The sequence below is a fragment of the Cucurbita pepo genome, chromosome 6, assembly GCF_057944985.1.
Source record: "Cucurbita pepo subsp. pepo isolate OVF chromosome 6, ASM5794498v1, whole genome shotgun sequence".
NCBI lineage: Eukaryota > Viridiplantae > Streptophyta > Magnoliopsida > Cucurbitales > Cucurbitaceae > Cucurbita > Cucurbita pepo.
Window position 1 is genome coordinate 7185228 of NC_141803.1, and position 144179 is coordinate 7329406.

Here is a 144179-nt window from a genome sequence, read left to right on the forward strand (position 1 = left end):
TCAATAGTGGGTCACTTACGAAGTATTTCTTAAAATACTTAAGCCAATTGCTACTTCTATTTAAGGTAAAGGCAAGGCATCACTGTACGAATGATGACGACATCGCAATTCAAAACCAGGACACATGCATAGGCATCACTGTACGAATGTTGACGACATCGCAATTCGAGACCATGACACATGCATAGGGTAGATGCATTTATTTTCTTAGCCTTAGGCTAGAATATGAGGTTTTTAATTTAAATATTTATTTATTTTATTTAGTCTTTCATTGTGTCGTTTTAAACATGTTTTCGAATACGTATGTCCATGACAGTGTTTTAAGATAGAGTTTACGTTTTATGAAGAAGTTTAAATGATAATTTATGCATAGAAATGATTATGAGATGATGGTAACAACTCTAGCTAAGTAGAAATCTAGGGTCGTTACAATTTCCTAAATCGGAGAAAGTGCAAAAATGTCTAATTCCTATCGGGTTGACTTTGATTTTTTCTCTCATTTTATTTTATATTTTCTTTGGTCCCGGTGTATTATTTTAAAAAATTTTCTCTTCTACCACATCCTGAAATTCAACCCCTAAAGTCTTTAATAAAATTATTATATTTAATAATAAAAAGGAAAAGTAGGAGAATTTGTAGTATAGCTTATTTGGTAAAGCTTTTTTTAACGTGAGAGGCATCAAGGTACAATTGGCATCCCCAAGGCATTGGGTTTATACTCACTTTTTTTTTTTTTTTTTTTTTTTTTTTTTTTTTTTTTTTTTTTTTTAAAGACCTAGAACTGTATAAGTTACGTAAATAGGGTGTACTTACTTTACATGGTTCCATTCACTCCATCACTTACCTAAAAAGAGTAAACTTACCTTGAGTTGCTATCAATTTCATAACGTAATCATTTTTATGCAGAAATAACGTAATTAAAACAATGTCATAGACTTACGTGTTCGAAAATATCTTTAAAATGATACAGCAATAAACTATAGGCTAGAATAAGACGTTTTTAAGTCTAAGAAAATAAATGCGACTACCTTATGCATGTAAAATGATCTCGAGTTGCGATGTCGTCGTCAGTAGTACACGGATGACTTGCCTTTACCTGAAACAAGCAGGTGGCTTGAGTATTTTAAGAAATATTTAGTAAGTGACCCATTTGTTGAGGTTAAATGCAAACACAGAATCATGAATGAGACCTATCATATCAGTCTATTTTTCTACGGCGACTATCCAAAGCGGGGAATTGGATGTGTACATAATTTTCCAACACATGGTTTATATGTGCGAATATGGACCCACTAGTATGTTCGCATACCTCCTAGGCCTTTTTTTGATCAGGCGAGCATTCTCTAGTAGTTGTTGATGCTAGACACCCATTAGGAATAGTGACCGTCATGGTAGCATTATGGTAAACATAATGATCGTTTTCCTACCTTGTACTATATGTATCCATACTATCCTAAAAGGAGAAGGGGTATCCCCGGATGCATGAACACACAATAATGCATGAGGTCACAACATTTTTTTCATTTTTATTATCATGTACTACAACCCCATTCACTCAAGCTTTCCTCTCCAAATACGGTAATGGTAGCAAGTGTATGCTCATCATGACTTAGATCCTTTCTCAACTGTACTGCTAACACCATTTTCATCCCTCTAGGCTAATGGGTGTTTTTCTGGATAATTATCGGGTTCGACCCTGTTATTACCAAGCTTTTTGCTAGGAGCATGGGAATAACTTTGTGTTCTAGTAGGAAGTTCATCCTTAACACGATGTCGAATTCGTCCATCTTGACTATCGCAAAGTCAGTTCGTCCAATCAAAGTCCCCAACTTCAATCATTTTGCTTTGGTCTCCGTCATAGAGTTGTGGGTGGCTCTTGAGTCGCCAGTAGTGTTTCTGGTCACTCTATGGTTAACTCAGACCTCAACATACATAAAACTGCAATCCATTAGCTCTGTTGTCTCTTCCATTCTCTTCTGAAAAGGTAGACAGTATGTAACTTCCCATCTCCAAGTTGCTGATATCTTCACAAAAAGTGTTTCTAGACCTCTCTCTGAACTTTTCAGATCCGAGTTTTACGTTCGTTCAAGTTCAATGCTTAGCTTGCAGAGTGGTGTTAAGGATATTTAGTCTTGAATTATGATGTATCATATGTATCATATTTTGACAATTTATTATGAGCAAATATCTGGTATGATGCTTGACTTCCATTACTGCTTACTATAAATATCATATTTGTTGTTTTATGACAGTCAAATATATTGTATTCATTTATTACTTCTTCCATCTACCGTTCATTGTCTATCATTTGATTTGTTGAGAAGGATTTTTGACCGAAAATAACTGAAATGGCTAGGATGAGACTAAGCTTGTCTACTTTAAACCATATTTTTTCCTCTTTCTTCTTTTCTCTCTCTCTTGTTTCTTTTACCTTCTTTCATTAATTCTGGTTTATGTTACTTTCATGTACCAAATTTTAAAATGACCAAAATAACCCTCAACCCTTGAGGGTTGACTTTGAATTTTCTTTCATTTTTCTACCATTTTTAGTTATAGAAGATTTTCTAAGAATTTTTCTCTTCTACTTCATTTTAAAATTTTGCTTCTAAGATTCTAAAAAAATTTCTTAAATTAAAATTTTAAACTAGAAATTTGCTCGTGTTGGGACTTGTGTGTCACAATATCTCAATGCTAAGCTAGTGTCAAGCTCAACGCCCCTTAAGGTGCCACGATGCAAAAAAGCATGTGTCTAATGTTGAGATTTGTTATGAATGTTGTTTTACGTGCTTTTCATTGTGTTAGAGAGAAAGATAAACTATTGCGATCTTATCTATAAGGGATTGATGGATGTTATCTCCCCATTGAGCTTGTTCTCTTGTATGTTTGCATGATATAGTATGTGTCAGCTCCAGGTGTTTGACTATGTGTTCTCTCTGTAGAACATGTTTATCTGCACAAAACTAGGGCATTAGAGTTAGGTTGGCTAGATGATGACCTAGGTTAGGTTGCCTCCAATAGACTGAGCACTTTATGATCGTGAGCGAAAGTCATAGGATCTAGACTCTAGTGTTTCAAGACTAAGAAATATTCAAGGAGTCAAAATAGAACAACCTAGAGCTAGAAGACCGTGTTAAGCTACCTAGCCGCCTTAAGAACCCAATAGACCTTTTCAACTCCTAGAAATGACAGAGGTGTAGTTCAAATTATGGATTCTGCAATTAGGTGATCGATAGATGCAACTCCCTAGAAGAACATGCATGAGAGAACTAAGTTTTGATTAGGGCGCTACAACTAGTGTGACTTACACGTTGACCAAGTTCAAAATGTTTTCCATTAGACCTTGGACCTCAGTATCATTAGTGGTGATCAAAGGTCCCTAAGAACCTCGTTGACCTCCACGTCCTAGAAACGAGAGATGAGATTTAAACTGCCTAAAAGTCCTTAAGAACCTTGTAGGCCTCCACGACAACCAAGAATGATCAAGGTAGCTCATTAAGCTATAGTAGTGTGAACAGTGTCACATGGCTGTTCACTACCCTTTCCACTTTGGTATTGTATCGTCGAGACACTACTTCGGTTTCCATACCTTGGATCTAGGCGTTGCTTGTTAGGTTCATGCGACATGTGCCCCAACCTAGTGTAAATGACCAAGGGTCTCCTAAAATAGGACCCTTGTGCTGTAAACCCGTCCCTGAGCGTAGGTTGACCTAGTAGCTAACCGACACACAGGGGATCGCTTCCCCCAAACTTTGAAGACTTTATGGTCCTGTGGGAGAGTTGTTAGGTAAGCCCGCTCAAATTATTGTTTAGATTCCGATCCAACCATACTGTTTTTGCAACTTATGAGTTCTCGCCTCAACCTAGAACACTGATCATTCACTACATAAATAAGACAAGCCACTTAAGTCGAAGAAAAGAAAGAATGGAAAACTCACACAGACCCCTATGTGTATGCTTCATTTAAGAGACCTGCTCGAAAGTTGGGGTACCCAGTTGCTCAGAGAGCATTGAAACCTAAGCCCAAACTTCCAAGAACAAAAAGTAAAGCCCGTGATACTTACTAAGTTAAGGATGCGTTGAAAGCTTACGAGTAGGTTGCTTATTGAGTATTATTATACTCACCCCTTACTCTTTTCTTTTTTAGGTGTTTATAGGCTGCTGCTCGAGGTGAAGGAGCATTCAAGAGCTGTGTGGTCATAGTGGGGGTTGTTCTAGAGTGCTAGCCCATTTTTACATTTTTGAGGCTTTTATATTTTTGTTTTATAATGGTTTCCCGGTTTGTAATATTTTGAACAACATCGTCTTATAATTGGACTTAATTTTCTATTTAATTTTGGTGTTTACTTTTTTTTTCTTATTTAAGTTTTAACCGATTTTTTTTATTTTTTTAAATTTATTTTCGCTTTCCTCGTATTAGTCTTTATTCGAGTCTCACATGCTACAGCTATCACTTTGCATGCAAGAGGTACCATAGGTATGATTATCTATTCCGTAAGTAACCTACCCACTCTTTCTTTCCTTATTCTTGTTGTAAGTACTGAGGCAGACTTTGGTCCTTGGATTCTGAGATCTCAACCTTAGTTCTAATCTAAGGGTCTTAGTACTATTGTTCTGGGTGTGTACTAAGTAAGTAGCTTGTCACACTCTTTCTTTCCTTGTTCTTGTTGTAAGTACTTACGCGGACCTTAGTCCTTGAATTCTGAGATGTCAACCTTACTTCTAATCTAAGGGTCTAAATACTTTTGGTCTTGGTTTGTAAGTACGTAGACGGACTTTGGTCCATGGATCTTGAGATCTCAACTTTAGTTCTGATTTAAGGGTCCTAATACTATTGTTATGGGTCCTTGTCTTCCGAACTTGGATCTTGATCCTTGTTCTATTCCTTGATCGTTGTCTTGTTCTTGGTCACTTTTTAGGTTGTTCTCTTTTTGTTTCAGTCTCCCAAACACTCTCCCTATGATTTATGGTACTAGTCATGAACTTGACAACTTGTGTCCAATGCTTCATACATTCCAAGTGACATAGTCTGCATCATACGCTCCAAGCAACACAGTCTGAAACTACGTCCAAGTCTTCATGCGTTCCGAGCGATGTAGTCTAACCCCGCATCTAGGTTTCATACAAAATTTCATAGCATTCGGAGGTTATCTAGATCATGAATCGAAGGTAAATTTCTTAAGGAGCATTATGGTCATTTTACACCGTTACTCGGTTTAACTAATTAACCATATCCAATGACAACCAAATTTCATATATATTCTTAACATGTCATATTATGCTTAGTATTAAAAATTCATAGGCAGTGGAGTTCATTTAGTGAGATATTTTAAATTTGGAGTCTTCACTCACGGTTCTTGGTATTTTCCTTTCATATTCCTTTAATTCATACTTGATTTAAGGTTTATACAAGGATCCAAACAATTTCTACTAGTATTTCTTAAGAACTGTCCAAAATGGTTACTTACATCGTTATGAACGTTCAGGACCTTTATTATATAAGGGGGGTTGTAGCTCATATGGTAGAGCACTCGCTTCGCATGCAAGAGACACAAGGTTCAATTCTGTTCTAATCTAAGGGTCTGGGTACTTTTTTTCTGCTTCTTATCTTCAAAACTTGGATCTTGATCCTTGTTCACTCCCCTAGTATTTATGATACTAGTCATGAACCTGATATCCTGTGTCCAAGGCTTCATACGTTCGAAGCGATAGTGTTAACCTACGTCCAAGACTTCATACATTTCAAGTAACAAAGTTTGAACCTATGCCATGGGTTCATGCGTTCCAAGCGACATAGTTTGTACTCGAATCTAGGTTTAATAAAAAGTTTCTTAGCATTTGGAGGTCCTCTAGATCATGAGCCAAAGTTAAATTTACTTATGTGCATTATGGTCATTTTACATCATTACTCGGTTTAGCTAATTAAACTTATCCAATGATTACAAAATTTCATATTAACTCTTAACATATCATATAATGCTCAGTATTAAAAATTCATAGACAGCGGAGTTCATTTAGTGGGTTATTTTAATGTTACTTAAATCATGAGCAATTTAATCGGTTCGGAGCCTTAACTCACGATTCTTGGTGTTTTTCTTTCACATTTAATTCATACTTGGTTTAAGGTTTATACACGGTTCGGAGCCTTAACTCACGGTTCTTGGTGTTTTTCTTTTACATTTAATTCATACTTGGTTTAAGGTTTATACAAAGATCCAAGCAATTTCTACAAGTACTTCATGAGAAGAGTCCAAAATCGCTACTTACCTCGTCATGGACGTTTGAGATCGTTATTTTATAAAGGGGGTGTAGCTCATATGATAGAGCGCTCGCTTCGCATGCGTTCAATTCCATGCACCTCCATTGTGTTTGTTTTGAAATCTTAGGTTCTCCTTAGGTTCAATGAGAAATAAAACATCCATACATAAAAGTAATTAAAAAATGGAATGAGTACAAAGGGTCTTGGTAATATGGTTCTCGAATCTTATCTTCAGACCTTCTTACCTCATCATGAAGGTTTGGAAACTTTATTCTATAAAGGGAGTGTAGCTCATATGGTAGAGTGCTCGTTTCGCATGCGAGAGGCACAAAGTTTAGTTCCTTGTACCTCTATTGTATTATTTGTTTTCAAATTCTTCGACCTTGGTTTATAAATTCTTGGATCCTTGGTTTATGACTCAACCTTAATTCTGGTCTTACTTAATTCTGGTCTTAGGATTTTGGTACTATTGTTTTGGGTTTTTATCTTCAGAATTTGGATCTTGATCTTTTTTCTAGCCCTTGATTGTGTTCTTGTTCCCCAAGATACTCTCCCATGATACTAGTCATGAATCTGACCTCCTGTGTTCAAGGTTTCATACGTTCAAAGAGACATAGTGTAACCTAGGTCCAAAGCTTCATATATTTTAAGTGACACAGTTTGAACCTATGCCATGGGTTCATGCGTTCAAAGCAGCGTTGTCTGAACTCGAATCTAGGTTTAATAAAAAGTTCCATTGTATTTGGAGGTCATCTCGATTATGAACCAAAGATAAATTTCCTTATGTGCATTAGGATCATTTTACACCATTACTTGGTGTATCTAATTAACCTTATCTAATGACTACCCAATTTCATATAAACTCTTAACATGTCATATTATGCTCATATTAAAAATTCATAGGCAGCGAAGTTCATTTAGTAAATTATTTTAATGTTACTTAAATCACGAGAAATTTAATCGGTCCAGAGCCTTAACTCACGGTTCTTGGTGTTTTTCTTTCACATTTCTTTAATTCATACTTGGTTTAAGGTTTATACAAGGATCCAAGCAATTTCAACAAGTACTTCTTAAGAAGAGTTCGAAAAGGCTAATTACCTCATCATGGACGTTCGAGACCTTTATACTATAAAGGGGGTGTAGTTCATATGGTAGAGTGCTCGTTTTGCATGCAAGAGGCACACGATTCACCTCCTCCATTGTGTTTATTTTGAAATCGTAGGTTCAAATCCTTTGAATTGTAAGGATCTCCAAGACACTCCCTCTAATATTAAGCTAGATCATGAACCGGAGATACTCCCTCTGATATTAAGCTAGATCATGAACCAAAGGACCCAATACTACTTAACCTTATCCAATGAGCACCGAATTTCATATAAACTCATGAGCAATTTGATCAGTTTAGAGCTTTAACTCACGATTCTTGGTATTTTTCTTTCCTTTAATTCATACTTGGTTTAAGGTTTACAAGCATGGATTATGAAGAGTCCAAAATCGCTGCTTACCTCGTCATGGACGTTTAAGACATTTATTTTATAGAGGGGGTGTAGCTCATATGGTAGAGCGCTCGCTTCGCATGCGAGAGGCACAGGGTTCAATTCCCTGCACCTCCATTGTGTTTGTTTTAAACTTAATTCTTGTCTATTCTTGCCTATCACACGATTCCTGCACCTCCATTGTGTTTGTTTTAAACTTAATTCTTGTCTATTCTTGCCTATCAGACGATTTCTTTCTTGGGGTAAGTACTTAAGACTCTTTATCATGATATATCTTTAGAACTTTGATCCTTGGATTATGACTCAACCATAATTCGGGTCTAAGGGTTTTGGTACTATTGTTCTGGGTTCTTATCTTCAGAATTTGGATCTTGATACTTTTTCTAGTTCTTGATTGTGTTCTTGTATCTTCAGAATTTCGATCTTGATCCTTTTTCTAGTCCTTGATTGTGTTCTTGTTCGTCAAGACACTCTCCCTAGTATTTATGATACTAGTCATGAATCTGACAACCTGTGTTGAAGGCTTCATACGTCCAAAGAGACATAGTATTAACCTAGGTCCAAGGCTTCATATATTTCAAGTGACACAGTTTGAACCTATGCCATGGGTTCATGCGTTCAAAGCGGCGTTGTCTGAACTCGAATCTAGGTTTAATAAAAAGTTCCATAGCATTTGGAGGTCATCTTGTGTATGAACCAAAGATTAATTTCCTTATGTGCATTATGATCATTTTACATCGTTACTTGGTTTAGCTAATTAACCTTATCCAATGACTACCCAATTTCATATAAACTCTTAACATGTCATATTATGCTCATATTAAAAATTCATAGGCAGCGGAGTTCATTTAGTAAGTTATTTTAATGTTACTTAAATCACAAAAAATTTGATCGGTTCGGAGCCTTAACTCACAGTTCTTGGTGTTTTTCTTTCACATTTCTTTAATTCATACTTGGTTTAAGGTTTATACAATGATCCAAGCAATTTCTACAAGTACTTCATAAGAAGATTTCTAAATGGTTACTTACCTCATCATGGACGTTCGAGACCTTTATACTATAAAGGGGGTGTAGTTCATATGGTAGAGTGCTTGTTTTGCATGCAAGAGGCACACGATTCACCTCCTCCATTGTGTTTGTTTTGAAATCGTAGGTTCAAATCCTTGGAATGGTAAGGATCTCCAAGACACTCCCTCTAATATTAAGCTAGATCATGAACCAAAGGACCAAATACTAATTAACATTATCCAATGAGCACTGAATTTCATATAAACTCATGAGCAATTTAACTAGTTCAGAGCTTTAACTCACGATTCTTGGTATTTTTCTTTCCTTTAATTCATACTTGGTTTAAGGTTTATACAAAAATACATACAATTTCTACCAGCATGGATTATGAAGAGTCCAAAATGACCACTTATCTCGTCATGGACGTTCGAGACTTTTATTCTATAAAGGCAGTGTAGCTCATATGGTAGAGCACTCGCTTTGCATGCGAGAGGCATAGAGTTCAATTCCCTGCGCCTCCAATAATGTGTGTTTGTTTTGAAATCTTAGGTTTAAATCCTTAGAATTGTAAGGATCTCCAAGACACTCCCTCTAATATTAAGCTAGATCATGAACCAAAGGACTTCATGAGCAATTTGATCGGTTCGGAAAGTTCATGGTTATACTTGCAATTTCTACAAGCATTGATTATGAAGAGTCCATGGTTATACTTTCAATTTATGGCTACTTACGTCATGGACGTTCAAGACCTTTATTTTATAAAGGGGGTGTAGCTCATATGGTAGAGCGCTTCGCATGCGAGAGGCACAGGGTTCAATTCCCTGCACCTCCATTGTTGTGATTATGAAGAGTCCAAAATGGCTACTTACCTCTTCCATTTTTTCTTTCCTTTAATTCATACTTGGTTTAAGGTTTACAAGCATTGATTATGAAGAGTCCAAAATGGCTACTTACCTCGTCATGGACGTTCGAGATCTTTATTCTATAAAAGGGGTCTAGCTCATATGGTAGAGCGCTTGCTTTGCATGCTAGAGGCACAAGTTTCAATCTTAGGTTCAAATCCTTGGAATTGTGTAAGGATTGGGTGACTTGATGACTCTAAACTATAGAAAAAAAGATGCTTGGATATTGATCCTTGTTCCGAGTTCCTTGATCGTTGTCTTGTTCTCCAAGACACTCCCTCTAATATTTACGATGCTAGTAATGAACCTAACATCCTGTGTCCAAGGCTTCATACGTATGCATTACAAGAAAATATTCAAGAATTTGATCGGTTTAGAGCTTTCACTCACGGTTCTTGGTATTTTTATTCCTTTAATTCATACTTGGTTTAAGGTTGTGTCCAAGGCTTCATACGTATGCATTACAAGAAAATATTCAAGAATTTGATCGGTTTAGAGCTTTCACTCACGGTTCTTGGTATTTTTATTCCTTTAATTCATACTTGGTTTAAGGTTTATATAAAGATCCAAGCAATTTCTACAAGTATTTCTTAAGAAGAGTGCAAGATGGCTACTTACACGTCATGTAATGAATGAGTATAAAGATTCTAGCCTATAAAACTATTTCTTTTCTTGTTCATGTTGTAATTACTTGGACTCTTTAGTTCTTATCTTTAATTGTGAGTTATTATCATGATTTATCTTTAGGACTTTGATCCTTAAATTATGAGGTCTCAACCATAGTTCCGATCGAAGGGGCTTGGTACTATTGTTCTGAATTTGGATCTTAATCCTTGTTCTAGTATTTGATCGTTGTATTGTTCTCCAAGAAACTCTCCCTAGTATTTATAGTACTAGTCATGAACCTGACATTCTGTGTCCAAGGCTTCATACGTTCCAAGCGACACAGTCTGAACTTGCATCCAAGGCTTCATACATTTCAACCAACACAGTCTGAACCTATGCCATGACTTCGTGTGTTACAAGCAACGTAGTCTAAACTCGTATCTAGGTTTAATACAAAGTTTCATAGCATTAGACAGTCGTCTAGATCATGAACCAATGGTAAATTTCCTTAGGTGCATTATGTTCATTTTATATCGTTACTTGGTTTAGCTAATTAACCTTATCAATAACTACAAAATTTCATATAAACTATTAACATGTCGTATTATGCTCAGTATTAAAAATTCATATGCAGCGGAGTTCATTTAGTATGTTATTTTAACGTTACTTAAATCCTGAGAAATTTGATCGGTTCGGAGCCTTAACTCATGGTTCTTGGTGTTTTTCTTTCACATTCCCTTAATTCAACTTGGTTTAACTGCAGGGATTTGGTCAAAAGCAACTTTATAGCAGCTTTCCATGCTTATGACACTTCCTATGATTGATTCCTTACTATAGAAAACAAATATAACATTTTAGTCACCAGATAAATAAGACTTTGAGATTGATCTTTAGTCATATTCATTCATGTTAAAGTCGTGGGTTATCCGGTAGTCTTCTTTTCAGAGTATATGCTACCCTGGTATTCCACTATATTAACTCATAGAAAGTGAAGCGTATAGTTAGATTCTTGATTTTGGTAAAAGCGGGGCAACCACATTTCTTTCTTCTTGCTCACTATACCTTGACTATCATGTTTGCAACACTATTGTTGGTATCCGTAGAGCTGGAAGAGAGAACCTGCCTCAGATCTACTCTTTTTTTTAGGAACTGAGTAAACAGCCCTCTAAATGAAATTCGGTAGAACTACATTCGGGTCTGATACCAATACTATTTCCATCATTACTATAACCAACCTTAGAAGATCTCATTTTTGATCTTGAGTAGGTTATGTAGGCACTCGCCCTACTCGGTGATAGCAATTGGAAATGGCGGGCTCGACCTTTGACCAAAAATCAAATTAATGAATGAAACAGCTGACGGAGGCGGCTAGAAGGGATTGCTAGAGGATAGACCTTGATCCCCAAAAATAGGATAAAGCATCGATTTTCTCCCCAAAAATAGGGTAAAGCATCGATTTGATCCGAAAAAATACGTGGAGGATAGAATTTCTTTTCTTTCATTCAGCAGCTTTCCTTAGGGAAAAAGGTCTTACGAACTTTTACCCCTATGTTGGATAGAATTTCTTTTCTTTCAGCGGCAGCTATTAAGGAAAAACCTCTTTTAATGTTTTACCCCTATGCTGGATACAAAATCTTTTCTTTCGTATGCAGCTATTAGGGAAAAGGCTCTTTTAATGTTTTACCCCTATGCTGGATACAAAAGATTTTCTTTCAGCTTCAAAATGTTCTTCACCAATGATCCGAGATTGTAGCATAGTTGACCTTGAATCCTCAGGATCTACTACTGGATAGATCCCTTTGGCAGCTAATCCTCTTGATAGTACGGTAGTAGCATCCAACCAAATGTGGTGGCAGGCAGGAGCAGCAGGACCGGTTAAATCGCCCGCAGGTACATAAACAACTTGAATAGAAGTTATGGACCCTTCCTCCTTGGTAGAAGTCATTCTTGTAAGGAACCAACCCATTTTGGTACTAAGAGTCGGTTGATAACCCACAAGGCATTCTACCCAGTAACAACCCGGAGACTTCGGATCTCCCTTGAACGAAACAGAAGATATTGTCGATAACATAGAAGCACATCTAGTTCAATTCCACAATTCCTTCCTCCATTATTCTTAGGATATCTTTTTTGGGACCAAATCCCTCTCTCAGAGATAGGTAGAAGTTTTCATAATATCTATGAAATGATAGATTTGTTAAATATTAGATCTACGCCTATGTAGAAGATAATCGTGTGTCAGAAGAATTCTTTGATGCGGCTGAGTAATTCTCTTCAAGTGAAAAGGCATCATTGGTAGGCGGACAAGCGAGCATTCCTGTGGCATTGGGAATAGGTAATCGCAGTGAATCGGGAAATTCGTTAAAGGATATCCGTATAATGACTACCTTTTGTGAAACCATACCGCTCCTCTCCCTCTTGGTCTCGTGGCTTCGTTCGCTCCTGCACCTATATGGTTTCGTTGCTTCGCTCCTCTCCCTCTTGGTCGAGTGGCTTTCACTCCTCATTTTGATTCTGGTAAAGGGTGGGAATCAGTCCACGAATGAGTTTCTTCTTTAAAATCTCTCCGGTTTACACCAAGGCATAGTAGCTTGTTTATGTCTGATTAACCTCAAGGCGCCTTTTAGAGAAAACAGGGTGATCACGCACGCATCCATATAACTCTGTCTTCTTGCTCACTGCTCAAGGACCTTATGGCTCTGATACACTCCCCCATTTCTTGCCGATCTTGATTTGCAGTTGCAGGGGGGGACCATCTGGAATTATGAATTAGAAAGTCGCTACTTTTTCACTTTGACATTTTTGGGAACACACCAGACTCCCCTATGATTCACCATACATACCTTTACACTATAGAACCGATAGGCAGCCAAGAGTCATACCAGAGAGATGTATTGGTTCCATTGCCAACATCATGTATAATAAATATCAGAAGAGTCCAAAATGGTTTCTTACCTCACCCATGAACGTTCGGGACCTTTATTTTATTAAGGGGGTGTAGCTCATATGGTAGAGTGTTCGCTTCTCATGCAAAAGGCACGGGATTCAATTCCCTGCACCTCTATTGTTATTTGTTTTAAGATTCCTATCTTTAAAACTTGGATATTGATCCTTGTTCTAGTCCTTGATTGTTGCTTCGTTCTCCAGGACACTCCCCCTATTATTTATGGTACTATTCATGAACCTGACATCCTTTGTTAAAGGCTTCATACGTTCAAAGCGACATACTGTTAACATACGTCAAAGGCTTCATACATTAAAAGTGACACAATTTGAACCTATGCGATGGGTTCATGCGTTGAAAAGCGACATAGTCTGAACTCGAATCTAGGTTTAATAAAAAGTTTCATAACATTTGGAGGTCATCTAGATCATGAACCAAAGTTAAATTTCCTTATGTGCATTATGATCACTTTACACCGTTACTTGGTTTAGCTAATTAACCTTATCCAATGATTACCAAATTTCATATAAACTCTTAACATGTCATATTATTCTCAGTATTAAAAATTCATAGGCAGTCGAGTTTATTTAGTGGGTTATATTAATGTTACTTAAATCACAATCAATTTAATCGGTTCGAAGCCTTAATTCACGGCTCTTGGTGTTTTTCTTTCACATTCCTTTAATTCATACTTAGTTTAAGGTTTATACAAAAATCCAAGCAAATTCTAAAAGTAATTCTTAAAAAGAGTCCAAAATGGTTTCTTACCTCATCATGAACGTTCGAGACCTTTATTCTATAAAGGGGGTGTAGCTCATATGGTAGAGCGCTCGCTTCGCATGCGAGAGGCACGGGGTTCAATTCCCTGCACCTCCATTCTTATTTTTTTAAAATTCTAGCCTATCGAACTTGAATCTGGATCCTTTTTCTAGTCTTTGATTGTTGTCTTATTCTCGAAGACACTCCCTTGTATTTATGGTACTAGTCATGAACCTGAGATCCTGTATTCAAGGCTTCATACATTTCAATTCATATCTAGGTTTAATGTGAATCTGGATCCTTTTTCTAGTCTTTGATTGTTGTCTTATTCTCCAAGACAATCCCCTCGTATTTATGGTACTAGTCATGAACCTGAGATCCTGTATTCAAGGCTTCATACATTTCAATTCATATCTAGGTTTAATGCAAGGTTTCTTAGCATTTGGCAATCATGAAGATCATGAACCAATGGTAAATTGTAAATTTCCTTAGGTGCATTAGGTTCATTTTACACGGTTACTTGGTTTAGCTAAATAACCTTATCCAATGACCACCAAATTTTTCATATAAACTCGTAACATATCATATTATGTTCAGTATTAAAAATTCATAGGCAGTAGAGTTCATTTAGTGGGTTACTTTAACATTAATTAAATCCTGAGAAATTTGATAGATTCGGAGCCTTAAATCACGGTTCTAGGTGTTTTTCTTTCACATTCCTTTAATTCATACTTGGATTAAGGTTTATACAAAAATCCAAGCAAATTCTATAAGTACTTCTTAAGAAGAGTCCAAAATGGCTTCTTACCTCATCATACACGTTCGAGACCTTTATTTTATAAAGGGGGTGTAACTCATATGGTAGAATGCTCGCTTTGCACATGGGTTTGTTTTTAATGAGAAATAAAACACAAGAATTTAAAACACAACTTTCAATACATTTATTTTATCCATACATAAGTAATTAACAAATGGAATGAGTACAAAGATTCTAGTCTATTACACAATTTCTTTCTTTTTTCTTGTTCTTACTGCCATACATTCTTGATCGCGCGGCGTCATGATCTAGACACGCTCATGACTAGCTTTAAGAGAAATTAAGTCCTAGATATATTTTTCGCCCCGACTTTTTGGCTTCGTCGAACCTTTGCGAGGTTTGTCTTCGCCAATCGAACATCGGTTGTGCAGAATCCAAGCTCGTTCGATCACACACGCCGCCTGCGCATGCATGTTCAATAGTATGCGACACAACTTACTTACCTCTACACTAGGCCAAGTCATTCGCCTCGACCTTGCCTCTGCTCAGGCCAAGGACTCTCAATGCACCATCGCGTCTCATCTTGTTATCTCGATCTCCATCGACATGGCCAATATGTCTTGATACCTTCCCGAGTCTCAGGGTGTCGTTGGCCATCAAAACTCACTTGGTCATGCTATCGAGAATGGGCCCGCGTGTAGCTCATCTCATCGAGACTTGTCGAACATCCATCCATCCAGGTTCTATCGAGGCATTGGCCCTCCCGTGCCCATGCCATGTCACTTACAGATACAGTGTCGGATAGCGGGTGTATGTAGCAACCTCCAACACGCGAGCTAGAACGCAACACCGCACACCCGTGCCGCCCGGTACTGTCCTTGAAAAAGCCCATTTCAAAGAAAGCTGTACGAGACACTAATCTTGACACGCTCGCCCATACTGTGACACACGTATGTGCCAGAGGGTAGCTCACTTATGCCATAGGGTACCGGAGTTGTAAGTACTTGCACTCCTTAGTTCTGTTCTTGAATTGTATGTTCTTATCATGATCTATGTTTAAGACTTTGATCCTTGGAGTATGAGGTCTCAACCTTAGTTCTGGTCTAAGGGTCTTGGTACTGTTATTTTGGTAGAACTTGAATCTTGATCCTTTTTCTAGTCCTTGATTGTTGTCTTATTCTCCAAGACACTCCCCCTAGTATTTATGGTACTAGTCATGAACTTGATATCCTGAGTCCAAGGCTCATACGATCCAAGCGACACAATGTTAACCTACGTCCAAGACTTCATACATTTCAAGTGACACAGTCTGAACCTATGCAATGATTTCATGCGTTCCAAACGATATAGTCTAAACTCACATCTAGGTTTAATACAAAGTTTCATAGAATTTGGAGGTCATTCTAGATCATGAACAACAGGTAAATTTTCTTATGTGCATTATGGTCATTTTACACTATTAATTGGTTTAGCGAATTAACCTTATCCAATGACCATCAAATGTCATTTAAACTTCTAACATGTCATATTATGCTCATATTAAAACTTCATAGGCAGCAGAGTTCATTGAGTGGGTTATTTTAACGTTACTTAAATCCTGAGAAATTTGATCAGTTCGAAGCCTTAAATCACCATTCTCGGTATTTTTCTTTCACATTCCTTTAATTCATACTTGGTTTAAGGTTTATACAAATATCCAAGAAAATTCTAAAAGTACTTCTTAAAAGTGTCCAAATTGGTTTCTTACCTCACCATGAACGTTTGAGACATTTATTTTATGAAGGGGGTGTAGCTCATATGGTAGAGCGCTCGCTTCGCATGCGAGAGGCACGGGGTTCAATTACCTGCACCTCCATTGTATTTGTTTTAAGATTCTAGCCTATCTAGGGGTCTTGGTACTATTGTTCTGGGTTCTTATCTTCAAAGCGACACAGTGGTTGTAGTTTGAAATTGAATCTACGTTTAATAAAGTTTCATAGCAATTGGTGGTCATTTACATTTTACACCGTTACTTGGTTTAGCTAAGCTAATTAACCTTGTCCAATAACTACCAAATTTCATATAAACTCTTAACATGTCATGTTATGTTCAGTATTAAAAAATTATAGGCAACGGAGTTCATTTAGTGGATTATTTTAATATTACATAAGTCACCAGCAATTTGATCGATTCGGAGCCTTGACTCACGGTTCTTGGTGTTTTTCTTTCACATTTCTTTAATTCATATTGGTCTGAGGTTTATACAAAGATCCAAGAAAATTCTAAAAGTACTTGAAGAGTCCAAAATGGCTTCTTACCTCATCATGAACGTTTGGGACCTTCATGTTATAAAGGGGGTGTAGCTCATATGGTAGAGCGCTCGCTGCGCATTTGAGAGGCACATGGTTCAATTCTCTGCGGCCTCCATTATATTCAATCTAAGGTCTCAGGTCTCGTATTATGGTAATTTTACACATATCATATATGCTCAGTATTAAAAATATTGGCAGCAGAGTTCATTTACTGAGTTATTTTAATGTTACTTAATTCTTTGGAAATTTGATCGGTTCGGAGCATTAACTCACGGTTCTTGGTGTTTTTCTTTCACATTCCTTTAATTCATACTTCGTTTAAGGTTTATACATTTCTTACCTCATCATTAACATTCGGGGCCTTAATTCTATAAAGGGTGTATAGCTTGATCGGTTCGGAGCATTAACTCACGGTTCTTGGTGTTTTTCTTTCACATTCCTTTAATTCATACTTCGTTTAAGGTTTATACATTTCTTACCTCATCATTAACATTCGGGGCTTTAATTCTATAAAGGGTGTATAGCTCATAGTTCGGAGCATTAACTCACGGTTCTTGGTGTTTTTCTTTCACATTCTTTTAATTCATACTTCGTTTAAGGTTTATACATTTCTTACCTCATCATTAACATTCGGGGCCTTAATTCTATAAAGGGTGTATAGCTCATATTGTAGAGCGCTTGCTTCACATGCGAGAGGCACGGGTTCACTTCCCTGCACCTCCATTGTATTTATTTGTTTCAAGATTCTAACCTATCACACTATTTCTTTTTCTTGTTTAAGTACTTGGACTCTTTAGTTCTGTTCTTGACTTGTGACTTGTGAGTTCATCCTATGTCCAAGACTTCATACGTCATTCGTTCATGCGTTCAAAGCTAGTAGTCTCGACTCAAATATAGATTTAATTAAAAAGTTTCATAGCATTTGGGGGTCATCTACCTCTTGAACCAAAGTTAAATTTACTCATGTGCATTGTGGTCATTATACACTGTTAATTGGTTTAGCTAATTAACCTTATCCAATGGCCACCAAATTTCATATAACCTCCTAACATATCACATTATGCTCAGGATTAAAAATTCATAGGCAGCAGAGTTCATTTAGTGGGTTATTTTAATGTTACTTAAATCATGAGAAATTTGATCGGTTTGGAGCCTTCACTCAAGATTTTTGGTGTTTTTCTTTCACATTCCTTTAATTCATACTTGATTTAAGTTTAATACAAAGAATCAAGAACATTCTAAAAGTACTTCTTAAGAAGAGTCCAAAATGGCTTCTTACCTCATCATGAACGTTTGGGACTTTTATTTTATAAAGGGGGTGTAGCTCATATGGTAGAGCGCTCGCTTCGCATGCGAGAGGCACGGGGTTCAATTCCCTGCACCTTCATTGTGTGTTCATGGTGTTTTTCTTTTATATTCGTTTAATTCATACTTTTTTTAAGGTTTATACAAAGATAGATGTAATTCTACAAGTATTTATTATGAAGAGCCCAAAAATGGCTACTTACTTCGTCATGGACGTTCGGGACATTTATTTTATAAAGGGGGTGTAGCTCATATGATAGGTCTCATTGCTTCTGTTAGGATAGCCGCCATAAGAAAATAAACTCTTATGATAGGTCTCATTCATGAAATTGTATGGGTTTGCATTTAACCTCAATAGTGGGTCACTTACTAAGTATTTCTTAAAATACTTAAGCCAAATGCTACTTCTATTTAAGGTAAACGCAAGGCATCACTGTACGAATGATGACGTCATCGCAATTCGAGACCATGACACATGCATAGGCATCACTATACGAATGATGACGACATCGCAATTCGAGACCATGACACATGCATAGGGTAGATGCATTTATTTTCTTAGCCTTAGGCTAGAATATGATGTTTTTAATTTAAATATTTATTTATTTTATTTAGTCTTTCATTGTGTCGTTTTAAACATGTTTTCGAATACGTAAGTCCATGACAGTGTTTTAAGATAGAGTTTACGTTTTATGAAGAAGTTTAAATGCTAATTTATGCATAGAAATGATTATGCTGTGATAATGGTAACAACTCTAGCTAAGTAGAAATCTAGCGTGTAAAATAGGGTGTACTTACAAGAAAAACAGGGTGTACTTAAGAATATGCACGTAGATATGCACTTATCAGAAAAAACAGGTAAAATAGAGTATGTTAACTCGAGTTAGAAATATAGTTTTTTTTTTTTTTTTTTTTTTTTTTTTTTTTTTTTTTTTTTTTTTTTTTTTTTTTTTTTTATGGACCTAGAACAGTATAAGTTGTGTAAAATAGGGTGTACTTACTGTACATGGTTCCATTCACTCCGCCACTTAGATAAAAAGAGTAAACTTACTCAGAGTTGCTATCAATTTCATAATGTAATCATTTTTATGCGGAAATAACGTAATCAAAACAATGTCATAGACTTACGTGTTCGAAAATATCTTTAAAACGATACAGCAATAAACTATAGGCTAGAATAAGACGTTTTTAAGTCTAAGAAAATAAATGCGACTACCTTATGCATGTAAAATGATCTTGAGTTGCGATGTCGTCGTCAGTAGTACAGGGATGACTTGCCTTTACCTGAAACAAGCAGGTGGCTTGAGTATTTTAAGAAATATTTAGTAAGTGACCCATTTGTTGAGGTTAAATGGAAACACATAGAATCATGAATGGGACCTATCATATCAGTCTATTTTTCTACGGCGACTATCCTAAGCGGGGTATTGGATGTGTACTTAATTTTCCAACACATGGTTTATATGTGCGAATATGGACCCACCAGTATGTTTGCATACCTCCTAGGCCTTTTTTTGTTCGGGCGAGCATTCTCTAGTAGTTGTTGAAGCTAGACATCCATTAGGAATAGTGACCGTCATGGTAGCATTATGGTAAACATAATGATCATTTTCCTGCCTTGGTACTGTATGCGTCCATACTATCGTAAAAGGAGAAGGGGTATCCCCCGATGCATGAACACACAATAATGCATGAGGTCACAACATTTTTTTCGTTTTCATTATCATGTACTACAACCCCGTTCACACAAGCTTTCCTCTCCAAATATGGTAATGGTAGCAAGTGTATGCTCATCATGACTTAGATCCTTTCTCAACTGTACTGCTAACACCATTTTCATCCCTCTAGGCTAATGGGTGTTTTTATGGATAATTATCGGGTTCGACCCCGTTATTACCAAGCTTTTTGCTAGGGGCATGGGAATAACTTTGTGTTCTAATAGGAAGTTCGTCCTTAACACGATGTCGAATTCGTCCATCTTGACTATCGCAAAGTCAGTTCATCCAATCAAAGTCCCCAACTTAATGAGAGTTCTTTTCGCAACTCCTAAGACGGGTAAAGCTGTCAAATTGATGATCTTCATCTTTGCTACATCTTGATGCCAAAGGATATTCAATCATTTTGCTTTGGTCTCTGTCATGGAGTTGTGGGTGGCTCTAGAGTCGCCAGTAGTGCTTCTGGTCACTCTATGGTTAACTCAGACCTCAACATACATAAAACTGCAATCCATTAGCTCGGTTGTGTCTTCCACTCTCTTCTGAAAAGGTAGACAGTATGTACCTTCCCGTCCTCAAGTTGCTGATATCTTCACAAAAAGTGTTTCTAGACCTCTTTTTGAACTGTTTAGATCCAAGTTTTACATTCGTTTAAGTTCAATGATCAACTTGTAGGGTGGTCTTAAGGATATTTAGCCTTGAATTATAATTTATCATATGTATCATATTTGACCGTTTATTATAAGTAAATATCCTGTATGATACTTGACTCCCATTACCGCTTATTATAAATATCATATTTGCCCTTTTATGATAGTCAAATATATTGTATTCATATATTACTCCTCCTCCTATGCAAGGTTCAATCCTTATCATTTCAAATTTTTTGTGAAGGATTTTGGACCGAAAATAACTGAAATGGCTAGGATCAGGTAACACTAGTCTACTTTAAACCATTTTTTCTTCTTTCTTCTTTTCTCTCTCTTGTTTCTTTTACCTTCTTTCATTAATTATGGTTTATGTTACTTTCATGTGCCTAATTAACAAAGTGACACTAAAATGACCAAAATAACCCTCAACCCTTGAGGGTTGACTTTGAATTTTCTTTAATTTTTCTACCATTTTTAGTTACAGAAGATTTTCTAAGAATATTTCTCTTCTACTGCATTTTAAAATTTTGCTTCTAAGATTCTAAAAAAATTTCTTGAATTAAAATTTTAAACTATGTTGGGACTTGTGTGTCACACTATTTCAATGCTCAGCTTGACAAGTGTCAAGCTGAATGCCCCTTAAGGTGCCACAGTGCAAAAAAAGCATGTGTCTATGTCTTGATGCTACCCAAAAATTTCTATATTATTCACGCATGTTTGGATAGCACCTTGACAGTGTACATATTTTTCCTATATATTCTTCTTTTTATAGTCGAATTGAGGGAGACCAATTTCACGAGAAAATTCGTATTTTTGATTTATAAATCTTTTTTGAAACTAGAAAACCTTTCGATACCATGAAAGAATTTTTAAGCTCGTGATTTAGGAGATCGCACATGACTGAAAATCAACACACGACATTAGTTCTCTCTTTCTCTTCTATTTTACCGTTTTTGTTATGTGTCTTACGTTTTCGTTAATATCATGTTTGTTATTGAAAACTAGACAACATGTTGGTTTCATAATCTTGCATGAGAGTCTAACATGCTAAATCAATTTCATAATATCAAGGATTTCATTTTCAAGGTTTTGAAAATAAGACTGCGACTATAAATCAAAAGAAAATCTGATTGCAACTTAGTGTTGTTTCAGTTTATTACAAACGAGAATGAGTTTGGGTTATATTTATAAACAAATATCAAAAGACCAATATGATGTAAGAAATTATCAAAACACCCCTATGATGAGATTTGTTATGAATGTTGTTTTACGTGCTTTTCATTGTGTTAGAGAGAAAGATAGGCTATTGCGATCTGTGCTATAGGGGATTGATGGATGTTATCTCCCCATTGAGCATGTTTGCATGTATGTTTGCATTATACAATATGTTAGCTCCAGGTGTTTGACTATGTGTTCTCTCTGTAGAACATGTTTATCTGCACAAAACTAGGGCTTTAGAGTTAGGTTGACTAGATGATGACTTGGGTCAGGTTGCCTCCAATAGACTGAGCACTTTAGGATCGTGAGCGACGGCCAGAAGATCTAGACCCTAGTGCTTCAAGACTAAGAAATATTCAAGGAGTCAAAATAGAACAACCTAGAGCTAGAAGACCTTGTTAAGCCCTAGCTGCCTTAGGAACCCAATAGACCTTTTCAACTCCCAGATATGACCAAGGTGTAGTTCAAATTATGGATTATGCAATTAAGTGATCGATAGGTGTAACTACCTAGAAAAGCAAGCATGAGAGAACCAAGTTAAGATTAGGGCGCTATAGCTAGTGCGACTTACACGTTGACCAAGTTCAAAATGTGTTCCATTAGACCCTACACCCAGTATCATTAGTGGCGATTATAGGTCCCTAAGAACCTCGTAGGACTCCACATCCTAGAAACGAGAGATAGGTTTAAACTACCTAAAAGTCCCTAAGAACCTCGTAGGCCTCCACGACAACCAAGAATGATCATGGTAGCTCATTAGGCTATAGCAATGTGAACAGTCTCACATGTCTGTCCACTACCCTTTCCACTTCAGTATCGTATTGTTGAGACTCTACTTCGGGTTCCATACCATGGATCTAGGCGTTGCTTGTTAGGTTCATGCGACATGTGCCCCAACCTAGTGTAAATGACCAAGGGTCTCCTAAAACAGAACCCTTGTACTGTTGTTGGGTTTTATGTCCTAAAACTCATAGTTTGTAAACACAAACATATTCTATTTTCAATAAAGTTATTATTGTTCTTTATTCAGTAAAGATTGTTATTGAATAAAGTGAACTTTACGATCATTAATCTAAATCCAATAAACTAAGAACACTCTGGTTATAGTATGATTACTTGAACTATATGTAGAGACATGAGAGTGGATCAAGTTCAAGTATATAGTCAAAATGATCTATAGTATAAGGATAAGGCTGAGTACCTTATTTTGGGGACACTATGGATGCTGCCCACTTTTGTATATGATATAAACAATGTGATCACTAAATTGTACATGTGGAGACATGTGAGTGGGGGCGTCCTATGCAATGAGTATTGCCTAAGATCGGACCATGAAGAAAACCACTCTCACTTTATAATGTCGTTTACTGTTGAGACTGATTTTCTTTTCATTCGATAACCTAGATTTGCATGGGTGAGAGTGGCTCTAGTTCGCCGACTCAATAGGTCTCCCATTTCAGGGGTAAGACTGGGTGAATGGTTGGGGACGTGGGGTGCAAGATGGAATTCACTCCTACCAACTATTAGGGATAGAAGAGAGGTAGTTCCCTTAAGCATTGACTCCAGGTCTTGAACAAGGGGCCCCACCCTCTCATTGGCCTGAGAGGGATTCGTTTACTGGTTGGACCACAAACCAATTGTTCATTAGAGGATCAGTGAGACATAAGGAACAAGAAGTAACTTCAGGGGTAAAACGGTAAATTGACCCAGCTCTAGTTACAAACAACCTGTGAAGGATCGACTTGTTAGGCTTATGGAGCCTGATACTTATTTATAGCTTGGTCAACGGTTATATCCAGTAAAGCTATATCCAGTAAAGCTATATTTAGTAAAGCTATATATAGTAAAGCTATATCCAGTAAAGCTATATTTAGTAAAGCTATATATGGTAAATAGCTATATATATAGTAGATGGCTAAATCTGGTAAAGCTATATATAGTAAACTATACCATATATATATCTGGTCCGGTAGAGCTTTGAAAATGTACTTTTCTATTCTCTGTACTCTCTTGTTGTACATGCCTGAAGTCATCAATAAAAAATCCTTTTAGCCAGAGTTCTCCTTGCAACTTCTCTCTATCCTTCTCTTTGTGTTCATCTAGATCGAGCGTGTGCGTTGTTGTGCGATCCTAACAACTGGTATCGATCCTAACAACTGGTATCAGAGCCAGGCAGTGTCAGAGCCAGGCGGAAGTCAGAGCTAGGCAAAATTCACCACGATCTGTGAAGATGGAAAGTTCAAAGATTGGAATTGAGAAGTTCGATGGATCCGATTTCGGTTTCTGGAAGATGCAGATTGAAGATTATCTATACCAGAAAGATCTTCACGAACCTCTGTTGGGGGTGAAACCAGATACCATGACCACAAAACAGTGGAAGCTCAAGGATCGATAAGGCCTTGGGGCTGATCCGGTTGACGCTATCCAGAAACGTGGCGTTCAACATTATCAAGGAGAAGACAACGTCAGGTCTGTTGAAGACGCTGTCGAATATGTACGAAAAACCGTTGGCTATGAACAAGGTGTATTTGATGCGGAGATTGTTATGGTAGTTCTGGCTGATCCTATTGCTGAAGAACCAGACGTGGCTGATCCTATTGCTGAAGAACCAGACGTGGAGCAAGTTGCACCTGAACAGGTGTTGAGAAGATCATCCAGAACTACCAGAGCACCAGACAGATATTTGAGCTTCTGTTGTACCATCACTCTGATTTGTTGTACTCTCCTCCATTGTCAGACCTCAGGCATTTGATCTTCAAGCCGGTCTGATTTTCAACTTCAGCTTTCCACTTCTTGAAGGTGGTAAACACATCTGACTTATGTTTCAGAAAGTAAACCCATACCTTCCTGCTGAAGTCATCGATGAAGGTGACGTAGTACCTTGATCCACCAAGTGATGAAACTGGAGATGGTCCCCAGACGTCTGTATTGCTGAAACTCCAGAGGGGGTTGCGTCGCTGAAGCTCCAGAGGGGGTTGCGTCGCCCGGAAGCGTCGCTGAAGCTCCAGAGGGGGTTGCGTCGCCCGGAAGCGTCGCTGAAGCTCCAGAGGGCGTTGCGTCGTCCGGAAGCGTCGCTGAAGCTCCAGAGGGGGTTGCGTCGTCCGGAAGCGTCGCTGAAGCTCCAGAGGGGGTTGCGTCGTCCGGAAGCATCACTGAAGCTCCAGAGGGGGTTGCGTCGCCCGGAAGCGTCGCTGAAGCTCCAGAGGGGGTTGCGTCGCCCGGAAGCGTCGCTGAAGCTCCAGAGGGGGTTGCGTCGTCCGGAAGCGTCGCTGAAGCTCCAGAGGGGGTTGCGTCGTCCGGAAGCGTCGCTGAAGCTCCAGAGGGGGTTGCGTCGTCCGGAAGCATCGCTGAAGCTCCAGAGGAGGTTGCGTCGGCCAAAAGCATCGCTGAAACTCTAGAGGAGGTTGCGTCGGCTGGAAGCGTCGCTGAAACTCCAGAGGAGGTTGCATGGGCCGGAAGACTCTTGCTGAAACACCAGAGGTGTAGCAAGTGGGAGTTGATGTTGAGTTGCTCAAAGATTCACAGACTGATGTTGTAGCAGATACTCATGAAACTCCTGAGACTCTTGCTGAGAAATCAGAGGTGAAGCAAGTGGGAGTTGATGTTGAGTTGCTCAAAGATTCACAGAGTGATGTTGTAGCGGATACTCATGAAACTCCTGAGACTCTTGCTGAGAAACCAGAGGTGAAGCAAGTGGGAGTTGAGGTTGAGTTGCTGAAAGATTCACATAGTGATGTTGTAGCAGATACTCAAGAAACTCCTGAGACTCATGCTGTTGGCGAGGAACCCGGTCTATCATTCAAAACACAGAAGGCGATACCATTTCACTCGGAGGTTAGTTGAAGATGGTGATGTGTTTTGAGAAGATAGAGGGTGCAAAGAATCCAGCAAACATGTTGACAAAATGTGTTGATGTTGGAATGTTGAGGTTGTGCAAAACCTCAATTGGTATGGTGCAGTGAAGATGCTCATGGTCGTTTGAGAGTGAAATTCTTGGTTGACTGGATCAGTCTCCAAGTGGGAGAATTGTTAGGCTTATGGAGCCTGATACTTATTTATAGCTTGGTCAACGGTTATATCCAGTAAAGCTATATCCAGTAAAGCTATATTTAGTAAAGCTATATATAGTAAAGCTATATCCAGTAAAGCTATATTTAGTAAAGCTATATATGGTAAATAGCTATATATATAGTAGATGGCTAAATCTGGTAAAGCTATATATAGTAAACTATACCATATATATATCTGGTCCGGTAGAGCTTTGAAAATGTACTTTTCTATTCTCTGTACTCTCTTGTTGTACATGCCTGAAGTCATCAATAAAAAATCCTTTTAGCCAGAGTTCTCCTTGCAACTTCTCTCTATCCTTCTCTTTGTGTTCATCTAGATCGAGCGTGTGCGTTGTTGTGCGATCCTAACAACTGGTATCGATCCTAACACGACTTACTAATCATGGTGATATCAAATAGACAGAAATATATCTATAGTGAGGGGAGTGCAACTACTAGGCTATAGTGGAGTGTCCTAGTAGTTAACGAATGTTGGTTAACTAGGTTAATAAGTTTAACTGGTTAATCTTGGATCGTTGGAGCCCATGATCTATAGGTCCAATAACAGTATATATTCATACAATATCAAGATCAGCTTGCAATTATGATCTGGAAGTGTATCCGGCCGGGACAAGTGTTCGTATCTATTATGCCATAGTCAAGAGGCGCTCAACGGACCTTGTTGAATCTTATCAACCCTTTATAGATAGAATTAGCTTTTTCTCAAATGGATTCTCTAATCTATCTCTGTATCGTTTACTACCCTTATACCAAAGGAAATTGAACGATCTTGCTTGCTTTGCTTGGTTCTTCCCTGCCTGAGAAATTCTCCCTTTTAGTTGATTTGACTGATGGATGCGGATTATAACAACTATATTCATTGCTAACTAATACTACTATATAAATATAATGGAATAGCTATGAAAGAAAGAGAGAGTTTTCTTATTTGAAACGCCTTGTGATCTTCAACCCATTATTTAGTGCTTCAATAGAATTACCGGGAGTCAGTACTATAGTATAGCTTGTTTCCAATACTCAGCTGATTGAACCAAGCCTCTGCAATTTCCGAATCTCCCTGTCGAATGGATTCTCTAATCTATCTCTGAATACGCTTTATTTATTTATTTCAATTCATAAGATGGAGATATCCCACCCACCGAAGTAAAGAACCGTTTCCCTCTACTAGCTCATATCGGGCTAAACCAAAGAACAGTGTGACGAGTGAGTTCGAAGTGTTCGAATTCAAATTGGGAATATGTGCTACATATATACGATATATTTAACCGCATTTTTGTTTTATTTACGAATTAAACAAAAAGAGAGAATCTGAAATATTTAAATAACATTTAAATATTTTAATCAATTATGTGTCAGAATTGATTGAGATTAACATTTGAATTAATATTAAATATTAATTAAATAGTTTAATTAATCATTAAATGTTACTTTAATTTGAAATTAATTGTTGAATTAAAATAAAGAAAGTCAAAATGTTGACTTCATTTAATGGAAAAGTACATGTTAGTGGAATTTTGAGGTGTCAAAATTTGGTTTAACCAAACTTGCATGCTTGCCAAATAAACCCCACAAGTTTGAGTGGAATTTTAACACCATCAACTATAAACTCGATCCTGAGCGTAGGTTAACCTAGTAGCTAACCGGCACACAGGGGATCGCTGCCCCCAAACTTTGAAGACTTTATGGTCCCGTGGGAGAGTTGTCAGGTAACCCCCATGGATAATGCTCAAATTGTTGTTCAGATTCAGATCCAACTATACTGTCTTGCAACTTATGAGTTCCCGCCTCAACCTAGAACATTGATCATCCACTACATAAGCAAGACAAGCCACTTAAGTAGTAGAAAAGAAGAACGAAAAAATCGCACAGACCCCTATGTGTATGCTTCAGTTTAGAGTCCTACTCGAAAGTTGGGGTACCCAGTTGCTTAGAGAGCATTGAAACCTAAGCTCAAACTTCCTAGAGCAAAGAGTAAAGCCCGTGATACTTACTAAGTTAACGATGCATTGAGAGCCTACAAGTAGGTTGGTTATTGAGTATTATTATACTCACCCCTTTCTCTTTTCTTTTTCAGGTGTTTACAGGCTGCTGCTCGAGGTGAATGAGCGTTCACGAGTTGTGTGGTCATAGTGGGGGGTTGTTCTAGAGTGCTAGCCTATTTTTACATTTTTTAGGCTTTTATATTTTTGTTTTATAATGGATTCCTCGTACGAAACTTCGTCCTGTAATTGGACTTAATTTTTTATTTAATTTTTGTGTTCACTTTTCTTTTAATTTAAATTTTAGTGGATTTTATTTTTTTAAATTTTTTTTAATTATTTTCGCTTTCATCTTTTTAGTCTGTATTCGAGTCTCACATGCTAGAGCTCTCACTTTGCATGCAAGAGGTACCATAAGTAGGATTATCTACTTAGTAAGTAGCCTACCACACTCTTTTTTTCCTTGTTCTTGTTGTAAGTACTTAGGCTGACTTTGATCCTTTTATTTTGAGATCTCAACCTTAGTTTTAATTTAAGGGTCTTAGTCCTATTGTTTTTGGTGTGTACTCAGTAAGTAGCCTGTCATAGCGTGTCACACTCTTTCTTTCTTTGTTCTTGTTTTAAGTACTTGCGTGGACTTTGGTCCTTGAATTCTGTGATGTCAACCTTAGTTCTGATTTAAGGGTCTAAATACTATTTTTCTTGGATTGTAAGTGTACTTAGACAGACTTTGGTCAATGGATTCTAAAATCTCAACCTTTGTTCTGATCCGGGGGTTTTAATATTATTGTTCTGGGTTCTTGTCTTCAGAACTTGGATCTTGATTCTTATTCTATTCTTTGATCGTTGTCTTGCTCTTGGTCACTTTCTAGGTTGTTTTCTTTTTGTCTTGTTCTCTCATACACTCCCCCTAGGATTTATGGTACTAGTCATGAGCTTGACAACTTGTGTCCAATACTTCGTATATTCCAAGTGACACAGTCTGCATCATACGCTCCAAGCAACACAGTCTGAAACTACGTCCAAGGCTTCATGCATTCCAAGCGACGTAGTCTGACCCCGCATCTAGATTTCATACAAAATTTCGTAGCATTTAGAGGTTATCTAGATCATGAAATGAAGGTAAATTTCTTAAGGAGCATTATGGTCATTTTACACTGTTACTTGGTTTAACTAATTAACCATATCCAATGACAACCAAATTTCATATATAATCTTAACATGTCATTTTATGCTTAGTATTCAAAATTCATAGGCAGTAGAGTTCATTTAGTGAGATATTTGAACGTTACTTAAATCTCGAGCAATTTGATATATTTGGAGTCTTCACTCACGGTTCTAGGTATTTTTGTTTCATATTCCTTTAATTCATACTTGATTTAAGGTTTATACAAAGATCCAAGCAATTTCTACAAGTATTTCTTAAGAAGAATCCAAAATGGCTACTTACCTCGTTATGGACGTTCAGGACCTTTATTGTGTAAGGGGGTTGTAGCTCATATGGTATAGCGCTCGCTTTGCATGCAAGAGGAACAAGGTTCAATTCTGTTCTGATCTAAGGGTCTGGGTACTTTTTTTTTCTGCTTCTTATCTAAAAAACTTGGATCTTGATCCTTGTTCAGTCCTTGATCGTTGTCTTGTTCTCCAAGACACTCCCCTAGTATTTATGGCACTAGTCATGAACCTGGCATCCTGTGTGTCATGAACCTGACATCTTGTGTCCAAGGCTTCATACGTTCAAAGCGATAGTGTTAACCTACGTCCAAGATTTCATACATTTCAAGTAATAAAGTTTGAACCTATGCCATGGTTTCATGCATTCCAAGCGACATAGTCTGTACTCGAATCTAGGTTTAATAAAAAGTTCCATAGTATTTGGAGGTTCTCTAGAACATGAACCAAAGTTAAATTTTCTTATGTGCATTATGGTCATTTTAATGTTACTTAAATCACGAGCAATTTAATTGGTTCGGAGCCTTAACTCACGGTTCTTGGTGTTTTTCTTTCACATTTCTTTAATTCATACTTGGCTTAAGGTTTATACAAAGATCCAAGAAATTTCTACATGTACTTGTTAAGAAGAGTCCAAAATCGCTGCTTACCTCGTCATGGACGTTTAAGACATTTATATTATAGAGGGGGTGTAGCTCATATGGTAGAGCGCTCGCTTCGCATGCGAGAGGCACAGGGTTCAATTCCCTGCACCTCCATTGTGTTTGTTTTGAAATCTTAGGTTCTCCTTCTTCAGAGCTTCTTACCTCATCATGAAGTTCGAAACTTTATTCTATAAACGGGGTGTAGCTCATATGGTAGAGTGCTCGAGAGGCACGAGGTTCAGTTCCTTGTACCTCTATTGTATTTATTTGTTTTTCAGATTCTTGTCTATTCTTGCCTATCACACTATTTCTTTCTTGTTGTAAGTACTTAAGACTCTTTATCATACTTGGTTTAAGGTTTATATAAAGATCCAAGCAATTTCTACAAGTATTTCTTAAGAAGAGTGCAAGATGGCTACTTACCTCGTCATGAACGTTTGGGACATTTGTTTTATAAAGGGGATGTAGCTCATATGGTTGAGCGCTCTCTTTGCATGAAGAAACACATGGTTCAATTTGGTGCTAACTCTATTTTGTTTGTTTTGAAATCTTAGGTTCAAATACTTGTATTATTGTAAGGATCAGATGACTCGATAAGATGGGTAAATTTTATACGTTTATAATTTTATAATTTACAATACATTTATTTTATAGATTCATATGTAATTAAAACATGAAATTAATGAATGAGTATAAAGATTCTAGCCTATAACACTATTTCTTTTATTTCTTTTCTTGTTCATGTTGTAATTACTTGGACTCTTTAGTTCTTATCTTTAATTGTGAGTTCTTATCATGATCTATCTTTAGGACTTTGATCCTTAACTTATGAGGTCTCAACCTTAGTTTCGATCCAAGGGGCTTGGTACTATTGTTCTCGGTTCTTTTCTTAAGAACTTGGATCTGAATCCTTGTTCTAGTATTTGATCGTTGTATTGTTCTCCAAGAAACTCCCCCTAGTATTTATAGTACTAGTCATGAACCTGACATTCTGTGTCCAAGGCTTCCTACGTTCCAAGCGACACAGTCTGAACTTGCGTCCAAGGCTTCATACATTTCAACCGACATAGTCTGAACCTATGCCATGACTTCATGTGTTACAAGCAACGTAGTCTAAACTCGTATCTAGGTTAAATACAAAGTTTCATAGCATTAGGCAGTCGTCTAGATCATGAACCAATGGTAAATTTCCTTAGGTGCATTATGTTCATTTTACATCGTTACTTGGTTTAGCTAATTAACCGTATCCAATAACTACAAAATTTCATATAAACTATTAACATGTCGTATTATGCTCAGTATTAAAAATTCCTATGCAGCGAAGTTCATTTAGTATGTTATTTTAACGTTACTTAAATCCTGAGAAATTTGATCGGTTCGGAGCCTTAACTCATGGTTCTTGGTGTTTTTCTTTCACATTCCTTTAATTGAACTTGGTTTAATGTTTATACAAAAATCCAAGCAAATTCTAAAAGTACTTCATAAGAAGAGTCCAAAATGGTTTCTTACCTCACCATGAACGTTCGGGACCTTTATTATATTAAGGGGGTGTAGCTCATATGGTAGAGTGTTCGCTTCTCATGCAAAAGGCATGAGATTCAATTCCCTCCACCTCTATTGTTATTTGTTTTAAGATTCTTATCTTTAAAACTTGGATCTTGATCCCTGTTCTAATCCTTGATTGTTGCTTCATTCTCCAGGACACTCCCCCTAGTATTTATGGTACTATTCATGAACCTGACATCCTTTGTTAAAGGCTTCATACGTTCAAAGCGACGTACTGTTAGCATACGTCAAAGACTTCATACATTAAAAGTGACACAATTTGAACCTATGCCATAGGTTCGTGCGTTGAAAAGCGACGTAGTCTAAACTCGAATCTAGGTTTAATAAAAAGTTTCATAACATTTGGAGGTCATCTAGATCATGAACCAAAATTAAATTTCCTTATGTGCATTATGGTCATTTTACACCATTACTTGGTTAGCTAATTAACCTTATCCCATGATTACCAAATTTCATATAAACTCTTAACATGTCATATTATTCTCAGTATTAAAAATTCATAGGCAGTCGAGTTCAGTTAGTGGGTTATATTAATGTTACTTAAATCACAATCAATTTAATCGGTTCAAAGCCTTAATTCACGGCTCTTGGTGTTTTTCTTTCACATTCCTTTAATTCATACTTAGTTTAAGGTTTATACAAAATTCCAAGCAAATTCTAAAAGTAATTCTTAAAAAGAGTCCAAAATGGTTTCTTACCTAATCATGAACGTTCGAGTCCTTTATTCTATAAAGGGGGTGTAGCTCATATGGTAGAGCGCTCGCTTCGCATGCGAGAGGCACGGGGTCCAATTACCTGCACCTCCATTCTTAATTTTTTAAAATTCTAGCCTATCGAACTTGAATCTGGATCCTTTAATTACACCGTTACTTGGTATAGCTAATTAACCTTATCCAATGACCACCAAATTTTTCATATAAACTCGTAACATATCATTACACCGTTACTTGGTATAGCTAATTAACCTTATCCAATGACCACCAAATTTTTCATATAAACTCGTAACATATCATATTATGTTCAGTATTAAAAATTCAGAAGCAGTAGAGTTCATTTAGTGGGTTATTTTAACATTAATTAAATCCTAAGAAATTTGATAGATTCGGAGCCTTAAATCACGGTTCTAGGTGTTTTTCTTTCACATTCCTTTAATTCATACTTAGATTAAGGTTTATACAAAAATCCAAGCAAATTCTATAAGTACTTCTTAAGAAGAGTCCAAAATGGCTTCTTACCTCATCATGAAAGTTCGAGACCTTTATTCTATAATGGGGGTATAGCTCATATGATAGAATGCTCGCTTCGCACATGAGTTTGTTTTTAATGAGAAATAAAACACAAGAATTTAAAACACAACTTTCAATACATTTATTTTATCCATACATAAGTAATTAACAAATGGAATGAGTACAAAGATTCTAGTCTATTACACAATTTTTTTCTTTTTTCTTGTTCTTACAGCCATACATTCTTTACAGCGCGGCATCATGATCTAGACACGCTCATGACCCACTTTAAGAGAAATTAAGTCTTAGATATATTTTTCGCCCCGACTTTTTGGCTTCGTCGGACCTTTGCGAGGTTTGTCTTCGCCAATCGAACATCGGTTGTGCAGAATCCAAGCTCGTTCGATCACACACTCCGCCTGCACGTGCATGTTCAATAGTATGCGACACAACTGACTTACCTCTACACTAGGCCAAGTCATTCGCCTCGACCTTGTCTCTGCTCGGGCAAAGGACTCTCAATGCACCATCGCGTCTCATCTTGTCATTTCGATCTCCATCGACATGGCTAATATGTCTTGATACCGTCTCGAGTCTCAGGGTGTCGTTGGCCATCAAAACTCACTTGGTCATGCTATCGAGAATGGGCCCGCGTGTCGCTCATCTCATCCGGACTTGTCGAACATCCATCCATCCGGGTTCTATCGAGGCATTGGCCCTCCCGTGCCCATGCCTTGTCACTTACCGATACCGTGTCGAATAGCGGGTGTATGTAGCAACCTCCAACACGCGGGCTAGAACGCAACACCGCACACCCGTGCCGCCCGGTACTGTCCTTGAAAAAACCCATTTCAAAGGAAGCTGCACGAGACACTAATCTCGACACGCTCGCCTACACTGTGACACACGTATGTGCCAGAGGGTAGCTCACTTAGGCCATAGGGTACCGGAGTTGTAAGTACTTGAACTCCTTAGTTCTGTTCTTGAATTGTATGTTCTTATCATGATCTATGTTTAAGATTTTGATCCTTGGAGTATGAGGTCTCAACCTTAGTTCTGGTCTAAGGATCTTGGTACTGTTATTTTATGTTCTTATCTTCAGAACTTGAATCTTGATTCTTTTTCTAGTCCTTGATTGTTGTCTTATTCTCGAAGACACTCCCCCTAGTATTTATGGTACTAGTCATGAACGTGACATCCTGAGTCCAAGGCTTCTACGTTCCAAGCGACACAATGTTAACCTACGTCCAAGACTTCATACATTTCAAGTGACACAGTCTGAACCTATGCAATGGTTTCATGCGTTCCAAACGACATAGTCTAAACTCACATCAAGGTTTAATACAAAGTTTCATAGAACTTGGAGGTCATCTAGATCATGAACCATAGGTAAATTTCCTTATGTGCATTATGGTCATTTTACACTGTTAATTGGTTTAGCGAATTAATCTTATCCAATGACCATCAAATTTCATATAAACTTCTAACATGTTGTATTATGCTCGTATTAAACATTTATAGGCAGTAGAGTTCATTTAGTGGGTTATTTTAACATTACTTAAATCCTAAGAAATTTGATCGGTTGGGAGCCTTAAATCACGATTCTAGGTATTTTTCTTTCACATTCCTTTAATTCATACTTGGTTTAAGGTTTATACAAAGATCCAAGAAAATTCTAAAAGTACTTCTTAAAAGAGCCCAAAATGGCTTCTTACCTCATCATGAACGTTTGAGACATTTATTTTATGAAGGGGGTGTAGCTCATATGGTAGAGCGCTCGCTTCGCGTGCCTGCACGGGGTTCAATTCCCTGCACCTCCATTGTATTTTTGTTTTAAGATTCTAGCCTATCACACTTGACAATTTGGATCTTGATTCTTTTTCTACTTCTAGATTGTTTTCATGTTCTAAAGACACTCCCTGTAGTATTTATGGTATAATCATGAACTTGACATCCTGTGTCCAAGACTTTATACATTCGAAGCAACACAATATTAACTTATGTCCAAGGCTTCATACATTTCAAGTGACACAATCTAAACCTATGTAATGGTTTCATGCGTTCCAAACGACGTAGTCTAAACTCGCATCTAGGTTTAATATAAAGTTTCATAGAATTTGGAGGTCATCTATATCATGAACAATAGGTAAATTTCCTTATGTGCATTATGGTCATTTTACACCGTTAATTGGATTAACTAATTAACCTTATCCAAGGACAACCAAATTTCATATAAACTCCAAACATATCATATTATGCTATGTATTAAAAATTCATTGGCAACAGAGTTCATTTAGTGAGTTATTTTAATGTTACTTAAATACTGGGAAATTTGATTGGTTCGGTGCATTAACTCACGGTTCTTGGTGTTTTTCTTTCACATCTCTTTAATTCATACTTGGTTTAAGGTTTATACAGAAATCCAAACAAATTCTAAAAGTACATCTTAAGAAGAGTCCAAAATGTCTTCTTACCTCATCATGAACATTTGGGGTCTTTATTCTATAAAAGGGGTACAGCTCATATGGTAGAGCGCTCGCTTCGCCATAGCATTTGGAGGTTTAGTTTAGCTAATTAACCTTATCAATGACTACAATTCGACAGAGGCTGGACTCGAATATAGATTTAATTACAAAGTTTCATAGCATTTGGAGGTCATCTAGATCATGAACTAAAGTTAAATTTACTCATGTGATACACCGTTACTTGGTTTAGCCAATTAATCTTATCTAATGACTACCAAATATCATATAAACTCTTAGCATGTCATATTACGCTCAGTATTAAAAATTCATAGGCAGAGGAGCGGAGAGTTCAGTTAGTGGGTTATTTTAATGTTACTTAAATCATGAGCAATTTAATCGCTTGGTGTTTTTCTTTCACATTCCTTTAATTCATACTTGGTTTAAGTTTAATACAAAGATCCAAGCACATTCTAAAAGTACTTCTTAAGAAGAGTCCAAAATGGCTTCTTACCTCGTCATGAACGTTTGGGACCTTTATTTTACAAAGGGGGTGTAGCTCATATGGTAGAACGATCGCTTTGCATGCGAGAGGCACGAGGTTTAATTCCCTGCACCTCCATTGTATTTGTTTTAAGATTCTAGCCTATCTAAGGGTCTTGGTACTATTGTTCTGGGTTCTTATCTTCAAAGCGACACAGTCTAAACCACCTATGCCATGGGTCTTGGTACTATTGTTCTGGGTTCTTATCTTCAAAGCGACATAGTCTAAACCTATGCCATGGTTGTAGTTTGAAATTGAATCTACTTTTAATAAAGTTTCATAGCAATGGGTGGTTATCTAGATTATGAACCAAATGTAAATTTCCTTATGTGCATTATGGTCATTAATTTCCTTATGTGCATTATGGTCATTTACATTTTACACCATTTTACACCGTTACTTGGTTTAGCTAATTAACCTTGTCCAATGACTACCAAATTTCATATAAACTCTTAATATGTCATATTATGTTCAGTATTAAAAATTTATAGGCAACCGAGTTCATTTAGTGGATTATTTTAATGTTACTTAAATCACGAGCAATTTGATCGATTCGGAGCCTTGACTCACGGTTCTTTGTGTTTTTCTTTCACATTTCTTTAATTCATACTTCTGAGGTTTATACAAAGATCCAAGAAAATTCTAAAAGTACTTGAAGAGTCCAAAATGGCTTCTTACCTCATCATGAACGTTTGGGACCTTTATTTTATAAAGGGGGTGTAGCTCATATGGTAGAGCGCTCGCTTCGCATGTGAGAGGCACATGGTTCAATTCCCTTATGTGCATTATAGAATTTGGAGGTCATCTATATTATGAGCCATAGCTAAATTTCCTTATGTGCATTATGGTCATTTTACACCGTTAATTGGATTAACTAATTAACCTTATCCAAGGACGAAACATATCATATATGCTCGCAGAGGTCATTTATTGAGTTATTTTAATGATCGTTCGGAGCATTAACTCACGGTTCTTGGTGTTTTTCTTTCACATTCCTTTAATTCATACTTCGTTTAAGGTTTATACATAGATCCAAGCATCCAAAATGTCTTCTTACCTCATCATTAACATTCGGGGCCTTAATTCTATAAAGGGGGTGTAGCTCATATTGTAGAGCGCTCGCTTCGCATGCGAGAGGCACGGGTTCAATTTCCTGCACCTCTATTGTATTTATTTGTTTCAAGATTCTAACCTATCACACTATTTCTTTTTCTTGTTTAAGTACTTGGACTCTTTAGTTCTGTTCTTGACTTGTGAGTTCATCTTGTGTCCAAGACTTCATACGTATTCGTTCATGCGTTCAAAGCTAATAGTCTGGACTCAAATATAGATTTAATTAAAAAGTTTCATAGCATTTGGGGGTCATCTACCTCTTGAACCAAAGTTAAATTTACTCATGTGCATTGTGGTCATTCTGCACCGTTAATTGGTTTAGCTAATTAACCTTATCCAATGGCCACCAAATTTCATATAACCTCCTAACATATCACATTATGCTCAGGATTAAAAATTCATAGGCAGCAGAGTTCATTTAGTGGGTTATTTTAATGTTACTTAAATCCTGAGAAATTTGATTGGTTTGGAGCCTTCACTCACGATTCTTGGTGTTTTTCTTTCACATTCCTTTAATTCATACTTGATTTAAGTTTAATACAAAGATCCAAGCACATTCTAAAAGTACTTCTTAAGAAGAGTCCAAAATGTCTTCTTACCTCATCATGAACGTTCGGGACTTTTATTTTATAAAGGGGGTGTAGCTCATATGGTAGAGCGCTTGCTTTGCATGTGAGAGGCACGGGGTTCAATTCCCTGCACCTCCATTGTATTTGTTTTAAGATTAAAATTGAATGAGTACAAAGATTTTAGCCTATCACACTATTTCTTTTTTGTTCTTGTTGTAAGTATTTGGACTCGTTAAGTCTGTTTTTCACTTGTGATTTCTTGTCATGATCTATCTTTAGGACTCTTATCCTTGGATTATGAGGTCTCAACCTTAGTTCTGGTGTACGGGTCTTGGTACTATTATTATGGGTTCTTATCTTCAGAACTTGGATCTTGTTCCTTGTTCTAGTCCTTGATCGTTGTCTTGTTCTCCAAGACACTCTTAGTATTTATGGTACTAGTCATGAACCTGACATTCTATGTTCAAGGCTTCGTATGTTCCAAGTGACACAGTCCGAAACTACATCAAAGGGTTCGAACATTTTAATTGACACAATTTAAACCTATGTCATAGCTTAGTGCGTCACAAATGATTTAGTATGAACTCGCATCTAGGTTTAATACAAGGTTACATAGCATTTAGAAGTCATCTATGTTAGGATCGCACAACAACGCACACGCTTGATCTAGATGAACACAAAGAATGGGATGGTGAAAATTGCAAGGAGAACTCTGGCTAAAAGAATTTTTTTTTTAATTTTTTATTGATGACTTCAGGTATGTGCAACAAGAGAGAGTACAGAGAATAGAAAGTACATTTTCAAAGCTCTACCGGACGAGATATATATATGGTTTAGTTTAATATATATATTTAGCCATCTATTATATATAGCTATTTACCATATATAGCTTTACCGGATATAGCTTTACCATATATAGCTTCACTATATATAACTTTACCAAATTTAGCTTTACCAGATATAACCGTTGACCAAGCTATAAATAAGGAGCAGGCTCTATAACCTAACAATTCTCCCACTTTGAGACTGATCCAGTCAACCAAGAATTTCACTCTCAAACGATCACTGCACCATACCAATTAAGGCTTTGCATAACCTTAGTTTTCCAACATCAACACATTTTGTCAACATGTCTGCTGGATTCTTTGTGCCCTCTATCTTCTCCAAACACATATCGTCTTCTTCCACTAACCTGCGAGTGAAGTGGTATCGTCTTCTAATGTGTTTTGTCCTTGAATGATAGACTGGGTTTTTCACCAACTGTATGGCTCTCTGACTATCTGTATAAAGGATCTTCTTGCACTGCTTCCTACCTAATTCTTCTAGATAGTCTGTCATCCATATCATCTCCTTTCAAGCTTCAACTATTGCTACGTACTCTACTTTAGTAGATGAAAGAGCAACGCATTTTTGAAGCTTGGACATCCAACTCACTGCTGTTCCATCTATAGTGTAGATATATCCAGATATGCTCTTGCTAGAGTCTACATCTCCACTCAGATCAGCATCCACAAAACCTTGCAAAACTACTTTGCCATTGCCATAACAAAGTGAAGTATTGGATGTACCTCTCAGATATCTCAGAAGCCACTTCACAGCTTCCCAATGTTCTTTCCCTGGATTTGCCATGTACTTGCTAACAACTCCCACTACATGTGTTATGTCAGGTCTAGTGCAGACCATAGCATACATCAAACTCCCAATTGCAGAAGCGTACGGAACTGATGCCATGTGCTCACGTTCCTCAACTTTCTTGGGAGATTGCCCCTTTGACAGTTTAATATGATTTGCCAAGGGGGTAGTCCTGGGTTTAGCATCATTCATCTTGAATTTGGACAACACCTTCTCAATGTACTGCTCTTGGGATAGATTTAATGTGCCAGCAGATCTATCTCGAGAAATCCTCACCCCAAGAATTTTCTTTGCTGCACCCAAATCTCTCATCTCAAATACTGAAGACAAGCTTGCCTTCAAGTGGTTTATCTCCCTCATACTTGATCCAACAATTAGTATATCATCCACATACAGGAGTAGAAACACATAAGAATCAGTGTATTCTTTGAGGTAGCAACACTGATTCTTTTCACTCCTGTGGAAACCACTCTTGCACATGAAGGAGTCAAACTTCTTGTACCATTGTCTCGGAGTCAAACTTCTTGTACCATTGTCTCGGTGCTTGTTTTAGTCCATACAAGCTCTGATAGAGCTTACACACCATGTGCTCCTTGCCTGGAGTTGCAAACCCTTCTGGTTTTTGCATATAGATCTCCTTATCTAGATCTCCATGTAAAAACGCCGTTTTTACATCCATTTGCTCAAGGTGCAAATTCTCCGATGCAACAATACTCAGCAGAATTCGGATAGTAGTTAATTTCACAACTGAAGAAAAGATCTCAGCATAATCAATGCCTTTTCTTTGTGAATATCCTTTAACTACTAACTGAGCCTTAAACCTCCTTCTGCCATCTGGTTCAACCTTGTTTTTGAACACCCATTTGTTCAACAGAGCTCTCTTTCCTGTAGGCAACTCAGTCAGCACCCACGTATTATTTCTTTCAAGTGAGCTCATCTCATCATCCATGGCTTCCTCCCACTTGGTTGAATCTTCCACTTGTAGGGCCTCATCAAAGAACTCTGGTTCTCCTTCGTCAGTCAGCAACAGATAATGTAATGAGGTTGAATATCTATCTGGTGCTTTGATAGTTCTGGATGATCTCCTCAACACCTGCTCAGGTGCAACTTGCTCCACGTCTTGTTCTTCAGCAATAGGATTAGAAGTTTCTTGAGCTTCTGTTGTACCATCACTGCGTGAATTTTCTTGCCACTCAAGTTCAACTCCCACTTGCTTCGTAGTCTCAGAGTTTATCTTCTCTCTGTCCTTGTACATGACATTTTCATCAAAGGTCACATCACAGTGTCTTAGAATTTTCATATTTTTCTCATCCCAAAACCTGTACCCGAACATGTGAGAGCCATAGCCTATGAAGTAGCATTTCACAGCCTTAACATCAAGCTTATCTCTCTTCTCTGGATCAACATGAACATACGCAGTACAACCAAAGGTTCTCAAGTGAGAGTACTTGAGTTCTTTTCCTGTCCATACTTCTTCGGGCAATTTGAACTTCAAGGGTACTGACGGCCCTCTATTAATCAAATATGCTGCTGTGTTCACAGCATCAGCCCAGAATGTCTTTGGCAGTCCAGAATGAATCCTCATGCTTCTTGCTCGCTCATTCAATGTTTTGTTCATTCTTTCTGCAATACCATTTTGTCTTGCCTTACCGGGAATTGTTCTTATTAATCTAATTCTCTCAGCTGCACAAAATGTTATAAACTCTGATTTGTTGTACTCTCCTTCATTGTCAGACCTCAGGCATTTGATCTTCAAGCCGGTCTGATTTTCAACTTCAGCTTTTCACTTCTTGAAGGTGGTAAACACATCTGACTTGTGTTTCAGAAAGTAAACCCATACCTTCCTGCTGAAGTCATCGATGAAGGTGACGTAGTACCTTGATCCACCAAGTGATGAAACTGGAGATGGTCCCCAGACGTCTGTATGGACCATTTCCAACCGCACTTTCTTCGGTTCTCTGGCAGCCTTTGTGAAACTAACTCGTTTCTGTTTGCCCATAACACAGCTCTCACAAAGACCCATATCAACAGATTTTAAGCCTTCTAAAGCTCCTTTCGTAGTCAGCATCTTCATTCCTTTGACGCTCATATGTCCAAGTCTATTGTGTCATAGACTTGAATTGGAAGCACTCTAAGCAGCAGCAGTCATGTTTATACACTCTGCAGTAGTGTATAAGGTTCCGGATTTTGTGCCACGTGCAACAACCATGGCGTCCTTCACAATCTTCCTGGAACTCTTTCCAAACTCTGCTGCATAGCCTGTGCTATCCAACTGACCAATAGAGATCAGGTTCTTCTTGAGACCAGGAATGTATCTGACATCTTGTAATGTCCACTGATTTCCTGCTGGAGTTTGTATGGAGACATCTCTCTTTCCTTCAATCTCCAAGGTTTTGTTGTCGGCAAGATACACCTTCCCGAAATTTCCTGATTTGAAATTTCGAAACAATTTCTTACTTGGAGACGAATGGAACGATGCACCTGAATCCAAAATTCAGGATTCAGCTGGGCTGTCCACACTAAGGATTAAAACGTCCTCAGCATCTTCTGTTGTATATATAGAATCATCATCATCTTCAGATTTATGATTCTGCTTCTTCTTCAGTTTTGTACAATCTGTCCGAAAGTGTTCTTTTCCCCCACAGCTCCAACACGTTACGTTGGGTTTGTTTGGAGATTTTCCCAGGTTCTTTGATTTTGAATGCCCATGTTTGTTTGAGCTCTTTGATTTGCTTCTTCCCCTTCGATCAATACTGAGAGCATTGCCTGATGAATCTCCAGTTTTCCATTTGCGAATACTTTCGTTGAGAACTACATCTTGAATTTCATCAAATTTCAGTTTATCAGATCCTCGAGAACTGCTGATTGCGGCAACAACAGTATCCCATGACTCGGGTAAGGATGACATCAAAATCAACGCTTTAATTTCATCTTCGAAATTAATTTCCACCGAACCCAGTTGACTTATGATCATATTGAATTCATTTATATGATCAGCAACACGTCCACCTTCTGACATCTGTAGATTGAACAATCTACGCATCAATTACACCTTGTTCCTAGCCGACGGTTTTTCATTCATATTTGACAGCGCCTTCATCAGATCTGACGTTGTCTTCTCCTTGATGATGTTAAACGTCACGTTTCTGGATAGCGTCAACCGGATCATCCCTAAGGCTTGTCAATCCTTGAGCTTCCACTGTTCCGTGGTCATGGTATCCGACTTCACCCCCAATAGAGATTTGTGAAGATCTTTCTGGTACAGATAATCTTCAATCTGCATCTTCCAGAAACCGAAATCGGATCCATCGAACTTCTCAATTCCAATCTTTGAACTTTCCATCTTCACAGATCGTGGTGAATTTCGCCTAGCTCTGATACCAGTTGTTAGGATCGCACAACAGTGCACACGCTCGATCTAGATGAACACAAAGAATGGGATAGTGAAAATTGCAAGGAGAACTTTGGCTAAAAGGATTTTATTTATTTATTTTTTTTATTGATGACTCCAGGTATGTACAACAAGAGAGTACAGAGAATAGAAAGTACATTTTCAAAGCTCTACTCGACGAGATATATATATGGTTTAGTTTACTATATATAGCTTTACCAGATTTAGTCATTTACTATATATAGCTATTTACCATATATAGCTTTACCGGATATAGCTTTACCATATATAGCTTTACTATATATAACTTTACCAAATATAGCTTTACCGGATATAACCGTTGACCAAGCTATAAATAAGGAGCAGGCTCCATAACCTAACAATCTAGATCATGAACCAAAGGTAAATTTCCTTATGTGCATTATGGTCATTTTACACCGTTACTTGGTTTAGCTAATTAACTTTATCCAAGACCACAAAATTTCATATAAATTCCTAACATGTCATATTATGCTCAGTATTAAAAATTCATAGTCAGCGGAGTTCATTTACTGATTTATTTTAACATTACTTAAATCTCGAACAATTTGATCGGTTCAGAGACTTAACTCATTGATCTTGATGTTTTTCTTTCACATACCTTTAATTCATCTTGGTTTAAACTTTATACAAAGATCCAAGCAATTTCTACAAGTACTTCTTAAGATGAGTCCAAATTGACTACTTACTTCGTCATAGACGTTCGGGACCTTTATTCTAATGAAGAGGGTATTGCTCATATGGTAGAGCGATCGCTTCGCATGCGAGAGACACATGGTTCAATTCCCTAGGTTTAATACAAAGTTTCATAGCATTTGGAGGTCATTTAGATAATGAACCAAAGGTAAATTTCCTTTAGTGCATTATGGTCATTTTACGCCGTTACTTGGTTTAGCTAATTAACCTTATCCAATGACCATAAAATTTCATATAAACTCTTAACATATCATATTATGCTCAATATTAAAAATAAATAGGCAGCGAAATTCATTTAGTGGAGTATTTTAACGTTACTTAAATCAGAAGCAATTTGATCATTTTGGAGCTTTAACTCACCGTTCATGGTGTTTTTCTTTCATATTCGTTTAATTCATACTTTTTTTAAGGTTTATACAAAGATAGATGTAATTCTACAAGTATTTATTATGAAGAGCCCAAAATGGCTACTTACTTCCTCATGGACGTTCGAGACCTTTATTTTATAAAGGGGGTGTAGCTCATATGGTAGAGCGCTCGCTTTGCATGCGAGAGGCACAGGGTTCAATTCAATTCCCTGCACCTCCATAATAATAAATTTATTTTATACATACATAAGTAATTATCATTTTTTTTAAAAACAAAAGGGCAAGTACTTAGCCACACTCTCAATTTTCTTGTTCGTTCTTGTTCTAAGTACTTACACCCTTTAGTTCATTTTTTTTTTTAAACAAAAGGGCAAGTACTTAGCCACACTCTCTCTTTTCTTGTTCGTTCTTGTTGTAAGTACTTACACCCTTTAGTTCTGTTCTTGATAAATTTTTCATGAGAAATAAAACATAGTTTGAACCTTACGATAAATTTATTTACGGTAAATTTCCTTAGGGGCAATGTAGTCATTTTACATCGTTGCTTGGTTTAGCTAATTAACCTAATCCAATACCCACCAAATTTCATATATAATCTTAACATGCCAAATTTTATGATATGATTGACATGTAAAACGATGAGCTAGCATGAAATACAACCTCGACATATGCATGAAAGATATGATAAACGATATGAAAAATAATATGATATGAAGGAAGATTCTAGTTGTGCATTAAATGATAATGAAAATGAAAAAATGTTGGGACCTCATGCATTATTGTGCGCTCATGCATCGGGGGATACCCCTTCTTCTTCAATATATTATGGACGCGTATGCTACTAGGTAGGGGAACGCTCATTATGTTTATCATAATACTGGGTCACTATTCCTAACGAGTGTCTTGCATCAACAGCTACCACAGAATGCTCGCCCGACTAGAAAGAGGACTAGGAGATGTGCAAATCGATTGGTGGGTCCATACTCACATGTGTGAACCGTGTGTAAAAAAATTAAGCACACATCCAAATTGTCGGTTAGGATAGCCGCCATAAGAAAATAGACTCTTATGATAGGTCTCATTTATGAAATTGTATGAGTTTGCATTTAACCTCAATAGTGGGTCACTTACGAAGTATTTCTTAAAATACTTAAGTCAAATGCTACTTCTATTTAAGGTAAAGGCAAGGCATCACTGTACCAATGATGATGACATCGCAATTCGAGACCATGACACATGCATAGGGTAGATGCATTTATTTTCTTAGCCTTAGGCTAGAATATGAGGTTTTTAATTTAAATATTTATTTATTTTATTTAGTCTTTCATTGTGTCGTTTTAAACATGTTTTCGAATACGTAAGTCCATGACAGTGTTTTAAGATAGAGTTTACGTTTTATGAAGAAGTTTAAATGCTAATTTATGCATAGAAATGATTATGAGATGATGGTAACAACTCTAGCTAAGTAGAAATCTAGGGTCGTTACAATTTCCTAAATCGGAGAAAGTGCAAAAATGTCTAATTCCTATCGGGTTGACTTTGATTTTTTCTCTCATTTTATTTTATATTTTCTTTGGTCCCGGTGTATTATTTTAAACATTTTTCTCTTCTACCACATCCTGAAATTCAACTAAAGTCTTTAATAAAATTATTATATTTAATAATAAAAAGGAAAAGTAGGAGAATTTGTACCTATCTAATTTGAGTATAGCTTATTTGGTAAAGGTTTTTTTTGATGTGAGAGGCATCAAGGTACAATTGGAACACCCAAGGCATAGGGTTTATACTCACTTTTTTTTTTTTTTTTTTTTTTTTTTTTTTTTTTTTTTAATATTTATTATTATTATTATTTTAAGACCTAGAACAGTATAAGTTACGTAAATAGGGTGTACTTACTTTACATGGTTCATTCCCTCCACCACTTACCTAAAAAGAGTAAACTTACCTAGAGTTGCTATCAATTTCATAACATAATCATTTTTATGCAGAAATAACGTAATCAAAACAATGTCATAGACTTACGTGTTCGAAAATATCTTTAAAATGATACAGCAATAAACTATAGGCTAGAATAAGACGTTTTTAAGTCTAAGAAAATAAATGCGACTACCTTATGCATGTAAAATGATCTCGAGTTGCGATGTCGTCGTTAGTAGTACAGGGATGACTTGCCTTTACCTGAAACAAGCAGGTGGCTTGAGTATTTTAAGAAATATTTAGTAAGTGACCCATTTGTTGAGGTTAAATGCAAACACAGAATCATGAATGGGACCTATCATATCAGTCTATTTTTCTACGGCGACTATCCTAAGCGTGGAATTGGATGTGTACATAATTTTCCAACACATGGTTTATATGTGCGAATATGGACCCACCAATATGTTCGCTTACCTCCTAGGCCTTTTTTTGATCGGGCGAGCATTCTCTAGTAGTTGTTGATGCTAGACACCCATTAGGAATAGTGACCGTCATGGTAGCATTATGGTAAACATAATGATTTTTTTCCTGCCTTGTACTATATGCGTCCATACTATCGTAAAAGGAGAAGGGGTATCCTCCGATGCATGAACACACAATAATGCATGAGGTCACAACATTTTTTTCATTTTCATTATCATGTACTACAACCCCGTTCACTCAAGCTTTCCTCTCCAAATACTGTAATGGTAGCAAGTGTATGCTCATCATGACTTAGATCCTTTCTCAACTGTACTGCTAACACCATTTTCATCCCTCTAGGCTAATGGGTGTTTTTCTGGATAATTATCGGGTTCGACCCCGTTATTACCAAGCTTTTTGCTAGGGGCATGGGAATAACTTTGTGTTCTAGTAGGAAGTTCGTCCTTAACACGATGTCGAATTCGTCCATCTTGACTATCGCAAAGTCAGTTCGTCCAATCAAAGTCCCCAACTTAATGAGAGTTCTTTTCGCAACTCCTAAGACGGGTAAAGCTGTCAAATTGATGATCTTCATCTTTCCTACATCTTGATGCCAAAGGATATTCAATCATTTTGCTTTGGTCTTCGTCATGGAGTTGTGGGTGGCTCTAGAGTCGCCAGTAGTGTTTCTGGTCACTCTATGGTTAACTCAGACCTCAACATACATAAAACTGCAATCCATTAGCTCTGTTGTCTCTTCCACTCTCTTCTGAAAAGGTAGACAGTATGTACCTCCCATCCCCAAGTTGCTGATATTTTCACAAAAAGTGTTTCTAGACCTCTTTTTGAACTGTTCAGATCCAAGTTTTACGTTCGTTTAAGTTCAATGATCAACTTGTAGGGTGGTCTTAAGGATATTTAGCCTTGAATTATGATTTATAATATGTATCATATTTGACCGTTTATTATAAGTAAATATACTGTATGATACTTTACTCTCACTAAGCTATAAATATCGGTTGAATTCCTATCATTTGAAATTTTTTGGGAAGGATTTTTGACCGAAAATAACTGAAATGGCTAGGATCAGGCGACACTTGTCTACTTTAAACCATATTTTTTCCTCTTTCTTCTTCTCTCTCTCTTTCTTTTACCTTCTTTCATTAATTCCGGTTTATGTTACTTTCATGTACCTAATTAACAAAGCGGCACCAAAATGACCAAAATAACCCTCAACCCTTGAGGGTTGACTTTGAATTTTCTTTCATTTTTCTACCATTTTTAGTTATAGAAGATTTTCTAAGAATTTTTCTCTTCTACCTCATTTTAAAATTTTGCTTCTAAGATTCTAAAAAAATTTCTTAAATTAATATTTTAAACTAGAAATTTGCTCGTGTTGAGACTTGTGTGTCACAATATCTCAATGCTAAACTAGTGTCAAGCTCAACGCCCCTTAAGGTGTCACGGTGCAAAAAAGCATGTGTCTATGTCTTGATGCTACCCAAAAATTTTTATAGTATTCACACATGTTTGGATAGCACCTTGATAGTGCACATATTTTTCCTATATATTCTTCTTTTTATAGTCTAAGTGAGGGAGACAAATTTCACAAGAAAATTGGTATTTTTGATTTATAAATCTTTTTTAAAAACTAGAAAACCTTTCGATACCATGAAAGAATTTTCAAGCTCGTGATTTAGGAGAGCACACATGACTGAAAATCAACACACGACATTAGTTCTCTCTTTCTCTTCTATTTTACCGTTTTTGTTATGTGTCTTACGTTTTCGTTAATATCATGTTTGTTATTGAAAACTAGACAACATGTTGGTTTCATAACCTTGCATGAGAGTCTAACATGCTAAATCAGTTTCCTAATGTCAAGGATTTCATTTTAAAGGTTTCGAAAATTAGACTGCGACTATAAATCAAAACAAAATCTGATTGTAACTTAGTGTTGTTCAAGTTTATTACAAATGAGAACGAGTTTGGGTTATATTTATAAACAAATATCAAAAGATCAATATGATGTAAGAAATTATCAAAACGCCCCTATGATGAGATTTGTTATGAATGTTGTTTTACGTGCTTTTCATTGTGTTAGAGAGAAAGATAGGCTATTGTGATGTGTGCTATAGGGGATTGATGAATGTTATCTCCCCATTGAGCTTGTTTGCTTGTATGTTTGCATGATACAATATGTGTTAGCTCCCGGTGTTTGACTATGTGTTCTCTCTGTAGAACATATTTATCTGCACAAAACTAGGGGTTTAGAGTTAGGTTGACTAGATGATGACTTGGGTCAGGTTGCCTCCAATAGACTAAGCACTTTAGGATCGTGAGCGACGGCCGGAGGATCTAGACCCTAGTGCTTCAAGACTAAGAAATATTCAAGGAGTCAAAATAGAACAACCTAGAGCTAGAAGACCGTGTTAAGCTACCAGCCACCTTAGGAACCCAATAGACCTTTTCAACTCCCAGATATGACCAGGGTGTAGTTCAAATTATGGATTATGCAATTAAGTGATCGATAGGTGTAACTACCTAGAAAAGCATGCATGAGAGAACTCAGTTAAGATTAGGGCGCTATAGCTAGCGCGACTTACACGTTGACCAAGTTCAAAATGTGTTCCATTAGACCCTACACCCCAGTATCATTAGTGGCGATTATCGGTCCCTAAGAATCTCGTAGGCCTCCACATCCTAGAAACGAGAGATAGGTTTAAACTACCTAGAAGTCCCTAAGAACCTCGTCCGCCTCCACGACAACCAATAATGATCAACGTAGCTCATTAGGCTATAGCAATGTGAACAGTCTCACATGTCTGTCCACTACCCTTTCCACTTCAGTATCGTATTGTCGAGACTCTACTTCGGGTTCCATACCATGGATCTAGGCGTTGCTTGTTAGGTTCATGCGACATGTGCCCCAACCTAGTGTAAATGACCAAGGGTCTCCTAAAACAGGACCCTTGTACTGTTGTTGGGTTTTATGTCCTAAAACTCATAGTTTGTAAACAAAAACATATTCTATTTTCAATAAAGTTATTATTGTTCTTTATTCAATAAAGATTGTTATTGAATAAAGTGAACTTTACGATCATTAATCTAAATCCAATAAACAAAGAACACTCTGGTTATAGTATGATCACTTGAACTATATGTAGAGACATGAGAGTGGATCAAGTTCAAGTATATAGTCAAAATGATCTATAGTATAAGGATAAGGCTGAGTACCTTATTCTGGGGACACTATGGATGCGGCCCACTTTTGTATATGATATAAACAATGTGATCACTAAATTGTACATGTGGAGACATGTGAGTGGGGGCGTCCTATGCAATGAGTATTGCATAAGATCGAACCATGAAGAAAACCACTCTCACTTTATAATGTCGTTTACTGTTGAGACTGATTTTCTTTTCATTCGATAACCTAGGTAACTCGGTTTTAATCCTAAGCTAACCATGAACTCCTTTTTATTCGGAATTATCCTTAGATTTGCATGGGTGAGTGTGGCTCTAGTTCGCCGACTCAATAGGCCTCCCATTTCAGGGGTAAGACTGGGTAAATGGCTGGGGACGTGGGGTGCAAGATGGAATTCGCTCCTACCCACTATTAGGGATAGAAGAGAGGTAGTTCCCTTAAGCATTGACTCCAGGTCTTGAACAAGGGGCCCCACCCTCTCATTGGCCTGAGAGGGATTCGGTTTACTAGTTGGACCACAAACCAATTGTTCATTAGATGATCAGTGAGACATAAGGAACAAGAAGTAACTTCAGGGGTTAAATGATAAATTGACCCAGCTCTAGTTACGAACAACCTGTGAAGGATCGACTTACTAATCATGGTTATATCAAATGGACAGAAATATATCTATAGTGAGGGGAGTGCAACTACTAGGCTATAGTGAAGTGTCCTAGTAGTTAACGAATGTTGGTTAACTAGGTTAATGAGTTTAACCGGTTAATCTTGGATCGTTGGTGCCCATGATCTATAGGTCCATTAGGTCCCTCTGCTAGCTCATATCGGACTAAACCATAGAACAGTGTGACGAGTGAGTTCGAAGTGTTCGAATTCAAATTAGGGAATATGCGCTACATATATACGATATATTTAACCGCATTTTTGTTTTATTTACGAATTAAACAAAAAGAGAGAATCTGAAATATTTAAATAAGATTTAAATATCTTAATCAATTATGTGTCGGAATTGATTGGGATTGGCATTTGAATTAATATTAAATATTAATTAAATAGTTTAATTAATCATTTAATGTTACTTTAATTTGAAATTAATTATTCAAATTAATTGTTGAATTAAAATGAAGAAAGTCAATATGTTGACTTCATTTAATGGAAAAGTACATGTTAGTGAAATTTTGAAGTGTCAAAATTTGGTTTAACAAAACTTGCATGCTTGCCAAATAAACCCCACAGGTTTGAGTGGAATTTTAAGTGATAAATTTGGTTAACTCAAACATGCATGCTTGACACATAATCCCAAACATTTGAGTGGAATTTTGAGTGTCAAAATTTGGTGAACTCAAATTTGCATGAACATGCAAACATGACTCTTTAAATAGAGTGATCATGGTACATGGAAGGTCTTCTTCTTCTTGGTGAAAAACCATAGAAAAAACCTCTCACAAACACTCTCTTCATATATACAAAATCCCTCCCAAGTTTAGTCACTCACCGAATTCCACAATCCCGTTCTAAGGTCGGAGGATAGTGGAGAAGACACTAGTGGTGGTTCGAAAACGGTTCGTAAGGAAAAAGAAGTTTGAACTACAAAAGATTAGTATTTAAACTCATTAAGTTTTAATAGTTATGAACATGCTAGTTATTTACTATAATTGATGTTCTAAAAGTGCCTAAGATCCAAAGCTTCCGCATGTGTTATATTAACACCATCAACTGTAAACCCGACCCTGAGCGTAGGTTAACCTAGTAGCTAACCGGCACACAGGGGATCGCTGCCCCCAAACTTTGAAGACTTTATGGTCCCGTGGGAGAGTTGTCAGGTAACCCCCTTGGATAATGCTCAAATTGTTGTTCAGATTCAGATCCAGCTATACTGTCTTGCAACTTATGAGTTCCCGCCTCAACCTAGAACATGGATCATCCACTACATAAGCAAGACAAGCCACTTGAGTAGTAGAAAAGAAGAACGAAAAAATCGCACAGACCCTTATGTGTATGCTTCAGTTCAGAGTCCTACTCGAAAGTTGGGGTACCCAATTGCTTAGAGAGCATTGAAACCTAAGCTCAAACTTCCTAGAGCAAAGAGTAAAGCCCGTGATACTTACTAAGTTAAGGATGCATTGAGAGCCTACAAGTAGGTTGGTTATTGAGTATTATTATACTCACCCCTTTCTCTTTTCTTTTCCAGGTGTTTACAGGCTGTTGCTCGAGGGGAATGAGCGTTCACGAGTTGTGTGGTCATAGTGGGGGGTTGTTCTAGAGTGCTAGCCCGTTTTTACATTTTTTAGGCTTTTATATTTTTGTTTTATAATGGATTCCTCGTACGAAACTTCGTCTTGTAATTAGACTTAATTTTTTATTTAATTTTGGTGTTCACTTTTCTTTTAATTTAAATTTTAGTGGATTTTATTATTTTATTATTTTTTTAATTATTTTCGCTTTCGTCTTTTTAGTCTGTATTCGAGTCTCACATGCTAGAGCTCTCACTTTGCATGCAAGAGGTACCATAGGTATGATTATCTACTTAGTAAGTAGCCTACCACACTCTTTTTTTTCCTTGTTCTTGTTGTAAGTACTTACGTGGACTTTGGTCCTTGAATTCTGAGATGTCAATCTTAGTTCTGATTTAAGGGTCTAAGTACTATTTTTCTTAGTTTGTAAGTGTACTTAGACGGACTTTGGTCCATGGATTCTAAGATCTCAACCTTTTTTTTCCTTGGTGCATGCAAGAGGAACAAGGTTCAATTCTTTTCTGATCTAAGGGTCTGGGTACTTTTTTTTTCTGCTTCTTATCTACAAAACTTGGATCTTGATCCTTGTTCAGTCCTTGATCGTTGTCTTGTTCTCCAAGACACTCCCCTAGTATTTATGGCACTAGTCATGAACCTGACATCCTGTGTGTCATGAACCTGACATCCTGTGTGTCATGAACCTGACATCTTGTGTCCAAGGCTTCATACGTTCAAAGCGATAGTGTTAACCTACGTCCAAGATTTCATACATTTCGAGTAACAAAGTTTGAACCTAGGTCATGGGTTCATGCATTCCAAGCGACATAGTCTGTACTTGAATCTAGGTTTAATAAAAAGTTCCATAGTATTTGGAGGTCCTCTAGAACATGAACCAAAGTTAAATTTACTTATGTGCATTACGGTTCTTGGTGTTTTTCTTTCACATTCCTTTAATTCATACTTAGCTTAAGGTTTATACAAAGATCCAAGCAATTTCTACAAGTACTTATTAAGAAGAGTCCAAAATCGCTACTTACCTCGTCATGGACGTTTAAGACATTTATTTTATAAAGGGGGTGTAGCTCATATGGTAGAGCGCTCGCTTCGCATGCGAGAGGCACAGGGTTCAGTTCCCTGCACCTCCATTGTGTGTTTGTTTCGAAATCTTAGGTTCTCCTTCTTCAGAGCTTCTTACCTCATCATGAAGTTCGAAAGTTTATTCTATAAAGGGGGTGTAGCTCATATGGTAGAGTGCTCGAGAGGCACGAGGTTCAGTTCCTTGTAAGTTCCTTATTTGTTTTCAGATTCTTGTCTATTCTTGCCTATCACACTATTTCTTTCTTATTGTAAGTACTTAAGACTCTTTATCATGATATATCTTTAGAACTTTGATCCTTGGATTATGACTCAACCATAATTCGGGTCTTAAGGGTTTTGGTACTATTGTTCTGGGTTCTTATCTTCAGAATTTGGATCTTGATCCTTTTTCTAGTCCTTGATTGTGTTCTTGTTCGTCAAGACACTCTCCCTAGTATTTATGATACTAGTCATGAATCTGACATCCTGTGTTCAAGGCTTCATACGTCCAAAGAGACATAGTGTTAACCTAAGTCCAAGGCTTCATATATTTCAAGTGACACAGTTTGAACCTATGCCATGCGTTCATGCGTTCAAAGCAGCGTTGTCTGAACTCGAATCTAAGTTTAATAAAAAGTTCCATAGCATTTGGAGGTCATCTTGAGTATGAACCAAAGATAAATTTCCTTATGTGCATTATGATTATTTTACACCGTTACTTGGTTTAGCTAATTAACCTTATCCAATGACTACCCAATTTCATATAAACTCTTAACATGTCATATTATGCTCATATTAAAAATTCATAGGCAGCGGAGTTCATTTAGTAAGTTATTTTAATGTTACTTAAATCACGAGAAATTTGATCGGTTCGGAGCCTTAACTCACGGTTCTTGGTGTTTTTCTTTCACATTTCTTTAATTCATACTTGGTTTAAGGTTTATACAAGGATCCAAGCAATTTCTACCAGTACTTCTTAAGAAGAGTTCTAAATGGGTACTTACCTCATCATGGACGTTCGAGACCTTTATACTATAAAGGGGGTGTAGTTCATATGGTAGAGTTCTCGTTCCGCATGCAAGAGGCACACGGTTCACCTCCTCCATTGTGTTTGTTTTGAAATCGTAGGTTCAAATCCTTCGAATGGTAAGGATCTCCAAGACACTCCCTCTAATATTAAGCTAGATCATGAACCAAAGGACCAAATACTGTGGAGATACTCCCTCTAATATTAAGCTAGATCATGAACCAAAGGACCAAATACTAATTAACCTTATCCAACGAGCACCGAATTTCATATAAACTCATGAGCAATTTAATCAGTTCAGAGCTTTAACTCACGATTCTTGGTATTTTTCTTTCCTTTAATTCATACTTGGTTTAAGGTTTATACAAAGATACATACAATTTCTACCAGCATTGATTATGAAGAGTCCAAAATGACTACTTATCTCATCGTGGACGTTCATTTCTATAAAAGGAGTGTAGCTCATATGGTAGAGCACTCGCTTTGCATGTGAGAGGCACATGGTTCAATTCCCTGCACCCCCCTCTATTGTGTGTTTGTTTTGAAATCTTAGGTTTAAATCCTTGGAATTGTAAGGATCTCCAAGACACTCCTCTAATATTAAGCTAGATCATGAACCAAAGGACTTCATGAGCAATTTGATCGGTTCGGAGCAGCGTTCATAAGAGTCCAAAATGGCTACTTACCTCGTCATGGACGTTCAAGACCTTTATTTTATAAAGGGGGTGTAGCGCTTCGCATGCGAGAGGCACAGGGTTCAATTCCCTCCACCTCCATTGTTGTGTTTGTTTTGATAACTCACGGTTCTTGGTGTTTTTCTTTCCTTTAATTCATACTTGGTTTAAGGTTTACAAGCATTGATTATGAAGAGTCCAAAATGGCTACTTACCTCTTCCATTTTTTCTTTCCTTTAATTCATACTTGGTTTAAGGTTTACAAGCATTGATTATGAAGAGTCCAAAATGGCTACTTACCTCATCATGGACGTTCGAGATCTTTATTCTATAAAGGGGGTCTAGCTCATATGGTAGAGCGCTCGCTTCGCATGCGAGAGGCACAAGTTTCAATCTTAGGTTCAAATCCTTGGAATTGTGTAAGGATTGGATGACTTGATGACTCTAAACTATAGAAAAAAAGATGCTTGGATATTGATCCTTGTTCTGGGTTCCTTGATCGTTGTCTTGTACTCCAAGACACTCCCTCTAATATTAAGCTAGATCATGAACCAAAGGACTTCATGAGCAATTTGATCGGTTCGGAGCATTCATGGTTATACTTGCAATTTCTACGCTCATATGGTAGAGCGCTTCGCATGCGAGAGGCACATGGTTCAATTCCCTGCACCTCCATTGTTGTGATTATGAAGAGTCCAAAATAGCTGCTTACCTCGTCATGGACGTTCAAGATCTTTATTTTTTCTTTCCTTTAATTCATACTTGGTTTAAGGTTTACAAGCATTGATTATGAAGAGTCCAAAATGACTACTTACCTCATCATGGACGTTCGAGACATTTATTCTATAAAGGGGGTGTAGCTCATATGGTAGAGTGCTCGCTTCGCATGCGAGAGGCACAGGGTTCAATTCCCTGCACCTCCATTGTTGTGTTTGTTTTGATAACTCACGGATCTTGGTGTTTTTCTTTCCTTTAATTCATACTTGGTTTAAGGTTTACAAGCATTGATTATGAAGAGTCCAAAATGGCTACTTACCTCGTCATGGACGAGATCTTTATTCTATAAAGGGGGTGTAGCTCATATGGTAGAGCGCTCGCTTCGCATGGCACAAGTTTCAATCTTAGGTTCAAATCCGTGTAATTGTGTAAGGATTGGGTGACTTGATGACTTTAAACTATAGAAAAAAAGATGCTTGGATATTGATCCTTGTTCTGGGTTCCTTGATCGTTGTCTTGTTCTCCAAGAAACTCCCTCTAATATTTACGATGCTAGTAATGAACCTAACATCCTGTGTTCAAGGCTTCATACGTATGCATTACAAGAAAATATTCAAGAATTTGATCGGTTCAGAGCTTTCACTCACAGTTCTTGGTATTTTTATTCCTTTAATACATACTTGGTTTAAGGTTTATATAAAGAGCCAAGCAATTTCTACAAGTATTTCTTAAGAAGAGTGCAAGATGGCTACTTACCTCGTTATGGACGTTCGGGACATTTGTTTTATAAAGGGGATGTAGCTCATATGGTTGAGCGCTCTCTTTGAATGAAGAAGCACATTGTTCAATTTCATGCAACTCCATTTTGTTTGTTTTGAAATCTTAGGTTCAAATACTTATATTATTGTAACGATCAGATGATTCGATAAGATGGGTAAATTTTATACTTTTATAATTTACAATACATTTATTTTATAGATTCATATGTAATTAAAACAGGAAATTAATGAATGAGTATAAAGATTCTAGCCTATAACACTATTTCTTTTCTTGTTCATGTTGTAATTACTTGGACTCTTTAGTTCTTATCTTTAATTGTGAGTTCTTATCATGATCTATCTTTAGGACTTTGATCCTTAAATTATGAGGTCTCAACCTTAGTTTGGATCGAAGGGGCTTGGTACTATTGTTCTGGGTTCTTTTCTTAAGAACTTTGATCTTAATCCTTGTTCTAGTATTTGATCGTTGTATTGTTCTTCAAGAAACTCCCCCTAGTATTTATAGTACTAGTCATGAACTTGACATTCTGTCTCCAATGCTTCATACGTTCCAAGCGACACAGTCTGAACTTGCGTCCAAGGCTTCATACATTTCAACCGACACAGTCTGAACCTATGCCATGACTTCATGTGTTACAAGCGATGTAGTCTAAACTCGTATCTAGGTTTAATAAAAGTTTCATAGCATTAGGCAGTCATCTAGATCATGAACCAATGGTAAATTTCCTTAGGTGCATTATGTTCATTCTACATCGTTACTTGGTTTAGCTAATTAACCTTATCCAACAACTACCAAATTTCATATAAACTATTAACATGTCGTATTATGCTCAGTATTAAAAATTCATATGCAGCGCAGTTCATTTAGTATTTTATTTTAACGTTACTTAAATCTTGAGAAATTTGATCGGTTCTTGGTGTTTTTCTTTCACATTCCCTTAATTCATATTTGGTTTAAGGTTTATACAAAAATCCAAGCAAATTCTAAAAATACTTCATAAGAAGACTCCAAAATGGTTTCTTACCTCACCATGAACGTTCGGGACCTTTATCTTATTAAGGGGGTGTAGCTCATATGGTAGAGTGTTTGCTTCTCATGCAAAAGGCACGGGATTCAATTCCCTGCACCTCTATTGTTATTTGTTTTAAGATTCTTATCTTTAAAACTTGGATCTTGATCCTTGTTCTAGTCCTTGATTGTTGCTTCGTTCTACAGGACACTCCTCCTAGTATTTATGGTACAATTCATGAACCTGACATCCTTTGTTAAAGGCTTCATACGTTCAAAGCGACGTACTGTTAACATACGTTCAAAGCGACGTACTGTTAACATACGTCAAAGGCTTCATAAATTAAAAGTGACACAATTTGAACCTATGCCATGGGTTCATACGTTGAAAAGGGACGTAGTCTGAACTCGAATCTAGGTTTAATAAAAAGTTTCATAACATTTGGAGGTCATATAGATCATGAACCAAAGTTAAATTTCCTTATGTGCATTATGGTCATTTTACACCGTTACTTGGTTTAGCTAATTAACCTTATCTAATGATTACCAAATTTCATATAAACTCTTAACATGTCATATTATTCTCAGTATTAAAAATTCATAGGGAGTCGAGTTCATTTAGTGCGTTATATTAATGTTACTTAAATCGCAATCAATTTAATCGGTTCAAAGCCTTAATTCACGGCTCTTGGTGTTTTTCTTTCATATTTCTTTAATTCATACTTAGTTTAAGGTTTATACAAAAATCCAAGCAAATTCTAAAAGTAATTCTTAAAAAGAGTCCAAAATTTTTTTTACCTCATTATGAACGTTCGAGACCTTTATTCTATAAAGTGGGTGTAGCTCATATAGTAGAGCGCTCGCTTTACATGTGAGAGGCACGGGGTTCAATTTCCTGCACCTCCATTCTTATTATTTTTTTAAAATTCTAGCCTATGGAACTTGAATCTAGATCCTTTTTCTAGTGATTGTTGTCTTATTCTCCAAGACACTCCTATTTATGGTATTAGTCATGAACCTGAGATCTTGTATTCAAGGCTTCATACATTTCAATTCATATCTAGGTTTAATGCAAGGTTTCTTAGCATTTGGCAATCATAAAGATCATGAACCAATGGTAAATTTTAAATTTCCTTAGGTGCATTATGTTCATTTTACACCGTTACTTGGTTTAGCTAATTAACCATATCCAATGACCACCAAATTTTTCATATAAAATCGTAACATATCATATTATGTTCAATATTAAAAATTCATAGGCAGTAGAGTTCATTTAGTGGGTTATTTTAACATTAATTAAATCCTGGGAAATTTGATAGATTCGGAGCCTTAAATCACGGTTCTAGGTGTTTTTCTTTCACATTCCTTTAATTCATACTTGGATTAAGGTTTATACAAAAATCCAAGCAAATTCTATAAGTACTTCTTAAGAAGAGTCCAAAATGGCTTCTTACCTCATCATGAACGTTCGAGACCTTTATTCTATAAAGGGGGTCTAGCTCATGCTCGCTTTGCACATGGGTTTGTTTTTAATGAGAAATAAAACACAAGAATTTAAAACACAACTTTCAATACATTTATTTTATCCATACACAAGTAATTAACAAATGGAATGAGTACAAAAATTCGAGAATATTACACAATTTCTTTCTTTTTTCTTGTTCTTACTGCCATACATTCTTGATCGCGTGGCGTCATGATCTAGACACGCTCATGACCAGCTTTAAGAGAAATTAAGTCCTAGATATATTTTTCGCCCCGGCTTATTGGCCTCATCGGACCTTTGCGAGGTTTGTCTTCGCCAATCGAACATCGGTTGTGCATAATCCAAGCTCGTTCGATCACACACGCCGCCTGCGCGTGCATGTTCAATAGTATGCGACACAATTGACTTACCTCTACACTAGGCCAAGTCATTCGCCTCGACCTTGCCTCTGCTCGGGCCAAGGACTCTCAATGCACCATCGCGTCTCATCTTGTCATCTCGATCTCCATCGACATGGCCAATATGTCTTGATACCGTCCTGAGTCTCAGGGTGTCGTTGGCCATCAAAACTCACTTGGTCATTCTATCAAGAATGGGCCCGCGTGTTGCTCATCTCATCGGGACTTGTCGAACATCCATCCATCCAGGTTCTAACGAGGCATTAGGCCTCCCGTGCCCATACCATGTCACTTACGGATACCGTGTCAGATAGCGGGTGTATGTAGCAACCTCCAACATGCGGGCTAAAACGCAACACCGCGAACTCGTGCCGACCGATACTGTCCTTGAAAAAACGCATTTCAAAGAAAGCTGCACGAGACACTAATCTTGACACGCTCGCCCACACTGTGACACACGTATGTGCCAGAGGGTAGCTCACTTAGGCCATAGGGTACAGGAGTTGTAAGTACTTGAACTCCTTAGTTCTGTTCTTGAATTGTATGTTCTTATCATGATCTATGTTTAAGATTTTGATCCTTGGAGTACGAGGTCTCAACCTTAGTTCTGGTCTAAGGGTCTTGGTACTGTTATTTTAGGTTCTTATCTTCAGAACTTGAATCTTGATTCTTTTTCTAGTCCTTGATTGTTGTCTTATTCTCAAAGACACTCCCCCTGGTATTTATGGTACTAGTCATCAACGTGGCATCCTGAGTCCAAGGCTCCTACGTTCCAAGCGACACCAAGTTAACCTACGTCCAAGACTTCATACATTTCAAGTGACACAGTCTGAACCTATGCAATGGCTTCATGCGTTCCAAATGACATAGTCTAAACTCACATCTAGGTTTAATACAAAGTTTCATAGAACTTGGAGGTCATCTAGATCATGAACCATAGGTAAATTTCCTTATGTGCATTATGATCATTTTACACTTTTAATTGGTTTAGCGAATTAATCTTATCCAATGACCATCAAATGTCATATAAACTTCTAACATGTCGTATTATGCTCGTATTAAACATTCATAGGCAGCAAAGTTCATTTAGTGGGTTATTTTAACGTTACTTAAATCCTTAGAAATTTGATCGGTTCGGAGCCTTAAATCACAATTCTAGGTATTTTTCTTTCACATTCCTTAAATTCATACTTGGTTTAAGGTTTATACAAAGATCCAAGAAAATTCTAAAAGTACTTCTTAAAAGAGTCCAAAATGGCTTCTTACCTCATCATGAACGTTTGAGACATTTATTTTATGAAGGGGGTGTAGCTCATATGGTAGAGCGCTCGCTTCGCATGCGAGAGGCATGGGGTTCAATTCCCTGCACCTCCATTGTATTTTTGTTTTAAGATTCTAGCCTATCACACTTGACTTGTGAGTTCTTATCATGATCTATCATTAAAACTTGGATTAAGATTCTAGCCTATCACACTTGACTTGTGAGTTCTTATCATGATCTATCATTAAAACTTGGATTATGACTCAACCTTAGCATGATCTATCATTAAAACTTGGATTATGACTCAACCTTAGTTGTCCTTGTGATCTAAGGGTCTTGGTACTATTGTTCTGGGTTCTTATCTTTCGAATTTGGATCTTGATTCTTTTTCTACTTCTGGACTTGTGAGTTCTTATCATGATCTATCATTAAAACTTGGATTATGACTCAACCTTAGCCTGATCTATCATTAAAACTTGGATTATGACTCAACCTTAGTTGTCCTTGTGATCTAAGGGTCTTGGTACTATTGTTCTGGGTTCTTATCTTTCGAATTTGGATCTTGATTCTTTTTCTACTTCTGGACTTGTGAGTTCTTATCATGATCTATCATTAAAACTTGGATTATGACTCAACCTTAGCCTGATCTATCATTAAAACTTGGATTATGACTCAACCTTAGTTGTCCTTGTGATCTAAGGGTCTTGGTACTAATGTTCTGGGTTCTTATCTTTCGAATTTGGATCTTGATTCTTTTTCTACTTCTGGATTGTTTTCATGTTCTAAAGACACTCCCCGTAGTATTTATGGTATAATCATGAACTTGACATCCTGTGTCCAAGACTTTATACGTTCGAAGCAACACAATATTAACTTATGTCCAAGGCTTCATACATTTCAAGTGACATAGTCTAAACCTATGTAATGGTTTCATGTGTTCCAAATGACGTAGTCTAAACTCGCATCTAGGTTTAATATAAAGTTTCATAGAATTTGGAGGTCATCTATATCATGAACAATAGGTAAATTTCCTTATGTGCATTATGGTCATTTTACACCGTTAATTGGATTAACTAATTAACCTTATCCAAGGACAACCAAATTTCATATAAACTCCAAACATATCATATTATGCTATGTATTAAAAATTCATTGGCAGCAGAGTTCATTTAGTGAGTTATTTTAACGTTACTTAAATACTGGAAAATTTGATTGGTTCGGTGCATTAACTCGTGGTTCTTGGTGTTTTTCTTTCACATCCCTTTAATATAAAGTTTCATAGAATTTGGAGGTCATCTATATCATGAACAATAGGTAAATTTCCTTATGTGCATTATGGTCATTTTACACCGTTAATTGGATTAACTAATTAACCTTATCCAAGGACAACCAAATTTCATATAAACTCCAAACATATCATATTATGCTATGTATTAAAAATTCATTGGCAGCAGAGTTCATTTAGTGAGTTATTTTAACGTTACTTAAATACTGGAAAATTTGATTGGTTCGGTGCATTAACTCGTGGTTCTTGGTGTTTTTCTTTCACATCCCTTTAATTCATACTTGGTTTAAGGTTTATACAGAAATCCAAACAAATTCTAAAAGTACTTCTTAAGAAGAGTAGAAAATGTCTTCTTACCTCATCATGAACATTCGGGGTCTTTATTCTATAAAGGGGGTATAGCTCATATGGTAGAGCGCTCGCTTCGCATGCGAGAGGCACGAGGTTCAATTCCTTGCACCTCCACCTGCACCTCCATTGTATTTGTTTCAAGATTCTAGCCTATCACACCATAGCAGTATCAATGACTACAATTCGACACAGATGAACTAAAGTTACTTGGTTTAGCTAATTAATCTTTTAATCTTATCTAATGACTACCAAATATCATATAAACTCTTAGCATGAACTAAAGTTACTTGGTTTAGCTAATTAATCTTTTAATCTTATCTAATGACTACCAAATATCATATAAACTCTTAGCATGTCATATTACCCTAAATATTAAAAATTCATAGGGAGTGGAGCGGAGTTCAGTTAGTGGGTTATTTTAATGTTACCTAGGACAAGATCTGTGACCAGTCTACAAGCAATTTAATCACTTGGTGTTTTTCTTTCACATTTCTTTAATTCATAGTTGGTTTAAGTTTAATACAAAGATCGAAGCACATTCTAAAAGTACTTCTTAAGAAGAGTCCAAAATGGCTTCTTCACTCGTCATGAACGTTTGGGACTTTTATCTTACAAAAGAGGTGTACCTCATATGGTAGAACGCTCGCTTGCTTGCGAGAGGCACGAGGTTTAATTCCCTGCACCTCCATTGTATTTGTTTTAAGATTCTAGCCTATCATACTATTTCTTTTTTTCTTTTTTTCTTATTTAAGTACTTGGACTCTTTAGTTTTGTTCTTGACTAAGTTCTTATCATGATTTTTCTTTAGGACTTATACATAAGTAATTAAAATCTTTAGGACTTATACATGAGTAATTAAAAGATTGAAGGAGTACAAAGCCTGTCACACTATTTCTTTTCTTTTCTTCTCTTTTCTTGTTCTTGTTGTAAGGATTTGAATTCTTTAGTTCTGTTGTTCACTTGTGATTTCTTGTCATGATCTATCTTTAGGACTCTTTATCCTTTGATTATGAGGCCTCAACCTTAGTTCTGGTCTACGGGTCTTGGTACTATTATTATGGGTTCTTATCTTCAGACCTTGGATCTTGATCCTTGTTCTAGTCCTTGATCGTTGTCTTGTTCTCCAAGACACTCCTAGTATTTATGGTACTAGTCATGAACTTGACAATCTGTGTTCAAGGCTTCATAAAGTGACACAGTCCGAAACTACATCCAAGGGCTCAAACATTTCAATTGACACAATTTAAACCTATGTCATAGCTTAATGCGTCCAAAGGGATATAGTCTGAACTCGCATCTAGGTTTAATACAAGGTTTTATAGCATTTGGATGTCATGTAGATCATGAACCAAAGGTAAATTTCCTTATGTGCATTATGGTCATTTTATACCGTTACTTGGTTTAGCTAATTAACCTTATCCAATGACCACAAAATTTCATATAAATTCCTAACATGCCATATTATGCTAAGTATTAAAAATTCATAGTCAGCGGAGTTCATTTAGTGATTTATTTTAACATTAAATCTCGAACAATTTGATCAGTTCAGAGACTGAACTCATTGTTCTTGATGTTTTTCTTTCACATACCTTTAATTCATCTTGGTTTAAACTTTATACAAAGATCCAAGCAATTTCTACAAGTACTTCTTAAGAAGAGTCCAAATTGACTACTTACTTCGTCATATACGTTCGGGACCATTATTCTAATAAAGGGGGTGTAGCTCATATGGTAGAGCGATCGCTTCGCATGCGAGAGACACAGGGTTCAATTCCATAGGTTTAATACAAAGTTTCATAGCATTAGAAGGTCATTTAGATAATGAACCGAAGGTAAATTTCCTTTGGTGCATTATGGTCATTTTACACCGTTACTTGATTTAACTAATTAACCTTATCCAATGACCACAAAATTTCATATAAACTCTTGACATATCATATTATGCTCAGTATTAAAAATAAATAGGCAGCGAAATTCATTTAGTGGAGTATTTATTAAAAATAAATAGGCAGCGAAATTCATTTAGTGGAGTATTTTAATGTTACTTAAATCAGAAGCAATTTGATCAATTTGGAGCTTTAACTCACGGTTCATGGTGTTTTTCTTTCATATTTGTTTAATTCATACTTTGTTTAAGGTTTATACAAAGATACATGCAATTTCTACAAGTATTTATTATGAAGAGCCCAAAATGGCTACTTACCTCGTCATGGACGTTCGGGACCCTTGTTCTAATAAGTTAGTGTAGCTCATATGGTAGAGCACTCGCTTCGCATGCGAGAGACACAGGGTTCAATCCTCTGCACCTCCTTAATAAATTTATTTTATACATACATAAGTAATTATCTTTTTGTTTTTATAAGTAATTATCATTTTTTTAAAAACAAAAAGGTAAGTACTCAGCCACCCTCTCTCTCTTTTCTTGTTCTTGTTGTAAGTACTTACCCTCTTAGGATAAATTTCTTTAGGGGCATTGTAGTTTTTCATGAGAAATAAAACTTGGTTTGAACCTTAGGATAAATTTCTTTAGGGGCATTGTAGTCATTTTACATCGTTGCTTGGTTTAGCTAATTAACCTAATCCAATAACCACCAAATTTCATATATAATCTTAACATGCCAAATTTTATGATATGATTGACATGCAAAACGACGAGCTAGCATGAAATACAACCTCGACATATGCATGAAAGATATGAAAAATGATATGAAAAATGATATGAAGGAAAATGCTAGCTGGGTTGCACTAAATGATAATGAAAATGAAAAAATGTTGGGACCTCATGCATTATTGTGCGCTCATGCATCGGGAGATACCTCTTCTTCTTCAATATATTATGGATGCGTATGCTACTAGGCAGGGGAACGCTCATTATGTTTATCATAATACTGGGTCACTATTCCTAACGAGTGTCTGGCATCAACAGCTACCACAGAATGCTCGCCCGACTAGAAAGAGGACTAGGAGGTGTGCAAATCGATTGGTGGGTCCATACTCACATGTGTGAACCATGTGTAAAAAAATTAAGTACACATCCAAATTGTCCGTTAGGATAGCCGCCATAAGAAAATAGACTCTTATGATAGGTTTCATTCATGAAATTGTATGGGTTTGCATTTAACCTCAACGGTGGGTCACTTACTAAGTATTTCTTAAAATTACTTAAGCCAAATGCTACTTCTATTTAAGGTAAAGGCGAGGCATCACTGTACGAATGATGACGACATTGCAATTCGAGACCATGACACATGCATAGAGTAGATGCATTTATTTTCTTAGACTTAGGCTAGAATATGAGGTTTTTAATTTAAATATTTATTTATTTTATTTAATCTTTCATTTTGTCGTTTTAAACATGTTTTCAAATACATAAGTCCATGACAGTATTTTAAGATGGAGTTTATGTTTTATGAAGAAGTTTAAATGCTAATTTATGCATTGAAATGATTATGCTATGATGATGGTAACGACTCTAGCTAAGTAGAAATCTAGGGTCGTTACAAATTCCTAAATCGGAGAAAGTGCAAAAATGTCTAATTCCTATCGGGTTGACTTTGATTTTTTCTATCATTTGATTTTATATTTTCTTTGGTCCGTGGGTATATTTTAAACATTTTTCTCTCCCATTACATCCTCAAATTCAACCCCTAAGAACTTTAATAAAACCATTGAATTTAATAATAAAAAGGAAAAGTAGGAGAACTCATACCTATCGAATTTGAGTGTAGCTAATTTGATAGAGCTGTTTGCCATGTAAGGGGCATCTGGGTACAATTGGCACCCCCAAGGCATAGGGTTTATACTCACTTTTTATATGAGGACACCCTCCCTTGATAGAGTGTAGCTCAAGGCATAAGATTTCTCAAGTTTTTGCTTAGCTCATATGGTAAGGGCACAAGATTCAAGTTCTTGCACTTTTTTTTTTTTTTTTGTTTTTTTTAATCATTTTAATCAAAACAATGTCATGCACTTACGTGTAAGAAAATATATTTAAAACGATACAACAATAAATTAAAGGCTAGAATAAGACGTTTTTAAGTCTAAGAAAATAAATGTGACTACCTTATGCATGTAAAATGATCTTGAGTTTCGATGTCGTCGTCAGTAGTACAGGAATGCCTTACCTTTACCTGAAACAAGCAAGTGGCTTGAGTATTTTAAGAAATATTTAGCGAGTGACCAATTTGTTGAGGTTAAATGCAAACACATAGAATCACGAATGGGACCTATCATATCAGTCTATTTTTCTACGACGACTATTCTAAGCGGGGAATTGGATGTGTACTTAATTTTCCAATACATGGTTTATATGTGTGAATATGGACCCACCAGTATGTTCGCATACCTCCTAGGCCTTTTTTTGATCGGGCGAGCATTCTCTAGTAGTTGTTGATGCTAGACACCCATTAGGAATAGTAACTGTCATGGTAGCATTATGGTAAACATAATGATCGTTTTCCTGCCTCGTACTATATGCGTCCATACTATCATAAAAGGAGAAGGGGTATCCCCTGCATGAACACACAATAATGCATGAGGTCACTACATTTTTTCATTTTCATTATCATGTACTACAACCCCGTTCACTCAAGCTTTCCTCTCCAAATACGGTTATGGTAGCAAGTGTATGCTTATCATGACTTAGATCCTTTCTCAACTGTACTGCTAACACCATTTTCATCCCTCTAGGCTAATGGGTGTTTTTCTGGATAATTATCGGGTTCGACCCCGTTATTACCAAGCTTTTTGCTAGGGGCATGGGAATAACTTTGTGTTCTAGTAGGAAGTTCGTCCTTAACACGATGTCGAATTCGTCCATCTTGACTATCGCAAAGTCAGTTCGTCCAATCCAAGTCCCCAGCTTAATAGGAGTTCTTTTCGCAACTCCTAAGACGGGTAAAGCTGTCAAATTGACGATCTTCATCTTTCCTGCATCTCGATGCCAAAGGATATTCAATCATTTTACTTTGGTCTTCGTCATGGAGTTGTGGGTGGCTCTAGAGTCGACAGTAGTGTTTCTAGTCACTCTATGATTAACTCAGACCTCAACATACATAAAACTGCAATTCGTTAGCTTTGTTGTCTCACCACTCTCTTCTGAAAAGTAGACAGTATGTACCTTCCCATCTCCAAGTTGCTGATATCTTCACAAAAAGTGTTTCTAGACCTCTCTCTGAACTTTTCAGATCCAAGTTTTACGTTCGTTCAAGTCCAATACTCAGTTTGCAGAGTGGTCTTAAGGATATTTAGCCTTAATTATGATTTATCAAATGTATCATATTTGACCATTTATTATAAGCAAATATCATGTATGATACTTGACTCCCCCGCTTACTATAAATATCATATTTGCTCTTTTATGATAGTCAAATATATTGTATTCATTTATTACTCCTTCCATTTCATTTGAAAAAAAATTTGTGAAGGAATTTTTTACTGAAAATAACTTAAATGGCTTTTCCAAGGGAGAAGTTCCATGTACCCAAAATACTATAAAATATATTGTATTCAAGGTTTTTCTAAGGGAGAAGTTCCATGTACCTTGATCACTCTATTTATAGAGTTATGTTTGCATGTTCATGCAAATTTGAGATCACCAAATTTTGACACTCAAAATTCCACTCAAATGTTTCGAATTATGTGGCAAGCATGCAAGTTTTGGTTAACTAAATTTTGACACTCAAAATTCAACTAAAATTTGTGGGGGTTTATTTGGCAAGCATGCAAGTTTAGTTAAACGAAATTTTGAAACCTCAAAATTCCACTAAATCAAACATGGATTTTTCCATGAAGTCAACATTTTGACCTTCTTCATTTTAATTCAACAATTAATTTAATAATTAATTTCAAATTGAAGTAATATTAAATGATTAATTAAACTATTTAATTAATATTTAATATTAATTCAAATGTCAATCCCAATCCGACACATATTTGATTAAAATATTTAAATCTTATTTAAATATCTCAAATTCTCTCTTTTTGTTTAATTCGTAATTAAAACGAAAATGCGGTTAAATATAATGTATATATGTAGCGCATATTCCCTAATTTGAATTCGAACACTTCGAACTTACTCGTCACACTGTTCTATGGTTTAGTCCGATATGAGATAGCAGAGGGACCTAATGGACCTATAGATCATGGGCTCCAACGATCCAAGATTAACCTTGTTAACCAACACTCTATAACTACGAGGACACTCCACTCTAGCCTATTAGTTGCACTCCCCTCAATATAGATATATTTCTGTCCATTTGATATAACCATGATTAGTAAGTCGATCATTCACAGGTTGTTCGTAACTAGAGCTGGATCAATTAACCATTTTACCCCTAAAGTTACTTCTTGTTCCTTATGTCCCACTGATCCTCTAATGAACAATTGGTTTCTGGTCTAACCAGTAAACCGAATCCCTCTCAGGCCAATGAGAGGGTGGGGCCCCTTGTTCAAGACCTGGAGTCAGTACCGAAGGGAACTACCTCTCTTCTGTCCCTAAAAGTGGGTAGGAGCGAATTTCATCTTGCACCCCACGTCCCCAGCCATTCACCCAGTCTTACCCCTGAAATGGGAGGCCTATTGAGTCGGGAACTAGAGTCACTCTCACCCATGAAAATCTAAGGATAATTTCGAATAAATAGGAGTTCATGGTTAGCTCAGGATTAAGATCGAGTTACCGAGGTCATCGAATGAAAAGAAAATCAGTTTCAACAGTAAACGACATTATAAAGTGAGAGTGATTTTCTTCATGGTCCGATCTTATGCAATACTATTGCATAGGACGTCCCCACTCACATGTCTCCGCATGTACAATTTAGTGATTACATTGTTTATGTCATATACAAAAGTGGGCTGCATCAATAGTGTCCCGAGGATAAGGTACTCAGCCTTATCCCTGTACTATAGATCATTTGGACTATATACTTGAACTTGATCCACTCTTATGTCTCTACATATAGTTCAAGTAATCATACTATAGCCAGAGTATTCTTAGTTTATTGGATTTACATTAACGATCGTAAAATTCACTTTATTCAATAACAATCTTTACTGAATAAACATCAATAATAACTTTATTGAAAATAGAATATGTTTTTATTTACAAACTATGAGTTTTTGTTCATAAAACTCAACATTAACCTTATCCAATGACCACCAAATTTCATATAAACTCCTAACATATCATATTATGCTTAGTATTAAAAATTCATAGGCAGCAGAGTTCATTTAGTCGGTTATTTTAATGTTAATTAAATCGTGAGAAATTTGATCGATTCGGAGCCTTAAATCATGGTTCTAAGTGTTTTTCTTTCAAATTCATTTCATTCATACTTGGTTTAAGGTTTATAAAAAAATCCAAGCAAATTCTAAAAATACTTCTTAAGAAGAGTACAAAATGTCTTCTTACCTCATCATGAATGTTCGAGACCTTTATTCTATAAATGGGGTGTAGCTCATATGGTAGAATGCTTATGGATTTGTTTTTAATGAGAAATAAAACACAGAGAATTTAAAACACAACTTTCAATATATTTATTTTAACCATACATAAGTAATTAAAAAATGGAATGAGTACAAAGATTCTAGTCTATTACACAATTTCTTTTCTTTTCTTGTTCTTATGGTCATGATCCTACATTCTTGACCGTGCGGCGTCATGATCTAGACATGCTCACGACCAACTTTAAAGAGAATTAATCCCCATATATATTTTTTGTCCCGATTTTGTGACTTCGTCGTGGGTTAGGCTTGTCTTCGCCAATCGAACGTCGGTTGTGCAGAATCTAAGCCCATTCGACCACACACGCCGCCTGCGCATGCATGTTCAATTGTATGCGACACAACCGACTTACCTCTACACTAGACCAAGTCATTCAACTCGACCTTGCCTCTGCTCGGGCCAAGGACTCTCAATCCACCATCGCGTCTCATCTTGTCATCTTGATCTCCATCGACATGGCCAATATGTCTTGATACCATCCCGAGTCTCGGAGTGTCGTCGGCCATCAAAACTCACTTGGTCATGCTATTGAGAACGGGCCCACGTGTCGCTCATCTTATCGAGACTTGCCAAACATCCATCCATCCGGGTTCTATCGAGACATTGGCCCTCCCGTGCCCATGCCATGTCATTTAAGAAAATTGTGCCGGATAGTGGGTGTATGTAGCAACCTCCAACACGTGGGCTGGACCGCAATACCTGCACACCTGTGCTGCCCGGTAGTCCTTGAAAAAATTCATTTCAAAGGAAGTCGCATGAGACACTCATCTTGGCACGCTGGCCCACAGTATGACACACGTATGTGCCACAGGGTAGCTCACTTAGACCATAGGGCACAAGGGTTGTAAGTACATGGACTCTTTAGTTCTGTTCTTGACTTGTATGTTCTTATCATGATCTATGTTTATGACTTTGATCCTTGGAGTATGAGGTCTCAACCTTAGTTCTGGTCTAAGGGTCTTGGTACTGCTATTTTGGTAGAACTTGAATCTTGATCATTTTTCTAGTCCTTGATTGTTGTCTTATTCTCCAAGACACTCCCCCTAGTATTTATGGTACTAGTCATGAACGTGACATCCTGAGTCCAAGGCTCATAGATCCAAGCGACACAATGTTAACCTACGTCCAAGACATCATACATTTCAAGTGACACAGTCTGAACCTATGCAATGGTTTCATGCGTTCCAAACGATATAGTCTAAACTCACATCTAGGTTTAATACAAAGTTTCATAGAATTTGGAGGTCATTCTAGATCATGAACAACAGGTAAATTTCTTTATGTGCATTATGGTCATTTTACACTATTAATTGGTTTAGCGAATTAACCTTATCCAATGACCATCAAATGCCATTTAAACTTCTAACATGTCATATTATGCTCGTATTAAAAATTCATAGGCAGCAGAGTTCATTTAGTGGGTTATTTTAACGTTACTTAAATCCTGAGAAATTTGATCGGCTCGAAGCCTTAAATCACGATTCTAGGTATTTTTCTTTCACATTCCTTTAATTCATACTTGGTTTAAGGTTTATACAAAGATTCAAGAAAATTCTAAAATTAGTTTTTAAAAGAGTCCAAAATGGCTTCTTACCTCACCATGAACCGTTTGGGACCTTTATTTTATAAAGGGGGTGTAACTCATATGGTAGAGCGCTCGCTTCGCATGCGAGAGGCACGGGGTTCAATTCCCTGCACCTCCATTGTATTTTTAAGATTCTAGCCTATCTAAGGGTCTTGGTACTATTGTTCTGGGTTTTTATCTTCAAAGCGACACAGTCTAAACCACCTATGCCATGGGTCTTGGTACTATTGTTCTGGGTTCTTATCTTCAAAGCGACATAGTCTAAACCCATGCCATGGTTGTAGTTTGAAATTGAATCTACTTTTAATAAAGTTTCATAGCAATGGGTGGTTATCTAGATTATGAACCAAATGTAAATTTCCTTATGTGCATTATGGTCATTAATTTCCTTATGTGCATTATGGTCATTTACATTTTACACCATTTTATACCGTTAATTGGTTTAGCTAATTAACCTTGTCCAATGACTACCAAATTTCATATAAACTCTTAACATGTCATATTATGTTCAGTATTAAAAAATTATAGGCAACGGAGTTCATTTAGTGGATTATTTTAATGTGACTTAAATCACGAGCAATTTGATCGATTCGGAGCCTTGACTCACGGTTCTTGGTGTTTTTCTTTCACATTTCTTTAATTCATACTTTCTGAGGTTTATACAAAGATCCAAGAAAATTCTAAAAGTACTTGAAGAGTCCAAAATGGCTTCTTACCTCATCATGAACGTTTGGGACCTTTATTTTATAAAGGGGGTGTAGCTCATATGGTAGAGCGCTCGCTTCGCATGTGAGAGGCACATGGTTCAATTCCCTTATGTGCATTATAGAATTTGGAGGTCATCTATATCATGAGCCATAGCTAAATTTCCTTATGTGCATTATGGTAATTTTACACCGTTAATTGGATTAACTAATTAACCTTATCCAAGGACGAAACATATCATATATGCTCGCAGAGGTCATTTATTGAGTTATTTTAATGTTACTTAAATCCTTGGAAATTTGATCGGTTCGGAGCATTAACTCACGGTTCTTGGTGTTTTTCTTTCACATTCCTTTAATTCATACTTCGTTTAAGGTTTATACATAGATCCAAGCAAATTCTAAAGTACTTCTTAAGAAGAGTCCAAAATGTCTTCTTACCTCATCATTAACATTCGGGGCCTTAATTCTATAAAGGGGGTGTAGCTCATATTGTAGAGCGCTCGCTTTGCATGCGAGAGGCACGGGTTCAATTTCCTGCACCTCCATTGTATTTATTTGTTTCAAGATTCTAACCTATCACACTATTTCTTTTTCTTGTTTAAGTACTTGGACTCTTTAGTTCTGTTCTTGACTTGTGAGTTCATCCTGTGTCCAAGACTTCATACGTCATTCGTTCATGCGTTCAAAGCTAGTAGTCTGGACTCAAATATAGATTTAATTAAAAAGTTTCATAGCATTTGGGGGTCATCTACCTCTTTAACCAAAGTTAAATTTACTCATGTGCATTGTGGTCATTATGCACCGTTAATTGGTTTAGCTAATTAACCTTATCCAATGGCCACCAAATTTCATATAACCTCCTAACATATCACATTATGCTCATGGTTAAAAATTCATAGGCAGCAGAGTTCATTTAGTGGGTTATTTTAATGTTACTTAAATCCTGAGAAATTTGATCGGTTTGGAGCCTTCACTCACGATTCTTGGTGTTTTTCTTTCACATTCCTTTAATTCATACTTGATTTAAGTTTAATACAAAGATCCAAGCACATTCTAAAAGTACTTCTTAAGAAGAGTCCAAAATGGCTTCTTACCTCATCATGAACGTTCGGGACTTTTATTTTGTAAAGGGGGTGTAGCTCATATGGTAGAGTGCTTGCTTAGCATGTGAGAGGCACGGGGTTCAATTCCCTGCACCTCCATTGTATATTTATTTTAAGATTAAAATTGAATGAGTACAAAGATTTTAGCCTATCACACTATTTCTTTTTTGTTCTTGTTGTAAGTATTTGGACTCGTTAAGTCTGTTTTTCACTTGTGATTTCTTGTCATGATCTATCTTTAGGACTCTTATCCTTGGATTATGAGGTCTCAACCTTAGTTCTGGTCTACGGGTCTTTGTACTATTATTATGGGTTCTTATCTTCAGAACTTGGATCTTTATCCTTGTTCTAGTCCTTGATCGTTGTCTTGTTCTCCAAGACACTCTTAGTATTTATCGTACTAGTCATGAACCTGACATTCTGTGTTCAAGGCTTCGTATGTTCCAAGTGACACAGTCCGAAACTACATCAAAGGGTTCGAACATTTTAATTGACACAATTTAAACCTATGTCATAGCTTAGTGCGTCAAAAACGATTTAGTATGAACTCGCATCTAGGTTTAATACAAGGTTACATAGCATTTAGAAGTCATCTATGTTAGGATCGCACAACAACGCACACGCTTGATCTAGATGAACACAAAGAATGGGATAGTGAAAATTGCAAGGAGAACTCTGGCTAAAAGATTTTTTTTTTTTTTTTTTTTTAGTGATGACTTCAGGTATGTACAACAAGAGAGAGTACAGAGAATAGAAAGTACATTTTCAAAGCTCTACCGGACCAGATATATATATGGTTTAGTTTACTATATATAGCTTTACTAGATTTAGCCATCTACTATATATAGCTATTTACCATATATAGCTTTACCGGATATAGCTTTACCATATATAGCTTTACTATATATAACTTTACCAAATTTAGCTTTACCGGATATAACCGTTGACCAAGCTATAAATAAGGAGCAGGCTCCATAACCTAACAATTCTCCCACTTGGAGACTGATCCAGTTAACCAAGAATTTCATTCTCAAACGATCACTGCACCATACCAATTAAGGCTTTGCATAACCTTAATTTTCCAACATCAACACATTTTGTCAACATGTCTGCTGGATTCTTTGTGCCCTCTATCTTCTCCAAACACATATCGCCTTCTTCCACTAACCTGCGAGTGAAGTGGTATCGTCTTCTAATGTGTTTTGTCCTTGAATGATAGACTGAGTTTTTCACCAACTGTATGGCACTCTGAGTATCTGTATAAAGGATCTTCTTGCACTGCTTCCTACCTAATTCTTCTAGATAGTCTGTCATCCATATCATCTCCTTTCCAGCTTCAGCTATTGCTACGTACTCTACTTTAGTAGATTAAAGAGCAACGCATTTTTGAAGCTTGGACATCCAACTCACTGCTGTTCCATCTATAGTGTAGATATATCCAGATGTGCTCTTGCTAGAGTCTACATCTCCACTCAGATCAGCATCCACAAAACCTTGCAAAACTACTTTGCCATTGCCATAACAAAGTGAAGTATTGGATGTACCTTACAGATATCTCAGAAGCCACTTCACAGTTTCCCAATGTTCTTTCCTTGGATTTGCCATGTACTTGCTAACAACTCCCACTGCATGTGTTATGTCAGGTCTAGTGCAGACCATAGCATACATCAAACTCCCAATTGCAGAAGCGTACGGAACTGATGCCATGTGCTTACGTTCCTCAACTGTCTTGAGAGATTGCCCCTTTGACAGTTTAATATGATTTGCCAAGGGGGTAGTCCTGGGTTTAGCATCATTCATCTTGAATTTGGACAACACCTTCTCAATGTACTGCTCTTGGGATAGATTTAATGTGCCAGCAGATCTATCTCGAGAAATCCTCATCCCAAGAATTTTCTTTGCTGCACCCAAATCTCTCATCTCAAATACTGAAGACAAGTTTGCCTTCAAGTGGTTTATCTTCCTCATACTTGATACAACATTTAGTATATCATCCACGTATAGGAGTAGAAACACATAAGAATCAGTGTATTCTTTGAGGTAGCAACACTGATTCTTTTCACTTCTGTGGAAACCACTCTTGCACATGAAGAAGTCAAACTTCTTGTACCATTGTCTCGGTGCTTGTTTCAGTCCATACAAGCTCTTATTGAGCTTACACACCATGTGCTCCTTGCCTGGAGCTGCAAACCCTTCTGGTTGTTGCATATAGATTTTCTTATCTAGATCTCCATGTAAAAATGCCGTTTTTACATCCATTTGCTCAAGGTGCAAATTCTCCGATGCAACAATACTCAGCAGAATTCGGATAGTAGTTAATTTCACAACTGGAGAAAAGATCTCAGCATAATCAATGTCTTTTCTTTGTGAATATCCTTTAACTACTAACCGAGCCTTAAACCTCCTCCTGCCATCTGGTTCAACCTTGATTTTGAACACCCATTTGTTCAACAGAGCTCTCTTTCCTGTAGGCAACTCAGTTAGCACCCACGTATTATTTCTTTCAAGTGAGCTCATCTCATCATCCATGGCTTGCTCCCACTTGGTTGAATCTTCCACTTGTAGGGCCTCGTCAAAGAACTTTGGTTCTCCTTCGTCAGTCAGCAACAGATAATGTAATGAGGTTGAATATCTATCTGGTGCTTTGATAGTTCTGGATGATCTCCTCAACACCTGCTCAAGTGCAACTTGCTCTACGTCTTGTTCTTCAGCAATAGGATCAGGAGCTTCTTGAGCTTCTGTTGTACCATCACTGCGTGAATTTTCTTGCCACTCAAGTTCAACTCCCACTTGCTTCGTAGTCTCAGAGTTTATCTTCTCTCTGTCCTTGTACATGACATTTTCATCAAAGATCACATCACAGTGTCTTAGGATTTTCATATTTTTCTCATCCCAAAACCTGTACCCGAACATGTCAGAGCCATAGCCTATGAAGTAGCATTTCACAGCCTTAGCATCAAGCTTATCTCTCTTCTCTGAATCAACATGAACATACGCAGTACAACCAAAGGTTCACAAGTGAGAGTACTTGAGTTCTTTTCCTGTCCATACTCTTCGGGCAATTTGAACTTCAAGGGTACTGACGGCCCTCTATTAATCAAATATGCTGCTGTGTTCACAGCATCAACCCAGAATGTCTTTGGCAGTCCAGAATGAATCCTCATGCTTCTTGCTCGCTCATTCAATGTTTTGTTCATTCTTTCTGCAATACCATTTTGTCTTGCCTTATCGGAAATTGTTCTTATTAATCTAATTCCCTCAGCTGCACAAAATGTTATAAACTCTGATTTGTTGTACTCTTCTCCATTGTCAGACCTCAGGCATTTGATCTTCAAGCCAGTCTGATTTTCAACTTCAGCTTTCCACTTCTTGAAAGTGGTAAACACATCTGACTTGTGTTTCAGAAAGTAAACCCATACCTTCCTGCTGAAGTCATCGATGAAGGTGACGTAGTACCTTGATCCACCAAGTGATGAAACTGGAGATGGTCCCTAGACGTCTGTATGGACCATTTCCAACCGCACTTTCTTCGGTTCTCTGGCAGCCTTTATGAAACTAACTCGTTTCTGTTTGCCCATAACACAGCTCTCACAAAGACCCATATCAACAGATTTTAAGCCTTCTAAAGCTCCTTTCGCAGTCAGCATCTTCATTCCTTTGACGTTCATATGTCCAAGTCTATTGTGCCATAGACTTGAATTGGAAGCACTCTCAGCAGCAGCAGTCATGTTTATACACTCTGCAGTAGTGTATACGGTTTCGGATTTTGTGCCACGTGCAACAACCATGGCGCCCTTCACAATCTTCCAGGAACTCTTTCCACACTCTGCTGCATAGCCTGTGCTATCCAACTGACCAATAGAGATCAGGTTCTTCTTGAGACCAGAATGTATCTGACATCTTGTAATGTCCACTGATTTCCTGCTGGAGTTTGTATGGAGATATCTCTCTTTCCTTCAATCTCCAAGGTTTTTTTGTCGGCAAGATACACCTTCCCGAAATTTCCTGATTTGAAATTTCGAAACAATTCCTTACTTGGAGACGAATGAAACGATGCACCTGAATCCAAAATTCAGGATTCAGCTGGGCTGTCCACACTAAGGATTAAAACGTCCTCAGCATCTTCTGTTGTATATATAGAATCATCATCATCTTCAGATTTATGATTTTGCTTCTTCTTCAATTTTGTACAATCTGTCTGAAAGTGTCCTTTTCCCCCACAGCTCCAACACGTAACGTTGGGTTTGTTTGGAGACTTTCCCAGGTTCTTTGATTTTGAATGCCCATGTTTGTTTGAGCTCTTTGATTTGCTTCTTCCCCTTCGATCAACACTGAGAGCATTGCCTGATGAATCTCTAGTTTTCCATTTGCGAATACTTTCGCTGAGAACTACATCTCGAATTTCATCAAATTTCAGTTTATCAGATCCTCGGGAACTGCTGATTGCGGCAACAACAGTATCCCATGACTCGGGTAAGGATGACATCAAAATCAACGCTTTAATTTCATCTTCGAAATTAATTTCCACCGAACCTAGTTGACTTATGATCATATTGAATTCATTTATATGATCAGCAACACGTCCACCTTCAGACATCTGTAGATTGAACAATCTACGCATCAATTACCTTGTTCCTAGCCGACGGTTTTTCATTCATATTTGGCAGCGCCTTCATCAGATCTGACGTTGTCTTCTCCTTGATGATGTTAAACGCCACGTTTCTGGATAGCGTCAACCGGATCATCCCTAAGGCTTGTCGATCCTTGAGCTTCCACTGTTCCGTGGTCATGGTATCCGGCTTCACCCCCAACAGAGATTTGTGAAGATCTTTCTGGTACAGATAATCTTCAATCTGCATCTTCCAGAAACCAAAATCGGATCCATCGAACTTCTCAATTCCAATCTTTGAACTTTCCATCTTCACAGATCGTGGTGAATTTCGCCTAGCTCTGATACCAGTTGTTAGGATCGCACAACAGCGCACACGCTCGATCTAGATGAACACAAATAATGGGATAGTGAAAATTGCAAGGAGAATTTTGGCTAAAAGAATTTATTTATTTATTTTTTTTCATTGATGACTCCAGGTTTGTACAACAAGAGAGAGTACAGAGAATAGAAAGTACATTTTCAAAGCTCTACCAGACAAGATATATACATATGGTTTAGTTTACTATATATAGTTTTACCAGATTTAGTCATTTACTATATATAGCTATTTACCATATATAGCTTTACCGAATATAGCTTTACCATACATAGCTTTACTATATATAACTTTACCAAATATAACCGTTGACCAAGCTATAAATAAGGAGCAGGCTCCATAACCTAACAATCTAGATCATGAACAAAAGGTAAATTTCCTTATGTGCATTATGGTCATTTTACACCGTTACTTGGTTTAGCTAATTAACTTTATCCAAGACCACAAAATTTCATATAAATTCTTAACATGTCATATTATGCTCAGTATTAAAAATTCATAGTCAGCGGAGTTCATTTACTGATTTATTTTAACATTACTTAAATCTCGAACAATTTGATCGGTTCAGAGACTTAACTCATTGATCTTGATGTTTTTCTTTCACATACCTTTAATTCATCTTGGTTTAAACTTTATACAAAGATCCAAGCAATTTCTACAAGTACTTCTTAAGACGAGTCCAAATTGACTACTTACTTCGTCATAGACGTTCGGGACCTTTATTCTAATGAAGAGGGTATTGCTCATATGGTAGAGCGATCGTTTCGCATGCGAGAGACACATGGTTCAATTCCCTAGGTTTAATACAAAGTTTCATAGCATTTGGAGGTCATTTAGATAATGAACCAAAGGTAATTTTCCTTTGGTGCATTATGGTCATTTTACGCCATTACTTGGTTTAGCTAATTAACCTTATCCAATGACCATAAAATTTCATATAAACTCTTAACATATCATATTATGCTCAATATTAAAAATAAATAGGCAGCGAAATTCATTTAGTGGAGTATTTTAACGTTACTTAAATCAGAAGCAATTTGATCATTTTGGAGCTTTAACTCACCGTTCATGGTGTTTTTCTTTCATATTCGTTTAATTCATACTTTTTTTAAGGTTTATACAAAGATAGATGTAATTCTACAAGTATTTATTATGAAGAACCCAAAATGGCTACTTACTTCCTCATGGACGTTCGGGACCTTCATTTTATAAAGAGGGTGTAGCTCATATGGTAGAATGCTTGCTTTGCATGCGAGAGGCACAGGGTTCAATTCCCTGCACCTCCATATAATAATAAATTTATTTTATACCTACATAAGTAATTATCATTTTTTTAAAAAACAAAAAGGCAAGTACTTAGCCACACTCTCTCTTTTCTTGTATTTTATACCTACATAAGTAATTATCATTTTTTTAAAAAACAAAAAGGCAAGTACTTAGCCACACTCTCTCTTTTCTTGTTCGTTCATATTTGTTGTTTTATGACAGTCAAATATATTGTATTCATTTATTACTCCTTTCATCTACCGTTCATTGTCTATCATTTGATTTTTTGAGAAGGATTTTTGACCGAAAATAACTGAAATGGCTAGGATCAGGCGACACTTGTCTACCTTAAACCATATTTTTTCCTCTTTCTTCTTTTCTCTCTCTCTTGTTTCTTTTACCTTCTTTCATTAATTCTGGTTTATGTTACTTTCATGTACCTAATTAACAAGGCGGCACTAAAATGACCAAAATAACCCTCAACCCTTGAGGGTTGACCTTGAATTTTCTTTCATTTTTCTACCATTTTTAGTTATAGAAGATTTTCTAAGAATTTTTCTCTTCTACTTCATTTTAAAATTTTGCTTCTAAGATTCTAAAAAAATTTCTTAAATTAAAATTTTAAACTAGAAATTTGCTCGTGTTGGGACTTGTGTGTCACAATATCTCAATGCTAAGCTAGTGTCAAGCTCAACGCCCCTTAAGGTGCCACGGTGCAAAAAAGCATGTGTCTATGTCTTGATGCTACCCAAAAATTTCTATAGTATTCACACATGTTTGGATAGCACCTTGACAGTGCACATATTTTTCCTATATATTCTTCTTTTTATAGTCTAATTGAGGGAGACAAATTTCACAAGAAAATTCGTATTTTTGATTTATAAATCTTTTTTAAAAACTAGAAAACCATTCGATACCATGACAGAATTTTCAAGCTCGTGATTTAGGAGAGCGCACATGACTGAAAATCAACACACGACATTAGTTCTTTCTTTCTCTTCTATTGTACCGTTTTTGTTATGTGTCTTACGTTTTCGTTAATATCATGTTTGTTATTGAAAACTAGACAACATGTTGGTTTCATAGCCTTACATGAGAGTCTAACATGCTAAATCAATTTCCTAATGTCAAGGATTTCATTTTCAAGGTTTCCAAAATTAGATTGCGACTATAAAGACAGAGGGGAAAGCACATAAAATAAAACTAAAATAAAATAAAATATGAAAATATGGTAAAATATAAATCAAATTTAAGCAAACAATACCACATTCAAAACACAATCTGATTACAACTTAGTGTTGTTCAAGTTTATTACAAACGAGAATGAATTTAGGTTATATTTACAAACAAATATCAAAAGACCAACATGATGTAATAAATTATCAAAACGCCCCTATGTTGAGATTTGTTATGAATGTTGTTTTACGTGCTTTTCATTGTGTTAGAGAGAAAGATAAACTATTGCGATCTTATCTATAAGGGATTGATGGATGTTATCTCCCCATTGAGCTTGTTTTCTTGTATGTTTGCATGATATAGTATGTGTTAGCTCCAGGTGTTTGACTATGTGTTCTCTCTGTAGAACATGTTTATCTGCACAAAACTAGGGCGTTAGAGTTAGGTTGGCTAGATGATGACCTAGGTTAGGTTGCCTCCAATAGACTGAGCACTTTATGATCGTGAGCGACAGTCATAGGATCTAGACTCTAGTGCTTCAAGACTAAGAAATATTCAAGGAGTCAAAATAGAACAACCTAGAGCTAGAAGACCGTGTTAAGCTACCTAGCCGCCTTAGGAACCCAATACACCTTTTCAACTCCTAGATATGACCAAGGTGTAGTTCAAATTATGGATTCTGCACTTAGGTGATCGATAGATGCAACTCCCTAGAAGAACATGCATGAGAGAACTAAGTTTTGATTAGGGCGCTACAGCTAGTGTGACTTACACGTTGACCAAGTTCAAAATGTTTTCCATTAGACCTTGGACCTCAGTATCATTAGTGGTGATCAAAGGTCCCTAAGAACCTCGTTGACCTCCACGTCCTAGAAACGAGAGATGAGATTTAAACTGCCTAAAAGTCCTTAAGAACCTTGTAGGCCTCCACGACAACCAAGAATGATCAAGGTAGCTCATTAAGCTATAGTAGTGTGAACAGTGTCACATGACTGTTCACTACCCTTTCCACTTCGGTATTGTATCGTCGAGACACTACTTCGGTTTCCATACCTTGGATCTAGGCGTTGCTTGTTAGGTTCATGCGACATGTGCCCCAACCTAGTGTAAATGACCAAGGGTCTCCTAAAATAGGACCCTTGTGCTGTAAACCCGTCCCTGAGCGTAGGTTGACCTAGTAGCTAACCGACACACAGGGGATCGCTTCCCCCAAACTTTGAAGACTTTATGGTCCTGTGGGAGAGTTGTCAGGTAAGCCCATGGATGATGCTCAAATTATTGTTTAGATTCCGATCCAACCATACTGTTTTTGCAACTTATGAGTTCTCGCCTCAACCTAGAACACTGATCATTCACTACATAAATAAGACAAGCCACTTAAGTCGAAGAAAAGAAAGAATGGAAAACTCGCACAGACCCCTATGTGTATGCTTCATTTAAGAGACCTGCTCGAAAGTTGGGGTACCCAGTTGCTCAGAGAGCATTGAAACCTAAGCCCAAACTTCCAAGAACAAAAAGTAAAGCCCGTGATACTTACTAAGTTAAGGATGCGTTGAAAGCCTACGAGTAGGTTGCTTTTTGAGTATTATTATACTCACCCCTTACTCTTTTCTTTTTCAGGTGTTTATAGGCTGCTGCTCGAGGTGAAGGAGCATTCAAGAGTTGTGTGGTCATAGTGGGAGTTGTTCTAGAGTGCTAGCCCCTTTTTACATTTTTTAGGCTTTTATATTTTTGTTTTATAATGGTTTCCCGGTTTGTAATATTTTGAACAACATCGTCTTATAATTGGACTTAATTTTCTATTTAATTTTGGTGTTTACTTTTTTTTTCTTATTTAAGTTTTAACCGATTTTTTTTTTATTTTTTTAAATTTATTTTCGCTTTCCTCGTATTAGTCTTTATTCGAGTCTCACATGCTACAACTATCACTTTGCATGCAAGAGGTACCATAGGTATGATTATCTATTCCGCAAGTAACCTACCCACTCTTTCTTTCCTTATTCTTGTTGTAAGTACTTAGGCAGACTTTGGTCCTTGGATTTTGAGATCTCAACCTTAGTTCTAATCTAAGGGTCTTAGTACTATTGTTCTGGGTGTGTACTCAGTAAGTAGCTTGTCACACTCTTTCTTTCCTTGTTCTTGTTGTAAGTACTTACACGGACCTTAGTCTTTGAATTCTGAGATGTCAACCTTACTTCTAATCTAAGGGTCTAAATACTTTTGGTCTTGGTTTGTAAGTACTTAGACGGACTTTGGTCCATGGATCTTGAGATCTCAACTTTAGTTCTGATTTAAGGGTCCTAATACTATTGTTATGGGTCCTTGTCTTCCGAACTTGGATCTTGATCCTTGTTCTATTCCTTGATCGTTGTCTTGTTCTTGGTCACTTTTTAGGTTGTTCTCTTTTTGTTTCAGTCTCCCAAACACTCTCCCTAGGATTTATGGTACTAGTCATGAACTTGACAACTTGTGTCCAATGCTTCATACATTCCAATTGACATAGTCTGCATCATACGCTCCAAGCAACACAGTCTGAAACTACGTCCAAGTCTTCATGCGTTCCGAGCGATGTAGTCTAACCCCGCATCTAGGTTTCATACAAAATTGCATAGCATTCGGAGGTTATCTAGATCATGAATCGAAGGTAAATTTCTTAAGGAGCATTATGGTCATTTTACACCGTTACTCAGTTTAACTAATTAACCATATCCAATGACAACCAAATTTCATATATATTCTTAACATGTCATATTATGCTTAGTATTAAAAATTCATAGACAGTGGAGTTCATTTAGTGAGATATTTTAAATTTGGAGTCTTCACTCACGGTTCTTGGTATTTTCCTTTCATATTCCTTTAATTCATACTTGATTTAAGGTTTATACAAGGATCCAAACAATTTCTACTAGTATTTCTTAAGAACTGTCCAAAATGGTTACTTACATCGTTATGAACGTTCAGGACCTTTATTATATAAGAGGGGTTGTAGATCATATGGTAGAGCACTCGCTTCGCATGCAAGAGACACAAGGTTCAATTCTGTTCTAATCTAAGGGTCTGGGTACTTTTTCTCTACTTCTTGTCTTCAAAACTTGGATCTTGATCCTTGTTCACTCCCCTAGTATTTATGATACTAGTCATGAACCTGATATCCTGTGTCCAAGGCTTCATACGTTTGAAGCGATAGTGTTAACCTACGTCCAAGACTTCATACATTTCAAGTAACAAAGTTTGAACCTATGCCATGGGTTCATGCGTTCCAAGCGACATAGTTTGTACTCGAATCTAGGTTTAATAAAAAGTTTCTTAGCATTTGGAGGTCCTCTAGATCATGAGTCAAAGTTAAATTTACTTATGTGCATTATGGTCATTTTACATCATTACTCGGTTTAGCTAATTAAACTTATCCAATGATTACAAAATTTCATATTAACTCTTAACATATCATATAATGCTCAGTATTAAAAATTCATAGACAGCGGAGTTCATTTAGTGGGTTATTTTAATGTTATTTTAATTTAATCGGTTCGGAGCCTTAACTCACGATTCTTGGTGTTTTTCTTTCACATTTAATTCATATTTGGTTTAAGGTTTATACACGGTTCAGAGCCTTAACTCACGGTTCTTGGTGTTTTTCTTTTACATTTAATTCATACTTTGTTTAAGGTTTATACAAAGATCCAAGCAATTTCTACAAGTACTTCATGAGAAGAGTCCAAAATCGCTACTTACCTCGTCATGGACGTTTGAGATCGTTATTTTATAAAGGGGGTGTAGCTCATATGGTAGAGCGCTCGCTTCGCATGCGTTCAATTCCATGCACCTCCATTGTTTTTGTTTTGAAATCTTAGGTTCTCCTTAGGTTCAATGAGAAATAAAACATCCATACATAAAAGTAATTAAAAAATGGAATGAGTACAAAGGGTCTTGGTAATATGGTTCTGGAATCTTATCTTCAGACCTTCTTACCTCATCATGAAGGTTTGGAAACTTTATTCTATAAAGGGAGTGTAGCTCATATGGTAGAGTGCTCGTTTCGCATGCGAGAGGCACAAAGTTTAGTTCCTGGTACCTCTATTGTATAGTTTGTTTTCAAATTCTTGGATCCTTGGTTTATGACTCAACCTTAATTCTGGTCTTAGGATTTTGGTACTATTGTTTTGGGCTTTTATCTTCAGAATTTGGATCTTGATCTTTTTTCTAGCCCTCGATTGTGTTCTTGTTCCCCAAGATACTCTCCCTAGTATTTATGATACTAGTCATGAATCTGACCTCCTGTGTTCAAGGTTTCATACGTTCAAAGAGACATAGTGTAACCTAGGTCCAAAGCTTCATATATTTTAAGTGACACAGTTTGAACCTATGCCATGGGTTCATGCGTTCAAAGCAGCGTTGTCTGAACTCGAATTTAGGTTTAATAAAAAGTTCCATTGTATTTGGAGGTCATCTTGATTATGAACCAAAGATAAATTTCCTTATGTGCATTAGGATCATTTTACACCATTACTTGGTGTATCTAATTAACCTTATCTAATGACTACCCAATTTCATATAAACTCTTAACATGTCATATTATGCTCATATTAAAAATTCATAGGCAGCGAAGTTCATTTAGTAAATTATTTTAATGTTACTTAAATCACGAGAAATTTGATCGGTCCGGAGCCTTAACTCACGGTTCTTGGTGTTTTTCTTTCACATTTCTTTAATTCATACTTAGTTTAAGGTTTATACAAGGATCCAAGCAATTTCTACAAGTACTTCTTAAGAAGAGTTCTAAAAGGCTAATTACCTCATCATGGACGTTCGAGACCTCTATACTATAAAGGGGGTGTAGTTCATATGGTAGAGTGCTCGTTTTGCATGCAAGAGGCACACGATTCACCTCCTCCATTGTGTTTATTTTGAAATCGTAGGTTCAAATCCTTTGAATTGTAAGGATCTCCAAGACACTCCCTCTAATATTAAGCTAGATCATGAACCGGAGATACTCCCTCTGATATTAAGCTAGATCATGAACCAAAGGACCCAATACTACTTAACCTTATCCAATGAGCACCAAATTTCATATAAACTCATGAGCAATTTGATCAGTTTAGAGCTTTAACTCACGATTCTTGGTATTTTTCTTTCCTTTAATTCATACTTGGTTTAAGGTTTACAAGCATGGATTATGAAGAGTCCAAAATCGCTGCTTACCTTGTCATGGACGTTTAAGACATTTATTTTATAGAGGGGGTGTAGCTCATATGGTAGAGCGCTCGCTAACCTCCATTGTTTGTGTTTTAAACTTAATTCTTGTCTATTCTTGCCTATCACTCGATTTCTTTCTTGGTGTAAGTACTTAAGACTCTTTATCATGATATATCTTTAGAACTTTGATCCTTGGATTATGACTCAACCATAATTCGGGTCTAAGGGTTTTGGTACTATTGTTCTGGGTTCTTATCTTTAGAATTTGGATCTTGATCCTTTTTCTAGTCCTTGATTGTGTTCTTGTATCTTCAGAATTTCGATCTTGATCCTTTTTCTAGTCCTTGATTGTGTTCTTGTTCGTCAAGACACTCTCCCTAGTATTTATGATACTAGTCATGAATCTGACATCCTGTGTTGAAGGCTTCATACGTCCAAAGAGACATAGTATTAACCTAGGTCCAAGGCTTCATATATTTCAAGTGACACAGTTTGAACCTATGCCATGGGTTCATGCGTTCAAAGCGGCGTTGTCTGAACTCGAATCTAGGTTTAATAAAAAGTTCCATAGCATTTGGGGTCATCTTGAGTATGAACCAAAGATAAATTTCCTTATGTGCATTATGATCATTTTACATCGTTACTTGGTTTAGCTAATTAACCTTATCCAATGACTACCCAATTTCATATAAACTCTTAACATGTCATATTATGCTCATATTAAAAATTCATAGGCAGCGGAGTTCATTTAGTAAGTTATTTTAATGTTACTTAAATCACGAGAAATTTGATCGGTTCGGAGCCTTAACTCACGGTTCTTGGTGTTTTTCTTTCACATTTCTTTAATTCATACTTGGTTTAAGGTTTATACAATGATCCAAGCAATTTCTACAAGTACTTCATAAGAAGAGTTCTAAATGGTTACTTACCTCATCATGGACGTTCGAGACCTTTATACTATAAAGGGGGTGTAGTTCATATGGTAGAGTGCTCGTTTTGCATGCAAGAGGCACACCATTCACCTCCTCCATTGTGTTTGTTTTGAAATCGTAGGTTCAAATCCTTGGAATGGTAAGGATCTCCAAGACACTCCCTCTAATATTAAGCTAGATCATGAACCAAAGGACCAAATACTAATTAACATTATCCAATGAGCACTGAATTTCTTATAAACTCATGAGCAATTTAACTAGTTCAGAGCTTTAACCGACGATTCTTGGTATTTTTCTTTCCTTTAATTCATACTTGGTTTAAGGTTTATACAAAAATACATACAATTTCTACCAGCATTGATTATGAAGAGTCCAAAATGACCATTTATCTCGTCATGGACGTTCGAGACTTTTATTCTATAAAGGCAGTGTAGCTCATATGGTAGAGCACTCGCTTTGCATGCGAGAGACATAGAGTTCAATTCCCTGCGCCTCCAATGTGTGTTTGTTTTGAAATCTTAGGTTTAAATCCTTAGAATTGTAAGAATCTCCAAGACACTCCCTCTAATATTAAGCTAGATCATGAACCAAAGGACTTCAAAATCTTAGGTTTAAATCCTTAGAATTGTAAGGATCTCCAAGACACTCCCTCTAATATTAAGCTAGATCATGAACCAAAGGACTTCATGAGCAATTTGAGCGGTTCGGAAAGTTCATGGCTCCCTCTAATATTAAGCTAGATCATGAACCAAAGGACTTCATGAGCAATTTGAGCGGTTCGGAAAGTTCATGGTTATACTTGCAATTTCTACAAGCATCGATTATGAAGAATCCATGGATGGTTATACTTGCAATTTATGGCTACTTACGTCATGGACGTTCAAGACCTTTATTTTATAAAGGGGGTGTAGCTCATATGGTAGAGCGCTTCGCATGCGAGAGGCACAGGGTTCAATTCCCTGCACCTTCATTGTTGTGTTTGTTTCGATAACTCACGGATCTTGGTGTTTTTCTTTCCTTTAATTCATACTTGGTTTAAGGTTTACAAGCATTGATTATGAAGAGTCCAAAATGGCTACTTACCTCGTCATGGACGTTCGAGATCTTTATTCTATAAAAGGGGTCTAGCTCATATGGTAGAGCGTTTGCTTTGCATGCTAGAGGCACAAGTTTCAATCTTAGGTTCAAATCCTTGGAATTGTGTAAGGATTGGGTGACTTGATGACTCTAAACTGTAGAAAAAAAGATGCTTGGATATTGATCCTTGTTCCGAGTTCCTTGATCGTTGTCTTGTTCTCCAAGACACTCCCTCTAATATTTACGATGCTAGTAATGAACCTAACATCCTGTGTCCAAGGCTTCATACGTATGCATTACAAGAAAATATTCAAGAATTTGATCTGTTCAGAGCGTTCACTCACGGTTCTTGGTATTTTTATTCCTTTAATTCATACTTGGTTTAAGGTTTATATAAAGATCCAAGCAATTTCTACAAGTATTTCTTAAGAAGAGTGCAAGATGACTACTTACCACGTCATGTAATGAATGAGTATAAAGATTCTAGCCTATAAAACTATTTCTTTTCTTGTTCATGTTGTAATTACTTGGACTCTTTAGTTCTTATCTTTAATTGTGAGTTATTATCATGATTTATCTTTAGGACTTTGATCCTTAAATTATGAGGTCTCAACCTTAGTTTCGATCGAAGGGGCTTGGTACTATTGTTCTGAATTTGGATCTTAATTCTTGTTCTAGTATTTGATCGTTGTATTGTTCTCCAAGAAACTCTCCGTAGTATTTATAGTACTAGTCATGAACCTGACATTCTGTGTCCAAGGCTTCGTACGTTCCAAGCGACACAGTCTGAACTTGCATCCAAGGCTTCATACATTTCAACCGACACAGTCTGAACCTATGCCATGACTTCATGTGTTACAAGCAACGTAGTCTAAACTCGTATCTAGGTTTAATACAAAGTTTCATAGCATTAGATAGTCGTCTAGATCATGAACCAATGGTAAATTTCCTTAGGTGCATTATGTTCATTTTATATCGTTACTTGGTTTAGCTAATTAACCTTATCAATAACTACAAAATTTCATATAAACTATTAACATGTCGTATTATCCTTGTTCCTGAGAAATTTGATCGGTTCGGAGCCTTAACTCATGGTTCTTGGTGTTTTTCTTTCACATTTCCTTAATTCAACTTGGTTTAACTGCAGGGATTTGGTCAAAAGCAACTTTATAGCAGCTTTCCATGCTTATGACACTTCCTATGATTGATTCCTTACTATAGAAAACAAATATAACATTTTAGTCACCAGATAAATAAGACTTTGAGATTGATCTTTAGTCATATTCATTCATGTTAAAGTCATGGGTTATCCGGTAGTCTTCTTTTCAGAGTATATGCTACCCTGGTATTCCACTATATTAACTCATAGAAAGTGAAGCGTATAGTTAGATTCTTGATTTTGGTAAAAGCGGGGCAACCACATTTCTTTCTTCTTGCTCACTATACCTTGACTATCATGTTTGCAACACTATTGTTGGTATCCGTAGAGCTGGAAGAGAGAACCTGCCTCAGATCTACTCTTTTTTTGAGGAACAAAGTAAACGGCCCTCTAAACGAAATTCGGTAGAACTACATTCGGGTCTGATACCAATACTATTTCCATCATTACTATAACCAACCTTAGAAGATCTCATGTTTGATCTTGAGTAGGTTATGTAGGCACTCGCCCTACTCGGGGATAGCAATTGGAAATGGCGGGCTCGACCTTTGACCAAAAATCAAATTAATGAATGAAACAGCTGACGGCGGCGGCTAGAAGGGATTGCTAGAGGATAGACTTTGATCCCCAAAAATAGGATAAAGCATCTATTTTCTCCCAAAAAATAGGGTAAAGCATCGATTTGATCCGTAAAAATACCAGGAGGATAGAATTTCTTTTCTTTCAGCAACTTTCCTTTGGGAAAAAGGTCTTACGAACTTTTACCCCTATGTTGGATAGAATTTCTTTTCTTTCAGCGGCAGCTATTAGGGAAAAACCTCTTTTAATGTTTTACCCCTGTGCTGGATACAAAATCTTTTCTTTACTATGCAGCTATTAGGGAAAAGGCTCCTTTAATGTTTTACCCCTATGCTGGATACAAAAGATTTTCTTTCAGCTTCATAATGTTCTTCACCAATGATCCGAGGTTGTAGCATAGTTGACCTTGAATCCTCAGGATCTACTACTGGATAGATCCCTTTGGCAGCTAATCCTCTTGATAGTACGGTAGTAGCATCCAAGCAAATGTGGTGGCAGGCAGGAGCAGCAGGACCGGTTAAATCGCCCGCAGGTACATAAACAGCTTGAATAGAAGTTATGGACCCTTCCTCCTTGGTAGAAGTCATTCTTGTAAGGAACCAACCCATTTCGGTACTAAGAGTCGGTTGATAACCCACAAGGCATTCTACCCAGTAACAACCCGGAGACTTCGAATCCCCCTTGAACGAAACAGAAGATATTGTCGATAACATAGAAGCACATCTAGTTCAATTCCACAATTCCTTCCTCCATTATTCCTAGGATATCTTTTTTGGGACCAAATCCCTCTCTCAGAAATAGGTAGAAGTTTTCATAATATCTATGAAATGATAGATTTGTTAAATATTAGATCTACGCCTATGTAGAAGATAATCGTGTGTCAGAAGAATTCTTTGATGCGGCTGAGTAATTCTCTTCAAGTGAAAAGGCATCATTGGTAGGCGGACAAGCGAGCATTCCTGTGGCATTGGGAATAGGTAATCGCAGTGAATCGGGCAATTCGTTGAAGGAAATCCGTATAATGACTACCTTTTCTGAAACCATACTGCTCCTCTCCCTCTTGGTCTCGTGGCTTCGTTCGCTCCTGCACCTATATGGTTTCGTTGCTTCGCTCCTCTCCCTCTTGGTCGAGTGGCTTTCGCTCCTCATTTTGATTCTGGTAAAGGGTGGGAATCAGTCCACGAATGAGTTCCTTCTTTAAAATCTCTCCGGTTTACACCAAGGCATAGTAGCTTGTTTATGTCTGATTAACCTCAAGGCGCCTTTTAGAGAAAACAGGGTGATCACGCACGCATCCATATAACTCTGTCTTCTTGCTCACTGCTCAAGGGCCTTATGGCTCTGATACACTCCCCCATTTCTTACCGATCTTGATTTGCAGCTGCAAAGGGACCATCTGGAATTATGAATTAGAAAGTCGCTACTTTTTCACTTTGACATTTTTGGGAACACACCAGACTCCCCTATGATTCACCATACATACCTTTACACTATAGAACCGATAGGCAGCTAAGAGTCATACCAGAGAGATGTATTGGTTCCATTGCCAACATCATGTATAATAAATATCAGAAGAGTCCAAAATGGTTTCTTACCTCACCCATGAACGTTCGGGACCTTTATTTTATTAAGGGGGTGTAGCTCATATGGTAGAGTGTTCGCTTCTCATGCAAAAGGCACGGGATTCAATTCCCTGCACCTCTATTGTTATTTGTTTTAAGATAGGACACTCCCCCTATTATTTATGGTACTATTCATGAACCTGACATCATTTGTTAAAGGCTTCATACGTTCAAAGCGACATACTGTTAACATACGTCAAAGGCTTCATACATTAAAAGTGACACAATTTGAACCTATGTGATGGGTTCATGCGTTGAAAAGCGACATAGTCTGAACTCGAATCTAGGTTTAATAAAAAGTTTCATAACATTTGGAGGTCATCTAGATCATGAACCAAAGTTAAATTTCCTTATGTGCATTATGGTCATTTTACACCGTTACTTGGTTTAGCTAATTAACCTTATCCAATGATTACCAAATTTCATATAAACTCTTAACATGTCATATTATTCTCAGTATTAAAAATTCATAGGCAGTCGAGTTTATTTAGTGGGTTATATTAATGTTACTTAAATCACAATCAATTTAATCGGTTCGAAGCCTTAATTCACCGCTCTTGGTGTTTTTCTTTCACATTCCTTTAATTCATACTTAGTTTAAGGTTTATACAAAAATCCAAGCAAATTCTAAAAGTAATTCTTAAAAAGAGTCCAAAATGGTTTCTTACCTCATCATGAACGTTCGAGACCTTTATTCTATAAAGGGGGTGTAGCTCATATGGTAGAGCGCTCGCTTCGCATGCGAGAGGCACGGGGTTCAATTCCCTGCACCTCCATTCTTATTTTTTTAAAATTCTAGCCTATTGAACTTGAATCTGGATCCTTTTTCTAGTCTTTGATGGTTGTCTTATTCTCCAAGACACTCCCTCGTATTTATGGTACTAGTCATGAACCTGAGATCCTGTATTCAAGACTTCATACATTTCAATTCATATCTAGGTTTAATGTGAATCTGGATTCTTTTTCTAGTCTTTGATTGTTGTCTTATTCTCCAAGACAATCCCCTCGTATTTATGGTACTAGTCATGAACCTGAGATCCTGTATTCAAGGCTTCATACATTTCAATTCATATCTAGGTTTAATGCAAGGTTTCTTACCATTTGGCAATCATGAAGATCATGAACCAATGGTAAATTGTAAATTTCCTTAGGTGCATTAGGTTCATTTTACACCGTTACTTGGTTTAGCTAAATAACCTTATCCAATGACCACCAAATTTTTCATATAAACTCGTAACATATCATATTATGTTCAGTATTAAAAATTCATAGGCAGTAGAGTTCATTTAGTGGGTTACTTTAACATTAATTAAATCCTGAGAAATTTGATAGATTCGGAGCCTTAAATCACGGTTCTAGGTGTTTTTCTTTCACATTCCTTTAATTCATACTTGGATTAAGGTTTATATAAAAATCCAAGCAAATTCTATAAGTACTTCTTAAGAAGAGTCCAAAATGGCTTCTTACCTCATCATAAACGTTCGAGACCTTTATTTTATAAAGGGGGTGTAGCTCATATGGTAGAATGCTCGCTTTGCACATGAGTTTGTTTTTAATGAGAAATAAAACACAAGAATTTAAAACACAACTTTCAATACATTTATTTTATCCATACATAAGTAATTAACAAATGGAATAAGTACAAAGATTCTAGTCTATTACACAATTTCTTTCTTTTTTTCTTGTTCTTACTGCCATACATTCTTGACCGCGCGGCGTCATGATCTAGACACGCTCATGACTAGCTTTAAGAGAAATTAAGTCCTAGATATATTTTTCGCCCCGACTTTTTGGCTTCGTCGAACCTTTGCGAGGTTTGTCTTCGCCAATCGAACATCGGTTGTGCAGAATCCAAGTTCGTTCGATCACACACGCCGCCTGCGCATGCATATTCAATAGTATGCGACACAACTGACTTACCTCTACACTAGGCCAAGTCATTCGCCTCGACCTTGCCTCTGCTCAGGCCAAGGACTCTCAATGCACCATCGCGTCTCATCTTGTTATCTCGATCTCCATCGACATGGCCAATATGTCTTGATACCGTCCCGAGTCTCAGGGTGTCGTTGGCCATCAAAACTCACTTGGTCATGCTATCGAGAATGGGCCCGCGTGTAGCTCATCTCATTGGGACTTGCCGAACATCCATCCATCCAGGTTCTATCGAGGCATTGGCCCTCCCGTGCCCATGCCATGTCACTTACGGATACAGTGTCGGATAGCGGGTGTATGTAGCAACCTCCAACACGCGAGCTAGAACGCAACACCGCACACCCGTGCCGCCCGGTACTGTCCTTGAAAAAGCCCATTTCAAAGGAAGCTGTACGAGACACTAATCTTGACACGTTCGCCCATACTATGACACACGTATGTGCCAGAGGGTAGCTCACTTATGCCATAGGGTACAGGAGTTGTAAGTACTTGCACTCCTTAGTTCTGTTCTTGAATTTTATGTTCTTATCATGATCTATTTTTAAGACTTTGATCCTTTGAGTATGAGGTCTCAACCTTAGTTCTGGTCTAAGGGTCTTGGTACTGTTATTTTGGTAGAACTTGAATCTTGATCCTTTTTCTAGTCCTTGATTGTTGTCTTATTCTCCAAGACACTCCCCCTAGTATTTATGGTACTAGTCATGAACCTGATATCCTGAGTCCAAGGCTCATACGATCCAAGCGACACAATGTTAACCTACGTCCAAGACTTCATACATTTCAAGTGACACAGTCTGAACCTATGCAATGATTTCATGCGTTCCAAACGATATAGTCTAAACTCACATCTAGGTTTAATACAAAGTTTCATAGAATTTGGAGGTCATTCTAGATCATGAACAACAGGTAAATTTTCTTATGTGCATTATGGTCATTTTACACTATTAATTGGTTTAGCGAATTAACCTTATCCAATGACCACCAAATGTCATTTAAACTTCTAACATGTCATATTATGCTCGTATTAAAACTTCATAGGCAGCAGAGTTCATTGAGTGGGTTATTTTAACGTTACTTAAATCCTGAGAAATTTGATCAGTTCGAAGCCTTAAATCATGATTCTAGGTATTTTTCTTTCACATTCCTTTAATTCCTACTTGGTTTAAGGTTTATACAAATATCCAAGAAAATTCAAAAAGTACTTCTTAAAAGAGTCCAAATTGGTTTCTTACCTCACCATGAACGTTTGAGACATTTATTTTATGAAGGGGGTGTAGCTCATATGGTAGAGCGCTCGCTTCTCATGCGAGAGGCATGGGGTTCAATTACCTGCACCTCCATTGTATTTTTTTTAAGATTCTAGCCTATCTAGGGGTCTTGGTACTATTGTTCTGGGTTCTTATCTTCAAAGCGACACAGTGGTTGTAGTTTGAAATTGAATCTACGTTTGATAAAGTTTCATAGCAATTGGTCGTCATTTACATTTTACACCGTTACTTGGTTTAACTAATTAACCTTGTCCAATGACTACCAAATTTCATATAAACTCTTAACATGTCATGTTATGTTCAGTATTAAAAATTTATAGGCAACGGAGTTCATTTAGTGGATTATTTTAATGTTACTTAAATCACGAGCAATTTGATCGATTCAGAGCCTTGACTCACGGTTCTTGGTATTTTTCTTTCACATTTCTTTAATTCATATTGGTCTGAGGTTTATACAAAGATCAAAGAAAATTCTAAAAGTACTTGAAGAGTCCAAAATGGCTTCTTACCTCATCATGAACGTTTGGGACCTTCATGTTATAAAGGGGGTGTAGCTCATATGGTAGAGTGCTCGCTGCGCATTTGAGAGGCACATGGTTCAATTCTCTGCGGCCTCCATCATATTTGATCTGAGGTCTCAGGTCTCGCATTATGGTCATTTTTAAAAATATTGGCAGCAGAGTTCATTTACTGAGTTATTTTAATGTTACTTAATTCCTTGGAAATTTGATCGGTTCAGAGCATTAACTCACGGTTCTTGGTATTTTTCTTTCACATTCCTTTAATTCATACTTCGTTTAAGGTTTATACATTTCTTACCTCATCATTAACATTTGGGGCCTTAATTCTATAAAGGGTGTATTTACATTCCTTTAATTCATACTTCGTTTAAGGTTTATACATTTCTTACCTCATCATTAACATTCGGGGCCTTAATTCTATAAAGGGTGTATAGCTCATATTGTAGAGCGCTTGCTTCACATGCGAGAGGCACGGGTTCACTTCCCTGCACCTCCATTGTATTTATTTGTTTCAAGATTCTAACCTATCACACTATTTCTTTTTCTTGTTTAAGTACTTGGACTCTTTAGTTCTGTTCTTGACTTGTGACTTGTGAGTTCATCCTATGTCCAAGACTTCATACGTCAATCGTTCATGCGTTCAAAGCTAGTAGTCTCGACTCAAATATAGATTTAATTAAAAAGTTTCATAGGATTTGGGGGTCATCTACATTTTGAACCAAAGTTAAATTTACTCATGTGCATTGTGGTCATTGTACACTGTTAATTGGTTTAGCTAATTAACCTTATCCAATGGCCACCAAATTTCATATAACCTCCTAACATATCACATTATGCTTAGGATTAAAAATTCATAGGCAGCAGAGTTCATTTAGTGGGTTATTTTAATGTTACTTAAATCCTGAGAAATTTGATCGGTTTGGAGCCTTCACTCACGATTCTTGGTGTTTTCTTTCACATTCCTTTAATTCATACTTGATTTAAGTTTAATACAAAGATCCAAGCACATTCTAAAAGTACTTCTTAAGAAGAGTCCAAAATGGCTTCTTACCTCATCATGAACATTTGGGACTTTTATTTTATAAAGGGGGTGTAGCTCATATGGTAGAGCGCTCGCTTCGCATGCGAGAGGCACGGGGTTCAATTCTCTGCACCTCCATTCTGTGTGTTCAAGGCTTCGTATGTTCCAACTGACACAGTCTAAAACTACATCAAAGGGTTCAAACATTTCAATTGTCATCTAGATCATGAACCAAAGGTAAATTTCCTTATGTGCATATTATGGATATTTTACACCATTACTTGGTTTAGCTAATTAACTTTATCCAATGACCACAAAATTTCATATAAATTCCTAACATGTCATATTATGCTCTGTATTAAAAATTCATAGTCAGCGGAGTTCATTTACTGATTTATTTTAACGTTACTTAAATCTCGAACAATTTGATCGGTTCAGAGACTTAACTCATTGATCTTGATGTTTTTCTTTCACATACCTTTAATTCATCTTGGTTTAAACTTTATACAAAGATCCAAGCAATTTCTACAAGTACTTCTTAAGACGAGTCCAAATTGACTACTTACTTCGTCATAGACGTTCGGGACATTTATTCTAATGAAGAGGGTATTGCTCATATGGTAGAGCGATCGTTTCGCATGCGAGAGACACATGGTTCAATTCCCTAGGTTTAATACAAAGTTTCATAGCATTTGGAGGTCATTTAGATAATGAACCAAAGGTAAATTTCCTTTGGTGCATTATGGTCATTTTACGCCGTTACTTGGTTTAGCTAATTAACCTTATCCAATGACCATAAAATTTCATATAAACTCTTAACATATCATATTATGCTTAATATTAAAATAAATACACATATCATATTATGCTCAGTATTAAAAATAAATAGGCAGCGAAATTCATTTAGTGAAGTATTTTAACGTTACTTAAATCAGAAGCAATTTGATCATTTTGGAGCTTTAACTCACCGTTCATGGTGTTTTCCTTTCATATTCGTTTAATTCATACTTTTTTTAACATACAAAGATAGATGTAATTCTACAAGTATTTATTATGAAGAGCCCAAAAGGGCTACTTACTTCGTCATGGACGTTCGGGACCTTTATTTTATAAAGGGGGTGTAGCTTATATGGTAGAGCGCTCGCTTTGCATGCAAGAGGCATAGGGTTCAATTCCTTGCACCTCCATAATAAATTTATTTTATACATTTTTTTAAAATGTATGAATTATCATTTTTTTAAAAACAAAAGGGCAAGTACTTAGCCACACTCTCTCTTTTCTTGTTCGTTCTTGTTGTAAGTACTTACACCCTTTAGTTCTGTTCTTGATAAATTTTTCATGAGAAATAAAACATAGTTTGAACCTGGTCTATTTTAAACCATGGTTCATTTGAAAAAAAAATTGTGAAGGATTTTTTACGGATCAGGTGACACTTGTCTACTTTAAATCATTTTTTTTTCCTCTTTCTTCTTCTTTCTCTCTCTTGTTTCTTAAACCTTCTTGTTTATGTTACTTACATGTACCTAATTAACAAAGCTGCACTAAAATGACCAAAATAACCCTAAACCCTTGAGGGTTGACTTTGAATTTTCTTTCATTTTTCTACCATTTTTACTTCCAGGAGATTTTCTAAGAATTTTTCTCTTCTACCACATTTTAAAATTTGGCTTCTTCGTTAATTTAAAATTTTAAACTAGAAATTTTCTCATGTCGGGATTTGTGTGTCACAATATCTTAATGCTAAGCTAGTGTCAAGCTCAACGCCCCTTCAGGCGCCACGACACTCTTTAGTGCAAATAAGCATGTCTTACGTCTTTGTCCATAACGTCAACGTCTTGATGCTACCCAAAATTTTCTATAGTATTCACGCATGTTTGGATAGCACCTTGACAATGCACCGTAACAAAAGCTGGGTCAATTAACCATTTTACCCCTAAAGTTACTTCTTGTTTCTTATGTCCCACTAATCCTCTAATGAACATTTGGTTTGTGGTCTAACCAGTAAACCGAATTCCTCTTAGGCCAATGAGAGGGTGGGACCCCTTGTTCAAGACCTGGAGTGAGTACTGAAGGGAACTACCTCTCTTCTATTCCTAAAAGTGGGTAGGAGCGAATTCCATCTTGCACCCCACGTCCCCAGCCATTCACCCAGTCTTACCCCGGAAATGGGAGGCCTAATGAGTTGGTGAACTCGAGCCACTCTCACCCATGCAAATCTAAGGATAACTCCGAATAAACATGAGTTCATGGTTAGCTCAGGATTAAGATCGAGTTACCTAGGTCATCGAATGAAAAGAAAATCAGTTTCAACAGTAAACGACATTATAAAGTGAGAGTGATTTTCTTCATGGTCCGATCTTATGCAATACTATTGCATAGGACGTCCCCACTCACATGTCTCCGCATGTACAATTTAGTGATTACATTGTTTATGTCATATACAAAAGTGGGATACATCAATAGTGTCCCCCAGGATAAGGTACTCAGCCTTATCCCGGTACTATAGATCATTTGGACTATATACTTGAACTTGATTCACTCTTATGTCTCTACATATAGTTCAAGTAATCATACTATAGCCAGAGTATTCTTAGTTTATTGGATTTAGATTAACGATCGTAAAATTCACTTTATTCAATAACAATCTTTACTGAATAAACATCAATAATAACTTTATTGAAAATAGAATATGTTTTTATTTACAAACTATGAGTTTTTGGACATAAAACCCAACATTAACCTTATCCAATGACCACCAAATTTCATATAAACTCCTAACATATCATATTATGCTTAGTATTAAAAATTCGTAGGCAGTAGAGTTCATTTAGTAGGTTATTTTAATGTTAATTAAATCCTGAGAAATTTGATCGATTCGGAGCCTTAAATCATGGTTCTAAGTGTTTTTCTTTCGGATTCCTTTTCTAGGTGTTTTTCTTTCACATTCCTTTTATTCATACTTGGTTTAAGGTTTATAAAAAAATCCAAGCAAATTCTAAAAGTACTTCTTAAGAAGAATACAAAATGTCTTCTTACCTCATCATGAACCTTCGAGACCTTTATTCTATAAAGGGGTGTAGCTGGTAGAATGCTTATGGGTTTGTTTTTAATGAGAAATAAAACATAGAGAATTTAAAACACAACTTTCAATACATTTATTTTAACCATACATAAGTAATTAAAAAAATGGAATGAGTACAAAATTTTAGTCTATTACACAATTTCTTTTCTTTTCTTGTTCTTACGGTCATGATCCTACATTCTTGACCATGCGGCATCATGATCTAGACATGCTCACGACCAGCCTTAAGGAGAATTAATTCCCATATATATTTTTCGCTCCAATTTTGTGGCTTCGTCGTGGGCGAGGTTTGTCTTCGTCAATCGAACATCGGTTGTGTAGAATCCAAGCTCGTTCGACCACACACGCCGCCTGCGCATGCATGTTCAATTGTATGCGACACAACCGACTTACCTCTACAGTAGGCCAATTTATAAAACTCGACCTTGCCTCTGCTCGGGCCAAGGACAATCAATACACCATCGCGTCTCATCTTGTCATCTCGATCTCCATCGACATGGCCAATATGTCTTGATACCATCTCGAGTCTCAGAGTGTCGTCGACCATCAAAACTCACTTGGTCATGCTATTGAGAATGGGCCTGCGTGTCGCTCATCTTATCGGGACTTGCCGAACTTTCATCAATCCGGGTTCTATCGAGACATTGGCCCTCCCGTGCCCATGCCATGTCATTTAAGGAAATTGTGCCGGATAGTGGGTGTATGTAGCATCCTCCAACACGTGGGCTGGAGCGCAATACCCGCACACCTGTGCCGCCCGGTACTGTCCTTGAAAAAATTCATTTCAAAGGAAGCCGCATGAGACACTCATCTTGGAAAGCTCGCCCACACAATGACACACATATGTGCCACAGGGTAGCTCACTTAGGCCATAGGGCACAAGGGTTGTAAGTACTTGGACTCTTTAGTTCTGTTCTTGACTTGTATGTTCTTATCATGATCTATGTTTAAGACTTTGATCCTTGGAGTATGAGGTCTCAACCTTAGTTCTAGTCTAAGGGTCTTGGTACTGTTATTTTGGTAGAACTTGAATCTTGATCCTTTTTCTAGTCCTTGATTGTTGTCTTATTCTCCAAGACACTCCCCCTAGTATTTATGGTACTAGTCATGAACGTGACATCCTGAGTCCAAGGCTCATACGATCCAAGCGACACAATGTTCACCTACGTCCAAGACTTCATACATTTTAAGTGACACAGTCTGAACCTATGCAATGGTTTCATGCGTTCCAAACGATATAGTCTAAACTCACATCTAGGTTTAAAACAAAGTTTCATAGAATTTGGAGGTCATTCTAGATCATGAACAACAGGTAAATTTCCTTATGTGCATTATGGTCATTTTACACTATTAATTGGTTTAGCGAATTAACCTTATCCAATGACTACCAAATGTCATTTAAACTTCTAACATGTCATATTATGCTCGTATTAAAAATTCATAGGCAGCAGAGTTCATTTAGTGGGTTATTTTAACGTTACTTAAATCCTGAGAAATTTGATCAGTTCGAAGCCTTAAATCACGATTCTAGGTATTTTTCTTTCACATTCCTTTAATTCATACTTGGTTTAAGGTTTATACAAAGATCCAAGAAAATTCTAAAAGTACTTCTTAAAAGAGTCCAAAATGGCTTCTTACCTCACTATGAACGTTTGGGACATTTATTTTATGAAGGGGGTGTAGCTCATATGGTTAAGCGCTCGCTTCGCATGCGAGAGGCATGGGGTTTAATTCCCTGCACCTCCATTGTATTTGTTTTAAGATTCTAGCCTATCTAAGGGTCTTGGTACTATTGTTCTGGGTTCTTATCTTCAAAGCGACACAGTCTAAACCTATGCCATGGTTGTAGTTTGAAATTGAATCTACCTTTAATAAAGTTTCATAGCAATTGGTGGTCATCTAGATTATGAACCAAATGTAAATTTTCTTATGTGCGTTATGGTCATTTTACACCATTACTTGGTTTAGCTAATTAACCTTATCCAATGACTACCAAATTTCATATAAATTCTTAACATGTCATATTATGTTCAGTATTAAAAATTTATAGGCAGCGGAGTTCATTTAGTGGGTTATTTTAATGTTACTTAAATCACGAGCAATTTGATCGATTCGAAGCCTTGATTCACGGTTCTTGGTGTTTTTCTTTCACATTTCTTTAATTCATACTTGGTCCAAGGTTTATACAAAGATCCAAGATAATTCTAAAAGTACTTGAAGAGTCCAAAATGGCTTCTTACCTCATCATAAACGTTTGGGACCTTTATTTTATAAAGGGGGTGTAGCTCATATGGTAGAGTGCTCGCTTCGCATGTGAGAGGCACATGGTTCAATTCCCTGCGGCCTCCATTATATTTGATCTAGATCTATCTTGATAGACTTTGATATGAGGTCTCTTAGTTGAATTTTGAGTTCTTATCATGATCTAGCGTTCCAAACGACGTAGTTTAAACTTGCATCTAGGTTTAATATAAAGTTTCATAGAATTTGAGCTCATCTATATCATGAGCCATAGGTAAATTTCCTTATGTGCATTATGGTTATTTTACACCGTTAATTGGATTAACTAAGCCATAGGTAAATTTCCCTATGTGCATTATGGTTATTTTACACCGTTAATTGGATTAACTAATTAACCTTATCCAAGGACGAAACATATCATATATGCTCAGTATTAAAAATTCATTGGCAGAGTTCATTTACTGAGTTATTTTAATGTTACTTAAATCCTGAGAAATTTGATCGGAGCATTAACTCACGGTTCTTGGTGTTTTTCTTTCACATTCCTTTAATTCTAAAGTACTTCTTAAGAAGAGTCCAAAATGTCTTCTTACTTCATCATTAACATTCGGGGCCTTAATTCTTTAAAGGGTGTAGCTCATATGGTAGAGCGCTCGCGTTGCATGCAAGAGGCATGGGTTCAATTCCTTGCACCTCCATTGTTATGTTCTGTTCTTGACTTTTCACACACTATTTCTTGGACTCTTTAGTTCTGTTCTTGACTTTTCACACACTATTTCTTGGACTCTTTAGTTCTGTTCTTGACTTTTCACACACTATTTCTTGGACTCTTTAGTTCTGTTCTTGACTTTTCACACACTATTTCTTGGACTCTTTAGTTCTGTTCTTGACTTTTCACACACTATTTCTTGGACTCTTTAGTTCTGTTCTTGACTTTTCATCCTGTGTCCAAGACTTCACGTGGACTCAAATATAGATTGAATTAAAAAGTTTCGGTTTAGCTAATTAATCTTATTCAATGGCCACCAAATTTCAATTCTGTTCTTGACTTGTGAGTTCATCCTGTGTCCAATGCTTCATACGTTCATCCTGTGTCCAATGCTTCATACGTTCATCTTGTGTCCAATGCTTCATACGTCATTGGTTCATGCATTCAAAGTTATAGTTTGGACTTGAATATAGATTTAATTAAAAAGTTTCATAGCATTTGGAGGTCATCTAGATCATGAAACAAAGTTAAATTTACTCATGTGCATTGTTGTCATTATACACCTTTAATTGGTTTAGCTAATTAACCTTATCCAATGGCCACCAAATTTCATATAACCTCCTAACATATCACATTATGCTCAGGATTAAAAATTCATAGGCAGCAGAGTTCATTTAGTGGGTTATTTTAATGTTACTTAAATTCTGAGAAATTTGATCGGTTTGGAGCCTTCACTCACGATTCTTGGTGTTTTTCTTTCACATTCCTTTAATTCATACTTGATTTAAGTTTAATACAAAGATCCAAGCACATTCTAAAAGTACTTCTTAAGAAGAGTCCAAAATGGCTTCTTACCTCATCATGAATGTTTGGGAGTTTTATTTCATAAAGGGGGTGTAGCTCATATGGTAGAGTGCTCGCTTCGCATGCGAGAGGCACGGGGTTCAATTCCCTGTGCCTCCATTGTATTTTTTTTTAAGATTAAATATTGAGTACAAAGATTTTAGCCTATCACACTATTTCTTTTTTGTTCTTGTTGTAAGTATTTGGACTCGTTATTTCTTTTTTGTTCTTGTTGTAAGTATTTGGACTCGTTATTTCTTTTTTGTTCTTGTTGTAAGTATTTGGACTCGTTATTTCTTTTTTGTTCTTGTTGTAAGTATTTGGACTCGTTAGGTCTGTTTTTCACTTGTGATTTCTTGTCATGATCTATCTTTAGGACTCTTATCCTTGGATTATGAGTTCTCAACCTTAGTACTATTATTATGGGTTCTTATCTTCAGAACTTGGATCTTGATCCTTGTTCTAGTCCTTGATTGTTGTCTTGTTCTCCAAGACACTCTTAGATTTATGGTTCTAGTCATGAACCTGACAATCTGTGTTCAAGGCTTCGTATGTTCCAAGTGACACAGTCCGAAACTACATCAAAGGGTTCAAACATTTCAATTGACACAATTTAAACCTATGTCATAGCTTAGTGCGTCCAAAGCGATATAGTATGAACTCGCATCTAGGTTTAATACAAGGTTACATAGCATTTGGAAGTCATCTAGATCATGAACCAAAGGTAAATTTCCTTATGTGCATTATGGCCATTTTACACCGTTACTTGGTTTAGCTAATTAACTTTATCCAATGACCACAAAATTTCATATAAATTCCTAACATGTCATATTATGCTCAGTATTAAAAATTCATAGTCAGCGGAGTTCATTTACTGATTTATTTTAACGTTACTTAAATCACGAACAATTTGATTGGTTCAGAGACTTAACTCATTGATCTTGATGTTTTTCTTTCACATACCTTTAATTCATCTTGGTTTAAACTTTATACAAAGATCCAAGCAATTTCTACAAGTACTTTTTAAGACGAGTCCAAATTGACTACTTACTTCGTCATAGACGTTCGGGACCTTTAATCTAATGAAGAGGGTATTGCTCATATGGTAGAGCGATCGCTTCGCATGCGAGAGACACATGGTTCAATTCCCTAGGTTTAATACAAAGTTTCATAGCATTTGGAGGTCATTTTACACCGTTACTTGAATTTCATATAAACTCTTAACATATCTTATTATGCTCAATATTAAAATAAATACACATATCATATTATGCTCAGTATCAAAAATAAATAGGCAGCGAAATTCATTTAGTGGAGTATTTTAACGTTACTTAAATCAGAAGCAATTTGATCATTTTGGAGCTTTAACTCACAGTTCATGGTGTTTTTCTTTTATATTCGTTTAATTCATACTTTTTTTAAGGTTTATACAAAGATAGATGTAATTCTACAAGTATTTATTATGAAGAGCCCAAAATGGCTACTTACTTCGTCATGGACGTTCGGGACATTTATTTTATAAAGGGGGTGTAGCTCATATGGTAGAGCGCTGTGAGAGGCACAGGGTTCAATTCCCTGCACCTCCATAATAAATTTTAAAAACAAAAGGGCAAGTACTTAGCCACACGTTCTTGATAAATTTCTTTACGGAAAATTTCCTTAGGGGCAATGTAGTCATTTTACATCGTTGCTTGGTTTAGCTAATTAACTTAATCCAATACCCACCAAATTTCATATATAATCTTAACATGCCAAATTTTATGATATGATTGACATGCAAAACGACGAGCTAGCATGAAATACAACCTCCACATATCATGAAAGATATGATAAATGATATGAAAAATAATATGATATGAAGGAAGATGCTAGCTGTGCATTAAATGATAATGAAAATGAAAAAATGTTGGGACCTCATGCATTATTGTGCGCTCATGCATCGGGGGATACCCCTTCTTCTTCAATATATTATGGACGCGTATGCTACTAGGTAGGGGAACGCTCATTATGTTTATCATAATACTAGGTCACTATTCCTAACGAGTGTCTTGCATCAACAGCTACCACAGAATGCTCGCTCGACTATAAAGAGGACTAGGAGGTGTGCAAATCGATTGGTGGGTCCATACTCACATGTGTGAACCGTGTGTAAAAAAATTAAATACACATCCAAATTTTCCGTTAGGATAGCCGCCATAAGAAAATAGACTCTTATGATAGGTCTCATTCATGAAATTGTATGGGTTTGCATTTAACCTCAATAATGGGTCACTTACTAAGTATTTCTTAAAATACTTAAGCCAAATGCTACTTCTATTTAAGGTAAAGGCAAGGCATCAGTGTACGAATGATGACGTCATTGCAATTCGAGACCATGACACATGCATAGGCATCACTGTACGAATGATGACGACATCGCAATTCGAGACCATGACACATGCATAGGGTAGATTCATTTATTTTCTTAGCCTTAGGCTAGAATATGAGGTTTTTAATTTAAATATTTATTTATTTTATTTAGTCTTTCATTGTGTCGTCTTAAACATGTTTTCGAATACGTAAGTCAATGACAGTGTTTTAAGATAGAGTTTACGTTTTATGAAGAAGTTTAAATGCTAATTTATGCATAGAAATGATTATGCTGTGATAATGGTAACAACTCTAGCTAAGTAGAAATCTAGCGTGTAAAATAGGGTGTACTTACAGGAAAAACAGGGTGTACTTAAGAATATGCACGTAGATATGCACTTATAAAAAAAAAAACAGGTAAAATAGAGTATGTTAACTCGAGTTAGAAATCTAGTTTTTTTTTTTTTTTTTTTTTTTTTAGACCTAGAACAGTATAAGTTGTGTAAAATAGGGTGTACTTACTGTACATGGTTCCATTCACTCCGCCACTTACATAAAAAGAGTAAACTTACTCAGAGTTGCTATCAATTTCATAATGTAATCATTTTTATGCGGAAAGAACGTAATCAAAACAATGTCATAGACTTACGTGTTCGAAAATATCTTTAAAACGATACAGCAATAAACTATAGGCTAGAATAAGACGTTTTTAAGTCTAAGAAAATAAATGCGACTACCTTATGCATGTAAAATGATCTTGAGTTGCGATGTCGTCGTCAGTAGTACAGGGATGACTTGCCTTTACGTGAAACAAGTAGGTGGCTTGAGTATTTTAAGAAATATTTAGTAAGTGACCCATTTGTAGAGGTTAAATGCAAACACATAGAATCATGAATGGGACCTATCATATCAGTCTATTTTTCTACGGCGACTATCCTAAGCGGGGTATTGGATGTGTACTTAATTTTCCAACACATGGTTTATATGTGTGAATATGGACCCACCAGTATGTTTGCATACCTCCTAGGCCTTTTTTTGTTCGGGCGAGCATTCTCTAGTAGTTGTTGATGCTAGACATCCATTAGGAATAGTGACCGTCATGGTAGCACTATGGTAAACATAATGATCGTTTTCCTGCCTTGTACTATATGCGTCCATACTATCGTAAAAGGAGAAGGGGTATCCCCCGATGCATGAACACACAATAATGCATGAGGTCACAACATTTTTTTCATTTTCATTATCATGTACTACAACCCCGTTCACACAAGCTTTCCTCTCCAAATACGGTAATGGTAGCAAGTGTATGCTCATCGTGACTTAGATCCTTTCTCAACTGTACTGCTAACACCATTTTCATCCCTCTAGGCTAATGTGTGTTTTTATGGATAATTATTGGGTTCGACCCCGTTATTACCAAGCTTTTTGCTAGGGGCATGGGAATGACTTTGTGTTCTAATAGGAAGTTCGTCCTTAACACGATGTCGAATTCGTCCATCTTGACTATCACAAAGTCAGTTCGTCCAATCCAAGTCCCCAACTTAATGAGAGTTCTTTTCGCAACTCCTAAGACGGGTAAAGCTGTCAAATTGATGATCTTCATCTTTCCTACATCTTGATGCCAAAGGATATTCAATCATTTTGCTTTGATCTCCGTCATGGAGTTGTGGGTGGCTCTAAAGTCGCCAGTAGTTCTTCTAGTCACTCTATGGTTAACTCAGACCTCAACATACATAAAACTGCAATCCATTAGCTCGGTTGTCTCTTCCACTCTCTTCTGAAAAGGTAGACAGTATGTACCTTCCCATCCTCAAGTTGCTGATATCTTCACAAAAAGTGTTTCTAGACCTCTTTTTGAACTGTTTAGATCCAAGTTTTACGTTCGTTCAAGTTCAATGATCAACTTGTAGGGTGGTCTTAAGGATATTTAGCCTTGAATTATGATTTATCATATGTATCATATTTGACCGTTTATTATAAGTAAATATCTTGTATGATACTTGACTCCCATTACCGCTTACTATAAATATCATATTTGCCCTTTTATGATAGTCAAATATATTGTATTCATATATTACTCCTCCTATGTAAAGTTCAATCCTTATCATTTCAAATTTTTTGTGAAGGATTTTTGACCCAAAATAACTGAATGGCTACTTTAAACAATTTTTTTCTTCTTTCTTCTTTTCTCTCTCTTGTTTCTTTTACCTTCTTTCATTAATTATGGTTTATGTTACTTTCATGTGCCTAATTAACAAAGTGACACTAAAATGACCAAAATAACCCTCAACCCTTGAGGGTTGACTTTGAATTTTCTTTAATTTTTCTACCATTTTTAGTTACAGAAGATTTTCTAAGAATATTTCTCTTCTACTGCATTTTAAAATTTTGCTTCTAAGATTCTAAAAAAAATTTCTTGAATTAAAATTTTAAACTATGTTGGGACTTGTGTGTCATAATATCTCAATGCTAAGCTAGTGTCAAGCTGAATGTCCCTTAAGGTGCCACAGCGCAAAAAAAGCATGTGTCTATGTCTTGATGCTACCCAAAAATTTCTATAGTATTCATGCATGTTTGGATAGCACCTTGACAGTGTACATATTTTTCCTATATATTCTTCTTTTTATAGTCGAATTGAGGGAGACCAATTTCACGAGAAAAATCGTATTTTTCATTTATAAATCTTTTTTGAAACTAGAAAACCTTTCGATACCATGAAAGAATTTTCAAGCTCGTGATTTAGGAGATCGGACATGACTGAAAATCAACACACGACATTAGTTCTCTCTTTCTCTTCTATTTTACCGCTTTTGTTATGTGTCTTACGTTTTCGTTAATATTATGTTTGTTATTGAAAACTAGACAACATGTTGGTTTCATAATCTTGCATGAGAGTCTAACATGCTAAATCAATTTCATAATGTCAAGGATTTCATTTTCAAGGTTTTGAAAATTAGACTGCGACTATAAATCAAAAGAAAATCTGATTGCAACTTAGTGTTGTTCCAGTTTATTACAAACGAGAACGAGTTTGGGTTATATTTATAAACAAATATCAAAAGACCAATATGATGTAAGAAATTATCAAAACGCCCCTATGATGAGATTTGTTATGAATGTTGTTTTACGTGCTTTTCATTGTGTTAGAGAGAAAGATAGGCTATTGCGATCTGTGCTATAGGGGATTGATGGATGTTATCTCCCCATTGAGCTTGTTTGCTTGTATGTTTGCATGATACAATATGTTAGCTCCAGGTGTTTGACTATGTGTTCTCTCTGTAGAACATGTTTATCTGCACAAAACTAGGGCTTTAGAGTTAGGTTGACTAGATGATGACTTGGGTCAGGTTGCCTCCAATAGACTGAGCACTTTAGGATCGTGAGCGACGGCCAGAGGATCTAGACCCTAGTACTTCAAGACTAAGAAATATTCAAGGAGTCAAAATAGAACAACCTAGAGCTAGAAGACCGTGTTAAGCCCTAGCCGCCTTAGGAACCCAATAGACCTTTTCAACTCCCAGATATGACCAAGGTGTAGTTCAAATTATGGATTATGCAATTAAGTGATCGATAGGTGTAACTACCTAGAAAAGCAAGCATGAGAGAACCCAGTTAAGATTAGGGCGCTATAGCTAGTGCGACTTACACGTTGACCAAGTTCAAAATGTGTTCCATTAGACCCTACACCCAGTATCATTAGTGGCGATTATAGGTCCCTAAGAACCTCGTAGGCCTCCACATCCTAGAAACGAGAGATAGGTTTAAACTACCTAAAAGTCCCTAAGAACCTCGTAGGCCTCCACGACAACCAAGAATGATCAAGGTAGTCATTAGGCTATAGTAGTGTGAACAGTCTCCATGTCTGTCCACTACCCTTTCCACTTCAGTATCGTATTGTCGAGACTCTACTTCGGGTTCCATACCATGGATCTAGGCGTTGCTTGTTAGGTTCATGCGACATGTGCCCCAACCTAGTGTAAATGACCATGGGTCTCCTAAAACAGGACCCTTGTACTGTTGTTGGGTTTTATGTCCTAAAACTCATAGTTTATAAACAAAAACATATTCTATTTTCAATACAGTTATTATTGTTCTTTATTCAGTAAAGATTGTTATTGAATAAAGTGAACTTTACGATCATTAATCTAAATCCAATAAACTAAGAACACTCTGGTTATAGTATGATTACTTGAACTATATGTAGAGACATGAGAGTGAATCAAGTTCAAGTATATAGTCAAAATGATCTATAGTATAAGAATAAGGCTGAGTACCTTATTCTGGGGACACTATGGATGCTGCCCACTTTTGTATATGATATAAACAATGTGATCACTAAATTGTACATGTGGAGACATGTGAGTGGGGGCGTCCTATGCAATGAGTATTGCATAAGATCGGACCATGAAGAAAACCACTCTCACTTTATAATGTCGTTTACTGTTGAGACTGATTTTCTTTTCATTCGATAACCTAGATTTGCATGGGTGAGAGTGGCTCTAGTTCGCCGACTCAATAGGCCTCCCATTTCAGGGGTAAGACTGGGTGAATGGTTGGGGACGTGGGGTGCAAGATGGAATTCACTCCTACCAACTATTAGGGATAGAAGAGAGGTAGTTCCCTTAAGCATTGACTCCAGGTCTTGAACAAGGGGCCCCACCCTCTCATTGGCCTGAGAGGGATTCGGTTTACTGGTTGGACCACAAACTAATTGTTCATTAGAGGATCAGTGAGACATAAGGAACAAGAAGTAACTTCAGGGGTAAAACGGTAAATGGACCCAGCTCTAGTTACGAACAACCTGTGAAGGATCGACTTACTAATCATGGTTATATCAAATGGACAGAAATATATCTATAGTGAGGGGAGTGCAACTACTAGGCTATAGTGGAGTGTCCTAGTAGTTAACGAATGATTGGTTAACTAGGTTAATAAGTTTAACTGGTTAATCTTGAATCGTTGGAGCCCATGATCTATAGGTCCATTAGGTCCCTCTACTAGCTCTCTACTAGCTCATATCGGACTAAACCATAGAACAGTGTGACGAGTGAGTTCGAAGTGTTCGAATTCAAATTGGGAATATGCGCTACATATATACGATATATTTAACCGCATTTTTGTTTTAATCAATTATGTGTCAGAATTGATTGGGATTAACATTTGAATTAATATTAAATATTAATTAAATAGTTTAATTAATCATTTAATGTTACTTTAATTTGAAATTAATTATTCAAATTAATTGTTGAATTAAAATGAAGAAAGTCAAAATTTGGTGAACTCAAATTTGCATAAACATTCAAACATAACTCTTTAAATAGAGTGATCATGGTACATGGAAGGTCTTCTTCTTGGTGAAAAACCTTAGAAAAAACCTCTCACAAACATTCTCTTCATATATACAAAATCCCTCCCAAGTTTAGTCACTCACCGGATTCCACAATCCCGTTCTAAGGCCGGAGGATAGTGGAGAAGACACTAGTGGTGGTTCGAAACCGGTTCGTGAGAAAAAAGGAGTTTGAACTACAAAAGGTTAGTATTTAAACTCATTAAGTTTTAATACTTATGAACATGCTAGTTATTTACTATAATTGATGTTCTAAAAGTGGCTAAGATCCAAATTGCTTCTGCATGTGTTATATTAACACCATCAACTGTAAACTCGACCCTGAGCGTAGGTTAACCTAGTAGCTAACCGGCACACAGGGGATCGCTGCCCCCAAACTTTGAAGACTTTATGGTCCCGTGGGAGAGTTGTCAGGTAACCCCCAAGGATAATGCTCAAATTGTTGTTCAGATTCAGATCCAACTATACTGTCTTGCAACTTATGAGTTCCCGCCTCAACCTAGAACATTGATCATCCACTACATAAGCAAGACAAGCCACTTAAGTAGTAGAAAAGAAGAACGAAAAAATCGCACAGACCCCTATGTGTTGTCTATGTGTATGCTTCAGTTTAGAGTCCTACTCGAAAGTTGGGGTACCCAGTTGCTTAGAGAGCATTGAAACCTAAGCTCAAACTTCCTAGAGCAAAGAGTAAAGCCCGTGATACTTACTAAGTTAACCATGCATTGAGAGCCTATAAGTAGGTTGGTTATTGAGTATTATTATACTCCCTTTCATTTTTCTTTTTCAGGTGTTTACAGGCTGCTGCTCGAGGTGAATGAGCGTTCACGAGTTGTGTGGTCATAGTGGGGGGTTGTTCTAGAGTGCTAGCCCGTTTTTACATTTTTTAGGCTTTTATATTTTTGTTTTATAATGGATTCCTGGTACGAAACTTCGTCTTGTAATTGGACTTAATTTTTTATTTAATTTTTGTGTTCACTTTTCTTTTAATTTAAATTTTAGTGGATTTTATTTATTTATTTATTTATTTAATTATTTTCGCTTTCATCTTCTTAGTCTGTATTCGAGTCTCACATGCTAGAGCTCTCACTTTGCATGCAAGAGGTACCATAGGTACGATTATCTACTTACTAAGTAGCCTACCACACTCTTTTTTTCCTTGTTCTTGTTTTAAGTACTTAGGCCGACTTTGATCCTTTTATTTTGAGATCTCAACCTTAGTTTTAATTTAAGGGTCTTAGTACTATTGTTCTTGGTGTGTACTCAGTAAGTAGCCTGTCACACTCTTTCTTTCCTTGTTCTTGTTTTAAGTACTTACGTGGACTTTGGTCCTTGAATTCTGAGATGTCAACCTTAGTTCTGATTTAAGGGTCTAAATACTATTTTTCTTGGTTTCTAAGTGTACTTAGACAGACTTTGGTCAATGGATTCTAAGATCTCAACCTTTGTTCTGATCCAGGGGTTTTAATATTATTGTTCTGGGTTCTTGTCTTCAGAACTTGGATCTTGATTCTTATTCTATTCTTTGATCGTTGTCTTGCTCTTGGTCACTTTCTAGGTTGTTCTCTTTTTGTCTTGTTCTCTCATACACTCCCCCTAGGATTTATGGTACTAGTCATGAGCTTGACAACTTATGTCCAATACTTCGTATATTCCAAGTGACACAGTCTGCATCATACGCTCCAAGCAACACAGTCTGAAACTACGTCCAAGGCTTCATGCATTCCAAGCGACGTAGTCTGCCCCGCATCTAGGTTTCATACAAAATTTCGTAGCATTTAGAGGTTATCTAGATCATGAAATGAAGGTAAATTTCTTAAGGAGCATTATGGTCATTTTACACCGTTACTTGGTTTAACTAATTAACCATATCCAATGACAACCAAATTTCATATATAATCTCAACATGTCATATTATGCTTAGTATTCAAAATTCATAGGCAGCAGAGTTCATTTAGTGAGATATTTGAACGTTACTTAAATCTCGAGCAATTTGATATATTTGGAGTCTTCACTCACGGTTCTTGGTATTTTCGTTTCATATTCCTTTAATTCATACTTGATTTAAGGTTTATACAAAGATCCAAGCAATTTCTACAAGTATTTCTTAAGAAGAATCCAAAATGGCTACTTACCTCGTTATGGACGTTCAGGACCTTTATTGTGTAAGGGGGTTGTAGCTCATATGGTATAGCGCTCGCTTTGCTTGCAAGAGGAACAAGGTTCAATTCTGTTCTGATCTAAGGGTCTGGGTACTTTTTTTTTTCTGCTTCTTATCTACAAAACTTGGATCTTGATCCTTGTTCAGTCCTTGATCGTTGTATTGTTCTCCAAGACACTCCCCTAGTATTTATGGCACTAGTCATGAACCTGGCATCCTGTGTGTCATGAACCTGACATCTTGTGTCCAAGGCTTCATACGTTCAAAGCGATAGTGTTAACCTACGTCCAAGATTTCATACATTTCAAGTAACAAAGTTTGAACCTATCCCATGGTTTCATGCATTCCAAGCGACATAGTCTGTACTCGAATCTAGGTTTAATAAAAAGTTCCATAGTATTTGGAGGTCCTCTAGAACATGAACCAAAGTTAAATTTTCTTATGTGCATTATGGTCATTTTAATGTTACTTAAATCACGAGCAATTTAATTGGTTCGGAGCCTTAACTCACGGTTCTTGGTGTTTTTCTTTCACATTCCTTTAATTCATACTTGGCTTAAGGTTTATACAAAGATCCAAGAAATTTCTACAAGTACTTGTTAAGAAGAGTCCAAAATCGCTGCTTACCTCGTCATGGACGTTTAAGACATTTATTTTATAGAGGGGGTGTAGCTCATATGGTAGAGCGCTCGCTTCGCATGCGAGAGGCACAGGGTTCAATTCCCTGCACCTCCATTGTGTTTGTTTTGAAATCTTAGGTTCTCCTTCTTCAGAGCTTCTTACCTCATCATGAAGTTCGAAACTTTATTCTATAAATGGGGTGTAGCTCATATGGTAGAGTGCTCGAGAGGCACGAGATTCAGTTCCTTGTACCTCTATTGTATTTATTTTTTTTCAGATTCTTGTCTATTCTTGCCTATCACACTATTTCTTTCTTGTTGTAAGTACTTAAGACTCTTTATCATGATATATCTTTAGAACTTTGATCCTTGGATTATGACTCAACCATAATTCGGGTCTAAGGGTTTTGGTACTATTGTTCTGGGTTCTTATCTTCAGAATTTGGATCTTGATCTTTTTTCTAGTCCTTTATTATGTTCTTGTTCGTCAAGACACTCTCCCTAGTATTTATGATACTAGTCATGAATCTGACATCCTGTGTTCAAGGCTTCATACGTCCAAAGAGACATAGTGTTAACCTAGGTCCAAGGCTTCATATATTTCAAGTGACACAGTTTGAACCTATGCCATGGGTTCATGCGTTCAAAGCGGCGTTGTCTGAACTCGAATCTAGGTTTAATAAAAAGTTCCATAGCATTTGGAGGTCATCTTGAGTATGAACCAAAGATAAATTTCTTTATGTGCATTATGATCATTTTACACCGTTACTTGGTTTAGCTAATTAACTTTATCCAATGACTACCCAATTTCATATAAACTCTTAACATGTCATATTATGCTCATATTAAAAATTCATAGGCAGCGGAGTTCATTTAGTAAGTTATTTTAATGTTACTTAAATCACGAGAAATTTGATCGATTCGGAGCCTTAACTCACGGTTCTTGGTGTTTTTCTTTCACATTTCTTTAATTCATACTTGGTTTAAGGTTTATACAACGATCCAAGCAATTTCTACAAGTACTTCTTAAGAAGAGTTCTAAATGGCTACTTACCTCATCATGGACGTTCGAGACCTTTATACTATAAAGGGGGTGTAGTTCATATGGTAGAGTGCTCGTTTTGCATGCAAGAGACACACGGTTCACCTCCTCCATTATGTTTGTTTATAAATCGTAGGTTCAAATCCTTGGAATGGTAAGGATCTCCAAGACACTCCCTCTAATATTAAGCTAGATCATGAACCAAAGGACCAAATACTGTGGAGATACTCCCTCTAATATTAAGCTAGATCATGAACCAAGGGACCAAATACTAATTAACCTTATCCAATGAGCACCGAATTTCATATAAACTCATGAGCAATTTAACCAGTTCAGAGCTTTAACTCACGATTCTTGGTATTTTATTTTCCTTTAATTCATACTTGGTTTAAGATTTATACAAAGATACATACAATTTCTTTCTTGGTATTTTATTTTCCTTTAATTCATACTTGGTTTAAGGTATATACAAAGATACATACAATTTCTACCAGCATTGATTATGAAGAGTCCAAAATGACTACTTATCTCGTCATGGACGTTCGAAACTTTTATTCTATAAAGGTAGTGTAGCTCATATTGTAGAGCACTCATTTTTCATGTGAAAGGCACAGGTTCAATTCCCTACACCTCCATTGAGTGTTTGTTTTGAAATCTTAGGTTTAAATCCTTGGAATTGTAAGGATCTCCAAGACACTCCCTCTAATATTAAGCTAGATCATGAACCAATGGACTTCGTGAGCAATTTGATCGGTTCGGAGTGTTCATGGTTATACTTGCAATTTCTACAAGCATTGATTATGAAGAGTCCAAAATGACTACTTACCTCGTCATGGACGTTCAAGACCTTTATTTTATAAAGGGGGTGTAGCTCATATGGTAGAGCGCTTTGCATGCGAGAGACACAGGGTTCAATTCCCTGCACCTCCATTGTTGTGATTATGAAGAGTCCAAAATAGCTGCTAACCTCGTCATAGGTTCGAGATCTTTATTTTTTCTTTCCTTTAATTCATACTTGGTTTAAGGTTTACAAGCATTGATTATGAAGAGTCTAAAATGGCTACTTACCTCCATCATGGACGTTCGAGACCTTTATCCTATAAATGGGGTGTAGCTTATATGGTAGAGTGCTCGCTTTGCATGCGATAGGCACATGGTTCAATTCCCAGCACCTCCATTTGTGTGTTTGTTTTGATAACTCACGATCTTGGTGTTTTTCTTTCCTTTAATTCATACTTGGTTTAAGGTTTACAAGCATTGATTATGAAAAGTTTACAAGCATTGATTATGAAGAGTCCAAAATGGCTACTTACCTCGTCAGGGACGTTCGAGATCTTTATTCTTTAAAGGGGGTGTAGCTCATATGGTAGAGCGCTCGCTTTGCATGCTAGACGCACAAGTTTCAATCTTAGGTTCAAATCCTTGGAATTGTGTAAGGATTGGGTGACTTGATGACTCTAAACTATGGAAAAAACGATACTTGGATATTGATCCTTGTTCTGGGTTCCTTGATCGTTGTCTTGTTCTCCAAGACACTCCCTCTAATATTTACAATGCTAGTAATGAACCTAACATCCTGTGTCCAAGGCTTCATACGTATGCATTACAAGATAATATTCAATAATTTGATCGGTTACTTAAATCACAATCAATTTAATTGGTTCAAAGCCTTAATTCACGGCTCTTGGTGTTTTTCTTTCACATTCCTTTAATTCATACTTAGTTTAAGATTTATACAAAATTCCAATCAAATTCTAAAAGTAATTCTTAAAAAGAGTCCAAAATGGTTTCTTACCTCATCATGAACGTTCGAGACCTTTATTCTATAAAGGGGGTGTAGCTCATATGGTAGAGCGCTCGCTTCGCATGCGAGAGGCACGGGGTTCAATTACCTGCACCTCCATTCTTAATTTTTTAAAATTCTAGCCTATCGAACTTGAATCTGGATCCTTTTTCTAGTCTTTAATTGTTGTCTTCTTCTCCAACACACTCCCCTCGTATTTATGGTACTTGTCATGAACCTGAGATCTTGTATTCAAGGCTTCATAAATTTCAATTCATATCTAGGGTTAATGCAAGGTTTCTTAGCATTTGGCAATCATGAAGATCATGAACCAATGGTAAATTGTAAATTTCCTTCGGTGCATTATGTTCATTTTACACCGTTACTTGGTATAGCTAATTAACCTTATCCAATGACCACCAAATTTTTCATATAAACTCGTAACATATCATATTATGTTCAGTATTAAAAATTCATAGGCAGTAGAGTTCATTTAGTGGGTTATTTTAACATTAATTAAATCCTGAGAAATTTGATAGATTCGGAGCCTTAAATCACAGTTCTAGGTGTTTTTCTTTCACATTCCTTTAATTCATACTTAGATTAAGGTTTATACAAAAATCCAAGCAAATTCTATAAGTACTTCTCAAGAAGAGTCCAAAATGGCTTCTTACCTCATCATGAACGTTCGATACCTTTATTCTATAATGGGGGTCTAGCTCATATGGTAGAATGCTCGCTTCCCACATGGGTTTGTTTTTAATGAGAAATAAAACACAAGAATTTAAAACACAACTTTCAATACATTTATTTTATCCATACATAAGTAATTAACAAATGGAATAAGTACAAAGATTCTAGTCTATTACACAATTTTTTTCTTTTTTCTTGTTCTTACTGCCATACATTCTTGATTGCACGACGTCATGATCTAGACACGCTCATGACCCGCTTTAAGAGAAATTAAGTCTTAGATATATTTTTCGCCCAGGCTTTTTGGCTTCGTCGGACCTTTGCGAGGTTTGTCTTCGCCAATCGAACATCGGTTGTGCAGAATCCAAGCTCGTTCGATCACACACGCCGCCTGCACGTGCATGTTTAATAGTATGCGACACAACTGACTTACCTCTACACTAGGCCAAGTCATTCGCCTCGACCTTGTCTCTGCTTGGGCAAAGGACTCTCAATGCACCATCGCGTCTCATCTTGTCATCTCGATCTCCATCGACATGGCCAATATGTCTTGATACCGTCCCGAGTCTCAGGGTGTCGTTGGCCATCAAAACTCACTTGGTCATGCTATCGAGAATGGGCCCGCGTGTCGCTCATCTCATCCAGACTTGCCGAACATCCATCCATCCGGGTTCTATCGAGGCATTGGCCCTCCCGTGCCCATGCCTTGTCACTTACAGATACCGTGTCGAATAGCGGGTGTATGTAGCAACCTCTAACACGCGGGCTAGAATGCAACACCGCACACCCGTGCCGCCCGGTACTGTCCTTGAAAAAACCCATTTCAAAGGAAGCTGCACGAGACACTAATCTCGACACGCTCGCCTACACTGTGACACACGTATGTGCCAGAGGGTAGCTCACTTAGGCCATAGGGTATAGGAGTTGTAAGTACTTGAACTCCTTAGTTCTGTTCTTGAATTGTATGTTCTTATCATGATCTATGTTTAAGATTTTGATCCTTGGAGTATGAGGTCTCAACCTTAGTTCTGGTCTAAGGGTCTAAGGGTCTAAGGGTCTTGGTACTGTTATTTTAGGTTCTTATCTTCAGAACTTGAATCTTGATTCTTTTTCTAGTCCTTGATTGTTGTCTTATTCTCGAAGACACTCCCCCTAGTATTTATGGTACTAGTCATGAACGTGACATCCTGAGTCCAAGGCTCCTACGTTCCAAGCGACACAATGTTAATCTACGTCCAAGACTTCATACATTTCAAGTGACACAATCTGAACCTATACAATGATTTCATGCGTTCCAAATGACATAGTCTAAACTCACATCTAGGTTTAATACAAAGTTTCATAGAACTTGGAGGTCATCTAGATCATGAACCATAGGTAAATTTCCTTATGTGCATTATGGTCATTTTACACTGTTAATTGGTTTAGCGAATTTATCTTATCCAATGACCATCAAATGTCATATAAACTTCTAACATGTCGTATTATGCTTGTATTAAACATTCATAGGCAGTAGAGTTCATTTAGTGGGTTATTTTAACATTACTTAAATCCTGAGAAATTTGATCGGTTCGGAGCCTTAAATCACGATTCTAGGTATTTTTCTTTCACATTCCTTTAATTCATACTTGGTTTAAGGTTTATACAAAGATCCAAGAAAATTCTAAAAGTACTTCTTAAAAGAGTCCAAAATGGCTTCTTACCTCATCATGAACGTTTGAGACATTTATTTTATGAAGGGGGTGTAGCTCATATGGTATAGCGCTCGCTTCGCGTGCCTGCACGGGTTTCAATTCCCTGCACCTCCATTGTATTTTTGTTTTAAGATTCTAGCCTATCACACTTGACAATTTGGATCTTGATTCTTTTTCTACTTCTAGATTGTTTTCATGTTCTAAAGACACTCCCGGTAGTATTTATGGTATAATCATGAACTTGACATCCTGTGTCCAAGACTTTATACGTTCGAAGCAACACAATATTAACTTATGTCCAAGGCTTCATACATTTCAAGTGACACAATCTAAACCTATGTAATGGTTTCATGCGTTCCAAACGACGTAGTCTAAACTCGCATCTAGGTTTAATATAAAGTTTCATAGAATTTGGAGGTCATCTATATCATGAACAATATGTAAATTTCCTTATGTGCATTATGGTCATTTTACACCGTTAATTGGATTAACTAATTAACCTTATCCAAGGACAACCAAATTTCATATAAACTCCAAACATATCATATTATGCTATGTATTAAAAATTCATTGGCAACAGAGTTCATTTAGTGAGTTATTTTAAGGTTACTTAAATACTGGGAAATTTGATTGGTTCGGTGCATTAACTCATGGTTCTTGGTGTTTTTCTTTCACATCCCTTTAATTCATACTTGGTTTAAGGTTTATCCAGAAATCCAAACAAATTCTAAAAGTACTTCTTAAGAAGAGTCCAAAATGTCTTCTTACCTCATCATGAACATTTGGGGTCTTTATTCTATAAAAGGGGTATAGCTCATATGGTAGAGCGCTCGCTTCGCCATAGCATTTGGAGGTTTAGTTTAGTTAATTAACCTTATCAATGACTACAATTCGACAGAGGCTGGACTCGAATATAGATTTAATTAAAAAGTTTCATAGCATTTGGAGGTCATCTAGATCATGAACTAAAGTTAAATTTACTCATGTGATACACCGTTACTTGGTTTAGCCAATTAATCTTATCTAATGACTACCAAATATCATATAAACTCTTAGCATGTCATATTACGCTCAGTATTAAAAATTCATAGGCAGCGGAGCGGAGAGTTCAGTTAGAGGGTTATTTTAATGTTACTTAAATCATGAGCAATTTAATCGCTTGGCGTTTTTCTTTCACATTCCTTTAATTCATACTTGGTTTAAGTTTAATACAAAGATCCAAGCACATTCTAAAAGTACTTCTTAAGAAGAGTCCAAAATGGCTTCTTACCTCGTCATGAACGTTTGGGACCTTTATTTTACAAAGGGGGTGTAGCTCATATGGTAGAACGCTCGCTTTGCATGCGAGAGGCACGAGGTTTAATTCCCTGCACCTCCATTGTATTTGTTTTAAGATTCTAGCCTATCACACTATTTCTTTTTTTTTTTTCTTGTTTAAGTACTCGGACTCTTTAGTTTATTCTGGACTGAGTTCTTATCATGATTTATCTTTAGGACTTATACATAAGTAATTAAAAGATTGAATGAGTACAAAGATTTTAGTCTATCACACTATTCCTTTTCTTTTCTTTTCTTCTCTTTTCTTGTTCTTGTTGTAAGGATTTGAATTCTTTAGTTCTATTTTTTCACTCGTGATTTCTTGTCATTATCTATCTTTAGGACTCTTTATCCTTAGATTATGAGGCCTCAACCTTAGTTTGGTCTACGGGTCTTGGTACTATTATTATGGGTTCTTATCTTCAGAACTTGGATCTTGATCCTTGTTCTAGTCCTTGATCGTTGTCTTGTTCTCCAAGAAACTCCTAGTATTTATGGTACTAGTCATGAACTTGACATTATGTGTTCAAGGCTTCATAAAGTGACACAGTCTGAAACTACATCCAAGGGCTCAAACATTTCAATTGACACAATTTAAACCTACGTCATAGCTTAGTGCGTCCAAAGCGATATAGTCTAAACTCGCATCTAGGTTTAATACAAGGTTTATAGCATTTGGATGTCATCTAGATCATGAACCAAAGATAAATTTCCTTATGTGCATTATGGTCCTTTTATACTGTTACTTGGTTTAGCTAATTAACCTTATCCAATGACTACAAAATTTCATATAAATTCCTAACATGCCATATTATGCTAAGTATTAAAAATTCATAGTCAGCGGAGTTCATTTAGTGATTTATTTTAACGTTAAATCTCGAACAATTTGATCGGTTCAGAAACTTAACTCATTGTTCTTGATGTTTTTCTTTCACATACCTTTAATTCATCTTGGTTTAAACTTTATACAAAGATCCAAGCAATTTCTACAAGTACTTCTTAAGAAGAGTCCAAATTGACTACTTACTTCGTCATATACGTTTGGGACCTTTATTCTAATAAAGGGGGTGTAGCTCATATGGTAGAGCGATCGCTTCGCATGCGAGAGACACATGGTTCAATTCCATAGGTTTAATACAAAGTTTCATAGCATTAGAAGGTCATTTAGATAATGAACCGAAGGTAAATTTCCTTTGGTGCATTATGGTCATTTTACACCGTTACTTGGTTTAACTAATTAACCTTATCCAATGACCACAAAATTTCATATAAATTCTTAACATATCATATTATGCTCAGTATTAAAAATAAATAGGCATCGAAATTCATTTAGTGGAGTATTTTAATGTTACTTAAATCAGAAGCAATTTGATCATTTTGGAGCTTTAACTCACCGTTCATGGTGTTTTTCTTTCATATTTGTTTAATTCATACTTTGTTGAAGGTTTATACAAAGATACATGCAATTTCTACAAGTATTTATTTTGAAGAGCCCAAAATGGCTACTTACCTCGTTATGGACCTTCAGGACCTTTGTTCTATAAAGTGAGTGTAGCTCATATGGTAGAGCGCTCGCTTTTCAAGGCTTCGCATGTGAGAGGCACATGGTATAATTCCTTGCACTTCCATAATAAATTTACTTTATACATACATAAGTTTTTGCTTAGCCCATATGGTAAGGGCACAAGATTCAAGTTCTTGCATTTTTTTTTTTATAATCATTTTAATCAAAACAATGTCATGAACTTACGTGTAAGAAAATATATTTAAAACGACACAACAATAAATTAAAGGCTAGAATAAGATGCTTTTAAGTCTAAGAAAATAAATGTGACTACCTTATGCATGTAAAATGATCTTGAGTTTTGATGTCGTGGTCAGTAGTACAGGAATGCCTTGCCTTTACCTGAAACAAGCAAGTGGCTTGAGTATTTTAAGAAATATTTAGCAAGTAACCCATTTGTTGAGGTTAAATGCAAACACAGAATCACGAATGGGACCTATCATATCAGTCTATTTTTCTACGACGACTCTTCAAAGCGGGGAATTGGATGCGTACTTAATTTTCCAACACATGGTTTATATGTGTGAATATGGACCCACCAGTATGTTCGCATACCTCCTAGGCCTTTTTCTGATCGGGCGAGCATTCTCTAGTAGTTGTTGATGCTAGACACCCATTAGGAATAGTGACCGTCATGGTAGCATTATGGTAAACATAATGATCGTTTTCCTGCCTCGTATTGTATGCGTCCATTCTATCATAAAAGAAGAAGGGGTATCCCCCGATGCATGAACACACAATAATGCATGAGGTCACTACATTTTTTTATTTTCATTATCATGTACTACAACCCCGTTCACTCAAGCTTTCCTCTCCAAATACGGTTATGGTAGCAAGTGTATGCTTATCATGACTTAGATTCTTTCTCAACTATACTGCTAACACCATTTTCATCCCTCCAGGCTAATGGGTGTTTTTCTGGATAATTATCGGGTTCGACCCCGTCTTTACCAAGCTTTTTGCTAGGGGCATGAGATTAACTTTGTGTTCTAGTTGGAAGTTCGTCCTTAACACGATGCCGAATTCGTCCATCTTAACTATCGCAAAGTCATTTCGTCCAATCCAAGTCCCCAGCTTAATGGAAGTTCTTTTCGCAACTCCTAAGACGGGTAAAGCTGTCAAATTGATGATCTTCATCTTTCCTGCATCTCGATGCCAAAGGATATTCAATCATTTTGCTTTGGTCTTCGTCATGGGGTTGTGGGTGGCTCTAGAGTCGACAGTAGTGTTTCTGGTCACTCTATGGTTAAGTCAGACCTCAACATACATAAAACTGCAATCCGTTAGCTTTGTTGTCTCTTCCACTCTCTTCTGAAAAGTAGACAGTATGCACCTTCCCATCTCCAAGTTGCTGATATCTTCACAAAAAGTGTTTCTAGACCTCTCTTTGAACTTTTCAGATCAAAGTTTTACGTTCGTTCAAGTCCAATGCTCAGTTTGCAGAGTGGTCTTAAGGATATTTAGCCTGAAATTATGATTTATCATATGTATCATATTTGACCATTTATTATAAAGAAATATCCTGTATGATACTTGACTCCTCGCTTACTATAAATATCATATTTGCTCTTTTATGATAGTCAAAATATATTGTATTCATTTATTACTCCTTCCATCTATGGTTCATTTGAAAAAAAAAATTGTGAAGGAATTTTTTACCGAAAATAACTTAAATGGCTTTTCCAAGGGAGAAGTTCCATGTACGGAAAATACTATAAATATATTGTATTCAAGGTTTTTACAAGGGAGAAGTTCCATGTACCTTGATTCCTCTATTTATAGAGTTATGTTTGCATATTTGCAAATTTGAGATCACCAAATTTTGACACTCAAAATTTCACTCAAATGTTTAGGATTAGGTGGCAAGCATGCAAGTTTGGGTTAACCAAATTTTGAGACTCAAACTTCCACTCAAATTTGTGGGGGGTTTATTTGGCAAGCAAGTTTGGTTAAACAAAATTTTGACACCTCAAAATTCCACTAACTCAAACATGGAATCCATGAAGTCAACATTTTGACTTTCTTCATTTTAATTCAACAATTAATTTAATAATTAATTTCAAATTGAAGTAATATTAAATGATTAATTAAACTATTTAATTAATATTTAATATTAATTCAAATGTCAATCCCAATCCGACACATATTTGATTAAAATATTTAAATCTTATTTAAATATCTTAAATTCTCTCTTTTTGTTTAATTCGTAATTAAAACAAAAATGCGGTTAAATATAACGTATATATGTAGCGCATATTCCCTAATTTGAATTCGAACACTTCGAACTCACTCGTCACACTGTTCTATGGTTTAGTCCGATATGAGATAGCAGAGGGACCTAATGGACCTATAGATCATGGGCTCCAACGATCCAAGATTAACCTTATTAACCAACACTCGTTAACTACTAGGACACTCCACTATAGCCTATTAGTTGTACTTCCCTCAATATAGATATATTTCTGTCCATTTGATATAACCATGATTAGTAAGTCGATCATTCACAGGTTGTTCGTAACTAGAGCTGAGTCAATTAACCATTTTACCCCTAAAGTTACTTCTTGTTCCTTATGTCCCACTGATCCTCTAATGAACAATTGGTTTCTGGTCTAACCAATAAATTGAATCCCTCTCAGGCCAATGAGAGGGTGGGGCCCCTTGTTCAAGACCTGGAGTTAGTACCGAAGGGAACTACATCTCTTCTGTCCCTAAAAGTGGGTAGGAGCGAATTCCATCTTGCACCCCACGTCCCCAGCCATTCACCCAGTCTTACCCGTGAAATGGGAGGCCTATTGAGTCGGGAACTAGAACCACTCTCACCCATGAAAATCTAAGGATAATTCCGAATAAATAGGAGTTCATGGTTAGCTCAAGATTAAGATCGAGTTACCTAGGTCATCGAATGAAAAGAAAATCAGTTTCAACAGTAAACGACATTATAAAGTGAGAGTGATTTTCTTCATGGTCCGATCTTATGCAATACTATTGCATAGGACGTCCCCACTCACATGTCTCCGCATGTACAATTTAGTGATTACATTGTTTATGTCATATACAAAAGTGGGCTGCATCAATAGTGTCTCCAGGATAAGGTACTCAGCCTTATCCCTGTACTATAGATCATTTGGACTATATACTTGAACTTGATCCATTCTTATGTCTCTACATATAGTTCAAGTAATCATACTATAGCCAGAGTATTCTTAGTTTATTGGATTTACATTAACGATCGTAAAATTCACTTTATTCAATAATAATCTTTACTGAATAAACATCAATAATAACTTTATTGAAAATAGAATATGTTTTTATTTACAAACTATGAGTTTTTGTTCATAAAACCCAACATTAACCTTATCCAATGACCACCAAATTTCATATAAACTCCTAACATATCATATTATGCTTAGTATTAAAAATTCATAGGCAGCAGAGTTCATTTAGCCGGTTATTTTAATGTTAATTAAATCGTGAGAAATTTGATGGATTCGGAGCCTTAAATCATGGTTCTAAGTGTTTTTCTTTCAGATTCCTTTTCTAGGTGTTTTTCTTTCACATTCCTTTCATTCATACTTGGTTTAAGGTTTATAAAAAAAATCCAAGCAAATTTTAAAAGTACTTCTTAAGAAGAGTACAAAATATCTTCTTACCTCATCATGAATGTTCGAGACCTTTATTCTATAAATGGGGTGTAGCTCATATGGTAGAATGCTTATGGGTTTGTTTTTAATGAGAAATAAAACAGAGAATTTAAAACACAACTTTCAATATATTTATTTTAACCATACATAAGTAATTAAAAAACGGAATGAGTACAAAGATTCTAGTCTATTACACAATTTCTTTTCTTTTCTTGTTCTTATGGTCATGATCCTACATTCTTGACCGTGCGGCGTCATGATCTAGACATGCTCACGACCAGCCTTAAGGAGAATTAATCCCCATATATATTTTTCGCGCCAATTTTGTGGCTTCGTCGTGGGTAAGGTTTGTCTTCGCCAATCGAACGTTGGTTGTGCAGAATCCAAGCTCGTTCGACCACACACGCCGCCTGCGCATGCATATTCAATTGTATGCGACACAACCGACTTACCTCTACACTAGACCAAGTCATTCAACTCGACCTTGCCTCTGCTCGGGCCAAGGACTCTCAATACATCATCACGTCTCATCTTGTCATCTCGATCTCCATCGACATGGCCAATATGTCTTGATACCATCCCGAGTCTCGGAGTGTCGTCGGCCATCAAAACTCACTTGGTCATGCTATTGAGAACGGGCCCACGTGTCGCTCATCTTATCGAGACTTGCCGAACATCCATCAATCCGGGTTCTATCGAGACATTGGCCCTCCCGTGCCCATGCCATGTCATTTCAGAAAATTGTGCTGGATAGTGGGTGTATGTAGCAACCTCCAACACGTGGGCTGGACCGCAATACCTGCACACCTGTGCCGCCCGGTAGTCCTTGAAAAAATTCATTTCAAAGGAAGCCGCATGAGACACTCATCTTGGCACGCTGGCCCACAGTATGACACACGTATGTGCCACAGGGTAGCTCACTTAGATCATAGGGCACAAGGGTTATAAGTACTTGGACTCTTTAGTTCTGTTCTTGACTTGTATGTTCTTATCATGATCTATGTTTATGACTTTGATCCTTGGAGTATGAGGTCTCAACCTTAGTTCTGGTCTAAGGGTCTTGGTACTGCTAATTTGGTAGAACTTGAATCTTGATCATTTTTCTAGTCCTTGATTGTTGTCTTATTCTCCAAGACACTCCCCCTAGTATTTATGGTACTAGTCATGAACGTGACATCCTGAGTCCAAGGCTCATAGATCCAAGCGACACAATGTTAACCTACGTCCAAGAAATCATACATTTCAAGTGACACAGTTTGAACCTATGCAATGGTTTCATGCGTTCCAAACGATATAGTCTAAACTCACATCTAGGTTTAATACAAAGTTTCATAGAATTTGGAGGTCATTCTAGATCATGAACAACAGGTAAATTTCCTTATGTGCATTATGGTCATTTTACACTATTAATTGGTTTAGCGAATTAACCTTATCCAATGACCACCAAATGTCATTTAAACTTCTAACATGTCATATTATGCTCGTATTAAAAATTCATAGGCAGCAGAGTTCATTTAGTGGGTTATTTTAACGTTACTTAAATCCTGAGAAATTTGATCGGCTCGAAGCCTTAAATCACGATTCTAGGTATTTTTCTTTCACATTCCTTTAATTCATACTTGGTTTAAGGTTTATACAAAGATCCAAGAAAATTCTAAAAGTACTTCTTAAAAGAATCCAAAATGGCTTCTTACCTCACCATGAACGTTTGGGACCTTTATTTTATAAAGGGGGTGTAACTCATATGGTAGAGCGCTCGCTTCGCATGCGAGAGGAATGGGGTTCAATTCCCTGCCTATCTAAGGGTCTTGGTACTATTGTTCTGGGTTCTTATCTTCAAAGCGACACAGTCTAAACCTATGCCATGGGTCTTGGTACTATTGTTCTGGGTTCTTATCTTCAAAGCGACATAGTCTAAACCTATGCCATGGTTGTAGTTTGAAATTGAATCTACTTTTAATAAAGTTTCATAGCAATGGGTGGTTATCTAGCATATGAACCAAATGTAAATTTCCTTATGTGCATTATGGTCATTAATTTCCTTATGTGCATTATGGTCATTTACATTTTACACCATTTTACACCGTTACTTGGTTTAGCTAATTAACCTTGTCCAATGACTACCAAATTTCATATAAACTCTTAACATGTCATATTATGTTCAGTATTAAAAAATTTTAGGCAGCGAAGTTCATTTAGTGAATTATTTTAATGTGACTTAAATCACGAGCAATTTGATCGATTCGGAGAATTGACTCACAGTTCTTGCTGTTTTTCTTTCACATTTCTTTAATTAATACTTTCTGAGGTTTATACAAAGATCCAAGAAAATTCTAAAAGTACTTGAAGAGGCCAAAATGGCTTCTTACCTCATCATGAACGTTTGGGACCTTTATTTTATAAAGGGGGTGTAGCTCATATGGTAGAGCGCTCGCTTCGCATGTGAGAGGCACATGGTTCAAAATTTCCTTATGTGCTGTGCATTATAGAATTTGGAGGTCATCTATATCATGAGCCATAGCTAAATTTTCTTATGTGCATTATGGTCATTTTACACCGTTAATTGGATTAACTAATTAACCTTATCCAAGGACGAAACATATCATATATGCTCGCAGAGGTCATTTATTGAGTTATTTTAATGTTACTTAAATCCGGAGAAATTTGATCGTTCGGAGCATTAACTCACGGTTCTTGATGTTTTTCTTTCACATTCCTTTAATTCATACTTCGTTTAAGGTTTATACATAGATCCAAGCAAATTCTAAAGTACTTCTTAAGAAGAGTCCAAAATGTCTTCTTACCTCATCATTAACATTAGGGGCCTTAATTCTATAAAGGGGGTGTAGCTCATATTGTAGAGCGCTCGCTTCGCATGCGAGAGGCACGGGTTCAATTTCCTGCACCTCCATTGTATTTATTTGTTTCAAGATTCTAACCTATCACACTATTTCTTTTTCTTGTTTAAGTACTTGGACTCTTTAGTTCTGTTCTTGACTTGTGAGTTCATCCTATGTCCAAGACTTCATACGTCATTCGTTCATGCGTTCAAAGCTAGTAGTCTTGACTCAAAAATAGATTTAATTAAAAAGTTTCATAGCATTTGGGGGTCATCTACCTCTTGAACCAAAGTTAAATTTACTCAGGTGCATTGTGGTCATTATACACTGTTAATTGGTTTAGCTAATTAACCTTATCCAATGGCCACCAAATTTCATATAACCTCCTAACATATCACGTTATGCTCAGGATTAAAAATTCATAGGCAGCAGAGTTCATTTAGTGGCTTATTTTAATGTTACTTAAATCCTGAGAAATTTGATCGGTTTGGAGCCTTCACTCACGATTCTTGGTGTTTTTCTTTCACATTCCTTTAATTCATACTTGATTTAAGTTTAATACAAAGATCCAAGCACATTCTAAAAGTACTTCTTAAGAAGAGTCCAAAATGTCTTCTTACCTCATCAAGAACGTTCGGGACTTTTATTTTATAAAGGGGGTGTAGCTCATATGGTAGAGCGCTCGCTTTGCATGTGAGAGGCACGGGGTTCAATTCCCTGCACCTCCATTGTTATTTGTTTTAAGATTAAATATTGAATGAGTACAAAGATTTTAGCCTATCACACTATTTCTTTTTTGTTCTTTGTTGTAAGTATTTGGACACGTTAAGTCTGCTTTTCACTTGTGATTTCTTGGCATGATCTATCTTTAGGACTCTTATCCCTGGATTATGAGGTCTTAACCTTAGTTCTGGTCTACGGGTCTTGGTACTATTATTATGGGTTCTTATCTTCAGAACTTGGATCTTGATCCTTGTTCTAGTCTTTGATCGTTGTCTTGTTCTCCAAGACATTCTTAGTATTTATGGTACTAGTCATGAACCTGACATTCTGTGTTCAAGGCTTCGTATGTTCCAAGTGACACAGTCCGAAACTACATCAAAGGGTTCGAACATTTTAATTGACACAATTTAAACCTATGTCATAGCTTAGTGCGTAAAAAACGATTTAGTATGAACTCGCATCTAGGTTTAATACAAGGTTACATAGCATTTAGAAGTCATCTATATTAGGATCGCACAACAACGCACATGCTTGATCTAGATGAACACAAAGAATGGGATAGTAAAAATTGCAAGGAGAACTCTGGCTAAAAGAATTTTTTTTAAAAATTTTTTATTGATGACTTCAGGTATGTACAACAAGAGAGAGTACAGAGAATAGAAAGTACATTTTCAAAGCTCTACCGGACGAGATATATATATGGTTTAGTTTACTATATATAGCTTTACTAGATTTAGTCATCTACTATATATAGCTATTTACCATATATAGCTTTACCGGATATAGCTTTACCATATATAGCTTTACTATATATAACTTTACCAAATTTAGCTTTACCAGATATAACCATTGACCAAGCTATAAATAAGGAGCAGGCTCTATAACCTAACAATTCTCCCACTTGGAGACTGATCCAGTCAACCAAGAATTTCATTCTCAAACGATCACTACACCATACCAATTAAGGCTTTGCATAACCTTAATTTTCCAACATCAACACATTTTGTCAACATGTCTGCTGGATTCTTTGTGCCCTCTATCTTCTCCAAACACATATCGCCTTCTTCCACTAACCTGCGAGTGAAGTGGTATCGTCTTCTAATGTGTTTTGTCCTTGAATGATAGACTGGGTTTTTCACCAACTGTATGACACTTTGACTATCTGTATAAAGGATCTTCTTGCACTGCTTCCTACCTAATTCTTCTAGATAGTCTATCATCCATATCATCTCCTTTCCAGCTTCAACTATTGCTACGTACTCTACTTTAGTAGATGAAAGAGCAACGCATTTCTGAAGCTTGGACATCCAACTCACTGCTATTCCATCTATAGTGTAGATATATCCAGATGTGCTCTTGCTAGAGTCTACATCTCCACTCAGATCAGCATCCACAAAACCTTGCAAAACTACTTTGCCATTGCCATAACAAAGTGAAGTATTGGATGTACCTCTCAGATATCTCAGAAGCCACTTCACAGCTTCCCAATGTTCTTTCCCTGGATTTGCCATGTACTTGCTAACAACTCCCACTGCATGTGTTATGTCAAGTCTAGTGCAGACCATAGCATACATCAAACTCCCAATTGCAGAAGCGTACGGAACTGATGCCATGTGCTCACGTTCCTCAACTTTCTTGGGAGATTTCCCCTTTGACAGTTTAATATGATTTTCCAAGGGGGTAGTCCTGGGTTTAGCATCATTCATCTTGAATTTGGACAACACCTTCTCAATGTACTGCTCTTGGGATAGATTTAATGTGCCAGCAGATCTATCTCGAGAAATCCTCATCCCAAGAATTTGCTTTGCTGCACCCAAATCTCTCATCTCAAATACTGAAGACAAGCTTGCCTTCAAGTGGTTTATCTCCCTCATACTTGATCCAACAATTAGTATATCATCCACATACAGAAGTAGAAACACAACAGAATCAGTGTATTCTTTGAGGTAGCAACACTGATCCTTTTCACTCCTGTGGAAACCACTCTTGCACATGAAGGAGTCAAACTTCTTGTACCATTGTCTCGGTGCTTGTTTCAGTCCATACAAGCTCTTATTGAGCTTACACACCATGTGCTCCTTGCCTGGAGCTGCAAATCCTTCTGGTTGTTGCATATAGATCTCCTTATCTAGATCTCAATGTAAAAACGCCGTTTTTACATCCATTTGCTCAAGGTGCAAATTCTCCGATGCAACAATACTCAGCAGAATTCGGATAGTAGTTAATTTCACAACTAGAGAAAAGATCTCAGCATAATCAATGCATTTTCTTTGTGAATATCCTTTAACTACTAACCGAGCCTTAAACCTCCTTCTGCCATCTGGTTCAACCTTGATTTTGAACACCCATTTGTTCAACAGAGCTCTCTTTCCTGTAGGCAACTCAGTCAGCACCCACGTATTATTTCTTTCAAGTGAGCTCATCTCATCATCCATGGCTTGCTCCCACTTGGTTGAATCTTCCACTTGTAGGGCCTCATCAAAGAACTTTGGTTCTCCTTCGTCAGTCAGCAACAGATAATGTAATGAGGTTGAATATCTATCTGGTGCTTTGATAGTTCTGGATGATCTCCTCAACACCTACTCAGGTGCAACTTGCTCCACGTCTTGTTCTTCAGCAATAGAATCAGGAGTTTCTTGAGCTTCTGTTGTACCATCACTGCGTGAATTTTCTTGCCACTCAAGTTTAACTCCCACTTGCTTCGTAGTGTCAGAGTTTATCTTCTCTCTGTCCTTGTACATGACATTTTCATCAAAGGTCACATCACAGTGTCTTAGGATTTTCATATTTTTCTCATCCCAAAACCTGTACCCGAACATGTCAGAGCCATAGCCTATGAAGTAGCATTTCACAGCCTTAGCATCAAGCTTATCTCTCTTATCTGGATCAACATGAACATATGCAGTACAACCAAAGGTTCTCAAGTGAGAGTACTTGAGTTCTTTTCCTGTCCATACTTCTTCGGGCAATTTGAACTTCAAGGGTACTGACGGCCCTCTATTAATCAAATATGCTGCTGTGTTCAATGCATCAGCCCAGAATGTCTTTGGCAGTCCAGAATGAATCCTCATGCTTCTTGCTCGCTCATTCAATGTTTTGTTCATTCTTTCTGCAATACCATTTTGTCTTGCCTTACCGGGAATTGTTCTTATTAATCTAATTCCCTCAGCTGCACAAAATGTTATAAACTCTGATTTGTTGTACTCTCCTCCATTGTCAGACCTCAGGCATTTGATCTTCAAGCCGGTCTGATTTTCAACTTCAGCTTTCCACTTCTTGAAGGTGGTAAACACATCTGACTTGTGTTTCAGAAAGTAAACTCATACCTTCCTGCTGAAGTCATCGATGAAGGTGACGTAGTACCTTGATCCACCAAGTGATGAAACTGGAGATGGTCCCCAGACGTCTGTATGGATCATTTCCAACCGCACTTTCTTCGGTTCTCTGGCAGCCTTTGTGAAACTAACTCGTTTCTGTTTGCCCATAACACAGCTCTCACAAAGACCCATATCAACAGATTTTAAGCCTTCTAAAGCTCCTTTCGCAGTCAGCATCTTCATTCCTTTGACGCTCATATGTCCAAGTCTATTGTGCCATAGACTTGAATTGAAAGCACTCTAAGCAGCAGCAGTCATGTTTATACACTCTGCAGTAGTGTATAAGGTTCCGAATTTTGTGCCACGTGCAACAACCATGGCGTCCTTCACAATCTTCCAGGAACTCTTTCCAAACTCTGCTGCATAGCCTGTGCTATCCAACTGACCAATAGAGATCAGGTTCTTCTAGAGACCAGGAATGTATCTGACATCTTGTAATGTCCACTGATTTCCTGCTGGAGTTTGTATGGAGACATCTCTCTTTCCTTCAATCTCCAAGGTTTTGTTGTCGGCAAGATACACCTTCCCGAAATTTCCTGATTTGAAATTTCGAAACAATTTCTTACTTGGAGACGAATGGAACGATGCACCTGAATCCAAAATTCAGGATTCAGCTGGGCTGTCCACACTAAGGATTAAAACGTCCTCAGCATCTTCTGTTGTATATATAGAATCATCATCATCTTCAGATTTATGATTCTGCTTCTTCTTCAGTTTTGTACAATCTGTCCGAAAGTGTTCTTTTCCCCCACAGCTCCAACACGTTACGTTGGGTTTGTTTGGAGATTTTTCCAGGTTCTTTGATTTTGAATGCCCATGTTTGTTTGAGCTCTTTGATTTGCTTCTTCCCCTTCGATCAACACTGAGAGCATTGCCTGATGAATCTCCAGTTTTCCATTTGCGAATACTTTCGCTGAGAACTACATCTCGAATTTCATCAAATTTCAGTTTATCAGATCCTCGGGAACTGCTGATTGCGGCAACAACAGTATCCCATGACTCGGGTAAGGATGACATCAAAATCAACGCTTTAATTTCATCTTCGAAATTAATTTCCACCGAACCCAGTTGACTTATGATCATATTGAATTCATTTATATGATCAGCAACACGTCCACCTTCAGACATCTGTAGATTGAACAATCTACGCATCAAATACATCTTGTTCATAGCCGACGGTTTTTCATTCATATTTGACAGCGCCTTCATCAGATCTGACGTTGTCTTCTCCTTGATGATGTTAAACGCCACGTTTCTGGATAGCGTCAACCAGATCATCCCTAAGGCTTGTCGACCCTTGAGCTTCCACTGTTCCGTGGTCATGGTATCCAGCTTCACCCCCAACAGAGATTTGTGAAGATCTTTCTGGTACAAATAATCTTCAATCTGCATCTTCCAGAAACAGAAATCGGATCCATCGAACTTCTCAATTCCAATCTTTAAACTTTCCATCTTCACAGATCGTGGTGAATTTCGCCTAGCTCTGATACCAGTTGTTAGGATCGCACAACAGCGCACACGCTCAATCTAGATGAACACAAAGAATGAGATAGTGAAAATTGCAAGGAGAACTTTGGCTAAAAGGATTTTTTTATTTTTTTATTTTTTTTATTGATGACTCGAGGTATGTACAACAAGAGAGAGTACATAGAAAGTACATTTTCAAAGGGACAAGATATATATATGGTTTAGTTTACTATATATAGCTTTACCAGATTTAGTCATTTACTATATATAACTATTTACCATATATAGCTTTACCGGATATAGCTTTACTATATATAACTTTACCAAATATAGCTTTACCGGATATAACCGTTGACCAAGCTATAAATAAGGAGCAGGCTCCATAACATAACAATCTAGATCATGAACCAAAGGTAAATTTCCTTAGGTGCATTATGGTCATTTTACACCGTTACTTGGTTTAGCTAATTAACTTTATCCAAGACCACAAAATTTCATATAAATTCCTAACATGCCATATTATGCTAAGTATTAAAAATTCATAGTCAGCGGAGTTCATTTAGTGATTTATTTTAACGTTAAATCTCGAACAATTTGATCGGTTCAGAGACTTAACTCATTGTTCTTGATGTTTTTCTTTCACATACCTTTAATTCATCTTGGTTTAAACTTTATACAAAGATCCAAGCAATTTCTACAAGTACTTCTTAAGAAGAGTCCAAATTGACTACTTACTTCGTCATAGAAGTTCGGGACCTTTATTCTAATGAAGAGGGTATTGCTCATATGGTAGAGCGATCGCTTCGCATGCGAGAGACACATCGTTCAATTCCCTAGGTTTAATACAAAGTTTCATAGCATTTGGAGGTCATTTTACACCGTTACTTGAATTTCATATAAACTCTTAACATATCTTATTATGCTCAATATTAAAATAAATACACATATCATATTATGCTCAGTATTAAAAATAAATAGGCAGCGAAATTCATTTAGTGGAGTATTTTAACGTTACTTAAATCAGAAGCAATTTGATCATTTTGGAGCTTTAACTCACCGTTCATGGTGTTTTTCTTTCATATTCGTTTAATTCATACTTTTTTTTAAGGTTTATACAAAGATAGATGTAATTCTACAAGTATTTATTATGAAGAGCCCAAAATGGCTACTTACTTCCTCATGAACGTTCGGGACCTTTATTTTATAAAGGGGATGTAGCTCATATGGTTGAGCACTTGCTTTGCATGCAAGAGGCACAGGGTTCAATTCCTTGCACCTCCATAATAATAAATTTATTTTATACATAAGTAATTATCATTTTTTTAAAAAAACAAAAGGGCAAGTACTTAGCCACACTCTCTCTTTTCTTGTTCGTTCTTGTTGTAAGTACTTACACCTTTTAGTTCTGTTCTTGATAAATTCTTCATGAGAAATAAAACATAGTTTGAACCTTAGGATAAATTTCTTTACGGTAAATTTCCTTAGGGGCAATGTAGTCATTTTACATCGTTGCTTGGTTTAGCTAATTAACCTAATCCAATACCCACTAAATTTCATATATAATCTTAACATGCCAAATTTTATGATATGATTGACATGCAAAACGACGAGCTAGCATGAAATACAACCTCGACATATGCATGAAAGATATGATAAACGATATGAAAAATAATATGATATGAAGGAAGATTCTAGTTGTGCATTAAATGATAATGAAAATGAAAAAATGTTGGGACCTCATGCATTATTGTGCGCTCATGCATCGGGGGATACCCCTTCTTCTTCAATATATTATGGACGCGTATGCTACTAGGTAGGGGAACGCTCATTATGTTTATCATAATACTGGGTCACTATTCCTAACGAGTGTCTTGCATCAACAGCTACCACAGAATGCTCGCCCGACTAGAAAGAGGACTAGGAGATGTGCAAATCGATTGGTGGGTCCATACTCACATGTGTGAACCGTGTGTAAAAAAATTAAGCACACATCCAAATTGTCCGTTAGGATAGCCGCCGTAAGAAAATAGAGTCTTATGATAGGTCTCATTTATGAAATTGTATGAGTTTGCAATTAACCTCAATAGTGGGTCACTTACGAAGTATTTCTTAAAATACTTAAGTCAAATGCTACTTCTATTTAAGGTAAAGGCAAGGTGGATTGAGTATTTTAAGAAATATTTAGTAAGTGACCCATTTGTTGAGGTTAAATGCAAACACATAGAATCATGAATGGGACCTATCATATCAGTCTATTTTTCTACGGCGACTATCCTAAGCGGGGAATTGGATGTGTACATAATTTTCCAACACATGGTTTATATGTGCGAATATGGACCCACCAGTATGTTCGCATACCTCCTAGGCCTTTTTTTGATCAGGCGAGCATTCTCTAGTAGTTGTTGATGCTAGACACCCATTAGGAATAGTGACCGTCATGGTAGCATTATGGTAAACATAATGATCATTTTCCTACCTTGTACTATATGCGTCCATACTATCCTAAAAGGAGAAGGGGTATCCCCCGAGGCATGAACACACAATAATGTATGAGGTCACAACATTTTTTTCATTTTTATTATCATGTACTACAACCCCATTCACTCAAGCTTTCCTCTCAAAATACGGTAATGGTAGCAAGTGTATGCTCATCATGACTTAGATCCTTTCTCAACTGTACTGCTAACACCATTTTCATCCCTCTAGGCTAATGGGTGTTTTTCTGGATAATTATCGGGTTCGACCCTTTTATTACCAAGCTTTTTGCTAGGAGCATGGGAATAACTTTGTGTTCTAGTAGGAAGTTCGTCCTTAACACGATGTCGAATTCGTCCATCTTGACTATCGCAAAGTCAGTTCGTCCAATCAAAGTCCCCAACTTAATGAGAGTTCTTTTCGCAACTCCTAAGACAGGTAAAGCTGTCAAATTGATGATCTTCATCTTTCCTACATCTTGATGCCAAAGGATATTCAATCATTTTGCTTTGGTCTCCGTCATGAAGTTGTGGGTGGCTCTTGAGTCGCCAAGTAGTGTTTCTGGTCACTCTCAACATACATAAAACTGCAATCCATTAGCTCTGTTGTCTCTTCCACTCTCTTCTGAAAAGGTAGACAGTATGTAACTTCCCATCTCCAAGTTGCTGATATCTTCACAAAAAGTGTTTCTAGACCTCTCTCTGAACTTTTTAGATCCGAGTTTTACGTTCGTTCAAGTTCAATGCTCAGCTTGCAGAGTGGTGTTAAGGATATTTAGTCTTGAATTATGATTTATCATATTATCATATTTTGACCATTTATTATAAGCAAATATCTAGTATGATGCTTGACTTCCATTACTGCTTACTATAAATATCATATTTGTTCTTTTATGACAGTCAAATATATTGTATTCATTTATTACTCCTCCCATATATATTGTATTCATTTATTACTCCTCCCATCTACCGTTCATTGTCTATCATTCCAAATTTTTTGGAATGATTTTTGACCGAAAATAACTTAAATGGCTAGGATAAGGCGACACTTATCTACTTTAAACCATATTTTTTCCTCTTTCTTCTTTTCTCTCTCTTGTTTCTTTTACCTTCTTTCATTAATTCTGGTTTATGTTACTTTCATGTACCTAATTAAGAAAGGGGCACTAAAATGACCAAAATAACCCTCAACCCTTGAGGGTTGACTTTGAATTTTCTTTCATTTTTCTACCATTTTTAGTTATAGAAGATTTTCTAAGAATTTTTCTCTTCTACCTCATTTTAAAATTTTGTTTCTAAGATTCTAAAAAAAATTCTTAAATTAATATTTTAAATTAGAAATTTGCTCGTGTTGGGACTTGTGTGTCACAATATCTCAATGCTAAACTAGTGTCAAGCTCAACGCCCCTTAAGGTGCCACGATGCAAAAAAGCATGTGTCTATGTCTTGATGCTACCCAAAAATTTCTATAGTATTCACACATGTTTGGATAGCACCTTGACCGTGCACATATTTTTCCTATATATTCTTCTTTTTATAGTCTAATTGAGGGAGGTAAATTTCACAAGAAAATTCGTATTTTTTATTTATAAATCTTTTTTAAAAACTAGAAAACCTTTCGATACCATGAAAGAATTTTCAAGCTCATGATTTAGGAGAGCGCACATGACTGAAAATCACCACATGACATTAGTTCTCTCTTTCTCTTCTATTGTACCATTTTTGTTATGTGTCTTAGGTTTTCGTTAATATCATGTTTGTTATTGAAAACTAGACAACATGTTGGTTTCATAGCCTTGCATGAGAGTCTAACATGCTAAATCAATTTCCTAATGTCAAGGATTTCATTTTCAAGGTTTCGAAAATTAGATTGAGACTATAAAGACAGAGGGGAAAGCACATAAAATAAAAGTAAAATAAAATAAAATATGAAAATATGGTAAAATATAAATCAAATTTAAGCAAACAATACCACATTCAAAACACAATCTGATTACAACTTAGTGTTGTTCAAGTTTATTATAAACGAGAACGAATTTAGGTTATATTTACAAACAAATATCAAAAGACCAACATGATGTAATAAATTATCAAAACGCCCCTATGACGAGATTTGTTATGAATGTTGTTTTACGTGCTTTTCATTGTGTTAGAGAGAAAGATAGACTATTGCGATCTTATTATAAGGGATTGATAGATGTTATCTCCCCATTGAGCTTGTTTGCTTGTATGTTTGCATGATATAGTATGTGTTAGCTCCAGGTGTTTGACTATGTGTTCTCTCTGTAGAACATGTTTATCTGCACAAAACTAGGGCGTTAAAGTTAGGTTGGCTAGATGATGACCTAGGTCAGGTTGCCTCCAATAGACTAAGCACTTTATGATCGTGAGCGATAGTCATAGGATCTAGACTCTAGTGCTTCAAGACTAAGAAATATTCAAGGAGTCAAAATAGAACAACCTAGAGCTAGAAGACCGTGTTAAGCTACCTAGCCGCCTTAGGAACCCAATAGACCTTTTCAACTCCTAGATATGACCAAGGCGTAGTTCAAATTATGGATTCTGCACTTAGGGGATCGATAGATGCAACTCCCTAGAAGAACATGCATGAGAGAACTAAGTTTTGATTAGGGCGCTACAGCTAGTGTGACTTACATGTTGACCAAGTTCAAAATGTGTTCCATTAGACCTTGGACCTCAGTATCATTAGTGGTGATCAAAGGTCTCTAAGAACCTCGTTGACCTCCACGTCCTAGAAACGAGAGATGAGATTTAAACTGCCTAAAAGTCCTTAAGAACCTTGTAGGCCTCCACGACAACCAAGAATGATCAAGGTAGCTCATTAAGCTATAGTAGTGTGAACAGTGTCACATGGTTGTTCACTACCCTTTCCACTTCGGTATTGTATCATCGAGACACTACTTCGGTTTCCATACCTTGGATCTAGGCGTTGCTTGTTAGGTTCATGCGACATGTGCCCCAACCTAGTGTAAATGACCAAGGGTCTCCTAAAACAGGACCCTTGTGCTATAAACCCGTCCCTGAGCGTAGGTTGACCTAGTAGCTAACCGACACACAGGGTTCGCTTCCCCCAAATTTTGAAGACTTTATGGTCCTGTGGGAGAGTTGTCAGGTAAGCCCATGGATGATGCTCAAATTATTGTTTAGATTCTGATCCAACCATACTGTTTTGCAACTTATGAGTTCTCGCCTCAACCTAGAACACTGATCATTCACTACATAAACAAGATAAGCCACTTAAGTCGAAGAAAAGAAAGAATAGAAAACTCGCACAGACCCCTATGTGTATGCTTCATTTAAGAGACCTGCTCGAAAGTTGGGGTACCCAGTTGCTCAGAGAGAATTGAAACCTAAGCCCAAACTTCCAAGAACAAAGAGTAAAGCCCGTGATACTTACTAAGTTAAGGATGTGTTGAAAGCCTACGAGTTTACTCACCCCTTACTCTTTTCTTTTTCAGGTGTTTATAGGCTGCTGCTCGAGGTGAAGGAGCATTCAAGAGTTGTGTGGTCATAGTGAGGGTTGTTCTAGAGTGCTAGCCCATTTTTACATTTTTGAGGCTTTTATATTTTTGTTTTATAATGGTTTCCCAGGTTTGTAATATTTTGAAAAACATCGTCTTATAATTGGACTTAATTTTCTATTTAATTTTGGTGTTTACTTTTTTTTTCTTATTTAAGTTTTAACCGATTTTTTTTTATTTTTTTAAATTTATTTTCGCTTTCCTCGTATTAGTCTTTATTCGAGTCTCACATGCTACAGCTATCACTTTGCATGCCAGAGGTACCATAGGTATGATTATCTATTCCGTAAGTAACCTACCCACTCTTTCTTTCCTTCTTCTTGTTGTAAGTACTTAGGCAGACTTTGGTCCTTGGATTCTGAGATCTCAACCTTAGTTCTAATCTAAGGGTCTTAGTACTATTGTTCTGGGTGTGTACTCAGTAAGTAGCTTGTCACACTCTTTCTTTCCTTTTTCTTGTTGTAAGTACTTACGCGGACCTTAGTCCTTGAATCCTGAGATGTCAACCTTACTTCTAATCGAAGGGTCTAAATACTTTTGGTCTTGGTTTGTAAGTACTTAGACGAACTTTGGTCCATGGATCCTGAGATCTCAACTTTAGTTCTGATTTAAGGGTCCTAATACTATTGTTATGGGTCCTTGTCTTCCGAACTTGGATCTTGATCCTTGTTCTATTCCTTGATCGTTGTCTTGTTCTTGGTCACTTTTTAGGTTGTTCTCTTTTTGTTATAGTCTCCGAAACACTCTCCCTAGGATTTATGGTACTAGTCATGAACTTGACAACTTGTGTCCAATGCTTCATACATTCCAAGTGCCACAGTCTGCATCATACGCTCCAAGCAACACAGTCTGAAACTACGTCCAAGTCTTCATGCGTTCCCAGCGATGTAGTCTAACCCCGCATCTAGGTTTCATACAAAATTTCATAGCATTAGGAGGTTATCTAGATCATGAACTTAAGGTAAATTTCTTAAGGAGCATTATGGTCATTTTACACCGTTACTTGGTTTAACTAATTAACCATATCCAATGACAACCAAATTTCATATATATTCTTAACATGTCATATTATGCTTAGTATTCAAAATTCATAGGCAGTGGAGTTCATTTAGTGAGATATTTTAAATTTGGAGTCTTCACTCACGGTTCTTGGTATTTTCCTTTCATATTCCTTTAATTCATACTTGATTTAAGGTTTATACAAGGATCCAAAAAATTTCTACTAGTATTTTTTAAGAACTGTCCAAAATGGTTACTTACATCGTTATGAACGTTCAGGACCTTTATTATATAAGGGGGGGTTGTAGCTTATATGGTAGAGCGCTCGCTTCGCATGCAAGAGACACAAGGTTCAATTCTGTTCTAATCTAAGGGTCTGGGTACTTTTTTTCTGCTTCTTATCTTCAAAACTTGGATCTTGATCCTTGTTCACTCCCCTAGTATTTATGATACTAGTCATGAACCTGACATCCTGTGTCCAAGGCTTCATACGTTCGAAGCGATAGTGTTAACCTACGTCCAAGACTTCATATATTTCAAGTAACAATTTAATCGGTTCGGAGCCTTAACTCACGATTCTTGGTGTTTTTCTTTCACATTTAATTCATACTTGGTTTAAGGTTTATACACGGTTCGGAGCCTTAACTCACGGTTCTTGGTGTTTTTCTTTCACATTTAATTCATACTTGGTTTAAGGTTTATACAAAGATCCAAGCAATTTATACAAGTACTTCATGAGAAGAGTCCAAAATCGCTACTTACCTCGTCATGGACGTTTGAGATCGTTATTTTATAAAGGGAGTGTAGCTCATATGGTAGAGTGCTCGCTTCGCATGCGTTCAATTCCATGCACCTCTATTGTGTTTGTTTTGAAATCTTAGGTTCTCCTTAGGTTCAATGAGAAATAAAACATCCATACATAAAAGTAATTAAAAAATGGAATGAGTACAAAGGGTCTTGGTAATATGGTTCTGGAATCTTATCTTCAGACCTTCTTACCTCATCATGAACGTTTGGAAACTTTATTCTATAAAGGGAGTGTAGCTCATATGGTAGAGTGCTCGTTTCGCTGCGAGAGGCACAAAGTTTAGTTCCTTGTACCTCTATTGTATTATTTGTTTTCAAATTCTTGGATCCTTGGTTTACAAATTCTTGGATCCTTGGTTTATGACTCAACCTTAATTCTGGTCTTAGGATTTTAATACTATTGTTTTGGGTTTTTATCTTCAGAATTTGGATCTTGATCTTTTTTTTTAGTCCTGGATTGTGTTCTTGCTCCCCAAGATACTCTCCCTAGTATTTATGATACTAGTCATGAATCTGACCTCCTGTGTTCAAGGTTTCATACGTTCAAAGAGACATAGTGTAACCTAGGTCCAAAGCTTCATATATTTTAAGTGACACAGTTTGAACCTATGCCATGGGTTCATGCGTTCAAAGCAGCGTTGTCTGAACTCGAATCTAGGTTTAATAAAAAGTTCCATTGTATTTGGAGGTCATCTTGATTATGAACCAAAGATAAATTTCCTTATGTGCATTAGGATCATTTTACACCATTACTTGGTGTATCTAATTAACCTTATCTAATGACTACCCAATTTCAATTAAACTCTTAACATGTCATATTATGCTCATATTAAAAATTCATAGGCAGCGAAGTTCATTTAGTAAATTATTTTAATGTTACTTAAATCACGAGAAATTTGATCGGTCCGGAGCCTTAACTCACGGTTCTTGGTGTTTTTCTTTCACATTTCTTTAATTCATACTTGATTTAAGGTTTATACAAGGATCCAAGCACTTTCTACAAGTACTTCTTAAGGAGAGTTCTAAAAGGCTAATTACCTCATCATGGACGTTCGAGACCTTTATACTATAAAGAGGGTGTAGTTCATATGGTAGAGTGCTCGTTTTTCATGCAAGAGGCACACGATTCACCTCCTCAATTGTGTTTATTTTGAAATCGTAGGTTCAAATCCTTTGAATCGTAAGGATCTCCAAGACACTCCCTCTAATATTAAGCTAGATCATGAACCGAGATACTCCCTCTAATATTAAGCTAGATCATGAACCAAAGGACCAAATACTAATTAACCTTATCCAATGAGCACTGAATTTCATATAAACTCATGAGCAATTTAACTAGTTCAGAGCTTTAACTCACAATTCTTGGTATTTTTCTTTCCTTTAATTCATACTTGGTTTAAGGTTTATCCAAAGATACATACAATTTCTACCAGCATTGATTATGAAGAGTCCTAAATGACCACTTATCTCGTCATGGACGTTCGAGACTTTTATCCTATAAAGGTAGTGTAGCTCATATGGTAGAGCACTCGCTTTGCATGCGAGAGGTATAGAGTTCAATTCCCTGCACCTCCAATGTGTGTTTGTTTTGAAATCTTAGGTTTAAATCCTTAGAATTGTAAGGATCTCCAGAAACTCCCTCTAATATTAAGCTAGATCATGAACCAAAGGACTTCATGAGCAATTTGATCGGTTCGGAGCGTTCATGGTTATACTTGCAATTTCTACAAGCATTGATTATGAAGAGTCCATGGTTATACTTGCAATTTATGGCTACTTACGTCATGGACGTTCAAGACCTTTATTTTATAAAGGGGGTGTAGCTCATATGGTAGAGCGCTTCACATGCGAGAGGCACAGGGTTCAATTCCCTGCACCTCCATTGTTGTGATTATGAAGAGTCCAAAATGGCTACTTACCTCGTCATGGACGTTCGAGATCTTTATTCTATAAAGGGGGTCTAGCTCATATGGTAGAGCGCTTGCTTTGCATGCTAGAGGCACAAGTTTCAATCTTAGGTTCAAATCCTTGGAATTGTGTAAGGATTGGGTGACTTGATGACTCTAAACTATAGAAAAAAAGATGCTTGGATATTGATCCTTGTTCCGAGTTCCTTGATCGTTGTCTTGTTCTCCAAGACACTCCCTCTAATATTTACGATGCTAGTAATGAACCTAACATCCTGTGTCCGAGGCTTCATACGTATGCATTACAAGAAAATATTCAAGAATTTGATCGGTTCAGAGCTTTCACTCAGGTTCTTGGTATTTTTATTCCTTTAATTCATACTTGGTTTAAGGTTTATATAAAGATCCAAGCAATTTCTACAAGTATTTTTTAAGAAGAGTGCAAAATGGCTACTTACCACGTCATGTAATGAATGAGTATAAAGATTCTAGCCTATAACACTATTTCTTTTCTTGTTCATGTTGTAATTACTTGGACTCTTTAGTTCTTATCTTTAATTGTGAGTTCTTATCATGATCTATCTTTACGACTTTGATCCTTAAATTATGAGGTCTCAACCTTAGTTTCGATCGAAGGGGCTTGGTACTGTTGTTCTGAACTTGGATCTTAATCCTTGTTCTAGTATTTGATCGTTGTATTGTTCTCCAAGAAACTCTCCCTAGTATTTATAGTACTAATCATGAACCTGACATTCTGTGTCCAAGGCTTCATACGTTCCAAGCGACACAGTCTGAACTTGCGTCCAAGGCTTCATACATTTCAACCGACACAGTCTGAACCTATGCCATGACTTCATGTGTTACAAGCAACGTAGTCTAAACTCGTATCTAGGTTTAATACAAAGTTTCATAGCATTAGGCAGTCGTCTAGATCATGAACCAATGGTAAATTTCCTTAGGTGCATTATGTTCATTTTATATCGTTACTTGGTTTAGCTAATTAACCTTATCAATAACTACAAAATTTCATATAAACTATTAACATGTCGTATTATGCTCAGTATTAAAAATTCATATGCAGCGGAGTTCATTTAGTATGTTATTTTAACGTTACTTAAATCCTGAGAAATTTGATCGGTTCGGAGCCTTAACTCATGGTTCTTGGTGTTTTTCTTTCACATTCCCTTAATTCAACTTGGTTTAAGGTTTATACAAAAATCCAAGCAAATTCTAAAAGTACTTCATCAGAAGAGTCCAAAATGGTTTCTTACCTCACCCATAAACGTTCGAGACCTTTATTTTATTAAGGGGGTGTAGCTCATATGGTAGAGTGTTCGCTTCTCATGCAAAAGGCACGGGATTCAATTCCCTACACCTCTATTGTTATTTGTTTTAAGATTCTTATCTTTAAAACTTGGATGTTGATCCTTGTTCTAGTCCTTGATTGTTGCTTCATTCTCGAGGACACTCCCCCTATTATTTATGGTACTATTCATGAACCTGACATCCTTTGTTAAAGGCTTCATACGTTCAAAGCGACATACTGTTAACATACGTCAAAGGCTTCATACATTAAAAGTGATACAATTTGAACCTATGCGATGGGTTCAGGCGTTGAAAAGCGACATAGTCTGAACTCGAATCTAGGTTTAATAAAAAGTTTCATAACATTTGGAGGTCATCTAGATCATGAACCAAAGTTAAATTTCCTTATGTGCATTATGGTCATTTTACACCGTTACTTGGTTTAGCTAATTAACCTTATCCAATGATTACCAAATTTCATATAA

The 144179-nt window shown here is 36.7% G+C and overlaps 14 non-coding genes across 14 annotated transcripts; all 14 read left to right on the plus strand.

Annotated features, from left to right (window-relative positions):
- The first annotated feature begins 7796 nt into the window (after positions 1–7796).
- TRNAA-CGC (transfer RNA alanine (anticodon CGC)) lies at positions 7797–7869 on the plus strand. Its single transcript has one exon. It is a non-coding gene; the product is annotated as a tRNA-Ala (tRNA).
- A 6146-nt stretch (positions 7870–14015) lies between these two features.
- TRNAA-CGC (transfer RNA alanine (anticodon CGC)) lies at positions 14016–14088 on the plus strand. Its single transcript has one exon. It is a non-coding gene; the product is annotated as a tRNA-Ala (tRNA).
- A 4245-nt stretch (positions 14089–18333) lies between these two features.
- Positions 18334–18406, plus strand: TRNAA-CGC (transfer RNA alanine (anticodon CGC)). Its single transcript has one exon. It is a non-coding gene; the product is annotated as a tRNA-Ala (tRNA).
- Positions 18407–30090: 11684 nt separating this feature from the next.
- On the plus strand, positions 30091–30163 carry TRNAA-CGC (transfer RNA alanine (anticodon CGC)). Its single transcript has one exon. It is a non-coding gene; the product is annotated as a tRNA-Ala (tRNA).
- A 13634-nt stretch (positions 30164–43797) lies between these two features.
- Positions 43798–43875, plus strand: TRNAA-UGC (transfer RNA alanine (anticodon UGC)). The gene has a single exon. It is a non-coding gene; the product is annotated as a tRNA-Ala (tRNA).
- An 8670-nt stretch (positions 43876–52545) lies between these two features.
- TRNAA-CGC (transfer RNA alanine (anticodon CGC)) lies at positions 52546–52618 on the plus strand. Its single transcript has one exon. It is a non-coding gene; the product is annotated as a tRNA-Ala (tRNA).
- Positions 52619–55101: 2483 nt separating this feature from the next.
- TRNAA-CGC (transfer RNA alanine (anticodon CGC)) lies at positions 55102–55174 on the plus strand. The gene has a single exon. It is a non-coding gene; the product is annotated as a tRNA-Ala (tRNA).
- Positions 55175–59941: 4767 nt separating this feature from the next.
- TRNAA-CGC (transfer RNA alanine (anticodon CGC)) lies at positions 59942–60014 on the plus strand. Its single transcript has one exon. It is a non-coding gene; the product is annotated as a tRNA-Ala (tRNA).
- A 1564-nt stretch (positions 60015–61578) lies between these two features.
- Positions 61579–61651, plus strand: TRNAA-CGC (transfer RNA alanine (anticodon CGC)). Its single transcript has one exon. It is a non-coding gene; the product is annotated as a tRNA-Ala (tRNA).
- Positions 61652–91128: 29477 nt separating this feature from the next.
- TRNAA-CGC (transfer RNA alanine (anticodon CGC)) lies at positions 91129–91201 on the plus strand. The gene has a single exon. It is a non-coding gene; the product is annotated as a tRNA-Ala (tRNA).
- Positions 91202–95232: 4031 nt separating this feature from the next.
- Positions 95233–95305, plus strand: TRNAA-CGC (transfer RNA alanine (anticodon CGC)). The gene has a single exon. It is a non-coding gene; the product is annotated as a tRNA-Ala (tRNA).
- A 6784-nt stretch (positions 95306–102089) lies between these two features.
- TRNAA-CGC (transfer RNA alanine (anticodon CGC)) lies at positions 102090–102162 on the plus strand. Its single transcript has one exon. It is a non-coding gene; the product is annotated as a tRNA-Ala (tRNA).
- A 10399-nt stretch (positions 102163–112561) lies between these two features.
- TRNAA-CGC (transfer RNA alanine (anticodon CGC)) lies at positions 112562–112634 on the plus strand. Its single transcript has one exon. It is a non-coding gene; the product is annotated as a tRNA-Ala (tRNA).
- Positions 112635–127748: 15114 nt separating this feature from the next.
- Positions 127749–127821, plus strand: TRNAA-UGC (transfer RNA alanine (anticodon UGC)). The gene has a single exon. It is a non-coding gene; the product is annotated as a tRNA-Ala (tRNA).
- Positions 127822–144179: the final 16358 nt, after the last annotated feature.